Source organism: Carassius gibelio, chromosome B20 (assembly GCF_023724105.1).
Source record: "Carassius gibelio isolate Cgi1373 ecotype wild population from Czech Republic chromosome B20, carGib1.2-hapl.c, whole genome shotgun sequence".
Classification (NCBI taxonomy): domain Eukaryota; kingdom Metazoa; phylum Chordata; class Actinopteri; order Cypriniformes; family Cyprinidae; genus Carassius; species Carassius gibelio.
The window spans coordinates 8975215-9119393 of record NC_068415.1 but is presented as its reverse complement, the minus strand read 5'-3'; the positions used below and the strand labels follow the sequence as shown (position 1 = coordinate 9119393).

At 37.2% G+C, this 144179-nt stretch overlaps 6 protein-coding genes across 32 annotated transcripts; 4 read left to right on the top strand and 2 right to left on the bottom strand.

Moving 5' to 3' along the window:
- Positions 1–12701: 12701 nt before the first annotated feature.
- Positions 12702–17606, top strand: LOC127984571 (RAB6-interacting golgin). The gene is made up of 5 exons (XM_052587276.1): positions 12702–12934; positions 13175–13499; positions 15471–15572; positions 15709–15849; positions 16447–17606. Exons 1-5 carry the CDS (start codon positions 12871–12873, stop codon positions 16769–16771), a joined length of 957 nt encoding a protein of 318 aa, XP_052443236.1. The 5' UTR covers positions 12702–12870; the 3' UTR covers positions 16772–17606.
- Positions 17607–21134: 3528 nt separating this feature from the next.
- On the top strand, positions 21135–30231 carry prrx1b (paired related homeobox 1b). Of its 3 annotated transcripts, none has more exons than XM_052585798.1 (5): positions 21135–22290; positions 26642–26817; positions 27875–28056; positions 28790–28855; positions 29084–30231. In XM_052585798.1, the coding sequence occupies exons 1-5, from the start codon at positions 22044–22046 to the stop codon at positions 29214–29216; spliced, it is 804 nt and encodes a 267-aa protein (XP_052441758.1). In that variant the 5' UTR covers positions 21135–22043; the 3' UTR covers positions 29217–30231. The 3 variants fall into 3 exon arrangements, with proteins under 3 accessions (XP_052441758.1, XP_052441756.1, XP_052441757.1); XM_052585797.1 differs by having other exon boundaries at positions 21154–22290; positions 28790–28851; XM_052585796.1 differs by lacking the exon at positions 28790–28855 and having other exon boundaries at positions 21142–22290.
- Positions 30232–48668: 18437 nt separating this feature from the next.
- Positions 48669–108463, top strand: pde4dip (phosphodiesterase 4D interacting protein). Of its 19 annotated transcripts, none has more exons than XM_052585933.1 (44): positions 48669–48824; positions 56341–56393; positions 57640–57707; positions 74281–74394; positions 77833–77909; positions 80507–80630; positions 80838–81001; positions 81094–81250; positions 82007–82054; positions 86528–86665; positions 86827–86946; positions 87262–87351; positions 87485–87853; positions 87960–88064; positions 88609–88746; positions 88830–89009; positions 89095–89289; positions 89381–89659; positions 89735–89854; positions 89985–90054; positions 91989–92104; positions 93086–93255; positions 93360–93495; positions 93574–93733; positions 94070–94186; positions 94321–94753; positions 95377–95612; positions 95688–95742; positions 100109–100350; positions 100448–100594; positions 100760–100966; positions 101884–102153; positions 102254–102385; positions 102501–102626; positions 102867–103056; positions 103185–103306; positions 103503–103631; positions 103744–103836; positions 103946–104127; positions 104973–105104; positions 105270–105408; positions 105485–105531; positions 106456–106546; positions 106906–108463. In XM_052585933.1, exons 1-44 carry the CDS (start codon positions 48778–48780, stop codon positions 107106–107108), a joined length of 6531 nt encoding a protein of 2176 aa, XP_052441893.1. In that variant the 5' UTR covers positions 48669–48777; the 3' UTR covers positions 107109–108463. The 19 variants fall into 19 exon arrangements, with proteins under 19 accessions (XP_052441893.1, XP_052441897.1, XP_052441894.1 ...); XM_052585934.1 differs by lacking the exon at positions 48669–48824 and adding an exon at positions 52764–53223; XM_052585937.1 differs by lacking the exon at positions 106456–106546 and having other exon boundaries at positions 100760–100948.
- A 463-nt stretch (positions 108464–108926) lies between these two features.
- Positions 108927–118590, bottom strand: slc25a24 (solute carrier family 25 member 24). 7 transcript variants are annotated; one of them, XM_052585941.1, is made up of 11 exons: positions 118197–118590; positions 117129–117255; positions 116734–116821; positions 115949–116060; positions 114010–114168; positions 113502–113654; positions 112904–113011; positions 112593–112760; positions 109917–110067; positions 109340–109833; positions 108927–109307 (listed from the first exon to the last, which is right to left on the bottom strand). In XM_052585941.1, exons 1-10 carry the CDS (start codon positions 118377–118379, stop codon positions 109652–109654), a joined length of 1431 nt encoding a protein of 476 aa, XP_052441901.1. In that variant the 5' UTR covers positions 118380–118590; the 3' UTR covers positions 108927–109307; positions 109340–109651. The 7 variants fall into 7 exon arrangements, with proteins under 7 accessions (XP_052441901.1, XP_052441903.1, XP_052441905.1 ...); XM_052585943.1 differs by having other exon boundaries at positions 108927–109303; XM_052585945.1 differs by having other exon boundaries at positions 108927–109299.
- Positions 118591–119346: 756 nt separating this feature from the next.
- Positions 119347–135739, top strand: LOC127984239 (elongator complex protein 3). Its single transcript, XM_052586799.1, has 15 exons — positions 119347–119525; positions 119960–120059; positions 120148–120286; positions 120395–120465; positions 121091–121154; positions 121271–121339; positions 121528–121682; positions 124927–125088; positions 125465–125591; positions 130874–131067; positions 131798–131888; positions 131971–132036; positions 132128–132355; positions 132588–132669; positions 134546–135739. The coding sequence occupies exons 1-15, from the start codon at positions 119504–119506 to the stop codon at positions 134620–134622; spliced, it is 1647 nt and encodes a 548-aa protein (XP_052442759.1). The 5' UTR covers positions 119347–119503; the 3' UTR covers positions 134623–135739.
- Positions 135740–137100: 1361 nt separating this feature from the next.
- LOC127984240 (serine/threonine-protein kinase pdik1l-B) lies at positions 137101–140984 on the bottom strand. The gene is made up of 4 exons (XM_052586800.1): positions 140803–140984; positions 139752–140446; positions 138394–138619; positions 137101–137545 (listed from the first exon to the last, which is right to left on the bottom strand). Exons 2-4 carry the CDS (start codon positions 140364–140366, stop codon positions 137313–137315), a joined length of 1074 nt encoding a protein of 357 aa, XP_052442760.1. The 5' UTR covers positions 140367–140446; positions 140803–140984; the 3' UTR covers positions 137101–137312.
- Between the last annotated feature and the right edge of the window lie 3195 nt (positions 140985–144179).

Sequence of the window (144179 nt, the reverse complement as noted above, 5' to 3'; positions counted from 1 at the left end):
TTCCTGTGATGTCTATGGATATGCTTACTTTTGCCACACTTAAATAGTGAAAAAATGATCAGATCCAAAAATAGACACCAGGATGGTTCCATAGAATAATTCTTTAAAGAAGGATTCTTTGATGAATACAAAGTTCAGAAGAACAGCATTTATTTGAAACCGAAATCGTTTGTAACATTATAAAAGTCTTTACAGTCACTTTCAATCAAGTTAATACCTCCTTGCTGAATAAAAGTTTTATCATTATTTGTACTTTTAATGTACTGTAAGTCACTCTGGACAACAACAAAAAAAATCTGCTAAATGATTGTTACCAACATCACAGTACATTTAAGCCTAATTAAATTACATTTACAGCTCACAACATGTTGATTGAGTTTCATTAATTTCACATTGGTTGGCTGCAACCAAAGAATGCAGAATCTCTCTAAGCAAACAGCCGTCTCCAGGCCACAGCAAAGCCCCTGCTAATGAGAGAGCAGGCAGCTCGCTCACCAATTTCAAGTACGATTTATGAACCGAGCTGAGAAATATGACTTTAATAATGGTAACAAATAGCAGAGCTGCTGTCGGGATTGGCACTTGGTAGCGAGACTAAAACTATAGAGGAAAATAACACCCCAAGGCCAACCGCTTTTGGCAAAAGAAATTCTAATGAACTGTGAAAATGCTTTGCAGTGTGTCAGATATGGGCACAGCAGAAACTGGCTCTATAAACTCCTGATTAAACTACAGTTTCTGTGGTTTTGCCATCATTTAACTGTGTTACAGCCTCTGTTGTAGTCATAATTGTGGGTGCAGAGGTTAACAGGAATATGGAGATGGCTCTGCCTGGCGCTAGTTAGCCACAGACATGGTCTCAAGCTACTATATTTAAAGATCCAAATGGAACCTGGAGTTTTAAAAGCGGCCTTGAAATCAATTTCTTTGTTATTCCTATCCCAAATTTGGAATGTGTAAAAGGATTAGGACATGTACTGGCATAAGAAATTGCACTGACAGCTTTCTGTATTTTCCGTACCCATGTTTTAGGACAATTTGACAGGAGCAATTTTAGTTTTATTACTCAGGATGTATTAAGCTAATCCAAATGAGGTCAGGAAAATGGATGTAGTCACTTCCCGTCAATGAGTTCCACGTAATCCTTATTCTCTTGTTCAATGACCATATTAACCCAAATTAAAATGAAGACGCCCAGCAGATTCTTAAGATAAACGGTCATACTTTTATGAGTCTCTCTCACCAGGAAAGAGATGTTGTTCATTGTCACATGACGTTAAAGAATACAGACAACCCCTGAATCCCCAGGCTTAAACTCAGCTCCATATCCCACGCAAACATCTTGTTGGCAGATGTGACGACACCACAAACACTTCAAAGTGCCTGCACTTAGACCTTCTCCATGCACTGACGCCAACTGTAAAAAGCGCCGGACATATGGGTTGGAAAATATTAGACCTTTTAAACAGCGCCTGGGCAGCCTCCTCGTGGTGGGAGAAAATATTTTTATTACTCATCATTTAGTGCTGTGAGGGTAAACTGAAACAAAGACCTTCTGGAGTCATCACTGTGAAGCAAAGCTGACAGAAGCAAACAGATCGGAGTTACACGGTCTCACGCTGTGTTAAATGAAGCTATTTGCTGAGTGATTTAAGGTACATGCACATGTTTGAGGGAATGAGATTGTTAGGGTAAATGTGAAAAGGGCCTGTTCACACTAAGAGCGATAACTATAGTTATAAAGATTACTTACGATAACAACATTAGCATCCACATCAGTTAGATAAAGTCATATATGCTTGAGCTCTTTAAAGGGGTCATGACCTGCCTTTGTTTTTTATTTTGTACCATTCTCTGAGGTCCACTTATAATGAAACATCTAAAAACATCATAATAAAGAAGCAACGGGCTATTTTCTGTCCTGTTTTTAACCCCCCTCATCAGAACGCTCTCTTTGAATAGACATGGCAGATTGTAGACTTGGAAGTAAATGCCCGCTGGTGTGATTGGCTAATAATTGTGACAGGCTACGTCCTTCATAGATGGAGGCTGCTGTGATTTAGGTCAAAAACCCATAAATACTCAGTACATTTCAAATGATCTGTAATAACAGTTCAAGCAATAGTGACTGAACCTAATAAAAACAGTTACTCACACTTGTGTGGTGCGACATTACTGATGGATCCAATATAGTTGGTAAAAGAAAGTTCTTACGGACCCAGTCTGTAACTTCATTAAAAATAAAGTTAATCAAATAGAGTTTACCATTTATTAAAAATGTATAGTTATGGCTACAGTTAAAGGCCAAGATTTAAGGACATAAAAATGCATTATCTAGGTTTCAAAGCTTGAATTCTTATGGTTCATTGCTGGAGAGAGTTGATGTGGTAAACTTATGAAGAAGTGCCTAATAGAAAGTATTTGTGTCCACTTTGCATTTACACCGGTTTGACCAGAGTGCTTTAAATGGTGAATCTTTTTGCGAAGCAGCTGTGTGAATTGATTGAGTTTAAAAAAAAAAATTCTCCAATCACTACTTGAAAGTTTCGCTGATATACAGCATTGCCAAGATCGCCGGTGAAACTCATAAGAAAAATCTGACTGCTGGATGGCGTGATTTGACCAATCAGAATGAGGTATTCCATTCCAAAGAGCCTTGTTTACCTACTTGCTGACTCCGTCACTTCTCGGCAGTTACCATAATGAGTCAATCAGTTAATCCAATACAGCTGTCACAGACATGCAGTGTGAAAGCCGTGGGTTGCTGGAGATCTAGTGCTCTCTCAGTATTTTCCCATGAACATAAAGCAAAAGCATAGTATCTCCTTCCTGTTGTGGTGAAAGGCAACAGGGAGACATCTTATTCAATCTGACATCTCAGGGGACAGACATCCAAAAAATTACTCCTCAAGGCTCTTGAGTGACTCTGAAGTCTGCTTGGACGTAATCACACATGGCAAACGATGAGAAAATCTCTCCTCTTGAATATCACGCCATGGACATTTGCATGCTTTGGTTCACTCTTTTAACTGAAAACACAAATATGACATGACTACAAACACACGTTCTGCTCCTGCTCTCATGCAAAGAGACCTTATGATGCTCAAAGTGTGATTTTGAGGCTGCGTGTGACAGATCTTCATCAGGGAAGAAAAATGAGGTGCGGGAAGTGAAAATTGAGTGCTTTTTTCCCTGAGTGACAGTTCATCAGCAGGCCACTGAGATCTGACTCCATCTGTTTCTGTCACTCTTGCTTATTTTTCATTTGGACTGAACGAACAAGGAAAATAGTGACTTAACCTCATTAACTCTGTGAGAGGTTTGTTTCCCATTAGTGCCTAAATGAAGTTTTTCCAAGTCAATCGTCATAGACAGGACCCTCAGGGCACACTGTCAGTTGTGAAATGATTTACCTATTTAGAGTCAAAATTAGTTTAATGAATGCTTGTGTGTTCCTTAATGTGCTTCATTTGCCATTTTTAGTACTGTTTGTGCTCCAATTATTTTAATAGTGCAATGTCAAACTATATGTATCTTTGGAATTGTTACCATTCAATAAAGGTTTTGAATTTATATCAAATTAATTCAGCACTTTAATTTAATGTAATTAATTGCATAGAAAACAGGGTGAGGAAATGTATTCTGGAGTCAATTGAAAGTTTTTGTCTTAGTCTTGGGGACTTTCAGCAAATGTGAATTTACATTTTGTGCATTTGTATTATTTTCCCTTCATTTTTCCCATCTCTTCTCACTATATAATGAAATTGTGGTTAAAAAACTAAAAATAGAATAATAAAACATTTTTTTTATTATTATTATTGACAGAGAAGTTTTTTAAAAAAAGGAACGCATAAGCAAAAACTAGACTGCCCCATTAAAACTCCCATAGCAGCGTTAATTGTCATCACATATAGAGATTTTACTAGCAACGGCTTTTAAAGTCTTGGTATGTACATCATACACTAAACATACGGCTCTGACACCACGCCATAAATATGTAACTAATTAAGCCAGTTAAGAACGTCATAGGAAAATTGGTGAAGTTAGGCATGTTTTGTATACATATAACTTGCACTAAAATAAAGACAGATGCTTTTAGTTTGCCTTCTCTACGAATTCAGCTGAGCTAAAGCAAAACCACATTTTCAGGATCCTTCGCTGGCTGCATGTCATTTTAACTCTTCAGTATCTAACAAGGGAAAAAACTAGTTACCTTCACAAAGTCTCTTGACAGTGTCAGGCAAATGTACATAATGGGAGCTGCCAGAGGTCGGAGGCTGATTGACACATATCCTCAACACTGTACCATGTACTGATGACAGCGTGTCTGTCATGGCTGCCAGGGCTGAATATTTAGTTGACTTGCCACCCGCAATTCAAGGAGACACATTTGAATATTTACCCTACAGAGGACACAATTTTGGATTAAATTCACCATGGATTTGCTAAGGGATGGAAACCTTTCAAGTTGTTTGCATAAATGTTTTATATTTCTATAAAATGAATTTTACAAGAAAATAACATGGAAAATGAATCTGCATAGCATGCAGTTAGTTACACTGATTGCCATCATCAGTTTTATGTATTAATTTAGTGTAACTGAAATACTATTATAGATGTCATTAACATTTTTAATCAGCTTTTGTTTTTAAATCTTCCGTTTTTTGTCCATCTATACAGTTTTAATACAATTTCAGTTTTAATTGAGGTATTTTCACATCAATAATGTAATATGAAAGTATAACCCATTGTGTCTGACAGTGTAGTGTGTCCTTGGAAATAGTAGCCATTATTATACACATATTATTCAGCATTACATTATGGCCCACTAGAAATAAAACAAGCACAGCTAACATTTATTAACCTGTTTTGATTTAGTCTGTTCTGTCCTCATTCAAACATATTAGTCCTTAACATAAACTACAACAAAGTATCATCGACAGAGGAAAGCCTGTTGACATACAGACATGTACGTTTTGAAACTGCACACACAGCTGCTGTTTAGCTCATTTTCTTTGCTGAAGGTTAAACCAAACAAGTGTTTTATTACAGCGCTTATGGATTTGTTTTTGGATTTGTCCCTTACAAGGCTGACTCGACTACGTGAGGATAATTAAATGATTTCAGATGGTAAAAAACAGTAAAGCGAACCCATACTCAACACTGCTGTCTTGCGATGGACAAGCTCACTGTGTTTGTGATACATCAAAGAAAGCCTGTGGCCTCTTGTTAAAACTCAACAACATCTCACGCTGCTGTAAACCTTCCACAAAACACACAGACAGCACTTTCCTCCAACGCGAAATAACTGTAAACGTTTAATTACATTCATAAAGTAGATAGAGGCAGTAAATCACCCAGGCGTATGTGTGTGCAATATAACAACAGAACAAATGCATTACAGTAACTGTTCTTCGCATTAGGGGGCTGCGGTTGGGTGGAGTGTGTGCAACAGTGGCATGCTTGTATGGAATAAGGTGCCTGTGACTGTGCCAGTTTCTCCTGTAGTAAATACGTTAAAAATCCCATATAAACTATTCTAGGCCTTGCGGCTGGTGTTGAGTGCATCTTGAGGTGGAGTGAGTGGGCTGCAGGCACAGAGTGGCTGCTGATGGGGGGGCTCAGGGTGGGCCAATTCCATCTTGCTGATGGGTACACTTCAAGAATTATGACCAGATGTTCATTAATGAATTTTAGAAGACCACTGAGAAAGACGGAGCACAAATGCATGAACTATGTTGGTCTACAAACAAATAGTGCTAAAACTATATACATACCGGGCTTTTTTGCAGCTGAAATGTTAACAAATGCAAGCCAAATATACACACATAAATATACAGCTAAGAATTGAGTGACTTTCATGGTTCTGTGCATGCGGTTTTTTAGAGCGGCGTACTTGAAGGGTTAGTTCACCCAAAAATGAATATTCTGTCATTAATTACTCACCCCTCATGTCATTCCAAACCTGTGAGTACAACAGTAACTTTACGAAGCTAAGAGAATACCTTTTCTGGAAGCAAGTGCATAATCTCTCCACAATGGTAGCGCGCCAAAGCATAATGGATGAGGAGGAGAATAATTGTTGAATAAAGTCGTTATTTTTGTTTTCTTTGAACACAAAAAGTATTCTCGTAGCATCGTAAAATTACAGTTGAACCCCTCATGTCACATGGACTACTTTACAAATGTCCTTGCTATGTATCTGGACCTTGATTGTGGTAGTCTCCTTGTTTTCTGAAGTAATTAATTTCCTTTTGTGTAAGGATTCCAAATGTCTTTTGTATTCCATGCAAGAACATCCTATGTATTTAGAACAACATGAAGGTGAGTAAATCATGAAAGAATTTACATTATATTATTATTTTTGCCAAGATTTGAGCAAATACATTGGGGGGGGGGGGGCTTTCATCTAGCATTTCCTATAAAATGATTGCTAAAATTGTTTCATTTGCTTACACTAACAAATGCATCCATTTTCTCTAGAAAATCAGGCCTTTCTCAACTATTTATTATCAGTTTCTGCCTACAAAGCATTGCTGTGGAACTCTTTATTGTATCAAGTTTCTTTCACAAACTACCCTTGTTTCATCTTGATGTTTGTTTTGCTGTATGTCTGAGGTTCTGCCAGATGTGTTGTGGGTGGCTGTACAGAAGACTTGCAGTGAAGTCCTGGATCAGAGCCTGGACTGGTCTCTGAGGGAAACTGCTAATTCAAGCGGGCACAAATATAGACTGTAGAGTTAGATTCGGGTGACATGATTCAGGAGACATGCCAAAATCTTCTTGTTCTTGAGATCTCTAATAACTTAAGTAACAAGACACAGGTTAATTATGTCAATCAATGCCACATCATGCCAGTTGGGACAGTACAAAATTTTTTTATTAAAAAGATAGAAATCTTCAAATCTGTAATTATTGTAACCGCATTAATATTATATAAGAAATAATTTGCATTAAATTGAGACCAAAAATGTTTTAGACAATATCGCATAAATATTAGCAACATGAAAATAAGTACTTATAAGATAAGTGAGTTAAAACAACATTAATCCGACTCATCTGCACTGCTCATATTGATTCGAATGTGTCATTTGTCCCAAAACTCACCCAAAATTTATCTTTGGTTGTTTTTCGGCATTATTTATTTGACCTAACAATATTTTTTTACAGCACATGACAAACATTCTAGAAATATCAGAGATGGGTTAAAGGAGAGAAAGTGAAGAGTTTATGTTAAACGTGCAGTGAAAGAGACAGAAAATGATCACTCTGGTCCCCTAAACTATTTGCAGATGGTCATGACTGGAAACTGAAACTTTGTCTCACGGCATAAACAGAAAGGACTGCTCTGTGACGGACACAAATGTGGGAGAGTCAAAACATGTGGGATCTTAAACCATTACATCTGCCTAAAGTTCAGTCTTTGACAGCTTTGACCCCTAATCATCCCCATATTGACCTCAACCTTCCTTGAGGTCAACCATCAATTGGCTGTTTGTCTTTTTGACCCATTCCCTGACTGATTAAGGGAAGTGTGTTTTATTGATGGCTAAAAGTCACAGAGAGGCCATGATGTGCACTTGCTGTTCCTACTTGATTCCTACTTAACTGCCCATAAGTTATACATGACTGTCAACTGTGTTACCCAGCTAAGAAAAACATGTTCCAAGAACCTATTTCTAATGTTTCTATCAAGCTATAAAAAAACTTATTTCAGAATGTTCTCTGAATATTGAAAACATCCAGTTTTGTAATGTTTTAAAATGTTTTTTTTTTTTATTGTTATGAAAACATTAAGTGAACATTCCATTTTATAATTTCGTGCTGGATCTGAATGTTCTCAGAACATTCTGAAACAAATTATAAAATTGTCTTTTTAAATGTTAGATAAACATCCAACTAAAATCATGTATAAAAATACAATGAACAAATGCTCTTTTAATATCACTGGAAAAAACTTCATAACTTTATCATAACAACTTAGGCAAAGTTCTGAGAATGCCGCCAAAGCTCTTCCTGTTTCCCTTAAATGGTCTAAAATGTCAAACTTGATCTAATGTACAAATTCATCATGCTCACAAAATAAATATCTCTTCATATTGGACTGTGAAGTTGTAGTTTTATTGAATTATATGTATATAATCTCAAAGAGAAAGCTATTTTGTAAAATTATTTTTCTCTCTCTCAAATCATTCCATATGATTCATATGTAATTATATTATGTCTAAAATAAACTTTATCTGCCTGTTTAATTTTCGATAGCCAAGCAGAACTTGTTATCAAGGTTTTGGGTGATGTTCCTTTTAGGACATACATGGTCAATATTACTTTTACCAATATTATGTCATTTCAATCATGCAATAAATGTGGTTTTATTAATGGGAACATATTGTGTCTAATTAAACCATATTTGTTCATTATTGTCTTACGTTCAGATATATGAGTGATTTCACTCAACACATCTGAATATTAACGAAAAACAAAAGTGCAAGATAATTCTACCTATAAGCTGTGTATGGCACTGCCATCCCTGCTCTTATGTATGAATATATGAACTGCAAATTCAGACTGCTTGTTCTTTAAGAGATGGGGAATGCTGCTCACATGCTTTTCTTGTAACTAAAAATATGGTCAGGTCTGGGCCAAAGAATCTTCCATCTTAATTTAACACAAGCTCACGTTCACTCAGCCTGCCATATGGAGCCCACACATCAGTCTGTCTTCTAAAAGTCTCCATTTATCCTTTCCTGAGGTGTTTCTCCTTTAAAGTGCACAAATAAATCCAGATGGATCAAAGATGCGAGTCTGCCTTTAAAAAGCTGCTATGAAGTGGTAGTGATTTTTTGGTTGCCCTGTGTAGGGCAATTAACAGAGCTTGACTTTTTAACAAAATACAGTTGAAGAACGGTTTGGAGGTCAGAAACATATTTGTCCTCAACGTGTTGACATACAGACCCTTATATATTACACACGCAGAAGCACAGAGGGAGCAGAATACAGAAAGAGAGACTAGACAGAATTAAGGGGACTGTTAGCTGCTAGTTTTTATTTATGGTTTCCTGTCTGAATGAAGTGTTATGCCATGGCAACACTGCACCTTGAGGGCAATGGGCCAATCACATCAAATCTGTCAAAGATAGCTGCCGATTTAAATGAATTAATAGGTGATATTTGTATGGCATCACACTAAGAGACTTCAAAATGTATATAAAGTATTTAGACTGTCGTGTTTGACATATAAAAGAGACTTAAGAGTGTATTTAGACACAGCTATATCAATGCAATGCAAATGAATTAATTTGAAATTAACTTCATAAACAGGTGCTTCATATAATAAGAATATCATCAAAAAGTTGATTTGTTTAATTAATTCCATTCAAAAAGTGAAACTTGTATATTATATTCATTCATTACACACAGACTGATATATTTCAAATGTTTGTTTCTTTAAATTCTGATGATTATAATTGATTACTAAGGAAAATCCCAAATTCAGTATCTTAGAAAATTAGAATATAACTTAAGACAAATACAAAGAAAGGATTTTTAGAAATCTTGGCCAACTAAAAGGTATAAAAATAGTATAGAAAAGTATGAGCATGTACAGCACTCAAAACTTAGTTGGGGCTCCTTTTGCCTGAATTACTGCAGCAATACGGCGTGGCAGTCGATCAGTCTATGGCATTGCTCAGGTGTTATGAGAGCCCAGGTTGCTCTGATAGTGGCCTTCAGCTCTTCTGCATTGTTGGGTCTGATATATCACATCTTCCTCTTCCCAGTACGCCATAGATTTTCTATGGGGTTAAGGTCATGCGAGTTTGCTGGCCAATTAAGAACAGGAATACCATGGTCCTTAAACCAGGTACTGGAAGCTTTGCCACTGTGTGCAGATGCCAAGTCCTGTTGGAAAATGAAATCTGCATCTCCATAAAGTTGGTCAGCAGCAGGAAGCATGAAGTGCTCTAAAACTTCCTGGTATATGGCTGTTGACCTTGGACCTCAGAAAACACAGTGGACCAACACCAGCAGATGACATGGCACCGCAAACCATCACTGACTGTGGAAACTTTACACTGGACCTCAAGCAACGTGGATTGTGTGCCTCTCCTCTCTTCCTCCAGACTCTGGGAACCTGATATCCAAAGGAAATGCAAAATTTACTTTCATCAGAGCACATAACTTTGGACTACTCAGCAGCAGTCCAGTCCATTTTGAAGCGAGACGCTTCTGACGCTGTCTGTTGTTCAAGAGTGGCTTGACACAAGAAATGCGACAGCTGAAACCCATGTCTTGCAATCGTCTGTGTGTAGTGGTTCTTGAAGCACTGACTCCAGCTGCAGTGCACTCTTTGTGAATCTCCCCCACATTTTTGAATGGGTTTTGTTTCACAATCCTCTCCAGGGTGCGATTATCCCTATTGCTTGTACATTTTTTTCTACCACATCTTTTCCTTCCCTTCGCCTCTCTATTAATGTGCTTGCACACAGAGCTCTGTGAACAGCCAGCCTCTTTTGCAATGACCTTTTGTGTCTTGCCCTCCTTGTGCAAGGTGTCAATTGTTGTCTTTTGGACAACTGTCAATTCAGCAGTCTTCCCCATGATTGTGTAGCCTACAGAACTAGACTGGGAGATCATTTAAAGGCCTTTGTAGGTGTTTTGTGTTAATTAGCTGATTAGAGTGTGGCACCAGGTGTCTTCAATATTAAACCTTTTCACAATATTCACATTTTCTGAGATACTGAATTTTGGATTTTGCTTAGTTGTCAGTTATAAATATCAAAATTAAAATAAATAAATATTTGAAATATGTCAGTCTGTGTGTAATGAATAAATATAATATACAAGTTTCACTTTTTGAATGGAATTAGTGAAATAGGACACCAGATCCCCTGTTTGTTTTATTCCCTCTTTTGCTTTATTTTCTGTTAATAACGCCTCTCCGAGGCCTGACGGCACGCCCACTGTGTCTGTCGTTGGCTCCTCCTGTCACAACACACATGTATATTTAGAAATGTAAATGTTTTATATTTTGTATAGTATTTCATATTGTGTTCAATATTTTTACATTCATTTTATTGCATTTTTACCATCAGCAATGAGAGTAATGAATTAGGAGTAATTATATATTGTATAATTTTAAATCTAGTAATAATACAAATGATAAAATCTAGTAGTAATTTTTATGTAATGTTTGAAAAAATATTAAGAAAAAACATCTAGTAGATATTTAGATATTTGCATTAAAATTACAATTTATTCATTCACTCTTTAAAGCCTGTCTAAATACTGTATCTTTTTCAATGCATGTGAAATACTAATACTAACCTATTTCTTTCACTGTTTGACCTCTAAGAACTTCTACTTGCCATTTACATTGCATTTACTTGATTTTGTATTTTAGTGGGGGTTTTTTTGTTTGTTTTTTTTACTGTGCATTTATGTATTTGTAATTTTTCATATGATGTATGTGCAATGATGCTTTGTTTTTGTTTTAGGGTGACCTTTTAACATTCTGTCAAGGGACTATAGATTAAAAATAGCCTTTTTGGCTAATTCTGGCACATTTACAGTCATGTTTATTAATGTGCATTGTCCCTGTAAACAAAAAATAAATAAACTAAAAACAAAAAACAAAAAAAACACTAAAATCAATTGCAGTTTAACACACAAAACCGTCCAGAAATGAAGGTCATACCCAGAATGCCTCACTGATGCGAATGGTAATAATGGGAAATCAGACATCAGTGTTGCAAAAAAAGTAGCAGACAAGAGTTCACTCATTCAGGATTAATTTGGCAACACGTGCCAGATCCCTCAGATAAGCAGCTGATCCAGAGAAATTACAGCCCCACACAGAAAGCCTGAGCTCATGCAATTACTCCTGCCACAATCATGGGTGCTTCTGGCAGTAAAACAAAAGTGTAACTTGATACAACTGTTTGACGTTTCTTTTTCTCTGTGGATTTCATGCTTTTTATCACCAAACATGCTCTTTCATTAACCTCTGACCTCTCTACCACTAGGAGTGCGGGATGGCTCAGTGGATGTGAAGAGGGTAATTGGAGCAAGAAGAGGAGGATAAACAAAATTAGCCGTTGACTCTATCTATCTATCTATCTATCTATCTATCTATCTATCTATCTATCTATCTATCTATCTATCTACCTATCTACCTATCTATCTATCTATCTATCTATCTATCTATCTATCTATCTATCTATCTATCTATCTATCTATCATTGTGACCAGGGTTGCCAAGTTTTGTGTTGTTTTTTTCTGTTTTTATATTATTTAAGAATCCCCCTAAAAGCCTTTCCTAATATAAAAAAAAAAATCCAGGTGCTGATAATTTTTTTAATGACTGCGAACTTATGTAAACTTAGCAGATGTTTTCTTACTCACATTTCACTGCTGGTTATATATTCTCTATATAATCGTATGTGGACAAATTAAAATCTTGAATCTTAGAAGTACAGCTATCTGGGTACATAACTTTGAAAACTCATTGGATATGAAAGAATTAATAAAACCCACACAGTACCGTTTTTTTTTTTACTTCATTATCAAAAAAAGTTATACGATTAGGAAAGTTATATAAAATAAAAAGTTATGATTCGCGACATTACACTCAAATAATAGCAAAGAAAATACACGTAACAACAAACAGGCAAATGCCGAGGGCACAAGCGAAGGGGTCTGTCTATGCGTCTAACGTGGCAGTCATTATACACAAACATGGCGGCAAGGTGATACAGTAAAGTTAATTTCCGCGTGTGCATGTTGAAAAATACCATTTAAACCCACATATATTTGTTTTTGATAAACCCAATTTGCAATTTAGTTGCAAGAAACTACTATAGGCTACTAAGAATGGCTTCGTGGGCTGGATTTTCAGAGGAAGAACTGGGAAGAATGAAACACAGCGGCGATGTCGGTGAATACAAATGTTGTAACTTTACTTAGAAACGGTTTTCGTTCGTGCAGTCTGCCTGTATATGAAATGAACTGCACACATGATGATGCTGATTGTTATTTTGTAAGTTATTAAGAGCGGAAAATGTCTCAAATCTTGTATCTCGAAGACGTCGTGATTGGATTCTCGTCTAGATTTTAACACAGCCTCTAACTCTTATTGTGAATACTGATAAGTCTGCTCTAATGTGCTCTTATCCAGTAAACCAGGCTGTGTCAGTCACATTGGGTCGTGGCCGGAAAGCTGCTCCTACTAACCGGAACATACAGCAGCTACAGCGGGAAAGGGCTCTGCAGCTGGCAGCCAAACAGAAGGACAGCCAGTCTCTTCCAGCCGACCAACAGCTTACCAAGCCCCCAGATCCGCCTGCTTCCAGTCACCCCGCTCCTGTCAAACCACGGGATGAGCCCAAACCATTGGAGACGCAACTGGTTGAACAAGGACATGTTAAACATGACCCAGAATCTCCTGCAGAGTCTGCACCAGCAGCAGTCATCAAGGAGCTGGACAAACAGCAAGTGGAATTGTTAGTAAGTCTGTTTCCTATGCATGCCAGTTATATATAGAGATTGCTAATTCCCAGTGTTGAACGCAAAGCATTTTGGGAATCCGCGGCACAAACATTAGGCGCCAGACTTATTTGCATGGAGGGAGAACGCAGTGTTCAAGATGCAGTCTACTTGCTGTGTTATAAACTGCAATAGTCGTTCTCACGATACAAGTGGCATAAAGCTTAAGAACGGAATATCTTTTTATCGTTTTCCAGCGTAAAAAAATAATAGTACAAGACATGTTTCAGAGGTGACAATAAGTCGACGAATGGCATGGATAGCAGCGGTAAGGAGGCCAAGATTACCTTCGATAACACTCCACCACACATGATTTTGTGTTCAAAGCATTTTCACAAAGGTAAGTTACAATTACTCTCTGTAAATTTTAACTAGCATGACATGGCAAGATAATGAGCTTAAGTTACCAGTGTAATAAAGCATAACGTTAATCAGTTTTAAATGTACAATCTAGGCTACAGTGCAATTTATTTGGTGACTGTGTTTGCAGGCAAACCTGCCTATGAAATGTTGGAGTGTGATCCTGCTTTGATTACAGGAATAAAATAGTTTAAAATATATTAAAATAGAAAAGTCATTTTAAATTGTCATAATATTTCACAATATTACTGTTTTTATCATTATTTTTATCAAAGAAATGCAGTCTTGGTGAGCAGAAGATGCTTTTAAAAACATTTAAAAAATCTCGCTGACCCCAAACCTTTGAAAGGTAGTATATGTTGTGTGTATCCTATGTATAGCTAATCTGGATTCCTAAGGAATAGAGGTTGTGATATGACACAATTTCTTTATATTGTTACTGTCAGACAATACACCTGCACCTGAGACGGAAGGTCCTGTGAATCCACCCCCATCACCGGGCACTGTCCATACCACTCATGAGACTGAGCTGAAGACTTTGGTGGATAAAATTGTGGTTGTGTGCTGTGACCAATATGTGTCCAAGTATTGTTGTGAAGGCGTCATGTTAGAATTATACACCATGCTCACATCTAATACATAAATGTTTTTTTGTTTTCAAAAAAAAAAATTTTAATGTCTCTTCTCACATGTAATGTTTTTTTAGCCACGTCTGTAAATAAAATACACAAAGATTGAATCAAATGCTGCATTCTTTATCTTTATTAAGGAAGAATTGTGCAAAATCAGTGTTCTTTGGTTGCAAACCCAATTACATAACTTAAATAGTAGTAACAACCAACTTAATTTCAGTTTCTTTACATATTTAAGATGTAAATACATTTAGATGAATACATTAATAAAGAGTCCATAAAAATGATGAGAAACTGGAAATGTATGAGGTAGGTCTGGCTGGTGCGCTGCTGAGTCCCACGCTGTCTAAATGAACGGTAGTGTATGTTGACATAGGACAGTTCTGATTATTACAAGCAAACATGTCATCAAGCTCTTCAGGCTGTCTGCAAAAGCACAACAACACAGCCTTTTCACATGCCCTTCTTTTGGGCTGGAGTGTGTTACCTTGAACAGTCGCTCTGCTCGTAAGGATCGATTCCTTTGATTCTCTTTATTTTCTCGTCATATCTCTTCTTTGCATTAGGATTTAGTTTTAGGCAGTATGCTCCAACAATGTTTTCTTTAGCCCGCTGCATTTTGTAGGATTATATTCTGTTTTTCACGCTAATTTTTCATTATTTTCATGCCAGAACACTAGCCTCCTATGCCAGACCATGTTAACTGGCCAAACATACCCATAATTTTTTGCGTTCTGATGACGTTGCCGCCCAGTTGGTCACATGTGTTAGCGATCTCTGTAATGGAATAAAGCTAACTGTAAAGGTGTTCAAAAATCCTGGTTATATTGTAGTAATATACATTGAATTTGTAGGAATTAGAGTAGAAAACCACATGTTATTTTTCTATTGTAATGGCTTCAAATATAAGACTCCACCAAACTTTTCTAATAACAGGCGGGAGAAGAACCATCTGGAGCAGTTGCAGTGGGAGCAACGGATAATGGAAGAGAAGAATAAAAAAAGAAAAGCTCTCCTTGCAAAAACCATTGCTGAAAAGTAAGATCAAATGTCTATTTTTAAACAATTATCAAAATCTGTCTGTCTGGAGTATGATAACCTTTTGCAAGTATGATAATCCAAAAGTCTTATGTAAAAAAGCAGAATGTGGAAAATACAACTTCCTGTTCCCCAGGTCCAAACAGACCCAGGCTGAAGCTGTGAAACTGAAGAAGATCCAGAGAGAACTTCAGTTACTGGATGATTCTGTGTCCAGCGACATCGGGATTCTTAGAAAACTGATAGAGCAATCAAGCATGGATTATTCCCTGGCATGGTAAATGTTCATTTCAGGCCCATTTTTACAGTACATTTTAAGTGTACTGTCAATCAAGTTCACAGTAATTTTTTGTTGAAATTACTCTTACTTTGTGATCCAGAGAATAGCAAGTCTAAAATAATAGACTAGCTTAGTACATCCAGTATTTGCTCAGGGGTGAAAATACTGCCCTCTGTAGCATTTCTATATTAATTCGGCCAAATTATGAAAGCGACAAATGCATGCACTTCTAAATTATTTTTTTCTGTAGCAGAACAATTCATTCTTATTCATTTTGTTACTCAATTTTTTCTAGTTTTGTTATTGTTTAACAACTTTAACCTTTTATATATTGTAAAAAGTATATTCATGTATATTTGCATATATAATATAAGCAGTAATAATTTTCTTAATAATCATTTTTATTTTTCTCTCAAATATTTTGAGAATCATTTACCAGGGTAGGAATCTTTCCATTTCTCTTAGAAGCTGTTTGTAATCAGTTGAGCGTGTTCTTTGAGTACAGCAAAATGGTGGCGATTCCTGTGTACATCAAGCTTAGAATATGCATTTCTATACATAACTCTTCTGTCTCTGCCAATCTCTTATTGACAGGAAGCGTTTTGAGAAAGCCGAGGCTGAGTATGTTGCCGCTAAGATGGACTTGCACAGGAAAACAGAGGTGAAAGAGCAGCTGACAGAGCACTTGTGTGCAATCATCCAACAAAATGAGATGTGCAAGGCCCGCAAACTGGAGGAGTTGATGATTCAGCTTGAGCTTAATGCTGAGGACGTCCCCATCCCAAAGGAAACAGATCGTGAGGACAAAGAGAGGGAGGCCAACTCCCAGCCTGTTACTGAAAACGGTACTGCAGCAGACATGGAGGGGATAAAAGGCAGCCTCAGTCTGATAATGGTGTCAAGTTCCCAAATACTGTGAGCGTTATTCCATTACTACTACTACTAGCATTAAAAATGGCTGAACATTACAGGGCTAAAATATTGATTATGATCTGTTAAGCTCAGTTTTTGGTTTTAATTAAGGGTGCTATATGATCCTAAATGTGGGCAGTTAAAATAGTGCTATGTATTTTATTGTGGTTCTTTTGGATGTCAGTCATTTGTACAATTTAATATGTCTTCCATTAAGTAAATGGAGTACAAATCTCTTGAAAACATTATGCATCTTAAAAACTCTATTAAAGACTAAATACTGTTAACTTTGTTTTATAACTTTGACATTATTCAAAATGGAATAGTGGCAAATGGCCTGGTGGTGGTTTGTAGTTGTGATTTATTTCACATGATGTTGCACAAGTGAATTATGGAATCTTTTATCTGTATATGGCTTGTCTCTTAAAAATAACTTGATGCAAATGTTAACAAATCAATAACAGCAGGGTTTTTTATCATACAAAGCTGACAGTTTGCTCAGCAGAGATGAGAACAATTGATTCATAATGTAGAGGAAAAAACGATTGGAATGTGGTAAGTTGAATGGCATAGTTTTTATTTTTTATAAATATGTTGTATGTATATAATTTATACTTTTCCAATAAAACTACATGCAAACACCATGCACAGCTTTGCACCAACACTAATAAATGTAACATTATATAACAGTAAATTTATGTTATTCAAAAAGGTTTATATAAATATATATGTATATTATGAATGTCATACATTTGACTATATATGCATTATAATGACTATAAATGCTAAAAATTCCATATTTAAATGATCTGTTGGTGAATAAAGTGTTTTACTATTTTAACCGATTTTGTACTTTTTATTGCACACTTCATGGCATGTTTAATAATATTTATTGGAATACAGTTTGCATTTTTGCTTGTGTCTTAAACATTGTTTAAAGTGGTAATGTATTCGTTATTTGTAAATATGGAAACTGATCTCATATTTTCATATAACGGTTTATTTTATAAACGAATTTACGGAAAGCCACAAACACTATAAGTGTCTCGACTTCTAAGGCTCCCTATATCCACCTAAAACTTTACAGCGATTCAGTAATGTCTGGACAGCCCTTGAGAAACACACGGATAAATATTTGTAACATTTGTTACGCTTTTTTCAGCACCGCTTAAATTCTTGTTAGAATATTGCCCTTTTACTCCATCGTCGATTTAAAGCAAAAATATTGATACTAATTTTATTTGTAATATGCTTAATAGTAAAAAATTATTAATCAGAGCCAATATATGAAATCACAATATTCTATTCTTTTCTAATTTAGTTTGACTTTATAAAACAAGGACTAACAAATCCTGAAAGTAAATACAGGAAAGGAGATTTTCGTGAAGCTCAGTTTGTGAGAGCGCATTACTGATTTATGTGCCCTCCGTCCGTCGGGACAGGTTGAAAAGACTTCGTAACCCGAGAAACTCGAGGGAAAAAGAAAAAAGCGCACGAGATCAACTTTTACTGAAACATTCTGCCTTCTGGCAAATCATTGGTTATCCGGTTTTGATCATCATGATTACCCTTATGCAACAAGGTAAAATGAAAAGCAACGACTGTTAATGATATTTTTTTTAATACATTATGTTAATTATATTACTGTAACCATAAAAGCATCCTATTTTAATCTACATTAAAAAAATACACTTCTACAAAAACTTAACATATAGGCCTACACAAAACCGTTGTAACCTAATTTTTAACCTATATTGCAGATTAAAACACTGGAATCATAAAAAATATCATAAATCAATACAAAAGTGCTAACCCAAACTGCATTAAATCGTGAGTTAAATCAAAAAAGTTTTAACGGCATACTGAGAACAATATTGTCTTAATAGGCCTAAATCTTCTTGTTAGACCATATTTGTAAACAAGGTCTAACAAAACATGATTTACTACGACTATGTCAAGGAATTCCTCCTGTTAAACACGATCAAGTGCGGCAGTGCTGTCCATTGACCCCTGGTGCTGATTAGACGACCGCCAGCTTTTATTTCACTAATTACAATTACAGTGCCTCCTTCTGTGCTCGCGCTTCATATCCTGCGCGTAAAAACACATGCAGACCTGCACGCGAGCGCTCTGATGACAGCGTCAGGGGAATTCAATTGTGCCTTTCGCTCAACTTTCCATCTAAAACTAGTAAAAGTCCTATAATGTTAATGGTGTCGTGAGCAATAACTGAACGACTTCTGGTTTTAAGTACGTTTTTAAGACATTAAACCATGTCTGAAAAATTCTGTGCTGGTTTACTCAGACCTGGGCCATATTAAAACATGTTTGCAAATAATTTATCACTACTGGCGCGAGAATGCTGCTTGTTGTAAGATTGCGTGCTATAATACTACCAAACCAAATAAAGTCCCATTTCCCATAAAGGCGCATTAAAATGGTTTCTTTGACAAATTGCTGTACTTTTTCTTTATTATTTTCGTATTGTTTTAACTACTGTAAACTGCATACTTTTAAACAATAGGAATACACGCGTTTTTAATTCGTGGGCTCACTGGGCTTTCTACTATTCTGTGGATACAAAATATATAGCCTATATATTCTGAGACGTGAACTGAAGTGTGTTGTCCTTGTTCTGGGTTTTGTTTCGATTACTAATGAACTCCTTTTGTAATTCATGAGTTTAGCTGGATTGTTGAGTCTGTGTTTATCACAATGTCATAAAGTCAATCCACAGAGTTATGAGTCATGTTTTCAATTACGCACGTAGGCTACATTACAAAATAATCTGTGGAAAAATCCTATCAGGCAAGAAATACATTTACAAAATACATTTCAATAATTATTTGTCCGTTGGTGTTTTTGAATAATTAAAAATATATATTATTATTAGGCTATTTTTATACTATTATCCATGTGTTTATAATAAAAAATAATAACCTTTCGTTTCGTTATTATGTCCATCTATCTACAGCTTTCCCAAGGTCGGGAAAAATTGAGGATATTGGGAAGACTGTGTATTACAGGCCGGGAAAACTGGCATGGAAAATGGAGATGAATCAAATTGTAAAAAATTATTTATTCTATTTCAGCTATAAAACATTTAGTGTAGTCCCTTTATATTTTATTTTTTCTCAACAATATCAAATGAATGGAACTCATTCAAAGTCATGGAACTCCATTGATCAAATATTTTAGATTTTTAAATAAAATGAATTCGATTCAAATTGAAGCGATGGAAATCGTTAAAGCACACTTTAGGGTAGCTGTCCAAATGATAAATCTGTTTAAATTTAAGCTGTCCAAAGTCATCATGAACCAGGGGAAGAAAAAAAACTATTTTTAAGTTTGGATTTTGACAGGCCATAAACAAACCCCAATCTCTTTCAACTGCGACGTCTGCGTTCAAGCGATGATGGACATGTGCCACACGGATTTGACATTGGACTGAAAACGTTTTGCTGGTAGTGGTGGAAAGGACCGGTTTTACAGACTCTTCTTTTGCACGATCCTTCAGCCCGATAGAAGGCCTTTTTGAGAGAAGTCGCTTGTAGAGGGGCTGGCAGCTGAGGGAATGTAGAGGGAAAACTAATGATGAAAAAGGTCTACTCCATCCCAACAGCGGCTTAATTAAATACATGGAAAGAACGAAAGCACCACATCTGGTTTCAATCGGTTTTCCTTTGATGGCATCAAGTGTTCTTTTCCCAGATCTGGGGCTGGAAGCTACGGGATGTCTGTGGCAGTGAGGAGCCTATAGACTCTTGCCATTGAAACACATGGACATCTACCTTGTGAAAGCCTCCACTTATAACTCAAAGTCAAACTCAAAGTGGTCTGACACTCCAGTTGGAGATGTGAACTTTCTACAGTTTTTGGTTTGACCAAAGTCCGGATGACAAAACATTATTTTTCAAAACGTGTGTTTAAACATCAATAGTTAATGCATGTGCATTGTTATGGTTATTTAGAATGTTCTTATAGGCAATGTGGTAGGCTACTATACAAATCTTTAAAAAAATCTCAGAAAAAATAAAATTCTTTAATTATTTTAAAAGAACGCCTAACATTATTTGAGGGCATTCAGCGAACGAATCAATTGGCAGAGTATACATCACCATTTAGCTAATGGAAAGGGTGTTATAAATGCAAGGAAGCCAACGAAAACCCTAAATTAATTATCAAAAACGCCTTCCCAAAATTTACTGTGACATAGGACCTTAAGTTGCCTTTCACACGGAAAGGTTTGTATTTTACGGAGCTGATTTTTCTTCTTCTTTTTAAGGAAACATGCATGTAGCATTTTTTGTAGTATTTTGCGCATGACACAGCGTTCTAAAGACGAGGCGTTCTCCCATTCTACTTTTAAACGCTAAAACGCGTTCTGTGTAAACGACCTCTTCGACGGTTTAACCTCAAGGCCTCGTTTTCATTCGCTTAAAAATTAAATATGGCGTCTGACTACTACAGCTAAAGGCATTCAACTAAACCATCCCATTAATGGCCGTTTCCTACAAAATTTTACAAATGTCTTTGTGCCACCACTTGAACATTGTTTTGAGCGAAATGATAATAAGTGACAGATATCTGGAATTCAGAGTTTGGGGAGGGTTAACCTTCGAAGGGAAGCTGTGATGGAGGAGGGAGGAGGGCTGTTAAACGTCAAAGACAGCACAAAGTCTTTTGCCACGTAATTACGAGAGCCTTTCAGCTCCATCTTCTCTCCCAGGGGTCTCAATCTTTCATTTACAATCCACTCCACTGCATGCCAGTGAGCGCGCCGTTTGAAGTGCCAGAACACACAAGCGCGCGCGCGTGTGTGTGTGTGAGAGTAGAGAGCACGGCGTGGAGCAGAGGAGAGAGCCAAGAGCCAACAGCTTAGGGAAGGCGCTGGAGTGTCCTGCCTCCTCTCGCTGCTTTACACACATGCATCTGAAAGGCATCAGCATTTCTGGATCAGCGCTCAGTCACCAACTCCGTGGAGCTCTGGGAGTTTTTTCTTATTGAATCAACAATACTTTTCAGAAAGAGATTATATGGCTTTGAGTGGACGCATTCAACATACTTCGTGGTCTTTATAGTCCTATTAAGTTCCACAAAGTTTTATTTCAATTTGAAACATTGCTCCACCTGGATAAGTAGCTATCATAGTGGGCAAAGGTATTGGTTTGGAGGCGCTGTTCCTTATGAGTTTGTCTTCAAAATTACGCAAGGAGGACCTGTTTGGTTAACCTAATACACTTGCCCAGTTTTTTTCCCTCTTGTATCGTATTTGCGTCATGACTTCTAGCTATGCACATGTAATGGACAGACAAGCAACCATATCCAGCAGACTGGAGAGTCCCATTACAGCCAACCTGGAAAACCTGCAAGCCAAAAAGAACTTCTCGGTGAGCCACCTGTTGGATCTAGAGGAGGCTAGAGAAATGGTCGGTTCTCAGGCGGACGACAGTGTCGGCGAAACGGGCAGGACTATGCTGGAATCTCCGGGTTTAACCAGCGGCAGTGATACAACACAACAGGAGAGTAAGTCTGCTCACACTCCCTAAGACAATCAATTGTTGTAGATTTATAGAGAGAATCATTAACATTTTAAAACAATAATAAAGAATAATAATAACTGACAATATTGGTATAGCCTATATTTTGCTTATAAAATACTGTCAAATTTTAATGGCTAGCCTATTTGATTCTGTAGCCTATGTGGTCTACACACTGGATTAATCATTCAGTTGAATTTATGATTTTTAAATGTCCTACTGCACAGTTTATCAAATGTGTAGACAGGTTATGCGAGGTTTCTCTCACGAAATAATACTAGTAGAAAAATTATTCCGCATGATCAGTTTATGGGTCTTGAACGCATTTTCTACATAATTTATGATTGTTGTCATTCCAGCCCGTTGTGCGTTAATAAAAATATGGCCTCGTAAAAATCGCGAAATTTGTTCTTATTTTTATGAGTAGAACTGTTTCCTGAAATTGACTTTATTTTTTAATTTGCTTTAGCTTATATAATTAGCAGAACATTTGCAACGTTGGAAAGTTATGAACAACAGGCACGTCTCTGTCATTTTTCAGCTTTCTTGGTTTAAGGAAAATATTTAAGATAAAAAGAGTGCTATGGGAAAACCCACAGAAAAAAAATCCTAAATTCTGGACCTTTTCATTTCATTTCAACACTATAATTTGTCATCATTATCCTGCATCCGGAGAACATACATATGTGATTATGGTATCGAATAGCAAACTTCATTACGTGTACAAATATAAGTCGTCTTTTGCGGGAAAAAAATATTTTGGCCTAGTGTTGCTTTCTTATAACTTATGTTACAGTGGAATTATTTTATTAACCTAAATGTTATGCTAGGGGTAGGCCCTACTTTTTATATTACACTTTCTATTTTACATTTAGCCTATTTATTATTATTATTATTACTAATCGTAACAATTTAATGTAGGCCTAATCACGTTTGCTTGTACAGTGCCGTCCTTACGTTCTTAGAAGCCTATATAGGCTATAGCTATAGTGAACCCCCCCCCCCCCCCCAAAAAAAAATATTTTTCCCTCTTGTCTTTTTTTTTTTTTTTTTTTTTTTAAAGACCATATCTCTATCCTGACATTAAACTTTATATAAATGTCTAAAAAGGTTGTCGTCATTCCAGGGGCGATTCTAGGATTTTTTCAACTGGGGGGCACAAGAGGGGCCACGATTAATACAGAGGGGCCAATCTTGTGTTGTTTGAACTGTATATCCAAATCATTTCAAGAGTTCAGTAACCTTTAAAATCAGTAATAAACAGTGTTATATTAAATAATTATATTAAATTATATTATAATAAATAGTGTTATATACAATAAACAAACTATTATATTTTAATAGCAGGTATAAAAAAAAAAATCAAATACAATTTGTATTAACTTTTCACTTTACAAAAGTGAAAGTAAAACTGTAATAAATAAAATAATCCATTGTATGAATAGTTTACAACTCACAAATAATAATAATATAATTTATTTATAATAGCCTTATATAATATATATATATATAATAGCCTTATTAATATAAATGCAGAATAACATTAATAATTCATAGAAATAAATATTATCCACATCCCATTCAATTTGCATAGCAGCAGATGCAGGAAATTTGCATTGATGAATAAACAAAATCAACTTATGTCAAGGCTAATTAATCTTGAGCATATTGATTTAAAAATATCATATATCCATACTTTGTTAGAAAGCTACTTGTTCAAAAAGGTAGCTTTAATTTAACATGTAAAATATTTGGATTCTATAAAACAGTTAAGAATAACTTAATTACTCCAGTGTTATTTTAGTATTAGTTATTTATTTTGCTATTTAATCATGCATTAAATAATTATGTATGAATTTTTTGAGAATGTTTCTGGGTGTCATCAAATGACGTTTTGTCAATAACTTCTGTGAAGGGAGGGAGAGAGAGCTAGAGAGAGAGCTTTCCAGGGTGCAGACAGCAATCGCGGAGCACCATGGTGATTTAGAACGCCAACTGAATTTATTAGGAATCTACAGACGCAAATAGACTAAAGGTGTAGAAAAATAAAGACCTATATGTGTATTTTGGACTTTTTTTCACCACAAGTCTGAAAGAAGACATGTTACTGAAGACAAACAGCCCCAAATCTCAAAATTGACCAGTAAAAAAAAACGATGTTTTTGCATGTGTCTCACCCATATAGACTTTTTAAAAAAAGTCTCAAGTGTGGAGCGTTAGATAAACATTACACAATTTGTTTCGTCACATCACTTGAGTGAAAAAAGTCGCTAATCGACTGCATGATTCAATAATGACTTTATTGAATTGCTATTAGCTATAGTTTTTTTTTTTAAACCATTGCTTTAAATTGCGTTGTTGCCCATATCGGCGCGTTCGGCCAAAAAAAAAAAAAAAGTAAATCGTAACGCAGTAAACCCCTTTTACATTCAGCATCAGAGGAGCATAGTAAATATAATGATTAGCATCTTGGTCTGCTCTAGGAGATAACATCGTCATCGAACCTGGTCTGTCTAACACCGAAAGACGTTAACGTTATTACCAAACACTTCTTGCACTGCAACAACTCGCTAATCGAAAAACATAAGCTATTTAAAATAGGTGCTTTTTTCGTTGGAAAACAGCAGCTCGCTATTCTTGGTCCTCGTTGAGAAGCATCGCGACGCAATCATGAGTTATTTACTAAACTGAACGATTATAATTTGAATTTGTGAGTGACAGACAAGTAGAAGGGTGGGGGCACAAGGGGGGGCCAATCAGTTTTCAGGAGGGGCCAGTGCCCCCATGGCCCCTCCCCTGGCTACGCCACTGCGTCATTCTTCAAGGGAAGCTTAAATAGGTTGGTTCTCTTTTGGTGTGCAAATCAAAATTACTCGCACATCATTCACACAACTATAATTTCAAACTCTGAGAAAGCGAGTTTGCTTTTTGATTATAATTTACATGTTAACCAAGTCATTTATGTTTTTTAAGGACAATATTGTGATGAAATTTGCCCCCAAATTTGATTAAACTCTATTAAACTCACACTGAAATGTAGGCCTATATATAAAAATATATGTTCTTATTGTTGTCATTGTATGAGGATTGTTCCAAGATACTGAGAAATTACAGGAAATCTGAATGAGGTATTCAAACACAATGTAGTTATTTCATATTTTGTTACAATCCATTCACTCATGTGTTATTTGACAAAAAAGTGTTTTTCCTAAAACTCTTGGACTCATTTTGTAAAAGCTTTAAGCATTTCCTATAACAAGCCCAATGCCCCATTAAACCGCCTGAGTTTTCATTTAAATGTAGCAAACAGTAAGTTTAAATAGTAATTAAACAGACTTTTATAGTCTGAAACTGAACTAATAAAATGTTGGCATTTAACAATCTTTCCACCAAGCCTAAAGAGCCTATCCCCTCTGCTATGCCTAGGTCAAATGTCAGTGTTCATCTGTGATCCTTTTTGAAAATTATGGTCACGGAACTACTGTTGTCATGAAAAGCAAAGGGATGGCAACCCCATAGGCTGCAGTTTGTCTGTGCTGTCAGTTGAATGATTATCGAGTCTCATGAGAGTGTAAGTTACTTCAGTGCTTTTGGCTGTAAAGTACTGATGGGAATAGGCTCTTTAAAGGTTGTTTCAAAATATTCCTGTTTTGACAGGAATCTTTTCTATCTTTTATTTATTTGCTTGATTGCTGGTGGACATTTAGCATATGCTGTTGGTCAGATTAAAGAACAACAAAGGCATTTCTCATGAGTTTCTCTACGTTTATAAATCTCTCCTTCAGTGCAAACTTAAGATGAAACCGGAGCAAGAACAAAAACTGTTTTTCTGATTGCACATAGAGTTTGTCTAAAGAATTCCATGACAAAAAGCAAAAAAAGTTTTATTTATAATGATTTGGGGGTGTAAATTAGCCCCTCTTGTGGTCTTGTGAGAAATGTCTAGGCTCATTACAAATTATTTTTCACTAGTTAAACTGTACAGTAATGTTCACTAGTTTAACAACTGGGATCACTTTACTGTTTGCAGTGTAAATTTGTGTTAAATGTTATTTTTTTTAAAGCCATTGTGAAACACCACAAAGGCAAAAAAGTAAATATATTTAAATAAATAGTTGCTTATGATTTATGCTTTGCAAAAAATATATCCATTTTATATGTATAAATGTATAGATTATTTCCTTTAATGTTAATCCCAGAAAAATCTTTGTTTTCATTTCTAAATTAACAGCATACAAGGTAACATAATGAGAACTAAACACCTGCTGATGGAGGTTAAATTTAAAATATCTAGAAGCTGCATCTCCTGAGATAAATTTGTGTGTGTGCTTTACCAGATGAACAGCTGAACTCCGAAGAAAAGAAGAAGCGTAAGCAGCGGAGGAATAGAACTACGTTCAACAGCAGCCAGCTGCAAGCGCTGGAGCGAGTGTTTGAGCGGACACACTACCCAGATGCCTTTGTTCGAGAAGACCTGGCACGCAGGGTCAATCTCACCGAAGCTAGAGTTCAGGTAAACCCCACAATCAGGTCTTAAGTTTACTAGTTGACTAGAGAATGCGTCAATTTTGAGAATTTAATACAAAGCATACTGAAGCTTTATGCATTATACCACAAAATGAAAATACATTTAGAAATAAAAATGACCAAAATCAAATGAAGATTTAACCACTTGCCTAATTCAAGGTTTCAGCAAAGATTCAGTTACAGATGTACGTGATGGGAACACTGAAGTTTGGTGTTGTCATCGGCCCCATCGTCCGAGTTCAGCATGATTGTTTAAAAATCCCCAGCCGATCACTCTGCCTCTCAGCACACATGCTGTAGGCCGCAGCCAGTCTCCACATTCTCCTGTAATGAGACTGTTTTTGTAGAAAGATGGGGATTATTCCCGTTTATAGATCAAGAGAAGGAAGGGGAGAACGAAAGGAAAGAAATAGAACAAACACATCTGCAATTAATGTGTCCCAGAAAGGGAGCAATACAGAAATGCTTTGATAAAAGAGACTTTGAGCTCATTCCTCAGGCGCTGCGTAACCGGACACTGTGCCTCCACCAGGCCTGGTGCTGCAGCCAAGGCTTCGAGATCTGGGCTTCCCGCTCTGTCTCCAACCATGTTTCACAAGCGCGTCTGCTCATTCTTCAAACCTCTGGGAAAAAAAGGTGTACATGTGTGCACCAGCGGATCAGGACAACTGTTTAAAAGTGCAGTAAAATATTGTCCTGCAGAGCTATGAAACTGCGAAAAAACATTTTTTAATTGCATTTTGTTTTAACCTCAATCGTCAAACTGCGTTTTTATGAATCTGATCACAGCTGAGCCAATCATGTGAGCCATGAACAATTTCAAGCAGAAAAATGCATCATCTAGGGTCACAGAGCACAAAAAGATCTGAAACTTTATAGCTTTATTCTAGCATTTTTTGTTTTCAATGCAGGCAGTATTGTACCAGCTACTGTATATCTCGAGTCTTAGAATATGCTTTGCTCTGCAATTTATCTTTCATCGCTGTGCACTAAATATCCAGAATAACCACCATACTGTGTCATGTCGGCTTGTGCTCTCATAGGTGTGGTTCCAAAACAGACGGGCAAAGTTTCGGCGCAATGAGCGGGCGATGCTGGCCAGTAAGAATGCCTCGCTTCTCAAATCGTACTCAGGCGACGTAACGGCAGTGGAGCAGCCTATCGTCCCCCGTCCCGCACCCCGTCCAAATGACTACCTGTCCTGGGGGAGCGCAGCCCCGTACAGGTAACTCTCTGAATCCTTCTCATCACAGCGCTCTGGTTTCATTTCCTCGCTGTACGTCTTTTCTGCTCTCCTGCCGTGACTTCTTCTTTTACAGAATGTTTTAGATTAGTTTTTTTTGTACAATTTCATTCTTAAGCCCTTTTGTTTTCCTTCAAAATGTTGGTGGAGTCGGAGGGACGCACGGGCAAATAAGCAGAAATGGCAATGCTCTGCTTTTCCCAGCAGCGTTGCGTAGGTCCATATAGTCCAAAATAGCACAAGGACTTTCTAGCAGGTCGTTTTCTGCCACTCTTTGTGAAAATGATGGTGGGCAGATCCCCTGATGATGAGGTGATAATCTGAAAACAAACCATATTAAATCCGCCTGTGACCCTCATGACCTTTGGGCCATAGGATACAAATGGACTTTCACAGGGAAAAAGTCCTTTGGGCAGGATTTTTTGTGATTCTAGTAACAATTTGGTTATGATTCACAGTAATCTTTATTCTTAAAAGCCGTATAGAGTAACTAACCCTGAAACTCCGGCCAAATAAATTTTTTTCCCAGCAACTGAAATCTGCAACTGGACTGGGAACACTTTCTGGCATGGATACGCATTTTGACCAGTGATCATGCCAATAAAACAAGCTTGCACAATTTCAACACACACCTAACGCATAACTGTGCACATATAATGCATACATGTTAATGCAGTATTTATGAAGAATTATTAACTATTTATATATTCTTAAGCTGGTACCCAAGGCCGGAGGGAGGGCCAATGCGAATGCCACAGAAAATGCTGCCCACAGAAAGCAAGTACTTTTTAAATTTCTTTTTATGGTTTATCATTTAAATAAAAAAATTAAGCACTATATTTTGGATTCACATGAAGACAAAAAAAAAAAAATATATATATATATATGTGTGTGTGTGTGTAATATATATAATTTTTTTATTATTATTTATTTATTTATTCGTCAATTGAATTTGAAATGCGTTTAACATATTAACATTTATATTGACTATCTCCTATCTTATTTTCAGCTCCGTGGCAACCTACCCACCCACTTGTGCCAACACCACTTCCACCCAGGGAATGAATATGGCCAACAGCATTGCTAACCTGAGACTGAAGGCCAAAGAGTACAGCCTCAACCAGGTGCCCACTGTCAATTAAGCCTGAAACGGGGGATGAGATGAGGGGACAAAGAGAAGCAAGGGATGTTGACAAGAGAAGAACGCAGAGGAGCTGGATTAGTTTGGCCTTCTGCAGTATCAAGAGCAGAGTCGATGTGACTTTTCTCCCCCTCCTAAAACAATGGAACTGAATTGTTGTCCCTATCATTTGGCTTTTTTATTCATCACGGATGAAGGTATGTTTTTGAGAAACATAATCTCAGTTTGTACTGATCCGAAGATTGTAAAGACAGCGCAAGGTCTGCTCTTTGGAGAACAAATCAACGAGCAGGGCTCTGCTAAATCTGTAAGAAGTGTCAGACGGAGCGTCTGGATGCTGTAAGCTGTTCTTTCCTTGTTCTTTTTTGGCTTTATTTTGTTCAACCGGACAGAAAGTAGAGACACTTTCATGGCAAACAATGGAACTGTTGTTCACCATTCATCACTGAATGTTTTAAATTACACTACAAAAAAAGTTAATGCTGAGATTTGGCAAAATACTGACCCAAAATGTCTTCATGTCTACATACAGTAGAATAAAGACACATTTGTGGACTTTAGTCAGTAAACAGGAGATGTTTAAAACTATCCATGCTGATGGAAGCATTGAGGTCGGATTACATCTTTTATCGTCTTGAATATTACACCACTGTTTAAGGTTAATACTATGCCCCATGGTGACCTATGTATCCACTCACAGTACATTAACACATTATGTTTCAGTTTTTCCAAAGGTGATTTTTTTTTTTTTTATCAATTATATTTTCCTTCTTATATTTGAAAACCATATAGTAATAAAACATTTTCAAGCAATAAATCCTATACTATTGTGTTGAATCCCGCAGCTAAAGAGAGACATGCATATTTTTTTTTTTTGCTAAATGCTCTTATTTGAGAAACTGTTGCAGGCAACAGTATTACTTCAACATGACCTAACAAAATATATCCGTATGTAACATTTCTTGCATTATGTTAGTCAAAACACCAACCATACAAAATAAATAATCCAAAATGAATTTTGTTTCATATTATAGATTTTGATGGTAATCAATGTGATTTCAATTGTGTCTGAAACTATGTGAGAGAAATATGGGTTTTTAGATTTATCCTACGATATACCTAGATTATTTCTGACTGTTCAATTAAATTTAGAGCATCATATGATACTATGCAATGCCGCTAAGCTATGTTTTTCATGTTGTGTTGAGCCGGTCAAAATATTCCTCATGGTTTGCCCATGTACAAAGAAAGAAAATTTCCACTAATTAAATCAAATTCAATTTATGTACTTTTTTTTTTTTTTTTGCAGTAATGAATTGATTCATCAATAATCAATTGATTAATCTCAATTTAAATGCAAATTCTTTTTTTTTCCTTTTTTTTTTGACAGAATCTCATTTGTCATGGAGTAGTGTTATATTTTTCTTTAACATCTGTACTGAACATCTGTTACCTAAAATGTTAAGAACAGATTAGTTCCTAGATCTGATATATAATGCTTTTTAAGCATGAATTTCAATTTTTCATTTACTCGCACGCGCAGTTTGTTGCAACATCTGTAACTCAATAAGTTAACGTGTATATGACGTGATCACTTTGGGGAAATTGAAAGCATTTGAGTTTAAATCTGGTCACCAATTATGCCCTATATAATAGGAGTAGATCGCTACAATGGTAAACATTTTTATGTCACAGCATGATGGGAAGAGAATCCCAGTAACCCCTATATTTCTATGGAGGAAAGAAAACAAGGAAGAAAAAGTATGTCAAACTTTTCTTACACTTAAAGTAAAGTAAAAAAAAAATCGAAATTGCTTTTTTTTTTTTTTCTAACCAAACCAATAGCATAAAAGGAAAATGTGTTGATGACTACAAGCAAATTAGTGACAAAATGCTTGCAGAATTAGTCAAAACAAAAGCTTTGCAGATTTAATTACATCTAAAATAAACAAACTGACTGAGTTTGATATGACTTTTTCCCCCCAGCAATCCAAGAATATGCTATACATGATGTATTGAGTGCTGTACTGGAGATACATAAAGGCTTTATCAATATATTATCATCAACAACTGTTCCAACAGCTAAAATATAATGTATGTAATATCAGTATGTGAAAACTTAAATGACGATCTGCAAAGTGATTTTATTAAATTTACTCTCTATCATTTATTTATTGATAACCTGCCAATGTCATATATTGAAACTTTTTAAGCTGCTATTAAACATAGTCAAACCCACTTTCCAAAAGTGCAAGACTATGAGTTCGAAACACTAGAAATTCTGAGATATTCACTAAATCAAAGACAAGGGATGAGATTGTTTGTTATTATTTCCCATCATTATTTTCTGCCCAACCTATTGAAAATGATTTCCAAGGCCTGTGTTTACACCCACGGGCGTTGATTAGCGACATGACTCATGTGTATGTGTGTGTGTGTGTATATGCCTAGTGCCTTGTTCTCCATCCAGACTGTTGCATGCTCTCCATGCTGTGCTGCTCCGGTCAGGTCAAAGCATCTCACCTTTCAGGCAGCCGGGCCCTGCTGACCTGAAGTGCTTCCAGATGTGCGTAGGCTGTGACCCGTTCGCCCCACCCCCAGCCGCATCACCTCAGGCCTGGGCCCCCTCCATCAGGGCTGACAGCATCCCCCTCGGATGGGTGTACGCGTAGCCGCCCGAGCAGATGACATACAAACACCTCACCCCCTCAGCACCACATCTGGAGTCTATTACAGAGGAGACAGTCAAAGTGAGCATGGGGGGAAGAGTCTGAACAAGCATGTGTGTGGAATATATGTATGATAAGGTGGAGATGTTTGGAGTAATTTGAGCGTGCGTGCAACTGCTTACTTCCCGTGACCTTTTTCGTTTCGTGAATCACAGGTTTCCCTTCTTGTCTTTTTTCCTTTGCTCCATAACAAATCTACCGCCTTCCATGTCAGCCCTCTGGCTATTGGATAAGGCGCTGAGAACATGTGGCCACAGCCAGTTTATTAACTGGAGTTTGCACAATACTAAAAGTTACTTGTCTTTTGTAAAATACAGTCCAGCTGTTTACAATGTGCGGTAGAATCGAATGCCAAGACTGCATTGTGTGTGCTGACATAGCCTGATGCTGAATGGAGTTGAATGAAATGTGATTCTGACACATTATTCTGAGTTCACAGACCGCAATCCACCTGCTAGGTTAAGCAACATAGGAACATGTATGTAATCATCCTTCTAACTAAAAAGCACAGCACTTTGGCCTTTCAGATGGACTGATTGGCATTTTAAATGCATGGTGAAATTCCCTTGTGGTTGCTTTATACACTGCACTTTAAAAACGAACTGTTAGTTTGAGCTTTAAAAAAATATGAAAGCAGCTCTTTACTACATTTAATCAATGTGCTTAAATGTTTTAAGTAAATGCAGTGATTTAACTTAAAATGACAAGTTGCCATGATTTAGAATCAACCACATTTTTACTGTATTACCTGAAATGACATTGTAGTTCGACGTCGAGCTTACAGAAATGTAAAAAACCTTTCCATTTCATTGAACTCAAAACAATTTTTTGCAATCCCATCCAACTGATGAAAGGATGAGGTAACTGAGAGTGAGCGTTTGAAAGGTCCATGGAGATCATCCTGTTGTGTGAAAGATGTGTGAAGATCTTCAGAAATCAAGTTTTCTGTTCCTGGCCTAAATGTTAAGTGATCAGTGCTCACTGTGAACGTTTACATAAAAAAAAAAAGTTGTAGCATTAAGAGCGTGAGGCTACTGTACTAAGACGATGAATGTCTGAGATTGTATAATGTTTGACTATTTTTATAATCTTTGTATAATGTTTTCCAGGGGTTTTTTTAACTGTAAAAATGCTAAAAGTTTTCTGTAAGGGGTAGGTTTAGGTGTAGCATTGGTGTAGGATGACAGAATATGCAGTTTGTACAGTATAAAAACCATTATGGCTATGGAATGTCCCCTCATATAGAAAACTAAGTAAATGTGTGTGTGTGTGTGTGTGTGTGTGTGTGTGGTTAAAAGAAATTAGAAAATGCACTAATTCATCTCCCCTGAAGTTTGACTTAAACTTAAATGGCAGTGTCAAGAAGAATTAATTGTGTTCCCTCAAGTTAGTATATTTTACTCTTACTAAAATTATATGGATGAAGTCCTATATAAATGATAAAAATGAAGACCTTTGTAAAAATATTGACCTTACACAAACTTGCTGAAAGTAAAGTTATAGCTACTCTCTAGTCTCCAGTGGCAGCCATACAGCTTTCTATTTTGCTGTGTTTTAACTGTCTTTAATTACGGCTTGTCTCTACTAGATCAAAGGATGCTAATTATTATGCAATAGAAATTTGGGGGATGTTAACTGGCTGTTTGGACGTCTCAGACTTGGATGAATATGTATTTTCATTTCCATCTCTCAAACAAACCGCCAGCGTGCACAAGGCTGGTGGCTGATGTGACATTGGTCTTCATCATCGCCGTATAATCAACTTCAGCTTCCCCCGGCACGAAAAGTCACATCTATTCCCTCAACAGCTGAACTATTTAAAATATGCACTGTTAAAAGGCTTTTATTTATAAATGGGGCAATGGAGAAGTGGATTTGGGTTTGGGTTTACATGGCTCAGAGCAAAACACATGTGAGCCCTGGCCCAGCCTGTTGACAGCTTTCAACTCTCCCTGTTCTGGAGTGAGGAACGGAGAAGAAATACAGACCAAAACATCTTCCTCTCTTGCCAAATTACTTCAGAGCAAAAATCTCTTTCCTTCTGTGTGGTTTGGCATTACATTTAAAATATAAAAACCTTCTAATGGAATACAGTTAACCATTTAGTTGACCTTGAAGGGGTCAATAAATAACAGCAGACCTTCTGTATGAACTACAAGAACATGTGATGCAAAATTAATTCCTAGGATGTCTAAATATTTAGCGAGGGTCACATGGAGAATTTATATTTTTCTCAAGTCTTCTGAATAGCATCACTATGGAAGATTGTTGCAATTCTGAGAAAAAAAAAGTTATAAACTTGATATATTATATTTGTGAGAGGCAAAAGAGATTAAAAAAACACAATTACCCAGTAATTTTTAGTTTGTATTCTGAGGCAAATTTTTTTAATAAAACAGGACTGTGAAATGTAAATTCAGAAAACAGCTGGAAAAAAATTGCATTTGTGAGAACTTTCTAGCCGACATTCCTTGATATAAACTTATAATTCCAAGAAATTGCAAGATGTAAACTCAGAATTCAGAATTGTAAGATAAAAACTGAGATATATCTCAAACTATTTCTATAAATGTGTTCATTAGCTCAACAAAGACATGACATATGACAAGCTCTTCAGCACCTCCCAGTGGAATATTTACAGATGCATTTTACCCCTTTCATGCTAGCCAAAATATTCATCAGAATGAGTAGACTTTCACTGAAAGGAAGTGGTTAGAAATAACATTTATTTATGCATTGATTTGCCAGCACTAAGAAAACTTGACTGGAAACTGCAAGGTCCATTCCAAGATACCAAGCACACTTCCTTTTCACACTAATAAAAGTTGCTGTGCCCGCTAAAATGTTAGCATATTACAAAAACGAGAAGAAACAAGCATTTCTCAAACAAGATCAAACCTGAAGTTCCCACTTCACCTTGCTCATAGCATATGAGGCCTTGTCACACATTTGCTGATATATTCAAGAAGTGTGGAACAGGCTGTTTAGGCTGACCTCGGTGTTTAAACTATCACTAATTTGAGCTGGATAACTTCCTGCTTTCATTACTCTTGCCAACAGGACTGAGATGACAGAAAGTCCCAGTGGCGCCGGGCTGCTGGAGAGGAAGCAGCACTGTGACAACGGCGCCCAAGTCAAATGCAAAGGTCAACATCCACCGTGCACCCAAATCCCCCTAGTGCCTGTTAAAACCACAGGACAATGCAAATAGCTTGTGTCACACCATTTCCTCAGGTTTTAAAAGAAATTTCAGTTTCTGGAGAGGATCATTTAAGATGTTAATTCAAACATATGATCAGTTCTTCATCAAGCATCCTATGTAAGGAAGCCATTCGTTAGGATTGTGACGATTAACACTGAGCAGCTTCAAACTTGTGTGGGAATAGAAATCAAAGACATAAGCGATAGAAATAAAAGGTATGAGGTCAGCCAGAGACCCATAGCAAATACACGCATCAAAAGAAAAGGTCAAAAGCTTTTGTTTTAAGAATCCCCCTCCCCTTTAAGTGACTGTTAGCTTTATATTCCTTAGTAGAGTCTATTCTTTCAACTTTACAGGGAGGAAATAATCTGGTCATTAATCTTTTTTAAAGCCACAATCCATCATATCTTCTCCAAACAGCCGATGCTTAGATCTGCTTACCATTGTTTTTTATCTTCCAAAACTGAGAGAAATCATTTTCTCTCTCTCAATCACTCTTCTTTTCTTTCTGTGTTAGTTTGGGGTTTTCTATTTCAGAAACAATCTCTACTCTGTGTAAATGGGGGTGCTGGGGGGTACACGCTAAAATGAATATTATTGTCACATCTCGAGCCAGGTCAAATTCCCCACCAAAATGTGCAATTTGGGGATGATGCCTGCCACGGAAAATCTGCCTTCAATTTTCTCAACTGGCACACACACTGACATGTGCACACACACACACACACACACACATAGAGATGCTTGCAAAGAGAGAACAAGAAAGAAAGAGATACTGGGAGAGGCAAGTGCAAACTTAATGTAAGCATTTATTCTGCTAAGTTCTCGGATTTAAATATAGGGCTGACATGAGACTCGATGAAAAGAAATTAGGGGTCTTTATTAACCAAATGTATTAATTTCAATATGACGCTGTAAAAATAAATTGAATAACCTATATGTTAACAGGCCCCTTTTACACATAAGAACACGAGAAAATCTAGAAATGCTTTTTTATTTTAACTTGAGCTCCATGTTTTTAGAACAATGTTATGCATAAAAACGTTCATCTGACACATTTATATTGAAAAACAATGAAATGCAGTGCAATGGAATGCAAAAACGCATTCTATGTGAATGCCCTAATAAAGCGAGTATTCATTTTGGTGCCTATATATGCTGCATGGTTAAAAATTCTAGAATCAATTGGCTCAATACACCATATTTGTGTCCACATCAGTGCTAAATAACCTGATTTATTGTTAAATAATTTCAGGTTTATAGGACATAATGTTTTTGGATCCTGTCCGTGTCATTTTCTATCTCAGAACTGAGCTTACTGAGCTGCAACATTCATCATGAGTGTTGGCACTGCCTACACACAGTCCACAAATGCAGACTAACAAACAAAGAACTAATTGATGATCAACAGGGTTATTGTAAGAGCATTCAGCTTTGATGTGAGAACAGGGATTGATGGGATTTTAAAAACTGTATTGTGGTGCAGATGTACAGAACTACACTGGTAAAACTGGGTCTCCACTTTTACGTACACTAATGAAAATAACATTCCTTAACTGTATATTATATCAAACATGTTTATTAATAATTTTAAGTCATGTGCAGCACATCTGGAGCCTATTTTAAAATTTAAAGAGACGATATATGTGACTTTTGAAATATTAGGCTTTGTTTAACATTATTAATCAAAAGTATATTTATATAAGACTAGCTCTATACAAGGGCCTATGAATAAATTGCAACATTTTTCAAGCACGTATCCAGAGAGGCTTGTAAATCATTTGGCTCATAAAGATATGTGCAAGTATTTAAAACTCAGTTTGTTGATGTTTTTATATTGGCATTCATTAAAAGTAAGCGGCCCCGAAATCCACAGGTGAGCATGACGTCTTGGTTCATATTCAACTCTTACTAAGGGAAACCCTAGTAACCATCTTTCTGCATTTAATGAAAACCATTCCACCGCCTTTCAAATTAATGAAATATTACACTGCAATGTTCAAGAATGTCTTTAAACAGGAATTATGCGCCAGTGGACCTGTTTTGGCTTCAAGGGATGGAGCAATTCTCCAGTTTTACTAGAATCTTTGGTTTCAGAAAAAAAGGAAATCTGTAACTATGTGGTAGAATTATTCTTCCTCAGCTAACCTCTATTCATTAATTTCTATTATAATGATGACAATTATTAGTCGCCTTAGAATTGTAAGGTTATATCTGACATTTTTGTCAAAACTGAGTTATTCACATATTCTTATTCTGTGACAATTTATTTACATAATATTTGATTATCTACAGACGTCTATGGAACGCAAAAACTGAGGCTCAATATCTCAAAACTACCCAGAATGCAGATAAGAACCTTATCTGAAGAATAATATTTGAGCTATATTTTGTAGGCAACATACTGGTTAAAAATATAACTAAATGTATCGCAGAAATGTAAATGTAAATGCACAAAAACAATGAGGGATTCCGATTGAATCACACTCAGGGTGATAGTATCAAACCTGAACAGGCAAATTTATACTAAATACAACAAAAACCACCTAATTTATATATCCATGTCAACAAATAGTACGGAGAGTCAATGAATCACTTTTGTGAATCTGTTCATTTACATTGTGAATGAACTGATTCACTAGAATTAATTGGAATTTCCAAGAGAGGCTCATTTAGGATTAATTAATTCACTAAACTAGAATTATTCAGACTTGTCAACTCTATATATGAGAGAGAGGATTCACTAAAATGAATCAGACCTTCCAACACGAGAGAGAAAGAGAGAGACACCCTTTGTTCAAATATTAAAACAAAATAGGCTAAGGCTTTATATGTGATTATTTAAAAAAATACAATATATTGTTTTTTAATTAGCACTATTTATAAGCCAAATAAAATTCTTATAAACTAAATAAATCCACGGCAAGTTAGCATTCATTTTTCATAACTGATCATCACTATTTTGTCTATAATTAAATCAATGTTTTAGCATGTGGATGCCAGACAGACTCACGGACTCCTGTGGATGTCATTGTAATAAAAACTACCCATGTATTGCTTTGTTGTCCAGATGAGGCTTTTCTTGTGTTGGGAACAGCAGCTTGCGCTCCAGCCCTGCTGCTCTGAGGGGAGCACTGTGGAATTTGGTGCATTTCCCCTTTTCGTGCGCTGGACTTGTTCACTCGCTGCCAACTCTGGGCTCCATTTCGCCTCCACATGGATTCCTCCCTCAGGGGTCACCATGACAGCGAGCAGATCGATAATTAGAAAAACAAAAATGGGAGCTTGTGGACAAGGAGGGCAGAGTGTTATATTATCATTGACACTGTGGAATGGCTAACGAATCACAGGGTGTTATTACAGCACCAAACAAACCTGGGGATGACTGAAGGACAGAGTGATGACTGGATAAGACAGGGAGGGGCCAGTTAATGACACCCCACCCCAAAACACCTCTTAATCATGCATTCAGTCATAAATGTTTCTTTAAACATGTAAGCCTGTTACATACAAATCACAAGGGTCAAATATCTGAGAGCAATGGAGAAAATGCTTCTATTTTGCAGTAAAAAATTGTTTTTATTATAAAAATATTATAAGCATAACAATAAAAAAGTTATTACAGTTATGCATTAGTGACCTAAAAATAGTGCAGAATCTTAAATATTTCTTATAAATTTTTTATATTTACATTATTTTTGGTTTGTTCCTCAATTTCTTTTGTTTTTGACATTCAAAAACCAAAAACCTCCTATTTATCTCCAGATTTAAAATAAAATAAAAACTTGTCTCAGACATTTGTACATATATTTTGTGGACTTGGAAGGTTACTTTTTGTATGCGCTTTTTGCCTGAAGTTGTAAAAGACTTGGATGATCTAAGAAAACTCAAATTTGAAAAGGAGATAATATTTGGCATAATGTACTTTGGTAATATGAAGGAATTTTCTGTATGGATTTTTCCACAGGTGTTTTGAATTAAACATTGAATTGACTTTTGTTTTGGGAAATGTCTGAAAAATTAATGGTAAGGCTAAGGCTACTGCTAATTTTCTGGCAGGAATTTATAAATGTTTCTACCAATTTTTTTTTTTTAACGTGTGCTCACCTTCAAAGTTACAAAAGTGCATTTCCTCATACTGTAAATGAATAAACTGACAACAAATTGGTTGTTTGAAATAATTATCAGGGAGTTTGATCAATGAAATTGACTTGGCTCTTGGCTGTTTTCCTGTGAATCTAAAGGTGAGCTTTAACAAGTCATGGCCACAAGGTGGCCTTAAAATGCTCAGCAAGCAGCAACCAGCAGGACATTTAGAAGGCTGTGGGTGGCAGAGTCCCATGTCACCCCAAAACATTTGACAATTTGTTCATTTCCATGTTGTGGGTAAATTTTGAAGGCCGGGCTTGTTTGGTAAACGAACTAGTAACTAACACTAACAAGTATTCATTCATTTTTAAGTAATACATGCTTAAATTTATGAGTCTTTTAAAAAGTTTTTGTCCTTAATTCATCATTAAATACTGCCAGAAAGGACCAACTGTGTTACATTTTTCCTCATCTTTCTTTAGCACTTTTTCCATAGGAAAGAGCTGGTTATGAAGATGTTTTTTTTTTTCAGTTCATACTGTAGCTGCTAATTAAGTAGGAAATGAAGGAAAATTGCCTGATGACAATGTTAGATTTTTTTACTCTTTGTTAATTGTATAGTCAATACAGAGTATCTATCTTTAAATGCGACACTACACACAAGCAGCAACAACTAGAATTTTAAAGCTGCAGTCCATAAGTTTTGCCTCTTTGTGGCCATCTCTGTTTGAAAACCTGCAATTACTGCTATTTGCAGAATTATCTTCCTTGTGTAGGTTGTGCGCTGGTACACTCGCTCGTGATTGAATTTAATGTTTTGAGGTGTGGCAATTTAGGGTTGCACCGACTAATCGATTAGTCAACTTCAATGCTCTGCCATGATGCTTTAAGCTTGATGTCGCCTAGTCGCTGGTCCTATAGAGAGCACAACAGGATGATAAATCTTTGAAGGACTTCCACATACACGCTCCATCTCCAAATAGTTAAAATTACAACTAAATGTATACTATGAAAAAAAAAAAAAGTATACTATGATCGGCCTTGAATAGGAGAATGCATGGTTTAAACAGCTTATTGTGCAGGCAAATTAATCGCTGTTCGAATCTAATGCACTGCTGCACTGTAATGCACAACATAGGCTATAGAGAGTAGCTTGTATATCATGCGCTGATCTCATGCACACAGAATCAATCATTCAGCGCAGAAATGTATTGTCAACACTGTTCTGTGATTACTCAGTAAAATAGCTTAGAAACTGAAAAGTTCAAGCATATATTTCTTAATAACTAAATCCCACAGCTTCAGTAGTAGTAGGGAGAGGCTGCCAGGTAGAATTAATTCACATACACGATATCACTCTCACTAATGCTTTCATATGAATGTAATTTTTACTGTGCTTCTATATCTCTATCTGATCAGGCAGAAATCTGTGAGAAATATAACAGCCCAAAGACAAAAGAACTGATAAAAATGAGCTGTTATAGGAGCAATAACCATGTGGGTGTCATTTGACATAGCTGTGCACAAGGCTCCAGACTTATTTGTTCATTAATGATGTCATCAGTGACTAGTAGACTTCAACTCGACTTTCATCACATAAAAGTCTACTTTAAAAAATCAGAAGTCGTTCAGCCCCTAGTGGCAGTCAGTCACTGCACAGGTGTGGATATTTACTGTACTTCGCAATCACAGATTTTAGCCTACGTCTTGAAATATATATGACCCAAATAAGAATTTTCTGGATATTGTCATCTGAACAAGTAACAAGTCTGCCATGTTTGTTCTGACCAACTGAGGACACAACAACTGTGCACATTATTATTATTGTTATACTTTATTCTCACATTATTAATGTTAACAACATCAGCATTGTGTGACTGTGTGGCTAGCGTGTCTATTTCAATTTCTGTATGGTCTGATCTCTAATTGTCATACCATTCGAATTTCATATTAAGAAATAATTTTAACCCAAAAATCTAATTATGCTACTTTCTAACTGTTTGTCTTTAAAATACAAATCTTGTGTAATCTCAGGCTATCTGTAATCAGAAGAATTTTTAAAAAAATTAATATATTTCATTCACATGTGTTTCATAAACACATAATCCTTTCTGGATTACAATCCTCCATCAAAATGATAAATGTAATTATTCTAGCTGGTGTGAGAAAAAGCTTTAAACGATCAGCCACCAGCAGGATCCCCACATGCAATAGCCTAGTAGCCGGGTCCTGCCTTGGACAACTTATGTTTACAGATGTAATGTATTGACGCAGCAGTATGCTCAAATTTCCCGTGAAAACCTATCAGTACATTAGTATAGTACTTGTATATTATATTCATTTATTACACACTGACTGACATATTTCAAATGTTTATTTCTTTAAATTTTTATGATTATAACTGAAAACTAAAGAAAATCCCAAATTCAGTATCTCAGAAAATTAGAATATTGTGAAAAGTTTCAATATTGAAGACACCTGGTGCCACACTCTAATCAGTTAATTAACTCAAAACACCTGCAAAGGCCTTTAAATGGTCTCTCAGTCTAGTTCTGTAGGCTACACAATCATGGGAAAGACTGCTAACTTCACAGTTGTCCAAAAGACAACCATTGAAACCTTGCACAAGGAGGGCAAGACACAAAAGGTCATTGCAAAAGAGGCTGGCTGTTCACAGAGCTCTGTGTCCAAGCACATTTTAATAGAGAGGCAAAGGGAAGGAAAAGATGTGGTAGAAAAAAAGTGTACAAGCAATAGGGATAACACACCCTGGAGAGAATTGTGAAAAAAAAAAACATTCAAAAATGTGGGGGAGATACACAAAGAGTGCACTGCAGCTGGAGTCAGTGCTTCAAGAACCACTACACACAGACGTATGCAAGGCATGGGTTTCAGCTGTCGGATTACTTGTGTCAAGCCACTCTTGAACAACAGACAGCGTCAAAAGCGTCTCAAGACAAAAAGGACTGGACTGCTGCTGAGTAGTCCAAAGTTATGTTTCTCTGATGAAAGTAAATTTTGCATTTCCTTTGGAAATCAGGGTCCCAGAGTCTGGAGGAAGAGAGGAGAGGCATCCAATCCACGTTGCTTGAGGTCCAGTGTACAGTTTCCACAGTCAGTGAAGTTCCCTATCATAGGTCACTTCGATGCTGCGGTGACGTCACCACGTATGGGAACACCTCTGGTGTGACGAATGTCTGAAGCCCTATACCATCCCGCCAATCCTATTGGCCAAATGGCGCATAGCACCACCCTGCGCATGCGCGCGCATGATATACCTGGGTGCAGCGCGCCATTTCGCTCAGATTTCATTCCTTCAGGAATAGCGAATCATCTGTGCCCTATCGTCTCGCGTTCTCCAGCGATCTCTTCGAGCAGTGTTAACTCCTCTTCGCGGACGCGATGAGCTTTCGAAAATGTAAGGAGCCATGTACCAGGTACATCACGGCGGGGGACACTCATGACAGGTGCGTAGTATGTCTTGGTTTACATCACGCACAGGCGGCGCTTAGCGGCCTTTCTTCCTGTCCCCATTGTGATGGCCTGCGGCTCAGAGTACTGCGCTCCAGGGTGGAAGTTTTCTCTAATGTCGCCCTCGAGTCTAACCCCCGTCAGGTCACCTCTGCGACTGCCGAGGCACCGCACGAGGCGAGGGCCTGGGGTGACACGTGCGACATGGATTTTGTGGACAGCGCAGCGCTGGAATATTCTCCACATCGCTCGCTCTCCCCTACCCTGCTGCAGAATAAAACTTATACTGAGCCCGTCGTCTTCTCTAATGAGGATTTACTTCCCACACCGGAGGCATGCACCGCCATCTCCTTCGGTTGTGGACGCTATGACGACGATGTTTTATCCACCGCGGCCTCGGGGTCTGAGGACTTCGCGACCGACACTAGCCCTCTTCCTCCTAGCGGACAGGAGAGGCGTGTTTCCCCCTCCTACAGTGAGCTGTTGGATGTGGTTTCTCGTGCGGTGGGTAAATTGGGGCTAGACTGGGAGGTTGACAAGGCCGAGGCCCAACCTTCTTCCAAGCTGGACGACCGTTTTTTAACCAGTCGGACACCTACACAGCCCCGGAGGCCTTTGCCTTTTTTCCCGGACCTCCACCAGGAGGTTTCGAGGTCCTGGAAACAGCCATTTTCGGCGCGGATTACTAACGCCGCGGCCGCGGATTTCGCCACCGTTTCTGATATGGCGAACCATGGCTATACTATGATGCCCCCGGTGGAAGAGACTCTCGCCGAACACCTTGCGCCTAGTTCGGCCGCGGCTTGGAAGTCTCGCCCCCTTCTTCCTTCGAAGGCGTGTCGAGTCACGTCTAGTTTGGTGGGTAAATCCTACATGGCGGCTGGTCAGGCGGCTGCGTCGCTCCACTCTATGGCGGTCCTTCAGGCCTACCAGGCGGAGTTATTGAAGGAATTGGATGAAGGTGAGGGCATCACACCGGAGGCAGTTAAAGAACTGCGTAGAGCTACGGATTTGGCGCTACGCGCTACCAAACATACCGCTCGTGCAGTGGGCCGTACTATGGCCGGTTTGATTTCGGTTGAGCGCCACCTCTGGCTTAATCTCACCGATATTAAGGAGAAGGATAAATCTTTCCTTATGGATGCCCCTGTCTCCAGGGATGGATTGTTCGGTGAGGCTGTCACGTCAGTAGTGGAGAAGTTCAGGGCAGCGAAACAGCAATCAGCCGCTTTCCGCCAGCTGATTCCCCGCAGACCCAGGGAGGTCGAACGCCGGCAAGCGCCCGCGCGTTCTCGCTCAACCTCCTCTCACCGCCAGCGAGCAGCCTCTCGAGAGGAACCTACACCCATGGCGCCTCCTCGTAAGGACTGGGGCCCTAGGGTTTTTCCTCCGGCGCACCAGCGTCAACGTAAGCGTTTGAACCTGACCTCGACGGCTAAAGCCTCTCGTTCTCGGGTGCCGAATAGCAGCTCCTGATCTTTTTGCTGCTTGCCAGGGACTGTGCCCTCCGCTAGAGAGCGCTGTCGGACCGCTTTCGCGCATCCCACACTCTCATTGCAGTCCCCATGCTCAAACATTGATTCTCTCGCCGCTAACAGCGCCTCGAGCAACATTGGATCGAGCTGTAATGACAGACGCTCCCTCAGACACTCTGCGCAATCCTGCTTTCGGAGTTCGAGGGACGACTCAAGGACCCTACACAAACGGCCCGTTTATGACGGCTCACACAGCCGCCGCTTTTTCGCTAGCGGCAGAGCCCGATGTTCCATCTGTTGGCCTAATTCCTGCCGTGGACACGTTTCAGGATTATACTCAACGGAACGCAACGACTCCGGCGCATACGCTTCCCCGGTGCACGAACATCACGGGTTTTTCGTGTCCGGTCGTTTTAACGCGTATGACGGCGTTGCTGGGAGCGGAAGCTTTGAAACCGTTAATATTGTTTCGGGCCGCGTGGGAACGCTTGCCCGGCATTCCTCAATGGGTGTTACGCACGGTTTGTCACGGATACACCATTCAGTTTCGGAAAGGCCCGCCTCCTTTCCGCGGAATTCTTCCCACTACGGTGAAGTCTACGGAAATGGCGGTGCTGCGACAAGAAATGTCAGCTCTGCTGAGCAAAGGGGCTATAGAAGAAGTACACCCCTCTCAGATGGAGACAGGTTTTTACAGCCGTTATTTCGTGGTACCGAAAAAAGACGGCGGGTTACGACCCATTCTGGATTTACGCCGTCTGAATCTTGCACTCAGACCGAGCAAATTCAAGATGTTGACGGTGAAAAATATTCTGTCTCAGATCCGACCAAGCGATTGGTTTATTACGATCGATCTGAAGGATGCGTATTTCCATATTCAGATCGTCAAGAGACACAGGAAGTTCCTCAGATTCGCTTTAGAGGGCAAAGCGTATCAGTACCGCGTTCTTCCCTTTGGCTTGGCTTTAGCGCCCCGTACGTTCTCAAAGTGCATGGACGCAGCTCTGGCCCCGTTGCGGCTCCAGGGCGTTCGTGTGTTGAACTATTTGGACGATTGGCTGGTGCTAGCGCAATCGCGGACTCAAGCACACTCTCACCGAGATCTTGTGCTGAATCATTTAAACAGCCTGGGCTTACGAACAAATTTCAAGAAGAGTGTTTTAACTCCCTCTCAACGGATAACTTTTCTTGGAATAGATCTGGACTCTCGCGCGATGACAGCGAAGCTTTCTCTCCCGCGCGCTCAGTCGATTGCGTCATGCGTGCGGCACTTCAAAGCGGGTCGCACGGTGACGGTGAGATTGTGCCTCAGGCTCTTGGGTCTAATGGCAGCAGCATCCCCCGTGATTCGTCTGGGATTGCTTCAAATGCGCCCTTTTCAGTGGTGGACGAAAAGGCGGAATATTTCACCCCGTTGTCTCCCGCATCGCACGATTTCGGTGACACGGCGGTGTGTGATGTCGCTGAAAATTTGGATGTCAACCGAATTTCTCCTGTCAGGAGTTCGATTGGGAATTTATGCTTTCCGAGAGACTGTCACGACGGACGCGTCTTTGACTGGTTGGGGAGCTGTGTGTCGAGGGCGACCAGCCCACGGAGTGTGGACAGCGGCTCAGCGCGGCTGGCATATAAACAGACTGGAATTACTGGCAGTTTTTCTGGCTCTCCAGTATTTCTCGGATCTGCTGATCGGCCGTCATGTGCTACTCAGATCTGACAACACAGCGGTTGTGTCTTATCTGAACCATCAAGGAGGATTGCGCTCTCGCCCCCTGTGCAGGCTGGCGAGGCGTGTTCTTCTGTGGTCTCGGGACAAGTTTCTCTCGATCCGGGCCATTCATGTCCCCGGACGATTGAATTTCGGAGCGGATCTGCTATCCAGACAGGCTCTGGAACAGGGAGAATGGCGATTACACCCCCAGACGGTGGATCTTTTATGGCGGATATTCGGCAAAGCGAAAGTGGATTTATTCGCATCGAGCATGACTACGCATTGCCCGCTATGGTTCTCCCTACGCTCCCCATCGCCCCTGGGCGTGGATGCGTTAGCTCACAGCTGGCCCAAGACCAGTCTGTATGCTTTTCCTCCGATTCGTTTGATCCCAGCGGTATTATGCAGATTACGCCGGGACAGAGTGGAACAGCTGCTGCTGGTGGCTCCGCGATGGCACACGCAGCCGTGGTTTGCGGATCTGATCAGTCTGCTAGCGGGCTCTCCGTGGGAGATTCCCATCAGACAGGATTTATTATCACAAGCACAGGGGCTGATTTGGCACCCGAGGCCAGATCTGTGGAAACTGTGGGCGTGGCCACTGAGCGGAGTGCGTTAGTATGTCCCGGTCTTTCTGCTGAAACTACTGAGACTATATTGAGTTCTAGAGCAGCTTCTACGAGACGCTTATATGCTTTCAAGTGGAGACTGTTTACAGCCTGGTGTGGTAATCATAATGTGGATCCAGTTTACTGCCCAGTGGCTTCAGTGCTGGAGTTCCTCCAGGAGCGTTTCTCGGATGGCGTTACACCAGCCACTTTAAAGGTTTACGTGGCAGCCATTTCAGCTTACCACGAATGCATAGGCGGTGCCTCTGTGGGGCGTCATCCATTAGTTTCTCGTTTCATACAGGGTGCGCGACGGCTGAGGCCTTTCCGCCCTGTGCGAGTTCCTTCATGGGATTTATCCATTGTGTTGTTAGGTTTATCAGGGCATCCGTTTGAGCCCTTGGAGACCGTATCGGATAAAATCCTGACATTGAAGACACTTCTTCTCATGGCTTTATCCTCCCTCAAGAGAGTTGGGGATTTACAGGCTCTTTCTGTTTCACCCTCATGCATGGAATTTGCACCAGGCTCTGTGAAGGTGCTGCTGCGGCCCAGGCCTAACTATGTTCCTAAGGTCGCATCTAACCCTTTTCGCTTTCAGCAAGTGGTTCTGGAAGCTTTTTCGCCTGCCGAGGCCGGGTCAGGAGATCTAAGTCTTTGCCCTGTGAGAGCTTTAAGACTTATGTGGATCGCACAGCTCCTTGGCGTGGTTCTGACCAGCTGTTTGTCTGCTTTGGACATAAAAGTAAGGGCCATGCAGTTACAAAACAGCGCATGTCCCATTGGCTGGTGGAGGCGATTTCTTTGCCCTATGAGGCGCGCGGACTCGCTTCACCCTTAGGGGTTAAGGCTCATTCCACTCGAGCTGTAGCTTCTTCTCAAGCTTTTCTCAGTGGCTCTTCTATGGATGATATCTGTGCTGCGGCAGGATGGTCCTCACCGAGCACTTTTATCAAATCCTACAGTCTGGATGTGAGGATGGCCCCTGGCTCCCGGGTTCTCTCCGCTTGAGCAGTTGCTTCCTCGGATCTCAGTTATCAGGTACGTCAGGCGTTTTGGTATATCGTTCCCATACGTGGTGACGTCACCGCAGCATCGAAGTGACCTATGATAGGGAACATCTCGGTTACGTATGTAACCTTGGTTCCCTGAATAGGGAACGAGATGCTGCGGTTCTGGCCGTTCCGTACCTTGATAACTCTTCATCTTCAGTCATGAAATCTGAGCGAAATGGCGCGCTGCACCCAGGTATATCATGCGCGCGCATGCGCAGGGTGGTGCTATGCGCCATTTGGCCAATAGGATTGGCGGGATGGTATAGGGCTTCAGACATTCGTCACACCAGAGGTGTTCCCATACGTGGTGACGTCACCGCAGCATCTCGTTCCCTATTCAGGGAACCAAGGTTACATACGTAACCGAGATGTTTTGCGGTGCCATGTCATCTGCTGGTGTTGGTCCACTGTGTCTTCTGAGGTCCAAGGTCAACACAGCCATATACCAGGAAGTTTTAGAGCACTTCATGCTTCCTGCTGCTGTGTCTGTGTGTAATGAATGAATATAATATACAAGTTTCACTTTTTGAATGGAATTAGTGAAATAAATTAACTTTTTGATGCTATTCTAATTATATGACCAGCACCTGTATGGTAGACGATGTGTTTGAAAACAGGTTTCCATAAAATTACAAACCAAATCCTATTGTTTAATTTACTTGAAAACAAATAAAGAAACCGAGTCCGATAGAGTTAGGTTATGTTTCCGTATAATAATAACTGTAGTAACATTTATGGCGGAAACTACGTTAGTTGTCATAAATTGAATATTTAGTCAATATCGTCGTTGTTTCAATGTCAGTATTTAACCTACACAATAATCCCATTGACCAAAACCAACATTTTTTCTGTAACAAGTTACCCTATTAACGGCAGACGCAAGCACATGGTGAATGCTTGTTATTGTAATTGTAGAGCGATGAAGGCACATTGAGCACGAGACTCCTTTGATCTGGTTCTCGCGCGCAACGCGGCATCCCCCGACGCGTGCGATAACTGGAGCGCTGCTAGCAGTGCAGGACCGCGGGGGGGGGGGGTTTGCTCGTACTGACTCTACACCAATGACAATGAACTGCGCATCCTCATATTGCCTTCGAAGCTGAGTCTGGTTTTCTGACATCTGCTACACAATGACAGGTTCATGTACCTTAATTTGACGGTGATCCCGCGCGTTATTGTGGATATCCAAGGAGACGCATAAGAGATGGACAAATAGCTAAATATGGACTGGACACCGTCTGTTGAGCGATACCAGAGAGACGATGAAAGGTATGTCTGCGAGTCCTTAGTGTATGAAAACAAGTTTGAGATGCAGTGGTTGTGTTTATACTATTTTATATCAACGTATAATAAAAACGGTGTTATTTATGGCGAAGAGCTGTTAGGCTACGTCTCACCCATGACACAGTTCAAGACCTGTTTGTTTTATAAGCTGCAAAGGGTTAACGAACTAAATAACAACAAGACCTCGCTGGACCGTCACTTGTCCATTTGTATCCAGTCACATTGATGTGTTTGGATATTATATGGTTTAAGCCTGTGTTGAAATGTATGTCTGTGTTTGTTCCTGTCGGGTTCAGTGCTTTTTGACCATTTTTGCTCTTCACCATATGAATGAAGGATAATTGTGTTCATCTGGCATGCAAGGATACCACTTATCAGGTGCTTGTCTCGGGTGCTAAAACTGCTCCATTAAATTGCCATAAGAACGAAGGGAGGAAGTGATGTGTAACCAAATATTAGAGAAAATAATATTAGTGTCCAGTTACTTTTTTAGACCAATATAGGCACAAATGAATTCTGGCATGCTAGTTTTAAAAAATATCAAATGTCTGTATGTCTCTATATACAATGGTGATTTTTGGCCCATCCCACCTAAGAGGTCTTGACCTCTTTTTTTGACTAAACTACTATATCATAGAAAAATCAAGTCCAACTGGGAAGCTCCCACTTACAAATGGGCATTTCTTCATTACAGCAGATTATGTTCAATTTGGAAATGAGTGATGTGCTTTGAACACGTAAATAGGATATTTCCAACTCTACTTGAAGGCTGCAAAAAATATTTATACATTTTTTTATATTTTATTTTTAATTATTAAATATTTGTTATAAATTAAGATTCAGTTTAAACAGCAGTAAAACAAATGTAACCTTATTTAACTGCCATTTGAGACTCCCATTTTCCCTCATTATTGTTATGTCCTTTATCCTGTTTGTGTCTAACATTTAGATTTAATCTAAATTGCAGTACTGATGTAAACTAGGAGTAAACTAAAGTTGTTATAGGACATTACCCATGTTCATAGTCAAAATTTATGTTCAGGCAAATTTGTTTTCTTCTGAAGATCGCTGGTAAATGCTACAGCATATGTGCAAGCAGCTGTTTGATGTTATCTCAATGGCATTTTACTTCTGTTAATATTTTCAGTGCTTGATGAGCAGGAATGTTAAAGTAACTCTGATGATGACGTTCTTAGCATTGCATCTGCTTCCTAATGGTTTTCTAATTGTAATTGACATAATATTGTGTCTGCTTCTAATTCTACAATCGCAGATGGACGCGTAGCAAGGAATTGTAGGAGTTATACAACTTCATTAACAGCTTGTAAAAATGGGACAGAGTTAATTACGGAGTCCATCGCCTCCCTCCCTCTTACACGCAGACGTATATATACAATGAAGGACATGTCCTGTTTCTAATCAGCCAGTACAGGGATTGCCTGGGATTCATTCTACACATATGGCAACCCAGAATTACCCTGTCAGTGCTGCGAATTCATTATATACAAGACATAGAAGCGTGAACAATTCCATCAGTGAAATGTTAATAATAGCCGTAGCCGACCCTGCTTACGTAGCATGTAATGGTCTGTAAATGTAACCATAACATTCGAGGTCATAGAAAAAATGCGTAATGCTTGGAAAAATTTCACCCACATTATGTTTCAAAAATATTATGGGACAAAAAGGTGCTCTGTTGCTATATGTTTATGGTCTATTAAAAAACTGGATGTAGTGATGTAATAGCTGTTAGGATCACCTGCTCTGAGGCAAAGTGCTCACTATGAAAGGATCCACTTTTCTGATATGAAATGGGCTGTTTGCGGTTTAGTTCTAGAGTCCTGTGTGACTTGTGGTTCTCCGTTCGTCGTACACCCTGCAGCTGGTCCTGGGCAGCTGTTCAAACACTGGGTTTTCAGATTGAAGGGTGGGAACATAGTGTAGTCTCAGTGGTAATTACAGGGCCACTGTGGCTCCTGGGTTAGATACGTTCCCTCTTTCGCTGTGGAAATATTTAGTGTGAATCCTTTTGTGCATTTCATGTTCATTATCTGTCTTTAGTTTTGTTTTCTCCTTGAATGTCAAAGAATCTTTAATCATTCTGTCGAGCTGAGGAGAAACCTCAACACAGTCCAAACACAGTCGCATGTTGGCTTGTCTTGAAAGAGTAATGCGTGCCATTTCCCAGGCCTGTAAGAAGACTAATGGCAGGCTTAATAAGGAATAAAATGTAGCTGATGAACAGTTAGAAAGCACATCCAATATCAATTATTTAACTGGGGGTGGGGGAAGATTTTGCAATTATGTAAGATGCCTGAATGGCATTTCTCGCTTTGCTCTTGGAGTCAGTCTGTACCTTGGAAAAAACTGTGACATAACTGTTCAGAGAAGCTTCATTTAAAGGGACAGTTCACTCAGTTTCATCATTTATTAACCCTTATGTCATATGGGGAAAAAAATTAAAGACTTTCTGCTATTCTTTTTTGTAAGGCAATTACAGTGAATGGGGACTGAAGCTTTCAAGTTTCCAAATAACCCTAAGCACACATTTTAAGTTCTATGATAGGCACAGATAATTATTTAAGTAATTATTTACTGATAATCTTCCCCTCCAGTGACCTGTTAAATGTAAAAACTAAATACTATAGATCTCAATGTCTAGTGTCAACTTTTTGGTTACCAATGATCTTCAAAATATCTTCTGTTGTGTTCCCCAGAAGATAGAAACTCATATAGGTTTGGAACAAGTGAAAGGTAAATTACGGATTTTTATTTTTTTGGATGAAGTATCACCTTAATGATGAATCATTAAGCCAAGTTGAACTTGAGAATCGAATCAGCCCATTTTGTGAGCTTATCATTCAGATTGGTTTTGTGACTAAGAATGATTCATTGATGAACTGAACATTGCTAGTTCTGTCATGAACTCTCATAAATGCTGAGAATTATGATAGAAGTAAACATTTTCTGTGACAACCTTAATTTTGGTCTGTTTCTCATTGTTTGACTGCAGACTACCTTAAAAAATATAGTTCAAATCTAAAATAATATGAAATATTTATATTAGATGGCCAACATAAGCAAACATGTGAAAAACTGACTTGACAACTAAATAAGGTTATGTTAAAAGTACTAAAATAATTATTAAAACTAGTAAAAATACTACAATTAAAAATGGCTGGTCATATATAGACCATTAATTAGTATTTAAGATACTGTTTTGGTGCTTTTGTGTCCCTTTTAAAGCTTGAAAGCTTACGTTCCTGTTCTTATTAATAGCATTTTAACTGTTTTCAAAAATTCCATAGAGAAGCAATATAGGTTTGGCCATTTATGAGAATAAGTACATAAATAATGACACAATTTAAATGTTTTCCTGAACTATACCTTTAAAAGCAGTGTGTGTGTATTAATTCTAACCTTCTTAAAATGTACTCAGTGAGACTGCATGAAGAATGAAAATGTGAATATTTCTCTGACTAAACTGTTAGGCAACTCATCAGCCACTCCCCTGGAAAACATTTGATGCAATTTCCATTTCGGTCTCCTTGAGTTCAGTCACACTCACTAGGGATTTTATAAATCATCACGGAACAAGACAGAAACTCACAGTTATGTCTGTGCTATATTTATTTTTTGTCTTGTCTTTTTCAGCTAACTTTACTTTCAGTCTTTCTGAGCTTAGTAACATCAGATTCCTCATCTTCAGAAGCAAGAGATAATCGTCTTAAATGCTGTGCTGTACCTACAGACCTGTCTGAGCCTGTGTCCCTCTCTCCTAGCTCCTCCTCTCAGCACATAGACAGTAACAGCTAGGGGCGAATAGCCCATTTACAACTAAAAAGGATGCTCCTCAAGCCTGGGCAGGAAGGCCCAATGTGATTTGTAGTTGAAAACCACACACACACACACACCCTCCTCCCCACACATACTCAGAGAAACCTGTCTTTGAGCATGCACAAACAGATCATTCTTTCAGGGCAAGCCAGTGGCGCTCTGTGTGAGTGTGTGTACCCTCACCTCTGTGCTGTTTACCACTTACCAACCCTGTATGTGTGTGTTTCGCTGACTCCCGGTCTGGCCTTGCCACGTCAAATGACCGTCTCCAGCCTGCCGTCCAGAGAGAAATAGCAACTTTGCCCTGGATGTGTGTGTGTGTGTGTGTGTCTGTGTGTGTGTCTGTGTTTGGTTGGACTCCTGACCAGCCTGGTCTTTGGAAATGAAGATTTCTTCACTAAAACACTGGATTGAGATCAGAGCCACAGAAGAGAGTCAGGCTTTTTCCCTCTTTAAGAGCTGAGTTTGTTCCTGTCTATTCTTTTTCAACTTTCAACTCGTGTGGTTTGGATGTCGCAAAGATGAGTGGATTTCTGTATCGTGGCAGGTAAGCTATTCCCCTCTAACTAAATGGGAAACATATACTTTAAGAGAGAAGACAGCTAGCTTTCTGTTTTTGAGGAATTTGTTGTATTACACGGTACTCTTGTGTTTGGGATTTGTTTGCTGAGTTTGAATCCAGGCATAACTTTCAGTAATTTGAAAAATGTGGGAGTAAAATGTCTGAAATCATTACATTGGTACACAGTGTATGAAGTACAGAAAGTTCTCTCAATGCTATTTATGTTTATGCAGCTCCGCGTGCTAAACTGTGCCCCTCCGTTTATGCAATCCCACTGTTTAAACAGCATTCACATTTGAGCACACCATTTGTCAGCATGGGGGAGTTGATTTCTCAGCTGACCACAAGTGTGATTATGAGTGAACTAGAGCAGGTGGTTATGAATCAGGGATCGTCTTGGCAAGTGAAGCTATTGGGCATGTTTTGTCTGTATGCGATGAAGCTGAATTGTAATGTTTCCTTCTCCATGGAAAATCTTACTGTAATGGTGGCTGTTTCAAGGAACAAAGAGAAACGTTAGAAACTCATTAGCATAGGCCCATCCCCCATGACATGCACACCTTAGTGGCTGGATCATGCCAACATGGTGAAGTTGTTGACACTCTCGGTCAGCTGTGTGTGGAAGACCATCTGTTTATGTTCCTTTTGCTTGCTGAACCCCTCTTTCTGTCGCTCTCTGTGGAGCAATAATGTGGTGTGAGATGGATGCTCTTTGGCTTCTAGGAGACTTTTAAGTGGTTTGATATGGATCATGTTAATTAGGCGCCTGCTTCTTTGTCTCTCACATCAAAGTGAGGAAAATTAAATGGTCCCATCTATCACACTTCTGTATTATGGTCTGAACTCATTTATCTGATAGGTGTTAAGAGCTCATGTGCGACAGTCATCATCTAATGGGAATTTAGGAAGTAGCCAGGGATATATAGTTTGAATGTGGTATTGAAAATATATGATAATAGGAAGACTAACATCATGAACATTCGCTGGGTGTAGTTCTGTTTTCAAACCAAAGCAATAAGGATTGTATTGCATTTGTTATATCAAGTGGTAAACTGGAATGGTGGTTTTCAAATAGATGCAGTTTTTCTAGTGATTGCCAAGTGGGGGTAGATGTTCCCTGGGGGGTACTTAAGCAGGTCACAGACTTTTTCCTTTCCTTTGATAAGATTTTAAAACAGAATAGAAGTAATCTAATTTGGTGTGAATAAAGCAGCACATTGGCCTGATACCATTCAAAAGAATACTGGACATAGTGGACAAAAATCTTTGTTTTCACAAAAGACATTTAGCAGCACAACTGGTTTCCACAGTGATAAATGAAATATTTATTAAGCACCAAAACAGCATTTTAGAAAGATTTCTGAAGGATCATGTGAAGACTAGAGTAATGACTGCCCAAAATTTAGTCACATGAATAAATTATATTAAAAAAATATATTGAAACCTACATTAAAACAGTTTATAAAATTTGTAATAAAGTTTCATAATATTATTGTTTTTACTGTGATTTTGATTGGTAAGCATAAGAGAATTCTTTTCAAAACATACATAAATCTTACTAATGAACATGAGATAAAAATGGTTAAAAGCAATGCAAACATTTTTGCATTTACAGCATGTTGCTTCCAGACAACCATGCATTTGTTGATATGTGTCAAATTCAATTTACATCTTTAGTGAATTAGCCATTTAAAACTAAATTGCATTCAGATGTTTGTGATATTTGAGACATGTGAGCATGGGAAAGCATCATCTTACCGTATTATCCTATTATACTGTCACTTGCCTAAAATAAGCCTTTTACTGATGCAGCAACAAACAGCTGATTCTTAGCTGTCTCATGACAACGGTGTAATGTCATATGAAAATAGGTTATCAAGATAATAATATGTGTTTTTATCAGCAAATCAGCATATTAGAAGGATTTCTGAATGCTTACGTTACCGTAACTGTCAAACAACTATGACTGGAATAATGGATGTTGAAAATTCGGGTCTGCATCACAAGACTGGATTATATCTTCAAGTATGTTTAAAAAAAAGTTATTTTAAGTTTTTACTGTACTTTTGATTAAATAAAAGGAATAAATGCAGCTTTGGTAAGAGTAAGAGACCTTTTTTGAGAAACCTTTTTAAAAAAATCTCATTGACTTTTGAATGGTAGGTTATGTAAATACATAATTGCAATGCGGTACTTTATGCTTGTTATTATAGGCTTGGTTTAAAACCAAAGGTTTCTTAGCCTGAAAAAAGGTTGAAGACTGCTAGAATATACAATTACAAAATCAATGTCACTCGAATATAGCTCTCTTGCACTGAGTGCATGTGTAAGATGAGTCTGTCTCAAATGTCCTTGTGTCCATTTGTGCTGATGATTTGCAATCTGAGCAGCATTTTAGAGTCTGTGGGCGCCAATCAATAATAATGTGTTTAGGAGATTAAATATTAATGTTTAGAGGAACTGCACTCAGAGAGCATTAGGAACTTTTCTGTCTTGTATCAGAGAATGGGGCAGACTACAGGAGAAAGCTACTTTATCAAATTTATGTTATCCCACAGCTTGTGTCAGCATCATCATTATGCAATTATATTACCTGTTATTATACTCGCATTACTATACGTAATTATCATTGTGTTACTGAGAAGCACAAAGAAGATTTGTTTATTAGTAATACAACTGACTGTGCTGTCTCAACAGATACAGACACTGCAGTCTTGTTTTACAACATGTCTGTTTGATAAGAGCCATTTGTTCTTCATTGTTTTGTATAAGATGGTACACAAAACTAGAGTACTTGTCTTTAATAATAAAATGTGAAGCAGATGGATGGAAAAGTTGTGTGAAATGGAAATAAATTTGGCGTTTTAACTCTTCTCATTAATGCCAGAAACAGAAGTTTAACAATCTAGACAGTCATTGTTTATCAGGAAAATTACTAGCACAATTTTCATAAGCCTGCTTCTTTAAATATGGCCGGAGCCTAAAAACAACCCTTTTTATTTTTTTACTTATGGGCCTGAACTTATCTAATGCAGTATGTTCTCAGAAACAGATTGAACTGATACAAGAGGGCAAATATGAATATTGTCTTATATTTTTCAGACACTTTAATGGACATAAAGCTGCCCGGCCCAAGAGCATGATCAACATTGGCGGTAAGTATATCAAATGCATTGGTAGATCTTCCATTTTACCCTAAAGATGTAAATGTGTAGTTATTTGTAATGCTACGTCACAGTACAGTTGCACAAATGTCACTTTATGTTGTACTTAAAAGCATAGTTCACCCAAAAATATGTTCCTCACCCTCATTTTGTTCCAAACCTTTATAAATATCTTTCTTCTCTTAAACGAAAAAGAAAATATTTTGAAGGAGGATAAATTCCACAGAAACTTGAGGGTGAATAAATGATGAATTTTCTTTTTTTTGGGTGAACTATCCTTCTTATCTCTTAGCTCTTTTTTGAGTAGCTTCAGTCTGAATATTTAATGACTCAAGCTATTTCAAAAAGATGAAATCATCTCAGCTCCCCCTTCTTAGATGAATGTACATACAGTTTATTTCTGGAAATATTTATGAGTTGCTAATAAAAACATAAAGGTAACAGCTTAATTATTAAAGTTCCACAAAACCTCGCTATGAGCGTGTTTGACATTTCTCTGGCACAGTACATGTATAGTACAGCAGGCCTGTGCTATGCACTTGTCTCCAGTCAACCCCAGGCACACGTCCAATACACATCACTGGCACATATTAAATAAAAGTCCTTTAATAAGCTTTAATGAGGCCATGCCATGGTTTTAAAGAACTGCAAGAAGATTGGGCCTTGCCAGAGTTTCTGTGATTATGCCCTGTAGGGACTCTCCTCTTCTCAAGCTGGGGAAAAAACACATCATTTTAGCCCTTTTCTTGGAACTTTATTCTTTTTTTTTGTAATAGTTAGGCACAGTTCTGCTCTTATATATGTGGATGTTTGTGTAAGATAGATCAGATATGTGAACAAAAATATTATATATTATATGCCTAATGTTTATCTGCCTTTAATATTGATAATAATAGTAATAATAATAAATATTAAAAAAAAGTTTAATATTTTACAATATATATTTGACACGAATATAGCCTTTTAATTCTGACATGGCAATAAGAGTAACAAATAAAATTTAAAATAAAGTAATAAATTATTAAAGATTTACTAAAAAGAATAATACATATGTATGATAATATTTTATCTACAAATTATATCTTTTAGGCATAGTTATATCTTCTGGCCCACAGCATCCACAGTTTCCTTCTCTTTCCTCCCAAAAGATTTGTCCGTTAACTTATTACTAAAACAAAAATGACCTAAAAGTATTTTTTTTCTATAAACATTGGAACTGTTGGTTGTATTTGAACAGATTCCTCCAGTGATGACGCTGAGAAAAGCTCTGGTTTGCAGACACATAGCCTGAGAGAGTTTGAGCAGGTAGGTGCTTACTTTCGTTTCCCTCTAAATGAGCTTTTGCGTGTAACTGCAAGCCTGTGAAAGCCATTTGTCAGGCCTCTGACTGGTTTTCACTGTGTTGAGAATGTGGATCTTTGGCGTTTGCCTGCAGATAGTTCAAGGGCTTGCTTAAAACACAGATGTAAATAAATACTGTAATTAGTTTTTTAGCCTAATCAGAACCATTCTCTTGGCTAATTGCTCCTTGTACCATTTCTGACATGTTAATACGCCATCAAGCTGTCCTAATTCATTTTGGAAGCACCAGATTGTGATCAACATCACTATTGACATATTCTTTCAGCTCGCTGTCCTGTCTAATCAGATTTACTCGTGCTGTTGTCCAGTAAACACAATAGAGTCCCAACAACTACATGTGTACACGCACAGCCGAGTAAACCTTCATATGGTTTTTGTAGTGTTTTTTTATGTGATTTTCATAAAACACACTCTGGACAGAGCAGGATCGGGAATGTCTGCTGTGCACACACTGCTGTGGTTTATCTGTATGTGAAAGGCTTTCTGGGAAGTGAGCCAGCCTATTATGGCTGTGATATAACTTCAGGCTTGCTACCTTCAATTACGAGAGGCCTGTGTGAAAGACTGCAGTTTTTTTCTTAGGAACATTTTTGGAGTGTGTAAGGTTTGGTGAAGAACATTTCGCTAAGACGCCATAGAATAAGATCACGATCCACGGATAAGAATGTCATAAGACATATCAGTACTCCATAACAAAATGCTTGACAAACATTTTAAGTTGTGTTAGCTACTGTTTTATGACCCACTTAATCTGAAACTGAGTTACTCATGTTTTCCTGCAGTTTCATTTTCATAAATCTACATATTCATTGCTTCGTATGAAGAAATCTCATGTGATGCTTTCCAAAACTGCTGTAATTGAAACTGGCCTGTTTTTTAAGGGCTGGATGGAAATGTAAAATCTTTCAAATCTATGATATAAAATTGTTATGTATTATATTTATTATATTTTTGAAATGTAACATATTTTATGTAAACTAATCGTGATCTTAATTTGTTCTTTGTTTATTATTCCTAATTCTTAAAATGAGTTAAATTCCCAAGTTCTTTTATGCTATCCCCATTGTCAGTGAATGCTGAAATTCTTTCATTTGCAAAGAAATGAATTTATCAGCTAATTCTTTTTAGTAAATCAAAAACATAAAGCACAAGCAGTGCATTCTGATTCTTGTAATAAATTGCTCAAACTGTTGAACCATTTGAATCGGTCTGAAATACTGCCCTATAGGTCTATAATTACAATATTAACAGAGAAAGATTTAATTACTATATATATTAGAATATGTAAGCAAAATGGAAATTATTGCAGAAATATATACTCAAATCAGAATTGAATCAAATTGAAATCTGAATTGAATCGAATCATGTTATCTGTGTTGACTTGTTACCTTTTTTGAAAGTTTTTACATAACACTGGTGTACTTCTGCTAATGTTTATGTTTTATTTGTGATGTACCTTTGTTTTGATGTGTATGTGAGATTTAAATGAGTAGTGATCGTTTCTCCATGGATGAAACTCGTGCTATTGAACACAGTTGGCCTCTAGCCTATTTTCCGCTGATCTGTCAACTGGAAGAGCCGATCGTTTCCACACTAGCTTGGAATATGAATCTGCCAAAATAGAATTTGTAACTGTCAAACAACTTGCTGGGGTGTGATTGGAAATCAAAATGCACTTCTTCAAAAAGCCCTTTTTGCTGCATTTAAGAAATTGAAAGCATATGGTTGCCTGTTTTTTTGTACAGACCACAAAGGCCATTTAAATTGATATAAAAAGATGGCTTGTGCACTATTAAAACCTCAGTACAAATTACAATTGCTAATCTGTTATTTTGCCCTTATTTTGAAGGCTTGGCAGGATTGTGGAGATTTTGACCGGCTCAGTCAAAAGACCTGATCTTTGTGGCCTGGCCCTCCATGTACCTTTCAGCAAGTGGTTGCACAATTCAGATGGCAACTGACAAACAAGAGCTGGTTTTGTCTTTCTATAGATTCTGTGCTTTTTGCAGCACTTCTTCATTTAGGTTCTATTTAGATAGAAAATAGGTCAACATTTTCTGCATGATGAGCAACACATGCCTTGAAGCATTCATGCTTTTTTGCTCTTCATGTCTCATTAATGTCACAAAGGCAAAATGACTGAGGGTTTATTTGCTAATTATTTCTAAAACAATACACAAAATGATAAATGTTATAAACACGTGGTGTATTCAAGTGCATTTTTGTCTTTTAAGGGAGTCGTTTCAGTATTATTACTAAGCGTGCTGGATATCATAGCCTCCTGGTTCATATCTGCTTAGTAAGAACTGGTATAATCACTTACATATGGCCTTTCTCTTCCCATCTCTACATATGGAAAGCTATCTTTTGAATTTTTTTTCTCTCATCTCTTTCAAATTCATCTGGATTGTTGGGTTATTATTCTCTGACATGTGAGTGATATTTGATACAGTCGGTCTAAATGGCTTTCGTTTCCAATATAGCAGCTATATAAAACCTGGAAGGAGGAGGTGGGAGGAAATGCTTAAGATTATGGATCTTTTGTGGGAGGTTTTTTGTTAGATTTTGGACTTTGGAAAGCGCATGTAGCCCCATGAGTGTCTTGCACTGCCCTCTACTGGTTTGTTTTAATACAGCGTATATTTGATCCACCCCCTGACCCCATTTCCTTTTCCTTTTCCCCCACACTCTCACTGATCAGCACTATCAAGCATACTGTGAGAGAACTGAGGCCAGACAGCTTAATTCGAGCCAGATCTTTGTAGTAAATCAGTGGTCCGCATCAGAGGGACAGAGCCATCATGCTGTGTAAATTATGGAGACAGTCATGGTGGATGATGATGATAATGTAGTGTTTGATCTAATCTGCACCATGTCTGTCTACAGATTGGATGCACCATGTTAATTTACGGAGGGTGTTCTACTGTATTATTTGCTGAATCCTCACAGATCACCCCTATATGTTGTGTATTTTGTTGCATTGTGAAGTATCAGACAGATTGTGGTGATGCAAGAAAAAATTGGGTATCTTTTCAGTAAGATGGTCCAATACCAAATCGATAATAAACTAAAATATCTAGCAATATCACACTTTCTGCTCAAACAATTATTTACATTTTTGTATTCACTATGGTGTTTTTTTTTTTGTTTTTTTTTTTCATTTTAATATGGACCAAGACATGCCAGCCCAGAAACGATAACTATATTGATTAAAAACATTCTAATCTTTTATCGTTCTTTATGTTTGTGTGCATCTTTACTTTATACATTTTTATTGTATTAAAATATTAGAGGTTATTTTTGTTGTTTGTAAAAAGTTATACTTGTTATTTAAAGGACAACAGGGTTAGGATTAGGGTTTGTTTATATTATTTATATTTTTAACCAGTTTTTGTAATGTAATTCAAAACAATAATAAAAGCTTCAGCAATTATCATGATTTGAAGTTTTGATATTGTCACATGCTCTCTAAGTACCTTAAAAAGATTAAAGCATTATTTACTTTATGTGGATCTTTGATGGGTTGATGAAAAATATCAACACATAATTGATACGTTCATTCATTTTAATTATATTAATATTAATTACATTATGTTTATATATATATATATATATATATATATATATATATATATATATATATATATATATATAATATATATATATATTTGATATTAGGAACTGTGAAATTTGTACAAATATTAAGTAATTTGACAAGCCTAGTCAAATGTCAGCAGTAAAATGTCTGAGACCACATTAAAAATACAGGATTCAAAATCTATTTTTAAGCTGCAAGCAAACTGAAGTTTTAAATTTTTGGAAAAAATGAAAGCAAACGTTGTGGTGTAAAATGAATAGGAAATGTACACTATTTCTAGATTATTAAATAAATAAATCATTGGATTTGAACATGTGAATTCCTTCAATGGAGGACAAACCACATTTTAAGAAATGTTGAATTAATTTACTTATTTTAAATTTTTTAATTAACAATTTAATTACTAAAATTGCTATGATTTGTAATGAAAATGTATTGTATGAAATTATATATGTTTTCACTGTAATGGTCTCATACTTTTGGATCCCACTGCAGGTTTAAAATCCCTTTGCTGTAAAATCATCTATATTTCGAGCTGTATGCACATTGTTCACAGATTGAGTATTGTGTGTATTTCCCTGAGGAAGTGTGTGTCACAGTATCTGTGTGCGTTTATAGCTACAGTATATGAGTGTGCATGATTGAGTTTGAATTCGTAAACCATCCCATCTCCATTTCAATATTTTTATTATTCCTTGAGACCATATGGGACCAATTACAAACAAAATATGCAGGGAGGGGCAAAAGCCATATTATTATGAATTGCTTCAGCACTTAGTGGCAAACCTAATGCAGCAATTATTGTACAATAAAGCAAAAGACGTTAACTGAGGTCAAAGAACCAGCAAACCGAACTGTACTCTGTAAATCTTGACAGTTGCTGGCCAAATTGCATGGCAGAGCTGGGTAAAAAAAAAAAGAAACATTCAAATTTACAGATTTAATGAGACCTCAGATGATGAATGAGCTGCGGTCGGATTCCTGAATGACAGAAAGATCGGCCGAGCCTTTTTTCTTCGATTCAAAAAGGCTTTTAAATCATGAAGCCAACTTTTTTTAATTAAATGTAACCTGTCTTTTGTGTATGCCAGCACTCATATATCATTGTAGTGAGTCGCTGTGTAAATAGGAGTGCGTATTTTAGGCCAGACCCATGACACACAACTCAACTGCCTTTCTGTCTCTTCTACAAAACAAAATCGGCTTTGAAGCTAAAATAAATAAATAAATATATAACTATGTTTTATATATATATATATATATATATATATATATATATATAAAACATAGTTTCATTTATTTGTTTTTATTCAACTTCTGTATTGCTATGCAAGAAATTAAATTATGTGAATCATGTTTTCATGTATTTCCTCTCAGGGCTTTTTTTTGAATGATAACTTCTTTTACTTTAGAAAATGTAGTATTTAATTGTATAAAATGAATTATTATTATCTGTGTTTGCTTTTTTAGCAAATTATTTTGTAAAGGTTAGTAAATGTATAAAAATATTTTATAATGAATTATTGTCATATTTTATCAAATGTTTATATTTATATTTATCCCCTGTCTATGTAAAGCGCTTTGAGTGCCTAGAAAAGCGCTATATAAATGTAAGGAATTATTATTATAATTATTATTATTATTTATTAGTGCTGTCAAACTATTAATCGCGATTAATCGCATACAAAATAAAAGTGTGTGTTTTGTGTATATTTATTATATACACATGCATAAAATATTTAAATTAATGCAATTGGCAAATGCTTTTATCCAAAAAAAAATTTTTTCCCCAGTATGTGTGTTTTCTGGGAATTGAATATATGTATATATATATATATATATATATATATATATATATATATATATATATATATATATATATATATATATATATATATATATATATATATATATATATATATATATATATATATATATATATATATATATATATATATTATTATTATTATTATTTTTTTTTTTTTTTTTTAAATATATACATGCCTGTGTGTACAATGATATATACATAATAAATATACACATCATATATACAAATACTATGTAAACAATCTTTTAATTTGGATGTGATTGATCATGATTAATAGTTTGACACCACTAAGATTTATATATTTAAAAAGTTATTAGCTCATTGTTAATTTGGGTATAGCAGAATTAGGCTCTTTTTTTATATTAACGTTAAATCCTTTTCTACTCCAGCTGTTTTGCTGTTGGGTTCTTCAAACAGCTCTGTTTTGTTCCAGTATTTGGTGGTTTTCTTATTCATTTCGTCTTCTGTTTCTTTGGCCCACTCAGGTTTTGCAGTTTATGCAGTTACATTTTCTGACATCTTGCCAGTGCTCAAATGCTCTTTAGTTTCTCTGTCTGCGCCATGCTTGCGCTCTGGCGTGGTAGTTCGGAATGGTAATAATACTAATTTCACCAGGGGCACTATTTCCTGGGGGAAACTTAAAGGCTGTGAGATCATATTTTGAGATCTCGGTCCAGTTTTGACATCAAACGCACAGGCCTGCATGTTCTCAGGCGAGGCCGTAATCCGATTTTGAAAATATACCTAACGTCTGCTTTAATGAGCTAACTCGAGTGCCCTTATACCCCCTGTGAAAATATTCTAACTGCCTATGAAATACAAGAATTGAACCATCAAACCCTTGTTAAAGCACTCAGAGCTCAGGGGACGATTCTGTGCGGTGGAAGCTCAGGGCTGTTATGTGTTCTGGCTGGTTTTGTAGAAACGGTGGGCCACGACAGGCCTGGGAGGATGGAATAGCGGTGTTTGTAAATACCACTCCAATTATCCGTAATGCGCCAGTAATAGGAACCAGATGAACGTTTATTTAATTTGTCAGGAAGGTAAAATTAAGAAGAGCAAGGCTCAGAGTCATGGAGCCACACTGAGTCCGTACGGTTCTCCTGCACCGGTGTGTTTGTGTTATTCTTGTTGATATTTTAAGGCCATAATCAAACATTTAGCTGGTCAGGAAATGCCGGGGGTTGACTTACTCTGTCTAATTGGATTTCAGACTATTTTTCCACTTCTCCTAAATTAAGCATACAACTGAGACAGAATAAATCAGACAAAGATTGTTTTATTCTGATTAAGAATTGTTTTGTTTTTCTACTTAAATCTCAATCCAATTACGGTAGACTTGTAGACTGTCTGCCAGGTTTTTTTTTCTTACTGAAGCTTACATTTTCACAATAATTGTATACGTTTTCACAGCACCATATGGAGTACTGACCATGAAATGTTAAATACATAAAAAACTTCTTAAAAACATAGTTTTGTTAGTGCAATTGTTTGAGATTCTCTCTGTACCGTCATAAAAGTATGCATTGTTGCATTTCACAAGCCAAATTCAAAAAAGCCTTTGACTTTTGTGGCAAAAGCAAGAAGCACTTGGCTGAATGTGTTGACTGCTGATTCTCATAAAAGCTTGAAAGAGGGAAGCCATGAAAGATGGAGATGGTCTGTTGTTCAGTTGAGTACTCTGTGTTTGACAGTAGTGCTCTTAAGCATCACTCTGTAATTATATATAATGATATATGGCAAGCATAATTGAAATATGTCATTCTGTGCATGTATTATGTATTTCTCAATATCTCTCATGGATTTGCTTATATACACAATGTACAATGAGCATGCTGAGCACTCCAGAAGCCTTTCCACAGTAGCGTATTCTCTATATATATCCTTAAAGTGCCTTAATGCAAGGTCTGTCCATTTATATCGCATATACTATAAATGGACAACATAATACTGTTACATTCATGTTTGTATATGTTTTTGTTTACCAATAATTATAATAATTTTGTTTACAAATAAATTAGACTGAAGAATAGAATCAATATATATATATATATATATATATATATATATATATATATATATATATATATGAACAGTATTCATTTTATTATATTTGAAAGCAAGGAATTGTACTTCTAAACTAACCCAATGACACAGTATTTAAAAGTCAGCTTTTAAAAGCTCAAAACTGTACCCAGATCAGCTTTAAAGGACACATTTGTTCCAACTGCAGAAATCTGTGTTGTCTATATTTCAAAGGTTTGTAATTTCTCTTTTTTCAGTTAGTGAATCCACACGGACAGATGCTGGAAGACTGCAGTGACGGTGGAGGTCTGGTTGTTGGCTTTTTTTCACATGCTCTGGTTTTAAAGAATGACTGCTCTCTTTGTTTCTCAGCTTCGTTTGATTCGAAGCAACTTTCCCAATCATGTTAAGCAGAAGTAGAGAGAAAACAAAGAGAGTTCGAGGGGAAATTGTGTTGTACGTCACACATGGACAATAGCATCCAATGCAAAAGTCCATGACAATTGGCAGCGGTTTTCAGAGCTGGTTGAACTTGATCCCATAATTTAGTCTCACCATAAACACGCTGAATTAAAGGCAGAGTTGGTCTTTGAAGTGTGATCGAAAAACCAGTGTTTTATTTTGCTTCTTCCAAACAGAATTCAGTCTGTAACATAAAATGCTCGCACAGAGGAGGTCTCCTTCGCTGTGTTTACGGTTTTGTTCAGGAAAAATGCCTCACTGGATAGCTTGTGACCCAGTAGTCAATCTCAGTCGCTTTTTGTTGTACTTCATTTAGGAAGGCTGGTATGATCACAGTGACTTGATTTGTTTTATAGTGACTTTTATGTTACATAAACATGATTATTCCTTCGCTAAGTGATTTTTCATTTGAGATTAGATACTTCTGTTAGACATAAGAAGATGATTGCTTGTTTGTTATTCAGCTACAAATGGCAGAATCTTGTCGATATAGCAAAACAATACAGTGACAAGAAGCTCATAGTAGAACAGCTTTGAATGTGAAACAATTTTTTTAATTAATTAATTTCATTTATGTTATTTAATGCTTCACACTTGTTCTTGTTTGATTACATTAAGTTGTCGCATCAGGACAATATTTTCCAGTTTTGACGTCAGTAATGCTAAATGCTATAAGTTTGTTTATGTCTGTATACATTTATTTAGTGCATTTCAATCAATAATGTAGTGCAGCATATTAAAACAATATTGTTGGAGTTGGTACATTTTTTATTGTTTTAGAAGGTGTCTCTAATGCTTAAAAAGGCGTTTAAAATAACTTAAACATTTAAAATAACTATTTTCTATTTTTAGTATATTTTAAAAAGGATATTTTCAGCATCATTACTGAAGTCTTTAGTGTCACATGATTCTTCATGATTCATCATTCTAATATGCTGATTTGTTGTTAAAGAAACATTTCTTCTTATCATTGTTTGTTGTGCTGCTTTATATGTTTGTGGAAACTTTAATAAATTATTATAGGAATCTTTGATAAAACAGAAAAAAATGCAATTATTTGAAACAGAAGTATTTTGTAGCATTATACTGCAAATATCTATGCTGTAATTATTAGTTATTGCATCATTGCTAAATTAAAGTATTTCTTTTGAACGGTAGTGTTCTTTTAAAAAAAAAAAAAGTTAATAAAACTAATTGTAAAAAGTCAATCATCATACATAATAAGTAATATAAAATGAAGAGGAAAAAAAGTGGTCTAAAGTTCAGTGTTTCCTATTCTAAATGGTCCCAATATTTGACCTTCACCGGCTGAATAAGTTGCACCTGCCTGTAAATCTCGGGGATAGCTGAAGCCTGCTGTAACTTACCTGCACCTACTGCTTTTTTTCTCCATTCCTCTGTTTCCACTAGAGATGTTGAGTTTACTTCCTCCCCTGGCAGGAACTCAGAACTCACACCACTGAATGTGTTTTGAAGGATGACATGAGATGGATAGAAAGCGCAATAACAGCGAGAAAGTGCCAGGCTTTAGATCTTCTGCTTGGCACAACTTTATATATTTCAGTTTTCCCCGTAATTCGCCGTATCTTTCTCTCATATACTTCTTTTTCCTCTTAGGAATGGAAAAAATATGACCAATGTGGCATAGAAAACCATCAACACCTGTTCTGCCTGCAGCTTTCATATAGCAGGCCTAATTTTAAAGCATGTTATCACATGTAGTTTAGAATCAGTTATCATAAGATTAGGAAAAGTCATTGAGTATTAAACCAATATTAAGTATGTTTAAAGTTAGCAAAAGGGCCTTGGGGTCTCCCAGACATCAAACATGAACATGAGGCTTAAATTATAAGATGTTCTTGAAGAACCAGAGGCTCGCTTCACTCAGCATGATGAATTGATCCCTGTTTTCTCTAATGGCTTTATGTTGTTGACTGTGGAGCTAAGCCTTTCTTTAAAACTCAGATTACTGTCCTTCCTTTTATTACTGAAAACAGATGTGGAAATATTGAATCGATTTCTGTCAGAAAGTAATATGTGCTGCCATCGAAGAGATGATGTATGATGTATTTCCTGTGAGTCACAGCGAAGAGGCTTGACATTAATTGTAATTTAGCGAAAGGAGGAAAGATGTGAGTAAACAAATTAACAGACAAATATGAGATATGAGAATATGTCTTCTTGTGCAGTTTGACCATTTTGCAGCCGTTGTTGTGCTGAAGCCTGAAACGAAGCCTAGTGCCTCAGCGGGAGTTTTGGTCTGCTGCGAGAGGTTTGGAGCTCAACGCTGAGAGCCATCCTTCACACTCCATGCCCAGAGACGTCCACATTTCCCCGGGTAAAATATCACAAGCCGGCAAGGGCCGGGGAACTTCGGCTGGAGCATCAGATCTTTGGCCAAGAGGCTCTAGTCTGGTATTCAGTGTCAAGCTGAAAAGTAATCTCACTGTTAAAATGTGTGGTTTGGATGCGTAAATGGCACCAGGATGTGATGTTCTGACTTCATTTCTTCTAGAAGTTAGTGCAAAGAAAGCAGCTGGAAACCAACTGAGCTGTGCAGTATCTTGTGCAGTAATATTCTCTTGAAGGTTGGAATGTTTTTAGGGTCTTTTTGGTTTCTTAGCCTACGTACCGTTCAAAAGTGTTTTTTTTAAAGAAGTTTCTGTTTTTATTCTGCAAGGATGCATTAGTTGATCAATACTGAGAGTAAAGACTTTTACAATGTTACAAAAGATTTTAAATAAATGTTCGTTTGAACTTTCTGTTCATTCTATTCTACTGTAACGGACCTGGTTTGTAGTCTTCTGTCCGTTCGCCACCAAAATTTGCCTGTGCTTTACATTGACTCTTGTGCCACACAGACTGTCACAGATCACCCTGGACTACAGTTACCACAATGCATCTTACTGATTACACACATCTGAGCCCAATCACAAGTTCTACAAAAGGCTCACTCTCTTGCTCATCTGGGCCTAGTGTTGTAAGCGTTTAGCGTTAAGTGTTTGAGAACGTTAGTTACTTTTTTACTTTTTAGTTTCCCTGCCTGAGTTTCATTCCATGTCTCAGCCTTAGTTCAACAATTCTAGTTCCCTGCCTTAGTTCCTAGTTCCTAGTCTTAGTTCTACTATTCTAGTTATGGTCTTAGCTTTAGTCTTATCATTCTAGTTTCATCCCATGCCTCAACCTTCTGCCAGCCTTAGTTTTACTCTCTAGTCTTGCCCCTGTTGGAGATTGTCTACCCCTTGCCTGATCATCGCCTGGATACAGATGACCCCATTGGACTACCCTATTGAATATTGTTTACAGATCACAGATCCACATACACCTATTCATCACTCTTCGTCTTGTCTCCTATGTTCCTGTTTGTCGCTGTCTGATCTTAGCCTGTTTTATCATGTGGTATAATAAAGCTTTGGATTTGGATCTGTATTTTAGAATAATTTCTGAAGGATCATGTGACACTGAAGACTCATAACAGAAACAAATGACTTTTTAAAACATTAAAATAACTATTATTTTAAATTGTAATAATTGTAATTCACAATATTACTGTTTTGATCATAAATGCAGCCTTGGTGAGCAGAAGAGACTTCTTTTAAAAACATTTTAAAAGTCTTACTGACTTTTGAAGGGTGATATAGCTACTCTGAACATTTTCATTCTGCGACAACTGTTTACCTTTACCTTTGCACTGGGCATTGTTTGTCCTATTAGCTCCTGGGTGTTAGTTCCCAAGTCAAATTTGCCTCATAAATGATGCCTGTTCCTCCAATAAACTGTTGAAGTCAATAAGAGGGATCTCAATTTTTTTCACAAAAATGTAGTCCCCACTGTAGGGGGCCAGGGTACTGGTTTGAAAACAGAACCTGCTCTCTGTATAGCAGTGTTGGAGTGTGTGTTTCATATGTACGTGTATGGCTTTCTTGTTTTCTGGGAGTGCTTGAGCTTGCGTGTTAGACCCGGTGGGCCTGGCATAGACTGTGGAAAAGCTCTCCCCTCGCCTCAGTATGATGCTGGCAAACAGGCTGAGGCTCTACTGTACACGTACCACTAGCACCATCCTGTGCCATTGCATCTGGAAATTATTTACCAATGAGAGAAGAAGAGGGGGAGTTGTGAATGGAAAAGAAACAGAGGTTGCATAGGGGGAATTGAAAAAGGTTTGAAAAACCTGTATGACCTTTTTATCTGACATTGAAATCAAAATATCCATCATCAAATTGATTCACATGACTCTTATGCTATATTTCAAGTCTTCTGAAACCATAGGGTACCTTTATGTGAAGAAAAGACGAAAATTAAACGACTTTCTACTTCTATGGAACAGAAAAGATGTTTTGAAGAATATTCTATGTCCAAGCAATGAAAAAACTATGGAAAAAATGGACTTCACAGAATTTCTTTATTCTTTAGTTTATTTAATGTGCATTTTCCCAATCTTCTTTTGTTTTCCTCAGAAGAAAGCAGTAAATGATGACAAAATGAAAAATTTTGGGTGCACAATCTGCCTAACTCGCATATTAACTTTTTTGCATTTCACTAATTGAGAAGAATTGTTTTAGATTTGTATTCATAAAACAATAGCATGAATTCAATTCAAAGAGAGATTCCCATCCGCCTCTCTTCCATCCATCTTTTCCGTCTCCATGGCAACAAGAAGGATGTCCTGTGGAATTTGCTCTGAAATCTAGGCCTCTGTAAGATCAGCTTCAGAAAACCCTCTTAAAGGCAGAAAACCCATGAAAATGCAGTAACAAACTGTTATTGTGCTATTCCTTCAGACGTAATGTGACTCAATGCAATCATTACATAGGATGATACAACGGTAGTTGTAGATTCTCGTCTGTGTAGAGCGGAGTGGCCATGACTGTTGATTTTCTGCTTGATTTATGTCAGTGTTAAATAGAGCACAGGCTCTGAGCTCTCAACCCTCTCAGGCTTAGCCTGTCAGGCTGAGTTTCACACAAACACATCAGCCATGTGCTTCGGTCATCATAATTACAAGATTCAAATAAACACAGAAATGGTCCAAAATAATTGATGTCTTTATTGAACTGTAAAATTGTAGTTTAAATAATTTGTTCTGGATTTAATTTATATCAGATGAGAGCCGTAGCAGGAATTCAGCATGTTTATAGCACATCAGGCTGTTTAATATGTTTTTATAGCATTATCTAAAGGCATTTCCCCATTGAGCCCAAAGACCACATTTGCTGAGAGCTTGCTGCCTTGTATCATTTATAATTTAATAGCTGAAATATTTCACGACATGAAGGGTTTCAGAATTGGTTTGCCTCATTTTATGCTTTGTTTGTGTGTGTATTTGTAAGCGTATTCATTGCATATTGTCCCAGAGAAAAAGTTTTTTCTCAGCAGTTGCTCAATTATTGATTGTAGAATTATGAAAGGAATTATTATAGGACATAAATCAGTTGGTATTATGCCAAATTTTGACTACTTTTACATTTAGATGTCGTTTGCAGTCACCTAACACTCAAAGTTAATCTTTGAATTAATATCTAGATCAATCTTTATTTTACATACTGTACATTATAATGTTTTGATGCCTAAATTCATTTTTCATATTTAAAATGATTGACTTTGGTTCATTTTATTAAACAAAATGGTATATATTTATACACTACTGTTCAAATGTTTTTGGACCAAAGCCTCTTATGCTGAGATTGTATTAATTTTAACCTAAGGATTCTTTGATAAATAGTAAATTCAAAATTTTGAAACATTAAAAAAAAAAGAGTCTATTCGACCCCAAACTTTTGAATGGTACAGTAATAATTGGACATTTGTTAGTCATTGGCTTTTACATTAAAAAGTATTTTTAGCTTATTTTGTATTAGCCTATAGAAATTTGAAGGTGATGCATCAGACTTGTAACTATTTTTCTCAAATGAAATGCAGCACAATTAAGCAAAAGTCTCCATTTGTTCTTCATGTAATCTTACTGCTGTCTGTGAGAAACAATTGGGCTTACAAAGTGATATCGTTTGTTAATACAAAATGAAAACGAGAGATGAAATCATTTGTGTTTGTGTCTTTTGGCACCGTGTCATCTTCTCACATTACGTTACAATCTTTAATCCATTTGTCACTGCAGTATTCTGCAAAAAAAAAAAAGCCTGCTGGATACTGATAAGACATGAGAGAAACGAAGCAGCATTTGGGACTCAGAAAGTGAGTGTCTGACACCGGGCACCATGGCAACGTTAAACCGTCTACAGTACATGTAAATGAGGGAGACACAGAACTGTTCATGAATGCATTCCTGCACAGAAACAAGAACGACCCTGGCTTTATTAGATGCGCTTCATTGCAAACTCCTCATTTCTTTTATAGCTCTTCTGTTGTTTTTTTAAGTCATTGTAACCAAAGCAAGATGAATTTGATTAATAAGGCTTGGATTTAAATGAACTGTGAGTCTGGGAAATATCACAGGACCTGCTGACTGAGGTTCTGTGTTTGTTGCTCATTGTCTTAATACCTAGTTATTATAATGATTAATGGCTTCTAGTAATGATTAATATATACTTTCATTCCTAATTTCTAACCAGAACTCCATATCGCTTGTTGAGTTTGTCATCTGGTATTACTTTTATGGCAGACAAATCCCTTCATTTGCATTTTTTCGCCATGTGTAATCCTTTAAACGACTGTTTCAAAACCAGTTCCCATTAACTTGCTCATAATATCAAAGCAGTCAATAACAGTCAGTCAGTCAGTCAGTCAGCACTGGAGATTGCGTGCATATGAACCTCGGTACAATACACAGAAGCTCACTGTCTTTGGTCTTCTCATGTCAGACCTCTGCCCCGGTCAAACAGTGACAGAAAGACAGAGTCCAGACGCCGATGTGTCTCTTTACAAACATGTCAAACCTCCCATTTTCCCCCCACAAAGGAAAACCTCAGACCTGCAGAACTCAAGTTCCCTCGCTGACAGAATGAGAAACGCAATCATTTATGTAATCCAGTCCCACTGCCTCTAACAAAGTCAAATGCATTTGTCGGTAAGACTGAATCCAGATTTTAAAGAATAGGGTTTGCCTTACATTTAAATGACCTATAAATTTATATATCCCCTAATGAGTTTTTAGTGGGCTCCAGTTGTCAATCCTAGTCTTTGAAGTTTAGTCTGCTGTGCTTTTGTGCATATGAAATTTCCCTTTGTAATGAAATCAATCATATTCAGCTTCCCTTATTTAAGCGATCTATTGATTTGTGCAGTAATTTTTCAAAACCAAAAACAATTTTTGATGCTTGAATGGTGAACCACAGCCGGGAACAGAAGGCAGAAGCTCCCAACAGAGATGCATATAGCATGTGGGCCTTTTTTTTTTAAGAGAGAGAAATAGTGAATGTATTTCCAAATAAGTGTTCAGCTGGTTAATGTTGGTTGGGGTTCGAAGGGGCTGTTGTTGGTAGTCCAGAATTCCTCAGTGACAGCTGGTATAGAATACCCAAAATAACCTTGAAAAGTCCTGAGTCTTACTAAAGCTCACTTTCTGCAGAGTTAAGAGCCATACTGCCCTCCTATGGTTAAAATACATTAACAAATAAACATAAAGTGCATATCAACATGTAAGTAAATGTCTTAGTGGGTAATTATTGTTATTCATATAAAGGATAACATATTAAACTTATGATTTTAAAGATGTGAATGTACTGTTCAAAGGTTTGGGGTCTGTACGATTTTTAAATGTTTAGTTATGCTCACAAGGGCTGCATTTATTTGAGAAAAATGCAATCAAAACAGTAATCTTGTGAAGTATCATTGTAATTTAAGGTAACTATATTTTCTATTTCAATGTATTTTCAAAAGTAATTTATTCCTTTGATAGCAAAGCTGACTTTTTAGCAGCCATTAATCTAGTCTTCAGTGTAACATGATCCTTCAGAAATCATTTTAATTAGAAAGTTAAAAACAACTGAGTTTGTGTTAAAATACAAATCTTTATTAACATTATAAATGGCTTAAATGTCCGTTTTGGTCAATTTTGATCAGTTTAATGTTTTCATTTACGTCTTGTAAAACGAAAAACTATCATTAAGAAACATTTCAGATGTTTCTTATTTTTTTCAAGCATATTCACATTCATACTGAAGCTCACAGCAGTTTGAGAGAAACTAGAGGAACAGGTTTGTGTTAACTGTAAATCCAGTTGAATCTAGTTGAATGGAATGAGCAGTCAGTGATTTTTAGCACATAAGCCTTCTCTTCTATTTTTTTATTATCCAGATCAGTTAACACATCAAGTATGCCTGTGATCCTTACAGAAAATACTCCTGGTTGCTGAAGTAAAAAAAGACCCCCATATCAATTTGACACCCACTCCTTCTGCACACACCATGCATGGGGGTAGACCCCTTTCAGGAGGAGGACCCTTAGTGTGTCACTTGCAGTTCATGTTGATGTTGTTTGTTCTAGTATTAGAAAACCTACTACATCTTAGTTGGCTTGTTTTAGATATTTTTATTTGCAGATAAAGAGAGCGTGTGATTTAGACAGTATGGCACAGGTATGAGGGGTCTGAGAACCCCAACGTGACAAGAGCGGTCATGTTTAACGGCTACCGTACTATTTCACAGCACCTCAATGACCTGAAGAAGGAGAACTTCAGCCTCAAGCTTCGCATCTACTTCCTGGAAGAGCGTTTCCAGCAGAAATTTGAGGACAGCAGCAGTGAGGATGTCCACCGCAGGGTGAGTATCACTGGGCTACTGTGAATAAAGCTGTTGACATGATTGTTACCTTGAGGGAAAGTTAACCAATTCATTTTGTTAACAAATTCTTAACCAATTATTCATCACAAATTCAAACAATAAATGGAAAAAGCATAAATTGTAAAAAGTAACAAGCAAAAATATCAAACCATTGTTTTATCCAACAAATATTGTGATTAATAAATGTGTAGAATAAATGTATAACATTTGAAACATGATTGCTGTCACTAAATTTCCTGTTTTAGTACAGTTTCTTTGTGTTATAGTTGACGATAAGCATTTGCACAGGTATATTATAGTACTGCAGCATATGTTTTGCTGGCTTGGCAAATGCAAAGGACTAAAATAGCCTGCAGACCGCCAGTCATCTATACATTTGTAGTGCACAACAACTGCAGCCTGGAAATGTGGCTCTGTTTAAATAAACAACATTAATGTGGATCAGCAGTCTGCTGCAGCTGTCACAAACTGACTATCAGCACTGGAAAAACTGGATTATGGGTAGAGGGTTAGACTGGATGACTCTGGTTGAGTCTGGTTACTGTTAGGAAGTAAAGGTGACACTGTCTAGCAGCTGTTGTCCATATTCTAATGTCCCCTAATATACCAGTATGAAACACACACACAAAAAATTTTTTTATCACTGTTTAAACTTATTGTTATTGCATGTAGAGTGAAAGTCTGAGATCACATTGAAATCTGTGATTATTAAATAAAATAAACAAAATGTAAAATAGAAGAATTTTCATTAGCAATCCTAGACTCTATATTTATGCATCACATAAGTTTATACATGGAGGCCCTTTATTCCTGTGGTGCATGGATCTAATATTTATGCAAGTGTAAAATTTTTATTGTAATGAAAACCACACTCTTACAGCATACATGATCCAACAGTCTTCAGAGAAGAAGTCTTCAGAGACTTGAATTAACATTATAATTAGTGCTGTCAATCGATTAAAAAAAATTAACTAATTAATCGCACAATTTTTTAAAATTAATCGCGATTAATCGCGATTAATCGCAATTAAAAGACTGAAACTTTTTGGATATGTAAATGTAAAATGTAAATAATTAATGTAAACTCAAGACAAAGAAACTATTTAAATTCAAAATATGATTGTTTATTGGAATTTTTGTTTAACTTGTAACACAGATTTTCTCATGTAAACAACATACCTGCAATAAACCATCAATATCCTCCAAATTAACTGTTGGCTTGAAAGCCATATTTATTACAGAAATAAAAACACAGGCATATAAGTACAATTTGAATTTCAAAACAATCAATGCCAATAAAAAACAAAAATGATTTCCATGTTCAATTCTAAGTGGACTGCAAAAAAAATTCCAAAGTATAGTCATTGCCAGTGCTTTAAGTGGGCCAGCACACACCGGTACTCAGTACCACCACTTCCAAATATAGCTCTTGAGCTTACTGCCACCTCTCCATGCGCCCAGAACGTGCTTGTAGCGTACCGGTTCGCTCATTTGGACATCTGTTTTAATAGAGGTTTTAATCTTTTACCTGCACTGCCGATTTTCAGAGCGCCCTTCACAATGCAAGCTTCCTAATTCATCCCACCCAGAGCAGAAACTACATTACCCATTCACCCTTAAGTTATACAAGTGAATAGCGCATGTGTCGCTTTTCCCACTGTTAAGTGTCAACAACTCAACGTGGCCGGAGAAGGTGTGTGAAACTCGTTGTGAGTTATACTAAAGCAAAATCTTGAGTATTTATTGTCTGATAAACATTAAAAACTGTCTGCGGAGGTTGAGTCGTTCTGCAGCCCCCGCTGGCTGCTCATTGGCTGCAGCATCTTTTTTCTAAGTTCTAAAAAAAATACCGTAGACGGCAAGGCACCAATTTAGATATTTAATTATCTAATTAATCTATAGCCTATGCACAAAGACAATATGATCTTTTTGTCCCCTTTTTGTTTTAAAGCTTGATGAAGAGAGAGAGCGCAAGTTGCTGCAGCTGCGAGGAGGACAGTGATGCACGCGCACAGAAGTGATTGACAGTTCGCGGCACTGTGTACAAAAAATACTCCGCTACACAATTATTTCATTATTTTCGTTTAAGCTTATTAACGTTAGCGTTACAGAAAGGTCTGATTTACGCACTGTTACAGTCATTGTTTTTTTTTTTTTAAACAATGACATTTGAGTTCATGATTTTAATGTTGCTGTTTCTTGTGGCAGACTGAATGAAGAGTAATGTTTCTTGTGGCAGACTGAAGAGTAATCCGGCAGAGTTTTATACTGAAACTTTCCGTCTAAAAGTCCTTCCTTGGTCTTATCCATATTTCTTTGCACGTTGAACACACATAGGCCACAACTGGAAATAAAAAAAACTGCAACCGCGTTAATTGCGTTTTTTTTTTTTAACGCGTTAAATATTTCAAATTAATCGAATGCGTTAACGCGCTAATTTTGACAGCACTAATTATAATTCATTTAGAATAATTAGATAAATGTGCATTTATGCACAATTGGAATTAAAATGGCACTGCTTAGCTGGTAACTCATACTCACAACTGAAGTTTGTGTGCAAACAAAGCCGAAAGATGCAGTATAGGTGCCAAAACTATGCTATTTTTGTGTCTGACCTTTTCAAATGAACCTGATAAAACAAATATTAGTCCCACTGACCCATATAGGCTACACAAATCATACTGAAACAACCGATACATGAAAGTGCTGTCATTTTTACTGGCAAACGTCCCTGAGGGTTATAATGGAATGTGTATGTATAATTTCAAAATCAAAAAAACAGTACACACACAAAGTACTAGGCACTGATCTCATGCCAGCTACACTGAGTATCTGGTGGTGAGAGTTTAAAAAAAAGTCTCTGTTGCTGTGGCCTGGTGCATTGTGGGAAGCAAAAAATAGAGAGGTCAGGTTTGAGTGCATGTCAGAGAGAGTGAAACAGCAGGTGGTTGGCGTCTCTTGTTCTATTTTAAGGTCTCCCCACACCCATGAGACTCCAACTGCACGTGCAGAGAGCTCACGCTGAGCTCTGCAGACTCAGCAGAGAAGATCCATGAAACATTTACAACTTTCTTTTTAAGATTTTTTATGTAGCATATTAATTGCATGTGACTATTTTCAGAAACAAGTCTGTAAATGTTGCATGAATTTCTAATGGAATATTTATTAAAGTTTATTATAAGCTTAAACAGATAAAAACAGGAAATGTGGTTGAATAGCATGCAAACTCGCACACTTTTCATGCTTTTTGAAAATCTAATTTTTGAATGCAATACATTCAAAAGCACAACATCAAAACATTTGTCTCCAGATCTTGCAATATAGAGCTAGTGTTGTTGTAAGAGGAGAATAAAATGTGACTGCAATGATTTTTTTTTTTTTTTTTTTTTTACATTTTTTAATCCCTTTCTTTTTCAGAACATTGAGCTGAAGGTTGAGGTTGAAAGCTTGAAACAAGATCTTCAGGAAAGACAGGAACAGCTTGACAAGGCCCTGTAAGTATCAAAAAACACAAATTTATTCTTTATATCTTTATATAGTTGCGGTTAACAGATTCTTTATATCTGTTACAGTCAGGCTACATTTACAGCAGAATATGGTTGTCAGTCAGTCCAAAGAGTTCAGTTCAGTTATTACAAAGTTTAAATATAATTTAAAGTATAGATGAACTACCCCTTAAAGTCTTACAGCTGCTGCCTTTTGAGTGCTGCTGTATGATTTAAAAATCATATTTCTTAGAAAATTCATGGTTCACCAACCATGTGAATGTAGACTTTTAGTTGTTAAGCTTTATAAGGGGGGACAAAATCATGCTATTGACATCATTATGTCTTTATGCAATTAAGAGTCCAGATAGTGAAGCCAAACATAATCTGGAAAAGAGTTAAACTGGCTAAAACAAGTCTGTGTTCTATGAATCTGTCTGTTCTTTAGTCTGGTGATCCTCTCTCTCACCCAGAATGCTGTTCTGCTGCCAACTAGCATAACTGCTTCTCATAGGCATGTGCAACTTATCTTGCTGACCTGCCAAATGCAAAAGACCAGAGTCCACTGCCAAGTCTGTGTTGGATGCTTATCAGGTTTGGGGGGACAGAGCAGAGTGTCATGATGCCCTTTAAAAGGTGACAAGGTCCTGTAACCCTTTTTGCTGATGGAGAGGATATTTGCTCCTTTTTAGATACAAATACATACATACATACTACAAAAGCTTTGGATCATTTTTTATTTTAATAGTTTAAAATATGATTTATTCCTGTTTACAGAGCTGACATATCATTCTGATATGCCGATTTAATGCTCAAGAAACTTAATATGTGGAACTTCTTGCTTACTATTTTTGTGGAATTTTAAATTTCTTCTAACATTGTAAGTCATGTCACTTCATGCATTCTCACTGAAAATTGTCAATTACCCCAAACTTTTGAATGTTAGTGTGTTCACTATACACAAACACACTTGCAACTAAAGGTAATTAATTCTCAGTAAAACACACGATGTGCAACTCAGTCCTCAAATTAGCGGTTTTGAGATTCATGCTTGACTTTTTTTATTGTACGGTCCAGTGGGAGTGTGTCAGTAATGTTTAAATTTACAGTAGAATGCATGGGCCTTCGGGGGATTACCTATAAATGAGAGCCCCTTCCTTTGTGTTATTCTTCAGGTGACATCATTGTTCGGTTGAAGGGCTGGTTGCTATGTGTCATTTCCATCACACAATCTGTCTGCCAGTGACCTGAGTCTCAGTCTTGACCGTCAAGCAAAAATTCCCCTCATAATTTCTCCTCATACCTTCCTCTAAACCATCGTTCCGAGTCTCAGGACTAACATTCAGTTCTCTGAGGGCTAAAAAAACAAGCAGAACTGAATGATATCACCTTCCAAGTTAAATGACTTGCCTGTAGGTTGTGATTACTAACACTAACTGATGTAGTGGCTGATCGGGACGATCGTTCAGATCACTCATTGCAGTAATGGATGTCCTGGCGCGGTGCAGTCAAAAAACCCAGAGGTGCCGTTTGCTTTGGATTGAACAATTACAGCAGGGTCAGTGCCGCAGCCATCATCACGTTCAAAAACAGCCCTGTTGCAATGAAACAAAGGAGTCTGGAAAAGCCGTTACGAGGTCCTTGAGAGCGTTCTAGGGTGAGAGGCTCTCATAGACACTCCAGAATACTTGAAGTGTCAGAGCAACACCCTTCACACACACAAAGACCTGCTAAACATATCCCAGAGGAGACATGAGCAAAGACTGTTACGACTCACCTTTGTGACTCACTTATTTTGTTTTAATACACTTTGGAGGATTGAAAAACTAAATGAAACACTTTTACAGAGTCTGAAAAGTATGTACTTAGGGACAAAGATTAACTAAATCAAACAGGACCACTCGATTCGCTATCACTCAATTTTTTCCTGAAGGACATAGATAAATCTACCCAAAACATGTTTGTTTTTTGTTTTTAAGTACAGTTTTTTTTTTTATCTAGAATTTTAGATTTACATTTTTTTTGATTGTTTTATAATTTTTCTATTAGATTTCTTATAATTATTTATAAATATATGTACATTATAATTATAATCTTAAATTATGAAATAATATCAAATAATAATAATCAGAACAAATACTGATAATAAATAGTGAGAATAATTATAAGAATCATTATTATCCTAGTCAGTTACTTTCTAGTGGTGAATTCACTTAACATTTGTGCCAGTTTAGGTGTTGTACAATTCCATTGTAAACTCCTGTGTCCACCAATTACAGGCCAGTTTAATCAGGTGCAAAATGCACTTTTCCATTTAATTTAAATCAAATAATTGTCAGTTGTTTCAGTGCAAACACACTTCCTTTCTATGTCACTAAGACTTATTATAGATTCAGTGTTGTTTGCCTTCTACAGTTTTGTTTAAAAAATGCAATAGTGTACATTTCAGTTGATCATGGAAGTAATTCACTAACTTAGAATTTAAGTTAACTCTGAGCTTTCAGACCAAAATCGCCCTTTTTCATTTGTATCGATGGATTTGTTATGACACATTCTTTCCGAATTGTTCACTAAAGCTACTTTGTTTGCATTGTGTTACTTCGCAGAAGCACAGCAGAAAGTCTGACCAATCAGAATGAGGTGGAGGTGCAGCGTCGATGTGAGGAGCGGCAGCAGGAGATCGGACACATGCAAGAGATTCTGGAGACCAAGATCCAGCTTCTGCAGGAGGTGCACATTGTGTTCTTATGCGTAATAAACTGACCTCATTACAATGAAATCCATATTTCCAGCATTAACTATTTGAAACGCTTTTGCTGTTCTTGGTTACTTATTCTTATGTGTTTTGAAGCAAATTCTGTTGAAAGAGACCAAATTCTTTTTTCAGTTTTGCATTTTATTTCATTGCATTCGGTTTTATGTCATTTTTGTTTTCAGGAGGCTCAACTGGCAAGAAGTGAAGCAGAAAAAATGGCTTCCCTGGCAGATTCAGAGTCCCAGCGCTTTTTGGCCCTAGAAAGGAGGATGATGATGGAAATGCATGGAGGGAATGAAATCTTGTCTGTCATGGCACAACATGAAGAGATGGCTAAGAAGGATAGGTAAACAGTGCAGAAAGTGTACTAAATGTTATCCTGAGATTTCTGAATGAAAAATAAAAAACAGTATCTGATGCCTCTTTGTTTCTGTTTAGGCTGATAGAAGAACTGAATGAAACCGTATGCAGGAGAGAGCAAGAGGCAGCCGATCTGAGTGCACAGAAGGACGCCCTTTCTGTAAAACTAGCTCAACTGGAAGAGCAAGTGCAGAGCCTTAACATTTCCCTCCAGCAGAGAGAGAAACACACACAGGTAGCGTGTATAATATCTCAAACGTTAAAATGCACACATAGATTTGATACTGAGCAACATTTTTTTAAATGTCACCCCACCTCTGCAGCAGCCAATGTGTCACAGTAATGCTTTTGGGCAAATAGAATACACACTCAAATCAATGTGATTGTGCATGCAATATCCAGCTGTACTGTATTCCTCAATGTGGTTAAAAGCCAGCAGCTAACTAGGTCACTTTGGCCTCTGGCCCCTATTCAGCCCCTAAAGGGAAAATAGGTTCAGATATCAGACTGTATTTATATACACATACACACACAGTCATGCCATTGCAAATAGGTCATGGCACCATGGCACATGCAGGAGTGATTCAATACTTCACCCAGATTAGTATATTTACAGTGTGGGTATAAATCACATACACAGGGAGATTTATATTAACTTTGCCTTAGATTCATATGCAAACTGAGACGTATAAAATTGTTAAAGCCTGTGTGTAGATAAACTTGTTTAACACTGTATAAACAATGAACTGAAATTGACCAAAACATGGGAATTGACAAATTCAAAGGAAATTGTTTAACCCTGCAAAGCCTGCTCAATCGCATTTGATACGCAAATGTCTAAGGCCTCTAAATTATCAATATGATCAACACTTTGCAGACACAATCTACTACATGCCTTCTGTAATCTTTTTCTGAATTTGCATTTTTAAACAGTGACATGACATGGCTTATTTTGTCAGGCAGCAGGCTACATAATTTTCTCTTTTTTTAGACTAGAAAAGAACTGGATCATGGAAAATGCAATACAGAGCAGATGCAAGTAAGATTTTTCTTCTATTTATGTTTTCTTTCACGTTAGTGTTTTTTAAAAAGTATTTGTATGTAATCTACAAAAATATCATGGAGGTTTAGCACATTCCTAATATAATACATGACTTTACCAGTGCGCTGAGAGCGACATCTAGCGACGGTTTATAGTCATAGCAGGCTGAAACTGCACGCCTGCACTCACATTTAAAAATGTACCAGTTGGTTCCTTCCTCGTATTTTAAATAACTTAATCCAAGCCTGTTTTACTACTATTTTCGTGTATTTTACTTTCATTTCTGCTCTTTTTAAATAATTTTTGTCATAACATGGAGAAAAAAAATCGTACAACAAAGTGAGTAAAGGAATGCAGTATTCACTTTCTTGTTTGACTTGCGGTTAGTTTTAAAAATAAACATTAAATTACATCACACTGTATAGTAATGAAAACTCCGTTAAGTTTACTGTCTCTCGGGAACTCCTTGCCATCACTATCACTGTTTGGCATAAACAATGAGATAATGCTACATTTGCTTGATTAGGATAAATATGTTTTTGATTAAGGACAGTCTGTGTTTTAGTGCTGTTATGGTGTTCTGTCTCCGTTGTATACATTCTAAAGACATTCGAATGAAAAATTCACACAGAGACGCCACACAACTGCCAAAATGTGCAAATGTCACCATAAAACATTCAGTTTTATCTTTCTATAATCAATAGAATAGCTCTTTCAGTAGCTCCCCCAATATTGAATATGATTACATCCCCTATATAAATTGTCATGATGGATCCATGTACGTCCGAAACAAATCACTTTCCCAGTTGCATTTCTTTGTTGGAAATGGAAATAAATATGTAAAGCAGTGTCATCCTTTGCTTGGCTTGTTCTCTATCTGATACCGATACCACTGCGTACATCGAGGGGTGATCGAAGAATTTACAAAAACACTGTTGACAAACAGTGGACGATAAAACGCGAATCTATAAGGCGGTTTAAATATAAGTGCGTGTAATTAAGTTAGTAACGGTTATAACGTTTTAAATAAGTAAGATGTATTGTTGAAACGAATGTTTAGGACACCCCTCTTTGTCCAGAAAATAGTACGAGCCATTTTTCCTGCCTCACACTTGCCACATCGTTTGCTGCTCCACTGTCTTTACATTGTGAGACCCGGTTACACTAAATACTGGCAGTCTCTAGTGTGGCCGATCGGGGACGGAATATGATATTATTTTCGTCTTCATTTCGGGTAGCGGTGGTTATATAAAAAGGACAGTCGGGCGGTGGGATTGATTTAAATGATGTCCTGTCATGTCGGCGTCTTTACAGAAGAGCGAATGAAACATGATCTGGAGCGCGAGAGTGAAGGACAAAACACGCATCTTTATTTCCGCTGACGAGCATCTCAACATTGAAATCAAAATCGACATTTATTCCCAGCGATATATCCTTTTAAAGAACAATCTGAAGGCCACACATAAAAGGATATAAAACAGTACAGCTTTAAGACTTAGTGGATTGACTGGAATTAATTAAAAGTGTCATATAATCAAAAAATAATATTATATTGCTGTTATATTTTGAAATTGTTAATTTTTTTAAATGTCTTGTTTTCCATTGCTGGCACTGGAGAAGAACTGAAATTTAGGAACTGTAAATGCCATGCAATTTTCACTTTCGCTCTTGCCACAAACTGCTTTAAAAAAAAAATTTAATTAATTGAAGATTTGTAATGTTGGACTCGAAGATGAAGGACGTGTGTCGCATCTGTGCAAGGGAGCTGTATGGTAACCAGCGGCGATGGATCTTCCACCCAACGGCCAAGCTGAGTCTGCAGGTGCTGCTGTCCTATGCATTGGGCAGGGAAATGACCCGAGACGGCAGGGGAGAGTTCGCCTGCAGCAAGTGCGCCTTCATGCTGGACCGAATGTACCGCTTCGACACTGTGATCGCCAGGGTGGAGGCCTTGTCCATTGAACGGATGCAGAAGCTCTTGTTGGAGAAAGACAGGCTCAGACAGTGCATTGGTGGACTGTACCGCAAAAACAACGCTGATGATTTTGGACTGGATAGCGGTGCTGCGGACTCGTCTGTAGTTGACTTCTCCAGGTTGGCTGAATCTGAATACAGTGCTCTACTGCAGGACGATCTGACATACTCTATCTATGAGTCCTGGGCTGAGCAAGGCGCTCAAGAGCAGGTTCAAGACCACCAATGCTCTGTTCACCATCAATGCCATGCTGCAGTGGATGCCACTTCAGGTCCCCGTCCCAGGAAGTGCAAAGGGTGCGCTGCACTGCGAGTGGCAGATTCAGATTATGAGGCTGTCTGCAAGGTTCCCAGGAAAGTGGGTCGGAGCACGTCCTGTGGGCCCTCCACACGGTACTCGAGTGGTGTTCTGGACAGCGCTGAGGAAACCGTCCTATCCGCTCCTCCACCAGAACCTGAACCTGTCGAGAACCGCCCCAGTGATCCAGAGCCAGTCGGCGTGAGTCCTGCCTCCTCTGTGGAGTCTTTGGACACCGCTGTAGATGTCACCCAAGAGTCTTATGCAAAAGTTCATCCTAAAACCTTGCAGGGAGAGTCTGAAGAGGAACGATCTGCTATCAAGAGGCCTGGTTCTGTGTGTGGACTTGATTTGGCTCTTGGCTTGCTTAAAAGCTTTGAATATCACCCTCTCCAGAGTCACAGAGGTAGTCGTATTCCTGTGCTCCTCAAACCTAATGCTACAGCTGTGGAGAGTCCTTACCCTCTGCTACAGGTGCCTCCCATTGGGATAGAGTGTCCCATTTCTCCTTCCAGCATCCAGCAGGAGCTTCAGCTTGAGTTGGCAGAAATGGAAGACCTGTGGTTAGATGAGTATGTGCAGTGCAAGCCATCGGGCCTTCAGAAGGTACACAGGAAGACCGAAGGATTCTCATAAAACCATCTGAATGAAGAAAAGGATAAATTTATAAGGGTTGTTTGAAAAGGATCTTTTGTGGACTGTCTGTACATAGTATATTAAGAAACAGGAAAGATGAATTTATAGAGCATAAACTAGATGAGTAGGTGAAGAACTCCCTCAGGCCTTTTTTCCTCCCAGAGCTCTCCAGCTCTCTGATTGCTTTTGATTACTAGGTTACCAATCATATTCTTAGCAATTCTTTCCTAGCAACTGTTGTTGTGAGCAACAGTGCTTCCTGCCACGGGCTACTTCTAAAGAGATCAATGTATTCTCACTCCTCTGATGAATACACATTGGCTCTATATTTACAAGATTTTTTTTTTTATACTTTTTTTTCAGCAGGGGTGAATTGAGTTGATTAAAAGTAATAGTAAAATATTTAAAATGTTGCAAAATAATTAAAATTTCAGTTTCAAATAAATGCTGTTATTTTGACATTTCTATTTGCAAAATAATTCTGTAAAAACAATTTTTTTAATGCACTGTTTAAACAAACATTAAGCAGGCAACTAATATTTTTCGCTTGAATTCCAAATCTGCATATTAGAATGAGTTCTAAAGGATCTGGAGTTAATAAAATTCACCATTGATTGGCTGCTAAAAAATTAAACACAGGAATAAATTGTATATTAAAGTATAAAACCGTTATATTAAATTGTAAAATAAAATAAAAATAATATAAATAAATACTTCCAGTAATTCTGATCAAATAAATGCACTGGTAAGCTTAAAAGATTTCTTTAAAAATACAATAAAACATCTTTCCACCCTTTTTTGAACAGTATTGTATATATGTTTAAAAACAGAATGAATGATATATGATATTTTTGGCAATATAATGTTTTTAATTTAATCCATTAATAGGTAATCACCAATTGTGTCAGTCCATGTGTGGATAGATAAAGCAACATGAGTAATCTGATATTTAGTTTTCACAGTCAGCAGTAATCACTGTATGCTACCATAGACAGGGCTCAGAAACATTATCCTTTAATTAATTGCTCTGCTACTATTGTGCTAGACTAACTTTTATATTTCTGCACTATAAAGTCTCTGTTTATTATAGAGACTCATTCATATTTATTATTATAAGAACGCATGTCAGTAAATAGAGAGAGAAATAATGTAAGTGAAAATGAAAAACAAGGAAGTGAATGGCATGCCGCGATGGAAAAATAGGACTTCCTGAGGAAGTTGTAGAGGCAGGCAATGGTCATAAGTGTTTGTTCAGCACTGCATGTGTCCTCTCACTCACAATTATACTTCTTTAGTGGCCGACTTAGATTCTATGCAAAGTATTTATTGATCCTGAAAACATGAAACAGAATTTGCAGAGTATTTAATTTATATAACATGAATACCGAGTAGGAAATAATGAAGGCTTGTTTTTTCATTGACTGTTGATCAGGGTTGCATTAGCAGAAAAGACGACTTGCATTTCAAATCAAATCACATTTTAATACATTTCTCTGTCTCTATAACAAGTAGCTGTAATCCTAGTGTTTTAACTACTTGTTTCTATGACCTGTCTGTTTCAGAGGTTGATTGAGGAGCAGCAGTGTCAGCTGGCAGAGTATGAGAACGCAGCGGGTCAGTGTGTGAGCGAGCTGCAGAAGGCCCAACAGCAGGTCCAGTCTCTCCAGACCAAGATCCGAGAGAGCGAGGCCAGTAATAAGGTACTGACGTCAAATGTGATGTTTCACCAGGCAACCGACAGTCATTTGACTGGCAAGTTACTATGATGTACTGTTGTTGCTAGGGTGTTGTTATGTCTCAGCAGGAATGAGAATCATAAACCGTCATTGTGCTGAGCTTCTTTGTTTGTGTGTCTGAATAGAAGTTACAACAGAGGTTCGGGGACATGGAAGGTGAACTACGCTCTCTCAGGGAAGCAGCATGCGGTCAGGAGAGAACAATACAGACCTTGAGTGACTCACTCAACACTAAAGACTGTGAGGTATGTCTGCCCTGAAAGATCAAAGCGCTCACTTGAATATCAGGCTTTCCTCCCACACAGTTTGGCTGTTGGGTTGTTAGTATAAATAGTAAAAAAAAAATGTTAAAAAGCTGATGACTTGATAAAAAATGACAAAACTTTTACATAACGTAAGTACTTTTTGCTTAATTTTGTTATATAAACATCTCAAACACCCGTTGATAGATTATTTCATTAGTGTGTAATTAAATCCATTTGCAGTCCTTAATTGATGACTAATTTTTTATAGCTGACATTCAGAATGTAGTAATGAAAAATCATATATTTTCATGCTAGATTACTGATCTCCACCTGCTTATTGAAGAACAGAAGGAACTTCTGCGCTCCCTGAAGCAACAGAACAATGATTACCAGCTTCAGCAGCAGGTGGGAATCCTCCTAAAATTGAAAGATCACACTCCTCCGAGTTTACTATTTATTGTCAAGTTCTGTTAAATGCGATGCTAAAAGATTTTAGTGACTATAGCTGGTTATTTCTCCCAACGGCTGGCTGGTGCAGGTGTCTGGAGTGGCTCCGAGTCGTCTGCAGGCTGATTTGTTGGACGTCCAGGGCTCTTTGTTCTCATCCCAGCTGGAGCTGCAGGGCCTTCAAAGGGCACAGCAGCAGGGCCAGAGGCGAGAAGAAGACCTGGCTCGTGCAAACCAGCGCCTGCAGGCTGACCTGCAGAGAGCCCTGCAACAGCACCAAGAGGGAGAAAGACACAACCAGGATCTACAGGCTGCTTTAGAGAAGGTTCGCCTTGAGGTACAACAGATGGAGGAGAAATGGAGAGACGAATGGAGACAACGAGAGAAAGAGGTCGAGGAAAGAGAGAGGACCATCCGAGAACTGAAGACCTCACTAAAGCATAAAGAACGTCTGATAGAAGTACGACATGCAAAGGACATTTTGATTATTAGACTTAGTATTAGTACTGATAGACTTTCTGTAAGTATGTTAATTTCTAATACGATGTACTCTTCTGTTTGAGCAGGACTACACTGAGCTGGTGGACGCTCAGAAAGAGCCTGTCGGGAATAGAGACAACCTCATCCACAAGCTCAAACAACGCATTCAGGAAAGAGATAGAGCACTGGAGGTACATAAACACACATCTACAAGCTTTTTGACCTATTTAACTGTTTTTAAATAGCTTTTTATACACTACAAAGTTTAGGGTTGGTTAGATTTATAATGTTTTCTTTTATACTCATGCATTTATTTCTTTACAAATACAGTATTATTGAGAAATATTAAGAGTTACGACTGTGTATTTTAATTTTATTTCTGTGATGACAGCTGAATTATTGTGTCTTGAAGCTCACATGATTCTTCAGAAATCACTTTAATATGCTAGTTCTTATAATTAGTGTTGAAAAACGTACTGCTTAATACTTTTGTGGATCCATGATATATTTTTTTCAGTATTTATATATTTTCAGCATTTATTTGAAATAAAAATATTAAACTAATTTGATTAGTTTAATGCTTCCTAGCTTAAATTAATTAATTTCAAGTATTTGTTTCTTTCGAAAAAGACCCAGTCTTTTGAATGGTAGTGTATATCATCATTTTTATTTTCTTAGAACTGCTGTTGTATATGAAATGTGCTATATCAGTAAAGTTTGCCTTACCTGTTTTAGAGAGCGATAGACGATAAGTTCACATGCATGGAACAGAAGGAAGATGAGGTGCATAAACTGCAGCTGCTGCTGAGAGAGAAAGAAAGAGACCTGGAGCAACTTCGATGTGTGCTGTCCAACAACGAGGAAACCATCACGGTATTGATGATACTGCAAAACGTATGAATATCAGCAATACATACCTTCCACGTCAAACTATATTCATGTGCTTATCTGTGCAGAGTCTGGAGTTGTTGCTGCGTGGTAAAAGTTTAGAGCTGGAGCAGGTGTGTGAGGCCTGGCGCAGTGCTCAGGGCGTTCAGCGTGAGAGAGAAGAGTCACACATACGCAGCCTGAGAGAAAGAGACACTTTGATCAGCCAGCTGCAGATGTCGCTACACACACGCACCAAAGAGGCAGAGGTGAACGCACACTTCAGATATAATGCACATGAGTGTTCTTTTGAACTCTTTAACTTCATTCCATCCAACATGCATCTCTCTGCAGGAGATGACTGCGGTTCTTCTCAGTAAGGTGTCAGTCGGGCCTGGTGAGGTGGCTGAGGAGCTCAAATCTCGGCTTCAGCTCAAAGAGCGTTTGTTCCAGGAGCTGCTGTCGGACCGCAGCAGACTGACTCAAGAGCATCACTCACAGGTCCAAGACCTGCTTAACACTATCAGTGCAAGAGAGCAGTACATCAAGGTGACTCTCAACCACTGACATGCATCGGAACACAATCTAATGTACCTCCTGAGCTTTAAGTCACTTTTTAACATCCCACTCAATCTCCCAGGATTCTGCAGGGCGTGTGGGTCAGGTGATGGCTGAGCAGACCGCTCGATTGCAGGAGCTGCGTAGGCAACTTGGGTCAGCCAACCCACAGTTGACTGAAGCAGACACACAGACTCTTCAGGATGAGCTCCGACTGACTCTCCGCAGAGAACGAGAGGCCCAGAACCGGCTTACCACCATGCACGCCACCCTGGCTTCCCACCAAGACCAACTCAAGACTCAGGCTTCAGATATAGAAGCTTTGAGCAGGACTATGAGCATCAAAGAGGAAATCATCAAGGTTTGTGTTTAGCCTTTAAATTTGAAAATGTTATGTTTCTGTCGGAGTGGCCATTTATTGACTTGATTTATTCAGGACTTGCAGATGCAGTTGGTGGATCCGTCAGATTTACCGTTGGTAGAGCGACTGACCCAAGAGCTGCAGATGCTGAGAGAGAAGGTGGAACATCAGGACCCCCCCTGCATTAATCACAAGGTAAGCATATCAACAAAATAAGGCTAAGTTTAAACGAAACAAATTGAATCCGCATTAAACTACATGACTTGTTTGGTGCTGTACGATTTCAGTTGTTTATACATATACTGTATGATTATTATTTTTTAAGCAGGCTGTTTTGGATCCTCTGGTGTCCATGGAAACAGGACAGGAGGCTAAATCCCATGCTGATTTTGGAGGTGGGGACAAGCTGCAGTTTGGTCTGTAATGTGGCCTCCCGGGCTGCAGAGGACAAATGATGCCTTGTGCATTGCATCGCAATTATAACTACTAGATAGGCATGTGCTGAGCTTAACAAAATTTTAAAAAGTAACAACTAAAGATTTGTGCATTTTTATTTATTTGAAGCCACTAGATTCTTGTAGATACTATTGTAATGAATTCTAACAACATTATGTGTACTTATATTTCATCTTACACGTGTGCATGACTTTTTTTTAATGTCCTATTTTATTTTCAGCAGTGTGCAATCGTTTGTATTTGAGCTCTTTTATTTTCTAATGTTCCATCTATTTCATTTAATTTATTAATTTAAAGCAGAAATAATCAAAAACCTTAATATATACATTTGAGGGCTACCAAAATTGAGTCTCGCGTCACTGTGTTTACCGTAGAAACCTGTAAGAAAAATGCACTGTAATACTACAGAATGAGTTTTATTGTATTTAACTGCTGCTGTGTTGTTTTAGAATGATTTATTGAGTAGGTTTAGAGCATATATTTAATATATGTTAACATAAGTATGTCTGCATGCAAAATAACTGATGTTTGTAGCATGTCATTTGCACTTAGCATTGAGCTGAATATACCACGTTACTGCCTAACTGATGTGATTATGGATATTTAAATAATATATGTGTTGTGCATATTTTTTTTTTTTTGTTTGTACCATGATCATTTTGACTCTCAGTAAATTATTTAATGAAATATACTGAATCAAAAGAAAAAAAACGTTGGGGTGTTGTGGTGAAAATGTGTTTATATATACTGGGACATTTTGGGCCTTTGGGCTGATCTTTTCTCTTCTATATCTTTCTCTTCTCTTTCCATTCTTTCCCATTTCCTAAAGTCACAAGCACAATTAATGCCCAAGTTTAAATGCTGCACATTAAACCTAACCAAACACATTTTATTAGTATCCGTTTATGATCCATAAAGTTCTAGAGATGCTGTTTTGGATACTACACAACATACATATTAGATCATTGCTCAGTGTTGTCCTGTGACACACAATCCAGAATAATACTGTAAATCACTCAAGGTTCTCGGATCTGAACAGAAGCCGGTCGCCGATTCGAATTAAATCTGTGTCATGAAATTGTCACATTATACTGTTCATTAGTATTGTAAATGCAGCGCACACTAAGCATTAGTTCATAATCTGATAGCATGTTAGCAGCTTCCCTTTTATAAAGCTTATATTTTAATATTCATTGAAAGTAGAACCTTGATGGCTATAAACAGCTCAAACGCTTTCTAGTATCCAGAGAAATTAGCTTGACGTTAGTCGTATACTTATTAAATTAAAATGTATGCATTAAGCAGACGCTTTTATCCAAAGCGACTTACAGTGCATTCAGGCTATCAATTTTTACCTATCCATAACATCTATACTTTCTTTAAATTATTATTTTATATATATATATATATATATATAACCTGCAGAATATATAATATACCACTGAATTTACAATATAGTACCCAAAATAGGCTTTTGGGGAACTTTTACAAATCATGTTAACTTGTACAGTAATGGAATGAATCCAGAAGTGGGCCGTGCTGCCACTCAGGAAATGAGGATTTTATCTATTTTCTCTGGCTCTTCCTGTCTTTCTGCTTATTTTTTATTTTTTTGTGTGTATACTGGTCTGAAGTATCAGTTTGTCACAGAGAGTCAGTATGGTCCTGGATTAGTTTGATTTTATGGTAGAATAGTCTGTGAATATGCTGCGGTTACTCAGAGAAGCCCACTGTCAGTAAGTTGAGCCTCATTAGAGTTTTATGTTCACTAGTCTCCATAGTGACACGTGCAACAGTAACATAGTGTCTGTGTGAGTGTGTGAATGCATTTGGGTGTATTTCAGTGCTAACAATGCAATACTTTTTCCTCTAGGTGTTACATCAGATGATGGAGAGGAGGATGATGAAGACTGCATTAGTGAGTTTGCGGACAGTGCAGAAGACGAGGAGCGCTCCAAACTGACTGCTCAGGCTTTGCTCATCGTGCAGGTATGACAACATGCTTAAAGCATAATGGTACTGCATTTATTTGGTCATAGTTAGAAATATATTTTGTATATGTAGGTTTATGTCTAAAGGTATAATATGTATATACAGCACGTTTGAAACATATTTAGATTTTATATTGAGGTTCAAAGATTTAGCTAACTATATAGTATACTGAAAAGAAAATAACCCAAATCTAAAAACCTATTCAGTTCTACAACCATGCTGACTAATACTATGCAATAATATTGGTTCATTTAAACAATGGTAATTCAGTGTATAATCTTATGAAGTGAGAGAAAAAAATAAAACATGTGTAAGTCAATATACATTTTTTTTAAAACATACTGTACAAAAGCATAAAATAACACAATGCAAACAAACTAATTCAAATAAATGTTTGTATTATTATTTTGAATTAGCGTTTATTTTTATGTTTTTATTTTTATTTGATTTAATTTTTAATGTTTATTTTTTAAATCTATTTTAGCTTCATGTTTTGCATTTGTCATTTTTATTGGTTTAAAAAAAAACATTTCCATAACTAAACATCTTTCTATGTCTTTAACTAAATAGTTTGTTTTATTTCAAATTTGATTTTAAGTTTCAGTAAGTATTTTATTATTTCAGCCTAAACTTATTTCAGTTACATTTAGTTTCAATAACATTTCTTATTTATTTTTTGTTTTTCAGATTTTATTTTTTATGTTATTTTATTTCTCTGTAGTTTTAGTTGACAGTTTTAACAATAAACATCCATCTGAAGTTTACAATATCAAAATTCTAGGTAAAATCATTGTTTTCTAAAAGCATCATCGTGATTGTCAATAAACTACAACTCATTAAGAAGATGTAGCAAGTGCAGATCCTCGAAAAATATCTAAAAGTGGTTTTCTTTAAGACATCAGATGTAGGTTAATCCATATAAAAAGTATAATTTTATATGTTACAAAGTAGACTGTATACTTTATTTCCATTTTATAGAGCTGTGATCAGCACAGAGGTCTTAGGGGCTGCCAGGATGCAGTAGCTGAGGGTCCAGGGCTGGCGGAGGTCAAGCTTCTGGTGGAGCAGAAGAGGGCAGTCGAGAGAGAACTGATGGAGCTCAAGTCCCAGTTGGAAAAGGCTGGTTTTTCCTCTCTCTCTCAAATGAGGTAAAGTTATCAATATGCAACAAAGTTACAAAAGGCTATTTTTCAAATAAGAAATGTTAAAAGTGTGAAATTCTTATTTTTATGTGTGTGTACTCCAAAAACAGGAAAGCTTTCTTTACTCTATGCTCTCAAAATGAAGAGCTCAAGATTATGGTGACAGGAAGAAAGCCTCAGAGCGATGGACAGAGGAGCACTTCAGATAGGTGCGATGGACAGCTGGTGGATGAAGTTGGCACAGAGGTGAGTTTGCTTTACATGTGATAGTAAATAGCATCCATGGGTTTTTACTGCAAACCTTAAATCATGTTTGTGTTATAGCCTAATGAAAGGCAGGCGGTGTGTGACCAGACAGTGCGACTGAAGTCTGACCTTGAGCAGGTCCAGCAGGAGACCAAAGAGCTTCAAGAGAGACTCATGGTGTCCGAGGCCACAGTTCAAGCCCAGGCCGAACAGCTTAAAGACTACAGAGAACTCCTCAGTGAGTAAACACGTGATCTCCTCTATGAAACCACTGAAAGAAATACTTGTTTACAACTAACACATATAATACCACAAATCCAAATGTTACTTAAACTTAGATCTTTTTAAAATTGCAACAACTCTCTCTCTCTCTGTAACAAATGTATGTAAAATAAACAGAATTATCACAATAGTACATTCAGCTATATTTAGTTATTTCAGGAGAGGTTTTTAAAACAAAGACAGTTTTCAAATACATTTTGTTGTGTGTGTGTATGTGTATTAGCACTGACTCGCAAGCATGAATAAAAAGTTTCTGTTCCTAAAGCACCAATGTTTCTGGTCTTTCGTTTAGCGGAAACATCAGTACAGCAGGACAATAAGCAGGTCCAGGTGGACATCCAGGATCTGGGCTATGAGACGTGTGGCCGAAGTGAGAACGAGGCAGAGAGAGAAGACACCAGCAGCCCAGGTAATCTCATTTGGTGTTACCACCAGGTGGAGCTCATGTCTTAAAATTGTGGTGCCTAATTTAACTTTCTAAACACTGCATCAAAACATCACAACTTCTTGTAAATAACATTTGTGTGTCTTGCTCTGCTGCAGAGTTTGATGATCTGGAGCTGTGCACATCTCTTACATATCGTGATGGAGGCTCTCAGTGGTGGGCTGGGTCCAGCTCACTGAACTCTGGGAAGACTGAACATGACGTGACGTACCTGCAGCAGCTGGTAGAGGACCTGCGTGGTCAGCTCTCCCAGTCTCAGGCTCTGATCCGTAGCTTGCAGGCCCAAAAGTGTGCTCACACTCCAGTCAGCACTACTCGTAAGGTCAACTGGGGCTTGGATCACTCTGAGGCACAGAGCACAGCTGAGGAGGACGAAGGCTGGCAGTCGTCTGACGGCTTTGGGTCTCTTCCCCGCCAGCCAAAGCAAGACCGAGAGCTGCAGGAGCTCGTCTCTCGTGTGACATCACTGGAGGAGCAGCTCAGGAAGGGCAAAGGTCATGCAGAAGATGGCAAAGCTGTGAACTGGCCAGGGTGAGTACATTTATATTCTTGCAGGAAAACAGTACCATAAAAACCTTAATTAACCTTAATCAATCTATCTATCTATCTATCTATATATATATATATATATGTCTGTCTGTCTTTTTTTTTACTATATCTACATATCTCTGTCTCTCTTTTTCTTTACAGGAATTTTGCTTTTTTTTAAATGCATTCTAAGATTACAATTACATTAAATTTAATTTAAATAAATGCATGAGTAATAGCAATTCATCATGTTTAGTCAGTAATTAATTTAATATTGTTTATATGATGTTTATGTTTTATATATGTATATATTTGAAAGAATATGTTATATGAATATATATTAATATATTGGTATAAATATATGTTACTAATTAGTTAATTCTTTAAAAAAGGTTTTAAATATTACATTTAAATATTACAAATATTATCTTACAGATATTTAAAATACACTTAAATATATTGAAAATATACTACAGATTTCTCAAAGATCAGGAAAAATAATCTGTAAATGTAATGTGGTTAATTGTAATTAATTAACATTATTCATTCTATTATGTATTCAATAATGTATATTCACTGTAAGTAATACTGGTGAATAAATGCTATTTTCACCATTCTCCCTGCAGTAAGTTTGACACGCTGATCCAGGCTCAGGCCCGTGAACTGTCTCACCTGCGTCAGAGGATGCGGGAGGGCCGTGGAGTGTGCCACATTCTGACCCAGCACCTGGGAGACACCACCAAGACCTTCGAAGAGCTGCTGCGCTCCAATGACATCGATTACTACATGGGACAGAGCTTCAGAGACCAGCTCTCTCAGAGCATCTCACTCGCTCAGAGAGTCAGCACCAAAATCAGCGGCCGTGAGTGAAACATGCATACTTACCAACATACATCTCTCAAAAAACAATGCAGTTAATTACTTGATCACATTACAGGGGATCACTCTGAAGTCCCAGATGACAAATCAGGCCATGAGCTGCTCGCAATACGGTGAGTCACCTTGTCATTATATTACTTCAGAACTGAATCAGGTTCCCCTTTGCTGCCAGTTACCCACAACATCCAAAACATGTGATGAGTATAGCACATGGGCCATATTGATTTGTTGAGATCTGTTTAATATTGACAGACTGTACTGACACAAATTTCAACTCCTAATAAATCCTTAGCGTAGCATCTTTTCCTCAGTAAAATTGCTTGCTGTGCATTAAACGTATGTTTTGCATGTCCATAAAGCAGATCAGCTTGTAATGTCATGATTAGTTTTAGCAGTGAGTGTATTAGGTGGCACGACCATAGAGATTTCTGACATCCTATTGACTTGGACACCAGCTGTGATGAGTTTCCCATCCAGTAAGCATCATGGAAAAGTTCGCTTGGATGGATCAATGTGAGAGATTATTTCAGTAATGAGACATTGTGAAGTCAATGACTGGCATTTGCATCCTACATACTGTACATCCTCAGACTGCTCATGTGTTACATTGTGTTTCAGCATATTTTTGTTGTAACAGTGTAGTTCGACTCCATTATGCAATTTATAAGAATCAAATATGTGAGAATGGCATTTTTGCACTTTACTTTACACCTTTTTTACACAGACATTTGTTTTCAGTTGACTTTTTTTTCTGTTTCATAATATCCTCCCCTACACCACCCTCTGTAACTCATTCACTTCATTTCTGCCCTTTCATGAGCACTGAAGTGGACTTATTTGACTTTGCCTGCAGGCTTGGTTGAGCGATGCTATATGCTAATGCTAATGTGAACTGTCAGAAGCTTGCTACATAATGTCACCGCTGGTTCTAGGGCGTCTCTGGAATGTTTAGAACTCGTAGGACATTTCAGCGGAATTCATGTCCTCATTCCGTACCCCCTCAGAATGGCTACAGGAGATGACCCTTGTTTTTCTTTCCCTTACGTCATGATGCATTGTGTTGAGCGGTAGTCAGTGGGTGAGCATGCATGAGCTGGAAGGATCAGCGCTGTTTGGATAATACTTATTTTATATATTGAATGGAAAGGTGTAGAGATGGTGTTTCTAATATTTGTTTTTGTCTGACGATACTTTAAATCATCCAAAACTGAGATGGATTGGTTTGCTGGATGTGTTTGTTGAACCAAAAAAAAGTTTTCTTTATGGTTCTTATCCCTGCTATACCAAAACATAAATATTTTCCAAGGGACCAATTTAACCTGTATGATGCATTGCATTCGATCTTTTATCTTCCTAATGGTTTTAATTGCAGTTTAAAACCTTCTTCGCTGATATGGTAGTGCACGTCACGTCCTCGCCTCTTATTTCCATCGTAGCGTAATGGAAGCTCACAGCCAGAAATGGATGATTTCCAGTGTGTAATCTCTTTGTGGAAATGTCTCTGTTTGTCTCTAATACTGCAGCCCTTAATGAGGTGAAAGAGAGCGAAAGGGTGCACAGATGGCCAACCAGATGCACGACTGGACTTAACCGTATTTTGTTGCCAGTCAGCTCATTTAGCTGGGGTTTGTAATTGAGAGAAAACAGAGGGGGATTTGCATTGGTTTGATGTCCTAAGTGTTTTATGTGTGTTTTCGTGTCCTCTTGTGAACATTTGCCCTGGGACAGAGCTGTGTCACATGGTTGGTAGCTGTGCTGTGAACACCCGGCTCTGGATTGGGTGTTGACTCCAGCGGTAATCAGGTTAAGTTATTAAAACCTCATGAGTGAAATAGGTCAGAGACAGCTAAAGCTGACAGAGAAAGAAAGAGCGATCAAGATGAGAAGATGGTGGAAGGAGAAGACCACATGCGAGGCCATGTGAAAGAAGAGCATGACTAAATGCCAGAAGAGAAGGGACGACAGAAGAATATTGATATTAACCTGCCTATAGAAATGGATTTTCTGTTCGGTTTTCCTTTTGGATGGTTACAGATACGGCTGAATGGAGAAATACGAAGCCACTTTTACCATGAGCAACAATAAGGACATGTTCTGTTTTGTTTTGTGATGATTTACAAGATAAGTTGATTTAGATGTCCTACTATTATAAGGATATAATAGTTTGGATATGCTTTATGTTTGTTTAATGGAACACAGATGTGTCTCTTTTGACTGAAGCACCCTGTTTATGCACAGAGGAACACATCAGCCCAACGGCAAGGACCACACACACACACACGCGCACTTCACCATGAGGGTTTGTTGTGTTTGAGAGCTCATGGGGAAGGACGTTACGTTTCAGGAAGACACTCTGATGACCCTTTTCCTCCTTTGGGAATAAATAGAAAAGCACAGAGGAACTGGTTTCTGAGAAGGACTTACTGAACATTCAACCCTAGTGGCTTTTGTTTCTTTGAAATCAGGACTTGAGGAATTTTTAAGTTGAATTTGTGAATATTAGTTCCGCAAGGATGTGTTTGATCTGTTGTCGAGCAAGGACTTGAAAAGGAAGAGAAGTTTGGAAAGTCCAGACCATGCTGGATGTTAAAACAGCTGGTATTTCTGCATTTGTGGATGTATTAAAACTCTCCGTTGAGGTTGGGAATAAACAGATCTGTCTCTCAGCACTTGGGATTTGTAATCTCGGGATTTGCGTTGCTCGTCATCCAACTGCCTGCTGGAGATTCCCAACTCCTCCCCCATCACTACTCGCAATCTGGGCAAACCCCCCAGCCTTCATCACACGAATGATCACAACCCAGTTATCACGGAGACCCAGTTGACAGGCGCTACATCGGCTGCCGGTCCTTCAGCCCCTGACCTGCTCCTCTGTGTTTCCCAGCCAGCCGAGTGTTTGGAAGGTCAGGATGAAGTGGCTGTGATCACGTCTCAAAGGAGCATAAGGACTCAGGCAGGTCGGGGGGCCATGGCTCCGCTATGGAGGTCCATGCTGTCCAAAAGCAGCCCCCTGTATCGCGACTCCCTCTTTTCCTTCTCTCTGTGGGAATGGCAGGTGCAGAAGAGAGAGTTGGTCATTCTCAAGAAGCAGACAGAAAGGGAGAAAAGAATGCTGCACAGACAGATGGAGAAGTAAGAGCTTTGGGGTGTTTTATGTAGGTGAAAGAAAATCCTAAAACTTAACTATTTAAAGCAATATTTGTGTTTTTCTACAGTTTAAGATTTCCTTAAAGAATACAGTAAAATCAGTTACACTGAAAATATTGGTTCAATTTAAAACAATTGTTTTCCATTTTAAAATACGTAAAAATGTAATTTATTGCTGTGATGGCAAAGCTAAATTTTCAGCTGCCATAATTACAGTCTTCAGTATCACATGATCCTTTTTAAAATCTTTCTAAAATGCTGATTTGGTGCTTAAAAAACATTTGTTATAATTATCTAAGTTTAATGTTCACATATATGTGCTGTTTAATAATTTTATTACAATTTGGTATTTTTTTGGATTCCTTGATGAATAAAAAGTTCAAATGAACTTTGAATTATAAATGTCTTACACATTTGATAACGCATCCTTGCTGAGCAAAAAATGTCTTCCCAAAAAAAAAAAAAAAAAATCTGTGCATTTTACATGAGGTGCTCTATTATGTATAGTGTAGGTGAATATGTAGTGTGTTTTAAAATCAGTCTCATGATATTCACAATCAGGATGTTAGAAGACAGGTGTCTTTGTTGGTTGGTTCTGGTCATGTTCAATTTTGGTGCATATGGCTGTGTGTAAATGTAACTGGAGAATGAGCACGTGAGAGAGGTGGCACACACTGGTAGGATGCTACTGTGTGCGTGTGTGTACGTGTGTGTGTGTTTTGGGACTGACGGAACAAAAACAGGTCCTAATTATTCCAGCTTGGAATGAATTGTTGGTACAAAATTAGCCTAATGCCCAGCATGCAGGACACACCTGGCACATGGCAAACAAAATATGGTGACAATTTGCATGTACAACATGCTTAATTTGTATCCACATAAGCATAATAAACCCAAAACTCACTTTTATCAGACCCTGACATTTGCATGTATTAGTTTTGCAGTTTTGACCTACAGAAAAGGAGAAGCGTGGCCCAGTTGCTTCATCACATGTATGGCACATTAACAAAAGTAATCATAAGTGGTAAATTGCAGGAGACTTTACTACTGTTTTGAATTAATTCTGAAAAGTGAGAATTTTGGTTATATTCTGACAACATAATTACAGATATCCTGTGTTTGCAGACTGTGCTCATTGTTTGTTTTAGTAATAACCAGAGTAACTAGCCATGACTACATAAAGCAACAGGATGTTTTGTTGATCACTTGGTTTATATTTCTGCTGCTGTGTAGCCCTGTCCACTGTGTAAACGGATTGGTCCAAAGCCACTGCTCCTCTAAACTATACTGTACATTAAACAGTTGCTAAATGTCATTTTTGTCTGTTCTCAGGCTAAGTAAGGAGCTACAACAGAAAGACAAGCTAATTGAGTCACTACGCTCCAAACTTGACCAGCAGCAACGATCGGATACGCCGACTAGCAGTCATGCCCTTTCTGTGGCCACCGACCAATCAGACAGGACCTCTTTTGTATCAGATGACCACGGCTCAACCAATGAGGATCTAGAGCTGTGCTCCGAACTAGATGCTCCCAGCGAATATGGCCAAGAGGAGGCAGCGAGAAGTGTCACAGGTTTTTGACTATTAACATCAAATTTCAATATTTTATCACGTCCTCTTCAGGTTAGTTTCTCATCCACCTTTTTTATTGTCTGCCTGCTTTGTTTTAGACTCACGTGATCATAGAGGCTCAGCCTCATTACATCCATCCAATCCACCATCTATCACTTCATCACACAGCCACCAGTCCTCCTCCAACACCTGTCCCAGCATGCACTGCACACCACATAGGCCAATGGAAACCCAGGCACAGACAGGTAGGAAGAGTGAGGGGTACCAAATCGCACATGCCCTTTTTAGTATCTCTCATAACAATGTTATTTTATCTATATATGCCCTGACCAGCTTATAGCCTGCTTCTAGGCATACAAAGTCTCACTCATTGAAGTACCTGTAGCTGTTTCTCTATGTTTTCCCATCAGGCCTCTCTACTGTACCTCTGTCCAGCTCCATTTCTTTCTCCACTTCACTGCACTGTCCACAAATGTCTTCTCCACCTTTGTTTGATCCTCAAACTCCACCCTTGAGAACCCGTCACCCTTATGGTGGGGGATTTTCACTGGCAGAGGTTCACCAAGAGCTTCAAATGCTCCAGAGACAGCTTGGGAACAGTGAGCCTGCATCTGAGTGTGTGTGGCACAGAATGATTCATACTAATTGTGACAATGAATCAGTATTGGCAAGATTTGAACCTTAACTGGAATAATGCTTTTGCTAAACAGAAATCAGAGAATGATAAAAAAAAAAAAAAAAAAAGAAATTAACACAAACTTTTTGTCAAACAAACCTAAGAAGTCATTGATGCAATATGCAGTTGTTGAAAGTTGAATCACTAATATGCATGCTTAAATCATTTAGTCTGTACTTTCCCAGTAAAAATATTTAAACATCCTTTATACAAGATTGAACTGAAGAGATGATTTACTAATGAAAAAAGATAGCATGCAAAATGTTATTAGTTGCACGTAAATTTTCATACATTGTGTGGTAGCTTCGCTCACATTTTCATCTTCATCATGCTACTCATTTTTTTAACCTGCTTTTTTAAAAATAAATTAACTTACATTCTGCAAGAATGCATTAAATTGATCAAAAGTGACAGTAATTTTTACAAGATTTAATAAATCCTGTTCTTTTTAACTTTCTATTCAACAAATTCAACAACATTATCAATGTTGAAAGCAGTTTAAAAATGTTATGAAAACCGTTAGACATTTTTCACAAAATTATTAAACTGTTTTCAACATTCATAACAATCAGAAATGTTTCTTGACCAAATTAGCATATTAAAATCATTCCTGAAGGATCATGTGACGGAGTAATGGCTGCTGAAAATTCAGCTCTACTATCACAGGAATAAATAACATTCTAAAAAAAAAGAATAGAAAGCCATTATTTTAAATTGAAATACTATTTTACAATATTAGTGTTTTACTGTACTTTCTGATTAAATAAATGCAGTCTTGGTGAGCCCCAAATGCTTTTACCGGTAATGTATATATATTTTTTACATTGTCTCCAATAATGTTTTCTTATCCCGGTACAGGCTACCATGGTCCTCAGATCAAACCCCTTCCTGCGTTTCCACTGGGCTCCCATACTCAGCCTGACCATAGCAGCTTACACCCCCTATCCCATCATGCCTTCGAACAGTCACCTTTCAGCAGCCAGCACACCAGTCCCGCTATGAAATCAGGGGCAAGCCTTCTGGAAAGTAGTGCAATGTGGGATATGATGTATGGCCCAAGACCTTTAAGACCAGGCACGTATGGAGACATTTCCTCTGGTTCCTCTGGATATCAGTCAGGCCATACAGGTTAAATCTCAGAGTCAATTATAATGTTAAAATATTGTTGCCATATAATGTTTTGTAAAACTTATACTGTGTGTTTTTTTTTTTTTATTCAATGCTTTAGGCACAGATTTAATGGAAGAACACTTAAGAGAGATCCGCACTCTGAGACGGCGTCTAGAAGACTCTATCCAGACCAATGACCGTCTGAGACAACAGCTGGAGGAGAGACTGGCCTCCTCTGGGCGAAACGGAGGTCAGAGATTCACACAATCAAATTAACCCAATCAGTGTGTTTATGTTGTAATACTTGTGCATGTTCTAGCTTGTCTGTTTCAAATGTACGTATATTTTCTCCTACCTTTCACTAGCAGGGGGAGCGCCCACTAACATCTATATCCAAGGCCTTGATTCTGTCACTCAACTGTCCAATGAGATTCGAGTACTGAAAGAGGAAAATCATGCCTTGCAAACCCAACTCCAGCAGGCCAGGACAGGTAGAATTTTAGTCCTGCTATGTTCATAAGTAATGCTATCAGTAGTACTACAACAACTTCAGGTGCATTAGAAATAAATAATTAAGCGTATTTTCTTGTCAGCGTTGACAATGGAATAGTCATATACAGTATTCATTCTATATAGGCATTCATCTTGGAAATTGCAAAAAAATATATATATTATTAAACATTTTCAGTTATATTTAAGGTGTTGTTTTATTGTGTCTGTTTCACATGCAGACGCCAGTAAAGAGATGGAGCAGCTGAGAAAGGCGGTGCTGTCTGGGTGTGGCCAGTTGAAGCAGGCGGAGCTAGAGGCGGACCAGTGGGCGGTTCAGTGCAGACAGCTGCAGTCTCAGGTTAGAGAGCAGGCTCAGGCAGTACTCCAGCTCAAACAAGACAAACAGAACAGTCTGGACAACAGCACCAGGTACAGTGTCAGACTACAATACCCCTTTGTATCCTCTCGAAAATGTATTAGTAGTTTTGAGATTTGGCTCTTGACAAAAATGTGTCAGACTGCATTGAATAATATTGGTGTGTATCGTCTGTGAACAGGCTACAGCATGAAGTGAATGTTCTCCAGCAGCAGCTGAGTGAGTGTCAATGTCTAGTGCACACTCTGCAGTGTGAACTACACGTGTATCAGAGAGTCTGTGGCACTACTGAGAGCAACACAGGTAAGAAACAATTGCACCTGTCTGAAACTCAATCAAAGCCATCAAATATTGCTCATTTTGCCTTACAAACTAAATAAATATTTTAAAATAACTGAAATTTTTTTTAGATTAAACAATTACAGCTCAAGTCTTGAGCAACCAGCTTTGGATTGTATAAGCAGAGTATTACACTGTCTTGTGCCCTCTACTGCTGCAGGCTCAGGATCGAGGTTGACCTTTGACCTACGAGAGCGAGAGTCTAACATACATTTGTTGGAGCAGCAGCTGAGAGAGAGGCTGGACCGGTGTATGCCCAGTCCCTCAGCCAGGAAACAGCTCTTCCACGGTGAGACAACTAATTATAATAATCAATCATGACTTCAATTTGCACGTTTGTGGATGAATTGTGACATATTTATAAATATTTTAATTGACCCTGGTCTCACTGTCTGCTGTAGACCAATCACATTCTCCTCCTGTTCGAGATACAGGGTTCTCCAGCCCTGCTTCACCAGCTGTGGAAACAGATGAGCCAAAGTCTTCTGCTAGTGGTAAGAGTTTTATATTAAACACTTATGATGCTTTATAAAAGAGATACAATTCACTCAAATAAGGGCAAGATACAGTGAACCGATTAATCAATGCGTCTCTTCTGATTAGACTCATCTAGGTCTGGTGCTGAGGTCCCTGATGGCTCCTTCGCCTGCAAGACTGGGCGTCATATGATTGGTCACGTGGATGACTTCAGTGCCCTGCAGCAGCAGCTACTGGAAGGGAAGACTGTCATCCGCAGGATAGAAGCAGCCCTGCAGTCCAGCACAGAAGCACCTAACCTACCAGAGGTCAGAATATAGATCTGAATTAAGATGAAAGGCTGGTGCAATAATGAGTGGAGAGATAATTCAGAGATATATATTTCTTTAGCAGGAATGTCAAATGATAAAAAATGTAATTAAATTAATTGCAGGGTATGATGATTAATTTATTAAAATAATCAAATTAATTGCATTTATCAGGGGAAAAGCTGATTATTAAAAATTATTAAAAATGAAAATAAATATTTTTAAAATAAAAACAGTTAAACTAAAACACTCACTAAAAAAGTGAAATATTCTATTTAAAAATTAACCAGCATCACTGAACCAGGAAGATGTAAATAAATGTATAAAGTATTGAAAAATCCTCAATATTTTAAATATATTTTAATTCAAAGGGTAGGGGAATCAGTTGTATATACCACTATTTTCTGAGAAAAACCCTTAAATTACGATTGTATTGCAGAAGATGAGTCAAACTAAATAGTCACAAAAAGTGTTTTTTGAAATCAGTATATAGTTTTATTTCCAAATAATTAAACATAAACACATAACAATTTTCGAATGTAGATTTGTGGTATTGTTTTAACTGTTAATTTATGTACTTGTTATGGCCATGAATGGCTGTGATTTTTTTCTTATAAAAAAACACATTAGAGACTGAATATAAAAAATATTTTGTGCCTTAATAAACTAAGTGAATATTTTATTTTATTTCATTTTCATTTAAACGTGTGTGATCATTTTTAATCTAATAAATGCACTTACTACATTTAATGTAATGGTTTCCTGAAATTAAAAACTCAATTAACTTGCTAAAATGTTTGAATATTCCAAATGAATTGTCATTCACACGTGGTCTCTCTCTACAGGGTTATATGAGGAACTTGCACACCAGCACTAACACACTGAAGCAGATTCTGGAGGAGACAAGCTCTCTCTTAAAAATGTTCTGGAGGGCGGCTCTGCCCAGCACTGAGACCTCAGCCCAGCAGCTCAAAAAGGTTAAAGGGGAGACCCACTTTTGTGCTCCTGAGACATAATTTTGCATGCACCTATTAGAGAAATTTGTGGTGACATTGACAGTTTTCAGTAGCGCCCATTTACATAATGTTGAATGTTGGATGTTTTTGTAATCCTAAAGGTTTCTTATAAATGTGTTTGTGTAGGAGCAGCATTTGAGAAAAGAGGTTGTCGAACTGAGGCGTAAGTTGTCAGAACAACAGCAGCTCCTCAGGGACACGATGGAGAACCTAAGGACCTCCAGTCGCACTAAAGACAGCATGGAGCAATTCATTGTCAATCAATGTGAGTTAATCTCCCCTCTATTCTCTGTGTTGATGTTTATTGTTCTTCTCTTCACTGTATTTTAATTTATTTCTAGTGTCAAGAACACGAGATGTGTTGAAACAAGCTCGCTCAAATCTAGAGGTGAGTCTTTTCTATCATTCAAACTTGCATTTCTTTTACAATCTCGGGCATGTTTTTATTTGTAAAACAAGTTTCCTCTGTTACACACTCAAATATGTGTAGCCCAGATTAGTGTTGGGCGATACACTCCATAGTTATATCTGAGATCACGATACACAGGCTAAAAGCAGCCTTATGTTAGTGTAATCTATTAACTACACATTATACTATATTTTTTTCAGTCAAGTAGCATATGGATGTCATGTCGCAAAATGTTTTTAATATGACTGAATTTATTTTTAACATGATCGCAATTGAATAAAAACTATTGTAAGTTACTAATTATAATGCTTACATTTCCTTCAGCTACAGAAAACGAGCAAAGAACATTTACATTATCATAGATCATCATCACTATAGTGCATTATAAAAAACACTTGTTATAATCAGTGAAGCTATCTCTTAAACTCACTTCGCACGTACATCGACACTTGTTGTTTATGATGAGAGAGTTTGCGAGATAGCAGAATTCAGTCAGCGATCATGCACACTCATCAGCAAAACTCTGGTGTTTGAGCGATGACTCGTCTGAATGCCTCTGATTGGCTATTCCATTCATGAGCTCAACAGAATCATGTGGGATTGGTTATAATGTGCAATGCTGTAAAACGTGTTAAAAACAATACAATGGGACAAATAAGCCCTAAAATTAATTAGATAAAAATACTAGCCTAATAATAATAATCGACTTTATAGATATCAACCATATGCAATAACTCTTAATTATCGTCGATACATAATACTATAGTCTATCAGCACAACCCAAGCCCAGATGGCTTTTCAGTGTCTCTGGATGGTTTTTAGCTGAATAGACAGTCTCTGGTTCTTTCTCATCGGGTTGTTTTCCTTCTCCTGTGTATTTCTATGTCTTCTGAGTTATTCCAGAAGAATGAACTCAAGATTGCCTGTCTAGGCTGCACCCCTCTCCCTTCATCCTTCTATTCGGTCCCATCCACTCCTTCCTGGTCTGATAGAGGTACAGCGCTCTGGGTATACGTGTGTGATAGTGTGTATGTGTTTGCAACACATGCATGCCCTAATCTCACATAACCAGACAGCTGACCATCAGCATGATGTGTCGTGCACCTAAACTGAGGAGAATCCAGTCAAGTCAGATGGGAATTGATCATGTCATTCCGCTCTTTTCATTTTGAGACTAGTCAGACAGACCTGACATTAACGTAGTCATCACACTGTATGCTGGAGTGAAACTACAGAAGCAGCTTTTGTTTATTTGTTTATGCATAATCTTAAAAAAGAAAAAAAAATGTCCTCTAATGGCACAGTTCAGTATTAGTGATTATACTTTTTTTTTATCTGACACTCTTTGTTCAGGTGAGGTCTCAGGAGCCGCCCTCCAACATTCCTCCTCTCTTGGTTGGAATTTCGTGACCCCTCACACTCAGGATCAGCAGGAACCAATGGCAGCCTTGTGGCCCGCACAGGGGAGTGACAGACAGCGCCTCCTACAGGTGTCCCGCAGAACAGACTCTAGACTGAGTGCTGCTATCAGTCACTCAGTTAGAACTATCAGTTAGCTTTAATAAACTACATAAAAACCACCAAAAGCTCTCAAAGTTGCATTTGACTAGATTAGTATTATTGATGTTTGGACTAGCAATAATGTCTTCGACCAAAGAAACATCATATTGGTTTGCGTTTAGTGTCAGGGTTTATATTGAACCAGCAACACAGTTAGCGTGCAATGATACTGTGCTACCAGCCTAGTGCTAGACCTGCTACACTGTAAATGAAAGTCACCCCAGGGACGAGCTGAAGAACGGTGCAATATTCAATCAGCCTGCTACTGAAGTCTTGAAATTGGAATATCCCAATAAAGGAGATGTTTGTTTGTTTTGTGTTATTGCCAAAGTTTGAGTCTGTTGCTTTAAATGAACTAACCCTCTGCTGTGTTTTGTCCTATTAAACCTAATGTACATTTAAAATAAATAATAATTAGTTTTCTTCCTTTTATTGTTTAATGTTTATTTAGATTTTTTTTTCATTTGTTTATGTTTTTGATGTATACTTCTCCTGTACTGGAGAGTATTTTTGTTTTTATTACTTTTTGGTTTTTGGTCCAAAAAATGGCAGATGAAAATCTGTTTTATATTTCTATTTGCTGCATCAGCTCTTAATGGACTATCTTTATTTTGTTTGATTGTTTGTTTTGTTTTTCTTTTCATCTATTTTCTTTTGTTATTTGTTTTTTTTGTTTTGTTTCACTTTTTTCATTTACTTTGTTACTTGGTATGTGTTTTGTTTTGTTTTTATTTTCTTGTTTTGTTCTTTTTTTTAATAGGTTAAGTTAACGAGTTAGATAACTTATTTTGTCAGATATTGCAGACAATTTAGCTAATTGTAGATTGTGAGAGACATTACGCTACACATGCATAGCTTTATTGTTCTAACCGTGTGTGTTTCAAAGCCTGTTGCTCTTGCATGAACCACATGAATTACGCTGTCATTTGCATTATTTCAGTATTCCACAATAGTGCAAGAAGTCCTGGGGTTACTGCTGTATATGTGTAATGATCTGGTGCCATTTTGTTTGCTCTGTATATTATGTATTATCTGTTTGAGACACCTGTTTGCTGCTGTCATTAGGTCAGGCATGCACATGTTATGATGACATAAGAGAGCCATGGGTCAATTCAAGTCAACCTTGCACTCAGTGTTCTATGACAATCAAATAATTCTCAGAGAGGTTTGTAATTTTGGAATTTCATTGGTTTAAAATATTGGTAGCAATGCAATTTGATTTTAATTTCCCTTTGTAAACAATGTTAATTGAGTTATGGTTGTTAATAGTGGGTAATGCATGCATATTTCAGGGAAAGGTGATGAGGAAACTCAAAACAAAAAGGGACAATTTAATAAAAAGGGAATCGTACAGGTCTCTTTGTGTATTTTTTGTCTGTATTTCTTGATTATATTAACAATATTTATGTCTTAATTGAACAAAAATCTAAAATAATTTTTCATCTCTTCATACAAATGTCCTAATTGTTGTGTTTAATAATGTGTTTTTACACCAGCAGATGGCACAATACAGTTACTCCTAGGTTACACCAAGTATTAAGTCTTTAATAAGTGTCCCATGATCCTTCAGAAAATCAGTCTAATATGCTGATTTGAGCGCTCAAGAAACATTTCCTTTTATCAATGTTGAAAAAAAAAGATACTTTTTCATGATTGTTTGATGAATAGAAAATTCAACAGAACAGCATACTTGAAACAGAAGTCATTTGTAAAATGATGTCTTTACCGTAACTTTGGTTCGATTTAATGCATTCTTGCTTAAAAAAAAAGTATTAATTTCTTTAAAATATGTGCAATGAGACATCAGAACACACTTTATTAAAATACAGCCTTTAATATAAACAAGAGTTTCTAAAATAAGCAAACATTGGGGCATAAAGGCAACACAAAAATGTAAATTGTAATTCCAATGTATAGTACAGGAACCCACACAGAGATCAATCAAATAATATAAGGCACATTTAGCTCTTTATGTCATAATGTGGGTTCCCATTTTGCAATGTTTCTCTGTTCATTGTTTTACTGTGTGTATTTAGTGGTTTTTCACAGGACAAATACAAACAGTACTGATTGCAGCATGTAAAGACTTGACTATGACCCATCGTAAAAAAACAACACTATATATTTAGGTACAGTTTATGTAAAAAGGCAGATTTCCATGATCTGTCTGACTATCTATCTATCTATCTACCTACCTACCTACCTACCTACCTACCTACCTACCTACCTATCTATCTATCTATCTATCTATCTATCTATCTATCTATCTATCTATCTATCAGTAAAACAGAGACTGAATGTAAAACATTCTAGTGCACTGGCTCACAATGGGACGAATGTAAAATATTTTAGAAATTAATTAAATGACATATAAAGGTACAATTCTATATCAGTGTAAACATGAATTAGGTTGGGCCCCAACCTCAATAGAAGATACCGTCATTGTGATATTTTAAATACTTTGGTTACTCAACAAACATTTTGTCCCATCATGGAGGGTGTTCTCAAAGAAAGGAGGTTAAAACATGCAAGACATTGGTCATTTTGAGATGCCTAGTCCAGACCTCATGTACTCATACACCACATAGCTGATACTGACAGCCGGAATCACTTTCATGAAGTTGGGCAGGATCCCACGGTAAAGCCCAAAGAAGCCCTCCTTCTGCATGATCTTCTTCACTAACTTGGACATGGACACCTGCTCCGATCCCTCCATTGATGCTGGAGACAATAAAAGGAAAATGTCAGGCAAATCACAGAGCTAAATTGACAAATCCTGTGCATTTTCTGGTCTGAATATTTACCCTGGGCCTGCATGCGTGTGCGGACCAAAGCGAGAGGGTAACTAGCCAACTGGCCACATGTGCTAGAAATGGTCCCACAGCCGAGAAGAACCAGCACCCCTGGGTTAGCAGTGTCTTTAGCATACTTAGACAACCAGGCGTTCTTCAGGGTCTGTTTGAGAAAAATAGTAAATGTTTCATTTACAAAAAAAAAGGATGTTATCTTATAAGTAAATAGCATAGACAAATCAGTCCCATATTGCAGAATTAGAAATTTGAAAAAGGCCTTTTAAGGTAATAGCACACTAGTTTTAGCATCACTAGTTTCTTTTTCTTGTTTTAATTCAGTGTATAGACACAATCAGCAAGAGACCAGTGTGAATTTAGTCATTTTTATATATTACTATAGTATTTACTCATTTTTTGAATCTGATTTTATCTTAATATTTTCAGTTATCATTTTACTTTTAGTAATTTTGACATTTTTTAGGTATTTAGCTTTAGATTTACTTTAATTTCAATTTAATTTTAGTCATTTTAGCAGTCATTTGAGTACTTCAACCTAAACATGTTTTATTTCAGTTAGTTGCCAAAGCAACATTTCTATTTTTCATATAAACTTAAGTGTTTTTCTTTTACTTTTTCACCTAATATTTAAATTTTATTAAACATCAGCATTATTTCATTTAATGAAAACAATTTTTCAGTTTTAGTTTTTTAGTTAACAGACAGACCACCCATCAATAAGGGAAACAATTGTAAGGATTACCTATATTATTAATACCCAATGTTTAAAAAATTCAGTTAAAGGTTTTTCTCACTTTTGACCAGTTGAAGCAAAAAATGTATATTTGTTAAAATATCTTAAGTGAAGTGAAGTGACATTCAGCCAAGTATGGTGACCCATACTCAGAATTTGTGCTCTGCATTTAACCCATCCGAAATGCACACACACAGAGCAGTGAACACACACACACACACACTGTGAGCACACACCCGGAGCAGTGGGCAGCCATTTATGCTGCGGCGCCCGGGGAGCAGTTGGGGGTTCGATGCCTTGCTCAAGGGCACCTAAGTCGTGGTATTGAAGGTGGAGAGAGAACTGTACATGCACTCCCCCCACCCACAATTCCGTCCGGCCCGAGACTAGAACCCACAACCCTTTGATTGGGAGTCCAACCCTCTAACCATTAGGCCACGACTTCCCACTAATGAAAAGTATATTCTAATTGCATTCCAATTTTCTTAAAAAAGGGCCAAATCATTTAGAAATGTATATTACACACAAATAGGCAAACATCTGCTGCATTTTAAGTAGGTTGAAAACCTAAAAACTTGGGGGGAAAATGCCCAGTAACCTAGTCTGAAAATATGAACTTGATATGATATTTAGAAACAGATATGCAGTCTGACAATATAAACTTAAATAACAGTGGGGCTCGAAAGTTTGGGCACCCTTTGCAGAATCTGTGAAAATGCGAGTAATTTTCAAAAAATAAGAGAGATCATATTAAATGCATGTTATATTTTATTTAGTACTGTCCTGAGTAAGATATTGTACATAAAATATATTAACATTTAGTCCACAAAGACAAAAAAAATGCTGAAATTATTAAAATAACCCCACTCATAAGTTTGGGAACCCTTGGTTCTTAGTACTGTGTGTGGTCACCTGATGATCCTCGACTGTCTTTCTGTTTTGTGATGGTTGTGCATGAGTCCCTTGTTTGTTCTGAACAGTTAAACTGAGCAGCGTTCTTCGGAAAAATCTTTAAGGTCCTGCAGATTCTTCAGTTTTCCAGCAATTTTGCATATTTGAACCCTTTCCAGCAGTGACTTTATGAATTTGAGATAAATCTTTTCACACTAAGGACAACTGAGGCACTCCAACACAACTATTTAAAAAAATTCAAACATTCACTGATGCTCCAGAAGGAAACAATATGCATTAAGAGCTGGGGGGTGAAAACTTTTCAACACGATGAAGATGGCCAAATTTGTCTTATTTTGTTCGAAATGTAATTTTTTTCCATTTAGTTCTGCCCTTCGTAAGCAACAGAAGATACTTGTATGTTTCCCGGTACATAAATTAAGTACAATTTAACTTGATCTTCAAATTCCAAAAGTTTTCACCCCCCAGCTCTTAATGCATCTTGTTTCCTTCTGGAGCATCAGTGAATGTTTGAATCTTTTTAAATAGTTGTGTTTGAGTCCCTCAAATATCCTTAGTCTGAAAAAATGCATCTCAAAAATCATAAAGTCACTGCTGGAAAGGGTTCAAATATGCAAAGATGCTGGAAAACTGAAGAATCTGCAGGACCTTAAAGATTTTTCTGTAGGACGCTGCTCAGTTTAACTGTTCAGAACAAACAAGGGACTCATGCACAACCATCACAAAACAGAAAGACAGTCTTGGATCATCAGGTAACAGCACACATTATTAAGAACCAAGGGTTCCCAAACTTTTGAGTAGGGTTATTTTAATAATTTCAGCTATTTTTTTGTCATGTGGACTAAATGTTAATATCTTTTATGTACAATATCTTACTCAGGACAGTACTAAATAAAAAATAACATGCATTTAGTATGATCTCTCTTATTTTTTTTAAAATTACTCATATTTTCACAGATTCTGCAAGGGGTGCCCAAACTTTCGAGCCCCACTGTATTTCACAGCATTCCAGAGTTTGTACTCACCTCATACACTGCTAAATCTATTCCAGCATATGGAATAATTCCCAGGATATTGGGTACATAGCCTTTATAAAAGGCCTTCACTCCCTCCTTCTTCAGAATCTTCTTGGCACAGTCAAACATCCCAGAATACTGGCCAGTCTTCCTCAGAGTAAGTCTGGTCTTCATTACCTACAATTAGAAATATTACTATCATAATCATTTACCTTCAAATGTGCACCATGTGTCACTATTGCCACTGAGGGCTACAGTTAAAGAACTGTCTTTAAAGAACATCTATAGAATATTCCATCTTCATGGATCTAATTTCTCACCTCCATGGGGTAGATGGCTGTTTGAGCGGTCGCACCAGCCAGAGAGCCAGCCATGAACCGCTCATGTGACCGGATTTTCCCACCATCTTTGGTCAGCAATTTCTTATACTGTTAAAGCACAACCCAAAACACATTATGCATGTAAAACATATCCGGGCAAAACTGAAATAGGGTTAATCTTTTTATTAGGTAAAGGAAATGCGATCTACTCTATTGCAATCATCCTCTTTCCTCCACACCGGATTGCCAGTCCAGGGTTTTGTGAATGGCTGCAGTTAAAATAGCTCTCATTGACATGCTGTCACATGGGAATTTGGCCTTTGTAAATCACAGCCGTGTCGTTATTCAGTAAAACAGTTCCATAATCTACAAATTAATATCGAGACACTGACATTTCACCCAATATGATCAGTTGTTTTGCTTCACCAGGAAAAATAATAGCTCAAAGATAAAAAGGGAGATCGTTGCAAAGAAAAATGCAAAAGTGGAAGTGGTTTTCACTGTTTGTGGGTTTCTTGGTAACGTGGTTTTCTCAGTCTCATATTGAGACTAGATATGTAAGAACAAAGCTGGAAATATTCTTTCTCTATTTTCTCACCTGCTCATATGCCATGAATTTGATTGCAGTTTCTGGGGCGATTTTTATGACGTTGACTCCATTACCCCGCCACAGAGAGGCCACGCCCCCTTCTTTAATCATCTGCTTAAACCCGCCCACCAGACTGATTTTGTTGGTTTTTGAGGAATGAACCTAAAAAAAGAATAGATTTACTGTCATTGTTCCATTCAAGTAGATATAAATATTGTAATATGTATCAGCCAATTTAAATTTCAATAAGTCATAAATTACTGAAGCAATCAGTTTTTTTATCAGTCAAATAATTTTCTTCATCAGTATTTTGTCTTGTTTTCCAATAAACTACACTAATTTTTTTTAAAACAAGATGCATTTCCATTAACTACAGAAAATACTTTTTTATTATCACTTCACACAATTTTAGTCTAAAGTAAATGCATCTTGTTTAAAGGATGAGTGCATATTTTACAACAAAAAAACATTAGATAAGGAAAAGTACTTTAAAGTATAAATGTGTATTTAACTGCACCTGCATGAAGACTTTCATTCTGTCCAAGGGGGCGGTGCCTGTCCGAGAGATCGCCCCTGCCACGCCCCCAGCAGCAAGCTGCCTCCACCAGATGCCTGTGGTCTTTTCCTCCTCAGTGAACTCATCTGGAATAGTTAGACTGTCACCTATATCCAACACCTAGCACACAACAGAGGTGAAGTTAGTTACTAACCAACTTATTAAACCACACTGATCCATACATAATGTCAAATATATTTCAGATTTGCAGAGATCTTCAAAATGAGAAAAAAAGTTATTTGTCTTAGTGTTGGATTGAAATATGAAAATAATATCCTGTTAACATTTTGTGACTGTCCATATAATATGCAAAGAATATGATAAGGCAAATATCAGGGATGAAATGAAAGCTGCAGAAGTAGAATGTACAGTGCCCTCGTTGCTGGCTTAGCTGTGACCTTTAACCTTTCACACAGCACAGTTACTGACTCCCTGAAGTTTTATCATTCGCAAGGGACAATTAATTACAACCTTGCCCCTAATCCAAGTTGGTGTGATCTAATGGCATCAGTGCCATCATCTTATGTAACATATCAGTACTGCATCAAAGACTTACAAGGGTGACATTCATTTTAATAAAAATAGGGACAGTGCACTCAAAAATGAATATTCTGTCATCATCTACTTGCCCTTATTTCGTTCCAAATCTCTAAGACTTTATTTCTTCCACAAAAGAAGATATTTTAAGGAATGTAGGTTACCAAACAGTTTTGGTTCCCATTGACTTCCACTGTATTTTTAGTCCACATGATGAAAGTCATTGGTAATTTTGTCATAAAATTTTGGAACAACACAAGGGTAAGTAAATAAACCATGTATTTACATACAGACTTTTTGTAAACTATGCCATTTTTTATATGAAATGAAGCAGTTTAGAAATAAAAATACCTCAATTTCTACCATGAAACAATTTCACATTGTCACTTTATACATTACATTGGGGCTACAGCTCAGTGGGCCAAAAATGCTTTGGCCTCTATGAAATAATTTGGTTCAGAGGACCTACCATATCTACATCCATCACATATACAGCCTCTTCATCCTCAAAATCAATGATGAGCCATTCTCTCTTGTGCTCCTGCAGCAAAGCCATGCTGATACTCTGCTGCCAGCCCGTCTGACACCAGCCGTGGACGCTGACAACTGCAATGAAGACCTACTGCTCCACCTGCTCGCTTCACAATATTACAGTCCTGATTCACTTCTTCATCTCTACCCAACCTCGCTGCGCTTCCACCAGTGCAGCAGTCAGATGACAAACACATCCAGGGCTAATCCCAATACAGGACAGTCTTAAATTAGCTTCGCTGCAATTGGCTGAGATGACTCGAGCTAAACCTGACTGCTCAAAAATCAGAAAATCAATCAGTGACTTTGTGATTTTTATTTTAAGTCAAAAATGTTTAAGTCAAACGGAAAAAGATTTAGATAAAAAAAAAATGGACAACCAAAAACACTGTATTATTACAGGGCTTTGGTTTATGTTAGAGGTAATCAGTAGGATTTATAATGAATTTTATTTTAAACAATGTAAGTCTATAGAATGTCCTTATTAATATAGCTACATTTGAGAGATGCTAAGTTGTCTTGCAATTTGTGTCACTCACTTTCACTTTACTTTTGACACGTAATCAAGAGACTCCTTAACCTTGCCGGTCTCAGCACTTTTCCAATGATTCCCCAATCCTTCCCACTGACCGAGGGATATAAATGGCTGGCCAAGCTGATTACAGGGCTACTGAACTGTGTGCCTGGCTAGACAACTCCACGGGCGTCTGACCGGGCCGATGATATGTGATCGTTTGACCACACTCTATCTAGTGATCTTCATAACTGATACCTGATTCAAATCAGATGGTAATGTATGCAAAATGTGATATAATGTTTGTGTGGAACTTACAGTTGAGTGTTTCCAGTAGCGTATGATTTCCTGAAGGTCATCTGCTGGGTTGAAGAGGAAATGCTCTCTCCATTCATTCCAATCCACAGACATGGTTCCATCCACATCAATACTGGAGAACAAAGGGTCAAATTAGAGAAGACATGTGAACCTGGATTATAATGTCCTATGTGCCTCTGAACCACAAAACCTGTCATAAGTAGCATGGGTATATTTGTAACATCAGCTAACAATACATTGTATTGGACAAAATTAATATATATATTTTTTTTTTTTACAATATTATATATTTTTTACAATATTAAGTAAAGATCATGTTCCATGAAGATATTTTGTAAATTTCCTACCGTAAATATATCAAAACTTCCTTTTTGATTAGTAAGTGATCAGTAAGTGATAAAGTTATCCTAAAGCCTAATGAGTATATCATATATAATCATTTTCTTCATGATAACTATAGAAATCTTAAGAAACCTTGCCCTCTGCAATACTTTATCAGTGGACTATTTAGATTAAGCATGAGTATTTCACAAGCAAAAACTATGCACAAGCATGCTGTGCACTTTACTAATCACTGACAAAACAAATGTGTTGCAGAGTTATACATAAATGTTCTATTCCATTTATAAGTAAACGCTATCACACTATTTTGCAAAGTGAGTGTAATCTTTATTATCCAGTGAGTTAGGCTGCTTTGCTATAAATGAAATTAAGTCTAACTCAATAGACATTTCATTCAATTTTTCATTCATTTCCTTCTAGTTGTGAGCAGGTCTTTGGAGTACCTGTTGAGGATCTTCTCCGCATCTCGATCTGTCAAGTTTATGCCTATGTCTTTAAGTGACTGCTGGATTTCTTTGGCATCAATGCAACCTGCATATGCAATTAATGTTGTTATTTATTGTATTATTTTATGATCAACAAAAGCAGAATGTGCAATGAATTTACATTACAGGATGTAAGACTTAAGGTCAAATTTATTTATATAGCACCTTTTACAATATACACAGTTCAAAGGCAGCTTTACAGAATGTTATATTGTTGTCTACAATGCCTTGATGCTATAACACAGAGTGGTTTTAGGGTACAAATTATCCTATGCATTTAATAGTTAAAATTGATTAGTAAAAAGCAACAACAACAACAACAAAAAAAATAACACCGTATACTTTAATCTTACCGTCCTGATTTTTGTCCAGACTCTTGAAGGTCAGTTTGAGTTTTTTCTCGTGTTCTTTCAGATACTTTGAAAACTCCTCAAAGTCCAGCCCTTCATCCTTATCAGTGTCTCCAGAGGCAACAATTTTCTGTAAGAGAGGAAAAAAACAGTCCATGAGATTCCTGGAAAATTTGCATCACTGAGTACTAGATCCTAAATATAATGTAAACATTAATATTTTGCACATAATACAGATTCTCTGGAAACAATGACATCTCAACATTATAGTAGTTTTTTTTAAAACCTTTAGCCCTAATTTTCAAATTCAAACAGAGAAACCCAGCTCAGTTTGTTCTGACATCAATGTAAACTTTAAAAACACTGCCACCCTGTGTTGTCATTTAGATGCAATCATAGACTTCTTCACACTTCAGTGCAATGCAGAAATTCAGGTTAACACAAATCAAATGAGCAATTTGATGAGCAAATTTCTCTTCAAAATCAATATGGACAAAACTATTAAAAATTATAATGTATCTATGTGACCTGATGAGTTTGCTGGCATACTCTTTGTCTTTGAACTTTGATACAGTGAGTCTCAAGGTGGGGTTATATCTCCTGTCTCAGGGCTAAGGAATGTCAAAGGATAATGGAACATAGGTTTAATATGAGCATGAGCAGTACAGGAGTGTCTTTACCCACCCTTCTACTCTAAGTGCACTTCCATGCAAAAGACAGGAAATGGCATTACCTGTATATGACTGGAAAAACCCTTTCTGAAATGACAGCTGAGATTTTAGGGCAATGTTGATAATTTGGTGACTATTTCTATGTGCAATGAAAAGCATGACTATATTTACTCCTAAGTTAAATAGCATCAAATATTATTAGAGGAGGAAGAAGAGGAGGTTGTGGGCTGGCACTAAATGCATAATTTCCCATCATATATTGCATGCGAACAATATAGGAACCCGACAGCCTGTTAAAGTGGTTTATTGGTTTATGCGGTTTATACTGCAGCAAAACCCAAGATCTATAACATAAGTGAGTCAACAACAGAAATGCAGTGAGCCGGTGAACTGGAATTACCTGCGCTTCTCCTTTGCCCATAGAGAAGCCCATAGCAGCCAGGCCCGTCTTGAGCTCAGAAACATCCACTTTCCCATCTTTGTTAACATCCAGCTTCTCAAACAACTCCGCGAAACTTTTCGTGTTGTCCTCTTCAATGCAATGCGATTCGGTGAACACGAATTTCCTTATAAGCTGATACATAATAAAGGGCGATGTATACCGTATTTATATGTTTACTGCACGGGACCCGAAGATTGCAGGCAAACTGCGGAAGAAGAACAGCTGGAGAAAACGATAAAACAGACCTTCCCTTATTGCCCCACTGAGTTAAACTACTATAGTAGTCATACTTTTATTGCCACTATCGCTTGAAAGAGGAGGGACTAGGGTATTTGCCCGAGGTGCCTTCTCGTTTTAGAAGGACACACCCAAAAGTACACAAACTCAAGAAGGTTTTTTTTTCTTCCCTCTCTCTTTGTGTGAGTCACTGGCAAGAATTACTCAACAGAGGCTGCATTTAGTAATTCATGCTTAACTTCCCATTTCTCATGGCACTATGAACTGTATGTATCGTATATCATAGCCACTCTCAGATAGATAGATAGATAGATAGATAGATAGATAGCATGTTTTTTTTTATTTTTTCTTAAATTATAACTAATATTTTTTTAGTTTTATTTGTACTAATAACATTATTATTATTATTGCATGTTAATATGATACAGTTAACGTAGAATCCTCAGTTTTATATAGCTGTAGAAACAAATCCCTAGGCCTAGATCATCCTAAAAATAGCGAGTTACTACAGCAGTCAGATATGGATGAAATATATATAGCTTCAAAAGACGGCACAGCAATTATTATAATTTAGTACATGTTTAGAGAATCAGATATCAGATATTAGACGTACTAGTTGATGGACAGAGGCAGCTTTGAAACATTGACCATACTCTGTTACAGTAGTCCTTTTATGGAGCTCATAACAATCTCTGACAGTATTTTTCTATAATATGATTTCTATTTCACTTAATGTGAGGGATTTGTATTATAACCCTGAGACAAAATGTCTCTGGCACAGAGATTTTCTGTCTGAACACTAGAGGTCCTCCAGTGCACTGCAGAGCTGCTGAGAGCACTTTTACAGCTTTACGATAACTGTAGTTACATGTGTTGCTTTACGACACACGTCACGCAATCGCTTTACGGAAGAGTGTAGCATGTTCAACGATGTTGACATTTTAATTCGTAGTTAAAGCATATAGCTTAGTGCAAATTTCAGTGTTTATTGTATACGAGTTGTGGATTATTTGTAGCTTTTTACCAAAATGGGAAAGCCGAAAAAGAAGAGTAAGTATTCACTACGTTTTCTGTTAGATGTTGAAAGCATGTATGGATGTTGCAATGAAATGTTAAAATTGATTTCTTAACACAAGCAGTTTCGTAAATGTTCGTAACTGTTTATATGGCAATGTGACAGAAAGTTAACAAAGTCTTGTAAACTAATACCTATTCAAAATTTTTTTTATAGATGCGTTCAGGAAGGTAGCTAGTTACTAATGTTTTCTTACTATTTCAAAAATACAGTACGAGTATCTGTCAGGATAGATGTTTGAATATGTTTGCAGTTTGAGAAGACGTGAAAAAGTTGTAACAATCAGCCCGAGTAACTAGTTCTGTCTTTTAACTAGTCTTTAACAGTAGTGACAGGTGTCTGGAACATGCCTAGATGTTGGTGTTTCTCTAAAATTATCTGTCTGTTTAACTCTCTGTGTCCACCTCAGGTGACTTGAGCCGTGCAGAACTGATGATGATGACAATTGCAGATGTCATCAAGCAGTTGGTTGAGGCCCACGAACAGGGAAAAGATATTAACCTTAACAAGTCAGTGCATTTTTAAAGTTTCAGAAACACAACTGGAGCTGTTTTCTCACTGGATGACGGTAAACTAAGACAGCAAATTTTTTTATAGGGTCAAGACGAAGACATCAGCCAAATATGGTCTCTCTGCACAGCCACGGCTGGTGGACATCATTGCTGCAGTGCCACCTCACTACAGAAGAGCTTTGGTGCCCAAACTGAAAGCCAAACCCATTCGTACTGCCAGTGGGGTAAGGATGGCATGTTGCCCCTTCGCTATTTGTATTAGTGTGATTTAAAGATACCATAATATAGAAATGAAATGGCTGCACAGAGTTTGATTTCATATTTCTTTGTAGATTGCAGTTGTCGCTGTGATGTGTAAGCCTCACCGCTGCCCACACATCAGTTTTACAGGCAACATCTGCGTGTGAGTATGACTGAAATAATGTGTCCTTGTATTTCTGTGTCATTGTTCTGTTACACTACCGTTCAAAAGTTGTTGTTTTTATCAGAGCTTCCACAAAAAATATTAATCAGCACACCTGTTTTCACCATCGATAATATTAACAAACTCTTAAGTACCAAATTAGCATATTAGAATGAGTTCTGAAGGATCATGTGACACTGAAAACTGAAGCTTTGCTATCATAAATAATTAAAATTTGTATTGAAATGTATTGTGCATGTAAATGTATTGAAATAGAGATTGTAAATAATTGTAATAATATTTCACAGTATTTCTGTTCTACTGTATTTTTACTGTATATTCGATCAAAGAAAAGAAAAGAGATTCCTTTTGATACAATAGAATTTTGGACTAATCCCTAACCTTTTGAACAATAGCATACATTTATTCATTCAGTCTGTGCTTTTATACAAAATGACTTACAAATTAGTAATTCTACAACACAAGCTATTCACCGTAAAGAACGACACCATGAACCTTTTACAGTATCAGTGGATGGGTAAACTTTTATGGGCAAAATATAGTGATAAGACTGGTCTTAGTTTTGATGTTTATGTGGTGTGTTTGTTTTCATTTGCTCAAACAGCTACTGCCCAGGGGGTCCGGACTCGGATTTTGAATATTCCACACAGTCTTACACAGGATATGAGGTAATTATCCTTCTGTATCCTAAAGCAATCCTGTCACACATGTTCTTTTTTATGAGTTTTGCACTGATGTTATGCTGTATGCTTCATTTTGATTGTCTATTCCCCCTCTTATCCAGCCCACGTCAATGAGAGCCATCCGTGCACGATATGATCCTTTCCTCCAGACTAGGCACCGAGTAGAACAGGTGAGTCATCTTCACTATACCTATTCATGAGCTGCATTTTTGGCATTGTACAGTAAAAATCTTAAGGGATCATAAGCTACTTAATGGTTTGATTTTACGATATACATCTGCAAGGTTGATGATCCTCTCAGCTTTTCCTCTCGTTGGATGGTGTTAATGTCTTTATGCTGCTGTGTTTGCACATTTAGCTCAAGCAGCTGGGTCACAGCGTGGATAAAGTGGAGTTCATTGTGATGGGAGGCACATTCATGGCTCTGCCGGAGGATTACAGGGACTATTTCATCCGTAACCTCCACGATGCGCTGTCAGGACACACGTCCAACAATGTTACTGAAGCTGTCAGGTACCAGCGCCCCATGATAAACTTGTCTATGACTGATAGAATCAGACCACCCTTAATTATGAGTTTTGTGGCACAAATGTCATAGCGCCAGGAACAGTCCATCACCTGTTGGTGACAACATCCTTAGTGCCACACATGAATATATATATATATATATATATATATATATATATATATATATATATATATATATATATATATATATATATATATATATATATATAAAATGAATTAAAACATAATTTCAAGCAACATTTGATGATACATAACAGAAATAGCCTAACTATTTCTTACAAAGACAAGCACATATATGTGTGTTAAAACATATTAGTTATATCAAAGATGTCTCAGGTGGCAGATAAAAGTACACGATAAATGAATGAATGATTGTTACAAAAGTGCACTTCAAATATACTGAACACGGAAGCTCTAATGTGAATAACAGGCTAGAACAAACCTCACTTTCTCCTCACGTGTCAAACGCACATTTGAGCATTTTCTTTTCCTTTTAATGGCTGTTTGCAAACCCACTTAAAAGTGCATACCATCTCCTGCTGCACAAAAGCAGCATGACAAGTGTCATAAAATAAGGATCGGGCTCAGGAGAGCTGATAACGATCAGTTAAAAAAAAAGTTTGAATTGCCCTGACATTCCTAAAACATGTATTGAACATTCTCTGCTATTTTAAAAAAATACAACACAAAAAAACTAATAGTAAGTGAATTTAGGCATCACTTAAATTTGACTGGTTTCACACAACCATGCGGAGTATGGCATGCAGTGAATTAAATTCCAACTTATTTTCAACACAATAACATCACAGTTATTGACTTCAGTTATTACATTTATTACAGACTTCATATAAGCTGTTTTCTGTGAATGTGTGAGATTTCTGGTTCATTAGCTGCAGTAGGGAAATAACGAGAAGAATAACAAAGTGCAGTAAACAGTAAAACTGTTTGCACTACAAACCAGTGTGTTCATAATTAAGATAATACATTAAAATGATATGGTACGACACACCAGTTTTCTATATTAAACAGCAAAACAAGCTTTTTATTACAGCTAAAAATAGCTGAGAGCAATTGACGCAGGTAAATCCTTTAGGCCCACTCTTATAGGAAAAATAAGGTGGATAAAAAAAAATACAAATGATTAAAACATAAAAAATTCAAATGTTGCTTGAAATTAAGTTAAAAAAAAAAAATTCGGTTTAAATTCAAATAAAAAATTTTGGCTCCACAAAATTATAATATATTTACATTTAACTGGCCATACAGCATTATACACATTTCAAAATGTCGTAAAAACTTTTTATAACACTATGTACATGTGTGTGTACAGTATATGTATATAAATGTAAAAATGGGGTTATAAGTATTGGCTAATATATACAATATCAACCAATATAGATAAAAAAAAAAAAAAAAAACCTACTTAATATTGACCAGTGACTAGTAAATCATGAATGCCTACTCTTCAGAATTAATTACACATAAATGTACTTGTCTTCAGCCCATTACACAAGTGATGCAAGATCAATCAATAAGCGCAGGAATTAAAGTGCAAGTGTTAGATAAAAGCATAGGGAATGGAGCAGCTGTGCTGTCTTATGTGTGTCTAGGGAAAATCACTAGTTAATAAGCTCTGACTTGGGACCAGTGTTTTTGTTTTTGGATAATATAAATTGGTATAAGCAAAATGAACAAATGCAAGCCTTGGATCAGTTAAAGCACAGTGCCAAAAACCTCCTGGTGAGCAAATTTGGTAGTGTGTCAGTATTGAGAGGCTTCTGGACCAGTCTTCCAGTATCAGAGCAGCTGCACTGGCTCTGCTTTCAGGCTAGTCACAGAACAATAAGACAGAATGTGGCATTTGGGCGCTTTGCTTAAATGATGATGACAAGATAAAGAGTGTTATTAGTCAATCTCCTAATATGTAATTTAACAGTTTAGCCGAAATTATCTTGCACATTAATGGCTAACCAAGCAAATAAAAGCCTTCTTTTCACTTTGACCATTAGTCTATGTCTGTCTAAATATGTATAAGGGTGACGTATGTGATTTCTGTGCAACTAACTAAAACTGAAAAAATGATCTCTTTTTAAGTTTGATAAGATCTGATGTCTTTTCTCAAAGGCTTTGCGTCAGATTTGAACAAGTAGTGACTCAAATGCTGCTGACCACCCTGATGACATCAGCTCCCTGAGGAAAGCTAAAGTTTTGAAGTTAGAATGAAAGGCAAAAGGGATGATAGCAGGATGTGGATAGACTGCCACTGCAGGGCGCTGCTAGTTTATTGCTGTGATTTTTTTGTTATTTATTTTCTTCATAAGAGATAGAGAGAGAGAGTGTGTGTGCGCACGTAGGCAGAGGTCCACAGGATTGTCGGCACACCACAGCTTATCAGCAGGTTTGTTAAGATGACACGATTGCCATAATTGTTCCGGCGGCTAATCAGCCAGAGATGGAGGAGACAACAGTTCGATTTCAGGCCCATTGCTTATCTCAGCAGAGGATGTGTGTGTGTGTGTGTGTGTGTGTGAGGGAGGGAGGGAGGGAGGGAGGGAGGGAGGGAGAAATAAAGAGAATAAGTACAAATGAGAAATGCTCTGTTGGTTTCATAACTACATTGTTTGAAATCTAGGGATAGAACCAGGAGCTAAATGGACAGAAAGAGTTTTTGGGCTATTAAATGTCCATTAAAACTTCAGAACAATGTCAGGCATGACAGGAAGCCAAAAACCATGCATTTCAGAATTATTATTAAATTGATGCAAACCAATACAGTTGGCCAATTGAAACCAGTTCAGTCGTAAAATAGTTGTCATATCATCTTCAGAAACCGTAAAAGAAAGATTTTCCATTTTATTCAGAAGTTTAAAAAAAAGTTTTTGTTTGTTTTGTTCATTTTGTAGATCAGTCATACAATTTTTTTTCTTTGTCACGTGATTCTTCAGAAATTGTTTAGTGCACAAGAAACATTTCTTTTTATTATAAATGCTGAAAACAGATCCTGCTTAATGTTTTTGTGGAAACCATGATACATTTTCTTTAGGATTCTTTGATGAAAAGAAAATTTAAAAGAACAGCATTTATTTGAAATTGAAATCTTTTGTAGCATTTTTAATTTCTTTACTGTCACTTTTGAACAATTTAATGTTTCTCTTTTTTTTTTTAAAGAATGAATACATGCATCTATAAAATAGTATCAGAATTTCTGAGCTGATATTCTTTTCCCCAGATACTCTGAACGCAGTAACACCAAATGTGTCGGCATCACGATTGAGACCAGACCGGACTATTGTCTGAAGAGACACTTGAGTGACATGCTGGCCTACGGTTGCACCAGACTAGAGATCGGCGTGCAGAGTGTTTATGAGGATGTGGCTCGTGATACCAACAGGTCAGAGTTTGTTGCATTTAAAATATCAGACATGCCACAGACTAGAAGATGAGTGTTTAGTATTGGATAAAGTTGATCCAGGGATACTATTAGTGTAACATCAGTGTTAAGACTTTCAGTGAGTCGATTTTAGCTCACGTTAGTAATTTCAGTTTACTTGAAGTGCTGTGCTGAATTTAAATGACCTTGCTAAAAACATGATTAATTAAAATATACAGCCATATGACCATTTAAAGCTGGTTTTGGTCATTTATATTTTGGCTTACAAAACTAAGGATGATATTTCTTTAGTAACTGCATGTATCTTGGGCATGGTTATATTGAACTTGTGTACTATGAACTAAATGTACTTCTGGAACTTCCTAACTTTTTCCAGAGGACATACCGTTCGGGCTGTGTGTGAATCTTTCCACCTGTCTAAGGATGCTGGTTTTAAAGTTGTAGCCCACATGATGCCAGACTTACCCAATGTCGGTATGGAAAGAGATGTCGAGCAGTTTATAGTAAGTACTTCATGGATCAGTGCAATTCTACTACATTCACCTAACACCTAACACAATGTGAAAATGAGTGCAATCATGGAGTCATTTTATATTTTGGTAATATTACTCTTTAACTAGTCAAAATTGTTTGATGTACAATACGTCAATAGTTCACATAAGAATGAACATTTTGTCCTCTTACAACCTTTTCCTTCATGTTGTTCTAAAATTGTATGACTTTCTTTTGAGGGGTGTTTAGAAACACTACTAAAGTAGAAAGTCTTACATTCAAAACACTTCCATTAGCACTTCCACACTTCCAACGTAGAGTTAGTATGACTTTTTATTATTATTATTATTGTATAGAAGACATATTATGTCCCTTTTTACAACATGCAATATATCTCTCCGGTGTCTCCAGAATGTGTCTCTGAAGTTTCAGAAGAAAATGCCTATTTTGAGTGGAAGCAGAAAAACATAGTTTTTTGTGCATGTCTCTTTTAATGCAAATGAGCTGCTGCTCCCCACCCCCTTAAAAAACAAACAAACATCTGTTTTGATTGATTATCATGTTTATTGTGCTGAAATCATGGGTTTTAAACTATAAAGCACCGTTCCCTTGGTTGATAGATGCACCGGGGACCTGATTATAGTACTTTAACCCTAGAAAATTTGATTTTCATGATATGCCACCTTTAAATTAATCAAAAGTGATAATAAAGATATTTATGATGTTACAGAAAAAATCTATTTTTCTCCTCATCAAAGAACCCTGAAAAAAGTATAAATAATAATATTAAGCAGCACAACAGTTTTCAACATTGATAATAACAAATGTTTCTTTTTGCCCAAATCAGCATATCAGCTTTTTGAAGGATCATGTAACAGTTATTTAGGCAACTAAATATTATAGTTTTTACTGTATTTGTGGTCCAAAAAATGCAGCATTGGAGAGGGTAAAAGATTTCTTAAAAAAAAAAAATCTTCCAACCCCAAACTTTTTTTTTAATGGTAGTGTGTATTTTAAAATGGCGCAAAGAGACACGTCACAGCAGGTTTGATGTCAAGCATCACTGTTTTTTTGTGTGTGTTTGTGTGTGCATTGACCATGGAAAATTTGTACATACACAGATGAGATTTTCAGTGGAGAGTGTTGTTGTTTTTTTTGGAAAGATATTGTTTAAATTTCTGCCAAATGTTTCCTTTGGTGTTTGCTATAATAACGATAGTAATGCAGATGAGGAAGTAATGACACAATTTTCATTCTAAAACACTTCCAAAAGTGCTAACTGAATAATCATTTTTGGATTACTTCAAATAAGCCTCATGCATAAGCTTCAAGAGGATTATGGGAAGTAGTGCTTTGTAATTTAAGGTTCTCAAACGTACAACTGTTTATTCTGTAAGTTCTTTTAATGTTAATGAACTGAGGAGCTGAGAGTCAATGGCAGAGGGTTATTTAAATGCAAAGGTTTATCTCGGTGTACCTCACAGGTTACGCAGGTGGTTTTCAAAATGTCATTTTCATCAGCTAAAGGACTTCAATTAATCAACATTTCTGTGAAATCCAAAATTTCCATATTACTTTCGGGTGCTCTATTTACTTTGACACTCAAAGTATCAGAAACTACTGAGCCACAGTCGTCATCGAGCAGGCTTCGCAGAAGTATTAGGACAAGAAATGAGAAATCAAATATCCATCCTTTAGAAAAGTTTGAATAAACAATAAATAGCAAAATGAAATAGTTTCCCATATCACACACAGCCCTAGGTTACAATGGGGAGAGACGAAATTGGTTGTACATATGAGATGTATGTACACTACAGAAAAAGACGAACATTTCTATCCTGAGGAGAAATCCACTTTTATCGGGTGCAGTAGCTAATTGTTATATAGCAGGAATGATGGGTAAATGTAAATGAAGTGGGGAGTGATGTGTCATGGCAGGCTGCTCTTTTATGGCCTCTGTCAATGTCCAGCTGTGACGCATTGGTTAGCATTATCAGGGGCTTCATTATGTGAAGTGAATAGAGCATTCATTATGGTGGGTTTCATTACCGAAGCATGGAGATCCAATCAGTGACTGTGCTCTGGAACCCATTCAAAGTGCTTCTCTCTGAAAGACTGTATTAAACACCAACCGGGAGCAATCCAGGTGCCAACAGGTTTCTTTGATGTCTAAAGCGAGCACTGTCAGTGTACGATCTTGGGAGTTTAGCGATTTTTAAAGGGGGTGATTATTTCCCATTAGGAGAACAGAAGAGCCTAGAATGAAGTGAATGACGTTAATGTTGCATAAGAAACATCATGATTAACTGAGTGCAATTATATAAATAATATTTTGCATTAACAGTCACATAAATGCCACTTAACTGTAAAAGAGAACCATTAACTTTTTATCGCAATCATCCAGTCTCTAGAGTCTCGGAAGTCTTTGCTTAGATTTTTACATTGTTGTACCAAGCCCACATTACACCTACCTCATTTCCCCCTGGGAGGCTCTTACTGCCTCCACACTGCTGCCATCAACAGCCAGCTCCAAAATATTTAGACAGCAATACCTTTTTACTCTTTATTTGTACAATTTGTAATTGTAATATTGCAATTAGAAGCTAAAGGTACAAACCGTGCATTTAAATATATTCCCTTTTTTACACTTTTGTGATTTTTTTTGGGCACCTTTTTAATGTTAGCCAGTGTTTCTTGTACCAAAAAAAACAGCATTTCGAGGCACGAATTCTGATGAAATAAAATGTAACCAGTGTGATTCTTTTACCAGTTTTCCTAATCGTGAAAAACTTTTTTTTTTTTCAGGAAAATTGCCAATAAAGGGTCAAGGATTGTGCTCAACAATTATTTTATTGACATATTTTTTTTATGTGGCTTTAGGATAGGAATGCACCAATATTTTAGTTCTTGCTGATACCGGTAATACAGTTAATTGTTATAATGCTATGGTCGTTAACCGATAAATGGCCGATATTACAAATCATGGTATGGCCAATAATCGAATAGTTACCACTATTAAAATTCTGCCTGATGCTGATAAGGCGGTTAGTTATTTTTATGTTGGAGGTTAATCGTTAAATTACAGAAATTAAAAATCTGGCTAATACTGATAAGATGATTAATTATTATCATGTTATGGTGGTTAAATTAATACATTTCTGATATTATTCTAACACAGATAAAATGTTATGGCTGTTAAATGATAAATGACTGATATTAAAATTTTGCCTAACACAGTTAATTATTTTAACATTGGACATTAATCATTAAATTACCAATATTAAAACTCTGGCTAATAATGATAAGATGATTAATTATTATTATGTTATGGTGGTTAAATGATACATTTCCAAGATTATTCTAACACAGATAAAATGATTAATCACCATGTTATGACTGTTAAGTGAAAATGACTGATATCTAAGCACAATCAGTTATTTTCATGTTATAGTCATTAACCAATTCAATTTTGTCTAAATAATAATAATTAAAAAAAAATTAAACTCAAATGATTTAAGCATCCCTTTATAATGTACAGTATAAAAAATTACTTTCATGTTGATATTTGCTAAAGATTATATTTAATAATGTTATTAAATTAGTGTTATTTGCATTTTTTACTCTCTGCAGTTGAGCACAAGGCAATGCACCTCTTCTTTTCTATCTGTAGATTTGAGTCCGAACAACCACATCCTAGCAAACTCACTTGCAATATAATATTCAGTGTGTTCATCAGAACAAAGTGCCTGCCATTTTGTTTTCCACTTCATATTCCTGACAATGCTGTTGCTTTTTTAATTACAGTAATAAGCACCTACTCAAAGCATGGTTTTGACGATGATCGGCTCATTGCTTTACCATTCCGCCTATTAATTCCATCCGCGCGTTATTGGAATCCTTTTCACACATATGTTTGAGTGTATATTAATTTGTCTCTCACATACCTGTTGTGATATCTCTGTGATAGAGAGCCATTAGAAGACAGTATGTCAGAGCAGGACAGAGGGAGATTAATGGCTGTGGAAGGTGGTCTCTGACCCCACCGCTATCAGCTCTCCTCCTCCGCCGCCGTGTGCCCACACAACCTCACCTGTGTCACCCACCAGCAGCGCTCGGCCGGTTTATCTCACCTAACCTGCTTTCTGTGATGCTTGTGCTCTCCTCTTTCCCTCCCTCTTCGGCATTTACTCTCTCGCTCTCCGTCACGCCTCCCCCACTTTGAGACGGGAACCTGTCGCCGCTATCTCAGGATGAGTGTGCGGTGGAAAGGAGCGTGGCTCAGTGATAATGGAATCCCATTACTGACTCGTCCGACTCTCACTGCACACTTATCAGACTGTTTGCAGGCTCCCCTCCCTACATACAAAATAACACTCAGCGTAAATATATCACACAAAGACTTCATTTGACTCTTGGAGTAAGGAGAAGCTCAAAGCGCATAACTAGTCGTGACTCAAATAATCCGTCATTTCAATTTGTCTGTTAAAGGCAACTATTTTTGTTTGTTTGTGCTATTTAGAGTTTAGTTTAAACGCACCAGTGTCCAGTTCGATGATTCACTTGTGTGTCAGGAAGCAGGACAGTACCGATTTAATGACCACTGACGTTGTCTCTTTGATTGTAATGGTTACGTTTCTGAGTGCGCTGCGTGACCCCTGAGCTTTTCAAAGTGACAAGGGTAAAACAGATTCCCTCACAATAATGTGTTAAGTAGAAGACGTAAGCAAGTTCAGTGATAAAGGTCATGGGACTTTAGGTAGCAGTTTAACTCAATTCTTGAACGTGAATGATATTGCTTTCCAAGTACAAAGTTAGTACAAAGCTTATCAGCATTCAATATAAGATGAATATGCTTATTTTCTGCTTAGAATTGTCTAAAGAACTCATGCCTACAGCTTTTTATTCAGTTTAAGACTTCTTTAGTAACAACAGTTTGGAAAAAGATAACTGCTAAACATATTAATAAAATATACATTTGTTATGTTATATTTTCAAAAGTTATAATACCGTAAGTGAAGTCTTTATTATGAGTGGTCAATGGTTTTTCAATGGCAAATCCACAAAATTTGAGAGAACAGTGACTTATGGCTGATCTTATGCCTATATATCATAGATATTTTAGTTTTTCAAAGTTTTTAAAATGTCAATGAAATATTTTATAAAAAACAAATTACCCCAACAAATTAAATTGAATATGATTTTAATGTTTTTATCAGTGTTGAAATAACAAACTCGTACTCATTACCATCTCATGTTTGCACTTCTCTGCTAAAACTCTTGTCTCTGTCACCAGGAGTTTTTTGAGAATCCTGCATTCAGACCAGATGGGCTCAAACTTTACCCTACACTGGTGATTCGAGGCACTGGATTGTACGAGCTGTGGAAAACGGGCCGCTATAAAAGCTACTCTCCCAGTGCCTTAGTGGATCTGGTAGCGCGAATTCTAGCTCTAGTCCCACCATGGACTCGTGTGTATCGTGTACAGAGGTAAGGCAGTATCTAAACAAATAAACTGACCTCACAAACATGGAGGAAAAGCTTATTTTGAATGATTTTCATGTTGTGGCTGAAATTTAAATCTTTGCTATTTTGTATGATAATGAATTTTAAATAAAATACTAAAAACTAAGTAAAATAAGGGAGTCTATGCATCAAAACATTATAAAGTACAGTGTAAAAAACTGATGTATTATGAGATATGTCAGATATTACATTTATTATTTATTAAAGATTACATTTATTTGTAAAAAAAAAAAAAAAAAAATTGCTGTTTCGAAACATTAACTTTTAAATTGAATGTAAAAAAAGTGCATTAACAATTAAATATCCGATATCAAATGATACTAGTAAATTAAAAAAATTAATTATATGAATCAATTGAGATGAATACTTATATGAATAACCAATGTGGTGTCAATGTATCATTAAATTTAAATTAAATTTAGAGTCTACATTTAGCAGACGCTTTTATCCAAAGCGACTTAGTGTATTCAGGTTATCAATTTTTACATATCATGTGTTCCCGGGGAATCGAACCCCCAACCTTGCGCTTGCTTGCTTGCTAAGGCAGTGCTCTACCAGTTGAGCTACAGGAACACTATTATGCATCCCTAACTAATTATTTACCCAAAAAAGAAGCTTTACCTGTTGCCTTATATTCATTCTAATGTGACCAGCATTTAGTTTTGCTAGGCTGATGATCTCTGGCCTCTTTCAGGGATATCCCAATGCCATTGGTGAGCTCTGGGGTGGAACATGGGAATCTGAGAGAGCTGGCATTGGCCAGAATGAAAGACATGGGCACTGAGGTAACCTTAATTATCAATCTTTTAGTTTGTTTGATGTATGAATTCAAGGCCATTAAGTACAAGCTGCTGTTGATACCTACAGTGTAGAGATGTACGAACCAGAGAAGTGGGCATACAAGAGATTCATCACAAAGTTCGACCATATCAGGTATTTCATGTTCTGTGTAACCAATTAGCAGAAACGTGTTGTTAAAGTGTGTAGAGTTAGCGATTGAAAATCATTTCTGTGCTTCTCTTAGGTCGAGCTGATCCGTAGAGACTATGTGGCTAATGGGGGCTGGGAGACCTTCCTGTCTTATGAGGACCCCGAGCAGGACATTTTAATTGGTCTCCTGCGTCTTCGTCGCTGCTCACCACAGTCCTTCCGGCCCGAGTTGAAGGGTGGCGTTTCCATTGTTCGGGAGCTGCATGTCTACGGAAGCGTGGTCCCTGTCAGCAGCCGAGACCCCAGCAAGTTTCAGCATCAGGTAGACACCTTATTTCTGCCAGTAAAACAAGGCAAAGTAACTTTACTGTCACTTGGAAAAATGACAAACACATGATTTGTCATTAATAATTGTTAAATTCAAAATTAATGGAGATAAATGTGTACATTCTAATATTACATTTTTATTAAAGGCTTTTGTCTTGTCATCTATTTGACATAGCCTCACTGACCGCAGATTCTAATGTTCTTTTTCTCCTTGTGTGCATTTGTAGGGTTTTGGGATGATGTTGATGGAGGAGGCCGAGAGGATAGCCAGGGATGAGCACGGCTCAAGCAAATTGGCTGTTATCTCAGGTATCAAAAATATTCTCAGCGTTAACGCAATGGCACATTCATTTTGTTGGTTCTTCTCTTCCCCTCGCTAGAAAAGAATAAATAAAAAATCTTGACATGCAACTCCCCAAATCAGCTGCTGGATGGAGATAACAACAATTGGAAAATAAATGAAAATCTGTATTCATATTATTTCCTGTGATGGCATAGCTACGGTGCCTAGGAGAGGACATGGTGGGTTTATTTAGTTTTGTCGTGGCCTCAACATAATAACTCGTGGGAACGTGATAATATGTCGTGGCCACGAGATATTAATTTGTGGGAACTTCATATTAACTCGTGGGAACGTCATATTATGTCGTGGCCACAAGATAATTTTGTCGAGGTAACGACATCCTTATTTTGTGGCCTTGATGTTATGTTGAGGGAACGACATCCATTTCTCGTGGCCGCGAGTTTAATGCATAAACAAACCTGCGTGACCATAGCAACCCGGGATTATCAGAGATGTATTAATCAATATTTTATTTTGAATTAAGAAAATATTATATTATTTATTATAGAAAATATTTTATTATTAAATTATTGTATTGTATTATATTATTACGTGCCAGTGGCGGCGCTAGGGCGGTGCTTGACTTAAGCTATAGCCACATCAGAAACTTGCTTATAGCCCTGGCACAAAACATAGTTTAATTTGTAAATGAAAACACAACAGCCTCATTTATCACTTATCTGACAATTATGCCAATAAAGTTATGACGTGATGTGATGATAAATGAGTGTTTTGATTTAATTTACAAATGAAACCATGCGAATGATTAATTCCTCAACAAAACACTATTGTATTTATAATTGTGGTCTATTAATTAGCCAAAATAAAATGAAATGTTACATTTTAAAATGCATTCCAGCAAAAATTGCAGTCCGCATAATCAAAGCTTGATTCGCATTTCGAGAATTTACAGTAGGTTATTATTTACAAGAGTATTCAGAACATCAAGTATAGAGATCGAAATGAAGCAATAAACTAAAAAAGAAAAAAGGATTATAAACTCCAAAAAATAAAACCAATAAGAATTATATAATAACAATAATAATAGTATACAATAATATTACGGAAAAGACGATCAGTTAATGGACAAAACTGTAGGGTGGATAAAAAATTTTCTTATATTATGCACTTTATGTAACATTTATTCATGATAAACTTCATTTGAATGCTGATTGTCACACGTAATAAAGTCCAGTAGCCAAGGCATACGGTTAATATAATAATTTAATAATTAAATATTTTCTATAATATAATAATTTTGTAATTCAAAATTGAATATTAATGAATACATCTCTGATAATCCCAGGTTGCTATGGTCACACAGGTTTGTTTACGCATTAAACTTGTGGCCACGAGAAATGGATGTCGTTCCCTCAACATAACATCTCGAGGCCACGACATAAGGATGTCATAATATGATGTTCCCACAAGTTAAAATGATGTTCCCATTAATTAATATCTTGTGACTACAACATATTATCACGTTCCCACGAGTTATTATGTCGTGGCCATGGCAAAACTAAATAAACCGACCAAGTCACCTTAGGGGCACCGTACAAAGCTATACTCTTAGCAGATGTTCTTAGTCTTCAGTGTCACATGATTCTTCAGAAATGATTCTAATACGATGATTTGGTGCTCAAAAACATATCTTATAATGTTGAACTTTTGATTAATTTTTTTTTTGGTCATTTTCTCAAATTTGCATGTTTTTTGTCCAAATGACAATGCCCCAGGGTGCCTCCATTAGAGCACGAATTATTGAAAAAAAATATATATATTTTCTACTGTAAATCTGAATTTTTTTGTCATTGTTCATATTTTGTTTTTTTTTTGGTTCAGGTGTTGGAACAAGGAATTACTACAGAAAAATGGGTTATGAACTGGAAGGGCCATATATGGTGAAGAACCTTTACTGAAGCAGAGAGGAATCCAAATAGAATATCGTGCGGCATGCAGGACACTGACTTTAAGGGGATCTTTACACCCCACCTATAATTGGACTGGGCATGAGGACTAAATAGCGCATGTGTGTGGTCAAACCAAAGCAGACTGCACTATTCTGTTACATGCCAGCCAAAGAGAGTATTCGGTAGTTCTCTTATGAAGACTATGATGCAAGTATCCATGCTTGCTAGAAACGTACACCATTCTCCCTTGGCCTTAGCATACTTGCCAGTGCATTTACTTCTCTGGGATAACACTCATTATTTTTGGTTTCTACTGACAACATTGGCCATAATGGAGGGGGAAAAAACTGTAGAGGCTTTGAGTTATCCCATTATAAATGCGCATAGTTTTCTTTTGGATTTGGGAGGGGAAAATAATATGCTTGCCGGTTGGCACATTTGATTAATCCACCATTTTTCCAGTTCTGTTCATTTTGAAGATGGATTGATTGCATTTTCATGTTTTCTTGGCTGTGCATGAATGAATCTGGTCTTTTTTTATTATTATTGTTAAAGACATTTAACCAGGATTTCAGTAACCACATGATTGTACATTGTAATAAATCACATGTTGGCACAAAGGCAGATGATTTGGATGGAGTCGAATAGACAATACAGCCATCACTGAACATTCAAAGAAATTAATGGATAAGAAATCATCTGCAGCACTCTCCTGTCCAGCTCAGATATGAAAAACTATAGCCAAAATGATTGAAATCCAATTGCTTCTATTTTTGACAGAATGAAAGGTTCACTGGAACTACTCTGCTGCGTTTTAGTGTCTGTCACCACACCACCAATTTCTGAGAAATGTCGTGCGGTGTGGCGAGAGCTCTTCTGCAGGAGACCTCATGATATGTCCGCTGATGGGTTTTTATTGCTTCATTTGACATCGCAATACCAGATTAAATCGCTATCTCTGTCTGTGAGTCTAGGTGTCAGGCGAATGATGACCGACCACCCTTTAAAGCTAAGCTCAGTCAGATCACACTTGTAAGAGGTTTGTCTTCAGAGAAATGGCTTCCAATAAATGGCAAGATGTTGCTTTGCCACCACCCCACAATAAAGTGATGATTTAACAATGGTAGATCTCGTAATTTCCTGGCACAGACCATTTGTTAGGACTTTAATGGCTTAATAACCTCATCATTAATACGATGAACAGTGAACATCAAACTGTCATCCTACACACTAATCAGCAGCTTTCACTGAATCTCAGTAAGTTCTAACTAGACAATCCCAGAACAGATTTCCTTAATTACATTGGCTCATAACTGTCATGATTCCTTTAAAGTAAAGTCTTACCAATGCAGAATAATACTGATGTAGCCGAAATGATGACCTCAGAGAATGAACGAGTGCTGTGTTAAGATAATGTGCATATTTCGCCACCGAGGTCAAGATGAGGCATCGCAGCGTTTCATTTGCAAACCAGCGAAGCGTGAGGGAAAAGGGCAAAGTGTCTCTAGAGATGGAAATGTCACAGATGAGATCCACTTAGAAGGATTCTCAGACGCTTTATGTTATTGCGGTGAGGCTGTAAGGTTTTGCAACCCTTGAACACTCTCGCAAGTCATTAATATTCAACTTTGGCATTATTATTGGCCTCCATCAGCTCAACACCGCAGTTAACTGCTTAGTCTTGATCACAGAGATCTGTAAAAAAAAAAAAAAATCAGCTGATTTAGTGTTTTGCACTTTCTAGACCTGAGAGGTATTGAACACAAACTGAGCCAGATATCATTTATATCCATTACAATGGGGGACTTTAATTTCCTGTGGAAGATGGAGCACTTTCCCCAACCAGAAAACTATCTGAAGCATCCTGTAAAGACAAAACCATCTACGAGACTGGCCAGTAAAGCCACAGAAACCATGACAATCCTGTCAGTTGAAAACAGGCGTTCTGAATGATTGATACTTGTGCCATTTTTCACAGATACACATTACAGGAAACAAAATAATTTCCCCTCCAATCTTGATATTGAACATGTGCCACCAGCTATGAAACTTCAAAGGTTTCAGTCATTTTGACTTTCTATAATTACACTGTCGCTTCAAGGTGGCGATTTGTGGTGAGACCATTCTGAATGCTCAGTTTCTCGTGTCTTGCTGCTTCTGACAACACAACTATAACCGATTCTGACTGGCTATTCTTATAAGCATGAAAGCGGTGTTACAAATTCTACAGATAAAGCAAGCTTGGACTGGGAAAATAAGTTTTTCAACAGAGTATTGTATTGTTTTACTTATTTTATATTTGTCTTTCGTTGACTTCTCAATAAATACCTAAAATTAAATTGACAACATCACAGAATAGAGGAAAAGCTTAGTTACACTAATAGGGCTGCACAATATTGAAGGCAGTATGATAATGCTTTAAGTGTGGGAACTTTCAGAAGTATTAAAATCATTCCATTATCGCAAGTCATGAAACGCATAAATCAGTTTATTAATCTGTGATATTTGTATTTGTATCATGCAGCCCTATATACTAATTATAATTCATAAAGCATCACACAGTAACAGACACATGGGACTAAATGAAAATTCAAAGCAAATAACACAAATCTATAAATCTCAATTTTATCTTTTTTTGGCTTCATCTTCAAGTTTTTCAGTGTATAAAGGAGACTGGTTGTTAGTATGCTGCTCTGAGATCAGTGGACCTCCATGGCATGCTGGACCCTCTTCTCCAGCTGGTCTGCTGTGGGCCGGATGTCGGGGTCAGAATCTAGCATGTCCATCAGCAGCTCGCACATAGCAGGGTTTGGAGGTGGCGGCAGTGGCGGAGCACGTCGTGCCCTCATAGGGATGATCAACTGCAGGTCGGGATTCTGACACAGAGCCTCACCTAACGGGATGAGCCAGCGGCCTCGCATTACATATGCACCTAGAACACCATGGAATAAACAGGAAACAGATGTTATGCTTAATCAATTTTCAAGCATTCATTCATTCCCGTATGAGGAGTTTCCTTTGATCTCCTAATTGGTGCATTTGAATTTGCACCATTAGCTCAACAACACTAAAAAGCGGCAATAAAAACAATCAAGTGCATTTCTTCAAAGCACATGCCTGGCACAAACTCATTATTATTCACAAAACTTCGAGGCAAACCCACCACAGAGAGGTTAATGGGTGGAAGGATGTTAATTGCCCTTATATAAATAAGCTGCGACATCTGACCTTTCTGTACTCCTGCTAGCAGCGCAGAAAGTCGCTGGGTTCGAGTAATTACTGAGGACTGCCTGAATAGCTTATGCACTCCATCCAAAACCTGCATCCTCAGACCACTTTAGTTTATCTCAGCTATTATGGATTAAGATAATGAACTACTGTCAAATGCTTAACAACAAAGCTTTCACAGCGGTATAAAGTGAAGTCTGGATGAGGTAACCAGTAAGAAGAGAAACCGAAATAGCCACCTGCCTCCGAATGCTAGTTAAAGCGAGGCTCTGAAAATTGTCAGGTGTTCTATTCCTGTACCTAATTTTATTCTCGTTTCTGTGAAGTAGCTGTGACAATCACAAGATGGTGGGTTTTATATTAATCTTCAAACCCATCATAAGACCTAATTTACTCCAGATACAAGTTCCTCTTTCATTTTAATCATAACAATACATGCATCATGGACCTAGACTGATTAAATAACAAAGATGAAAACATTAAAAAACATTAAAGGGGTATTGCCAAATGAGCCAAAGTAAATTCCCCCTGCCAGCCCAGAAAAAAACTAACCCAGTTGTTCTTGATTGGTGCCATCCTCTAGAAATGTTATTCTCTCCAGCACAGCCCAGAAAAGCACACCCAGAGAGAAGATGTCAGCCTGGGCTGTATAACTACGACCTGCCCAAACTTCTGGAGCCATATAGAAGTCTGAGCCACAGGTAGAGGAAAGAGCCAGTCTACTCTGGACACCATCAGTAGGGTTGTCCACCATCTTACTGAGGCCAAAGTCTGCCACCTGTAAGACATAAAGAAGTTAACTAGGACCACCTTTTAGATATGGGGAGTGAAACATTTTTATTTTTTATATTTATATTAAATTAATAACTGTTAAATGTATTTAGCTAAATATTGAATAGTATTAAAATAATAAAACATTTCAAATTAACATATCTACAAAACCATTCATATATATTCAAATAATTTCTTCACTTCATAGGACAGTTTCACTGAACAAGGGACTCGGGCTATTCATGTTTTTTTCTTCTTCAAAAAACAACAACAACAACCTTAAAATCTAGTCTAATATTATTGACAAAGCTGGAAAATTTTGGAAACTACAAAAGCATTTATTTTAACAATTGATAACTCACAACTTACTATCCACTGTGTGCTGTGCCTAATATTTGACTGGTACACATTTAGAGCACAATTCATCTGTCGCTTCAAAGCACACTACATTGATTGTCTCTACATGCAATGAAACGTAAAAACTCATTATTTGAAACTTTAGAAGAATGGATTTCAAGACAATCCATTTCAAGCTTTGTCTATAAAGTGACTGTTTTTGCTGGTATTTGTATTGATTTACAGAATAGGCTCAAAATGTTCAGGCACACATCCTGATCATACAAAAAAGTTTTTTGGGGAAAAAACATTATCTGGTTTACGGGTGCACCAGCAATAATCCAAACACATTTTCTTATCATCCATCGCATAAAATGTTCTCTGGGCGCTTCAAACCATGGAATGTGACTCATGTTGTAGGGCAATAACAAAGGCTTTGTCTATCATGCAAATAGAAGTTCAAAAGTACTTTTGTAATGCTTTGTTATTTATCACAGCCAAGTTAATAGTGGAACATTTTCCATGCCTCCAGACTAATACAAATCAAATAAAAAGGGAAAGGGGTAGAAAAAAAGACAATATGGCTCTGAAAGCAGTATAGACCATTTCAAAAACAACATGAAAGCTTGTACAAATGCAAATCGGATTCGGTCCCATGACAACTGCACTTAGTTTGACTCCATAAGCCATTAGCATTTTAACCAATATTATTGTTTCTTATATGTACATGCTTGTAACACTGCAGTAAAATAATAATTTGATATAAAAAAAAATATTTAGAATAGATTGCATCCTTTTTGTACCTTCATGACCGGTCCTTTTTTAGTAAGACGGACAAGAACATTATCTGGCTTTATATCACGGTGCACTATTCCATGCCTGTGCAGGAATGCAATGGCACTGCCGAGTTGTTGAACCACTGCACAGTTGCACTCAGCATCTGGCGGCCTGGAGAGAATGTACTGGCTCAAATCCCCTCCTTCACAGTATTCCATCACCAACCAAAGGGCAAAGCAGCGCCGGGGAACCTCCTCTGTGGACATCAGCCTCCTCTTTGACCTGGAGGGATTCTTCAATTGGATTTTTGTGTCTTTGTCCACCACTCTTCCTTTGAGAGCACTCTCCACTAAATCCAAAGGAAGCCTCCCTGATTTCAGGGGTTGCAGTGTTCTAGGTCCAGTCTGTAAGAGGCAGTTGTATAGAGCGATGACATTGGGATGGTTTCGTGCTGTGATTCTCATAGCCCACAGTTCCTGCAGGTAAAGCTCTATACTCTCTGGGTTACAACATGGTAGACGTTTAATGGCCACCGTGTCGCCCCTCTCGCCCCACCACCCAGTCTCTGTCACACGTCCCTTGAAGACCACTCCATAGCTGCCTCGTCCCACTTCCTGCTGCAAGGTATAGATATCATCCATCCTAGCAGCCTTTGTTGTTCACTGAATCAAATGCGAGATTCGCTGGTCTTCTCAAGTGTTGAGTGTTTTATTATATTGTTCTGATATTACAAGCAGAGTAAAATAAAATTAGTTACAATAACTACATCGGTGTAACGTTATACACAATTTATGTAATATATATATATATATATATATATATATTCACACATGCACGCACGCACGCACAAAACACACAACACGGATATTAAAATGTAAACAGAGCCCCTTAACTGGACAACTCAAATGTAAGTTTTTACAGTTCTTATTAACAATACAGGTCAAAATTACTTTTCTTATTATATAAATATTCATATTCCTTTACAATAGCAGAAAAATAGACGCAATCAAATTATTAAATGAATTCAGCATTTACACTCCTCTTGCTTTTTGTTGTCAACAATCTGAATTAACTTACCCATTAAACTGCAACAAACGGCAAGTGTCGTTGCTCTAAGTTTTTTGATCCAAGTATAATTAATATAATAATATAAAAACGTATCTATCTCAACACACTTGTAATTATAACAACTTGAACAACAACATAGCAACGTACAACGTAAACAGCATTTCCGTAATAACACTTCCGTAGTTTTTAGATCTTCGCGCGTCTGGTGCTGTTCTACGTTTCTATTGGTCAATACCGTTGGAGTTGACCGCGGTCACCAATAAGATACGAAAACGTCACAACACCGATTCAAAAGTGACCAGTAAATTAATACGATCATCTCTTTTCAACAACAAGGCTGGTGATGATACATGTCTTTTAAAGGGAGTAACTTACTTAGTGTTCAATAGTTTATTAATAGTTATCATTAATCATTACAGCGCTATTGAGACTAAATCTCCGTAGAGTTATGAGTTAAAAAGCCATTACACAGATGTGCTCAAAACCCAAATGAATAATATTTTGGAAGCTTAATATTATAAGATTTTTCCCATAGTTGTTGGGCAAACAAGTGAGCACAAAAACATGCATACATTTACAAGACATTCATTACATAATGAATGTATGTAGCGTTAGATTTGAACGGTGTACTCAGAGTAGTTTACTTAAAAATCATATTGGGGCAAGTTGTCACATGTTTTAAATGCTGTACATTTATATAATTTAGTTGTTAAACAATTACTTGACATTTTACTTCATTTCCTTTTACTCTGTCGATTTTAAGATTTAACTTAACCGAAAAGTCTACGTAGGTTCCACTGTCACAACTTACCCCATACTGGGTTTATTGTGATAAAACCTCCAAGCTGTTTTTAACAACTAGCCCTGGTCTCCCCTAGATACCCTGTTAAAATCAAGGATTTTCCAACTCTAAAGGTAGGATTAAACTTTTTTTATATAGCAATTTTGGGTTAAAAGCACTAAAATCCCCCATAAGAATCGAACTCTTTCCAACTTTTAAAATGTGATAAAACCCCTGACACAAGGTGGCTCTTTAATGCTTGCCTAAAGTTAACCAAAATGTCAGACACAGATAAGGAAACCTCCATGATAACCCAAGAACACCCCTGATTGTCTGACCAGGCTGTCACTCCCACATTCTCACTTTACAGAAAATACTCAACCAATTATTTTCTTCTTCTTTTATTTCTCTGCCAACTATAGTAGCACCTATGTCTTACCAGTAACCAAAGAATTTCTCATTTCTCACCCAGTGTGCTGAGATACGTTCCAGCTTGGTTTTAGTGTGCTACATTCCTAGTCTTTTCAGAACTGCATTTTTGTCTTTTTTATTTATTGTACAAATAAATGTACAATATGTGAAATAAAATACAGCTTATATTTAAACGTCTTTCAACACTAGCTCTGTCATCCACAGCAGGCTTTGTATTTTACATATTTTCTTACACTGAGTCATATATCTTTGGGTTATTCTGCTGAAATCAATTAAGTGTCTAGTATTAATAGTCATCTTTGGAAATTATTGCCAAGGGCCTCCCATAAAACATAGCGGTGTCTCCCACAGGGACATGGACATACCTCAGCAGTCTTCATCGCCTCATATAACAATAAAACATTGCCCTGGAATGATGAAGGGAATGAAACAACATTGACCAGAGAGGCCTCCAATCATTCTGCATCACGGAGGTGAATAAGCCCACTCGTATAATTGCAAATCTTGCGTAGAACTGACTTCAATTTTACTCTGAGGTGGTGTCTCACCACAATGCATTCAGCTGCTGGTTCTGTGATTCATCCACTGCTGTAATATGATGTGGCACAGAATCTGATGAGTTCCTTTGTAGCGGCATGGCGCATTTCTGTTTGTTTTTGAAAAATCTTTTATTCCAGTCTTACTGCGTGGACCAGTATGCAAATGCTTGGGACAGGGACTCAGGTGATGGGTTATTTGAGTTGTTTATGATTTAGGAATGAGTTATCAAAGACTTAATATTGGACGCATCACGTTAATAATTGTGATGCTTATTGGTTAATTTCCTCAGTGGCGCAAATGCATGACACATGTTTTTCATAATCACTATGTTCATTTAGAGATTAATTACAAATCAGGATTTGTGTTTATTTTTTGTATCTAATCCATCTTATTTAACAGCCTCTGAAACGACATGATTAGGGAGATCAAAGCAAGCTATTGTAACCTAATGGGTGCTCATATTAGCTACTGGTCTTACCCAAATGAGTTTATTTTTCAACAGGCTTTTCCTATTGCCGGAACACTTACAGTTATATATGCCCATTCAAAATAATTATCAGCTAGAACACAATGTTACAGTATTTCAGTTTTCCCCAGTGCTTTGGTTGAGGTGGGGTTTTTTTTAGGACTTTAGGACTGTGTGTGTGCGTGAATGCGTGCGTTCGTGCGTGTTTATTTTATTTTGAAAAAAAAAAAAATAATGCTTGCATGCTCATACTGTATATTCTCATTGTATAAGACTTCACCATCCCTGCTGGAAAGACAAGGTTCAAACGGGTTTAGTGCTGGTCTTAAAATTAGCAAATCGATTTGAATTCCAATACAAATGTGAATAAAAGGAAATATAATTTAGACAATCTTTAAACCTTTGAAGGTTTTGAAAGATGTTAAAGTTTGTAGATATTTACATTTCACATCTGGCCGATGCTTTTATTCAACTTACATTGCATTTAAGTGATATGTTTTAGCCTTGGCGTTACTAGTCCCATACTACTCTACAGGGCGTACAGTACATATAGATAGAATTTTAAATGTCACCAACAGGAATTGTTATATATTTCATCATATTTAGTAAATGTACCTTTGCGAACAAGAGCGGAAATCACTTCATTCCCCAAAATGCATTACCTGTTTTGATTTTCTCAGAATATCAATTCAGTCAATTCCTTTTTGTGTCATTCATATTTTAACTTCATGTGGGGTGTTGCCAATTCTATTCAGTTCCAACTGAAATTGCAACTTATATACTGAGAAGTGCCAACTGAATTCAAGATATGCTCAGATGTGAGCTCAATTTGACTGAAGAGCAAATGCATTTTATTTAAATGCTGCATTAAAGCAAGGTATTTGTACAGCTGTATGATTCATAACTCTTGTTGTTAGTGTTCTCCTAGTATTCTTGTTGGCACAATCGTGTCTTTCCTTTTGCAATGGATGTGAAGTCTCATCGTCCACTGAGATTTCTATTTGCCTCTGGGAGACTTTGTTTTTTTCCTGTATGTACCGCTCAACTGTAAATTGCATTTTGGGCTTAATTTGCGATTCACACTCCCAAGCCAGCGCTTAGCTTGTTAAAGGCATGATATCTAAGTTTCTGATCATCAGTTAATTGATGGGAACTATGTTTGGACAT

What these genes read in the sequence shown, in the direction of transcription:
- LOC127984571 (XM_052587276.1), top strand. Translation starts at nt 12,871, where the DNA reads ATGGCTTCGTGGGCTGGATTTTCAGAGGAAGAACTGGGAAGAATGAAA. An exon ending in GAAACACAGCGGCGATGTCG is followed by an intron (nt 12,935 to 13,174) that starts GTGAATACAAAT and finishes GCTCTTATCCAG; the next exon opens with TAAACCAGGCTGTGTCAGTC. An exon ending in GCAAAAACCATTGCTGAAAA is followed by an intron (nt 15,573 to 15,708) that starts GTAAGATCAAAT and finishes CCTGTTCCCCAG; the next exon opens with GTCCAAACAGACCCAGGCTG.
- prrx1b (XM_052585798.1), top strand. Translation starts at nt 22,044, where the DNA reads ATGACTTCTAGCTATGCACATGTAATGGACAGACAAGCAACCATATCC. An exon ending in TCACCGAAGCTAGAGTTCAG is followed by an intron (nt 26,818 to 27,874) that starts GTAAACCCCACA and finishes GTGCTCTCATAG; the next exon opens with GTGTGGTTCCAAAACAGACG. An exon ending in ATGCTGCCCACAGAAAGCAA is followed by an intron (nt 28,856 to 29,083) that starts GTACTTTTTAAA and finishes TCTTATTTTCAG; the next exon opens with CTCCGTGGCAACCTACCCAC.
- pde4dip (XM_052585922.1), top strand. Translation starts at nt 83,775, where the DNA reads ATGTTGGACTCGAAGATGAAGGACGTGTGTCGCATCTGTGCAAGGGAG. An exon ending in TCAACACTAAAGACTGTGAG is followed by an intron (nt 86,947 to 87,261) that starts GTATGTCTGCCC and finishes TTTTCATGCTAG; the next exon opens with ATTACTGATCTCCACCTGCT. An exon ending in CATGAGCTGCTCGCAATACG is followed by an intron (nt 95,743 to 100,108) that starts GTGAGTCACCTT and finishes GTCTGTTCTCAG; the next exon opens with GCTAAGTAAGGAGCTACAAC.
- slc25a24 (XM_052585941.1), bottom strand. Translation starts at nt 118,379, where the DNA reads ATGTATCAGCTTATAAGGAAATTCGTGTTCACCGAATCGCATTGCATT. An exon ending in TGGGCAAAGGAGAAGCGCAG is followed by an intron (nt 117,256 to 118,196) that starts GTAATTCCAGTT and finishes CCTCTCTTACAG; the next exon opens with AAAATTGTTGCCTCTGGAGA. An exon ending in TCTGGACAAAAATCAGGACG is followed by an intron (nt 116,822 to 117,128) that starts GTAAGATTAAAG and finishes TTGCATATGCAG; the next exon opens with GTTGCATTGATGCCAAAGAA.
- LOC127984239 (XM_052586799.1), top strand. Translation starts at nt 119,504, where the DNA reads ATGGGAAAGCCGAAAAAGAAGA. An exon ending in AATGTTACTGAAGCTGTCAG is followed by an intron (nt 121,683 to 124,926) that starts GTACCAGCGCCC and finishes TCTTTTCCCCAG; the next exon opens with ATACTCTGAACGCAGTAACA. An exon ending in CGTGTGTATCGTGTACAGAG is followed by an intron (nt 131,068 to 131,797) that starts GTAAGGCAGTAT and finishes GGCCTCTTTCAG; the next exon opens with GGATATCCCAATGCCATTGG.
- LOC127984240 (XM_052586800.1), bottom strand. Translation starts at nt 140,366, where the DNA reads ATGGATGATATCTATACCTTGCAGCAGGAAGTGGGACGAGGCAGCTAT. An exon ending in AAAAAGGACCGGTCATGAAG is followed by an intron (nt 138,620 to 139,751) that starts GTACAAAAAGGA and finishes TATGTCTTACAG; the next exon opens with GTGGCAGACTTTGGCCTCAG. An exon ending in CACCAATCAAGAACAACTGG is followed by an intron (nt 137,546 to 138,393) that starts GTTAGTTTTTTT and finishes ATGGTGTTCTAG; the next exon opens with GTGCATATGTAATGCGAGGC.